Source organism: Hirundo rustica, chromosome 6, assembly GCF_015227805.2.
Source record: "Hirundo rustica isolate bHirRus1 chromosome 6, bHirRus1.pri.v3, whole genome shotgun sequence".
Lineage (NCBI taxonomy): Eukaryota > Metazoa > Chordata > Aves > Passeriformes > Hirundinidae > Hirundo > Hirundo rustica.
This window is the reverse complement of record NC_053455.1, coordinates 10,082,174-10,209,039: the sequence shown is the minus strand read 5'-3', so window position 1 is coordinate 10,209,039 and position 126,866 is coordinate 10,082,174. Positions and strand designations below refer to the sequence as shown.

The 126,866-nt window shown below is 46.7% G+C and overlaps 3 protein-coding genes and 1 non-coding gene across 10 annotated transcripts; 3 read left to right on the top strand and 1 right to left on the bottom strand.

Annotated features, from left to right (window-relative positions):
• Positions 1-8,201: 8,201 nt before the first annotated feature.
• On the top strand, positions 8,202-25,776 carry LOC120754743 (tumor necrosis factor alpha-induced protein 2-like). The gene is made up of 12 exons (XM_040068682.2): positions 8,202-8,281; positions 13,916-14,267; positions 15,899-16,526; positions 17,824-17,938; positions 19,145-19,270; positions 19,996-20,096; positions 20,184-20,282; positions 20,454-20,577; positions 21,591-21,713; positions 22,597-22,752; positions 23,768-23,889; positions 24,305-25,776. Exons 2-12 carry the CDS (start codon positions 13,928-13,930, stop codon positions 24,444-24,446), a joined length of 2,076 nt encoding a protein of 691 aa, XP_039924616.1. The 5' UTR covers positions 8,202-8,281; positions 13,916-13,927; the 3' UTR covers positions 24,447-25,776.
• A 22,015-nt stretch (positions 25,777-47,791) lies between these two features.
• LOC120754463 (exocyst complex component 3-like) lies at positions 47,792-89,093 on the bottom strand. 5 transcript variants are annotated; one of them, XM_040068040.2, is made up of 13 exons: positions 88,971-89,093; positions 71,720-72,043; positions 69,786-70,380; positions 67,975-68,092; positions 64,365-64,439; positions 62,116-62,216; positions 61,040-61,132; positions 59,595-59,727; positions 58,552-58,662; positions 56,632-56,787; positions 53,520-53,641; positions 51,900-52,085; positions 49,934-50,061 (listed from the first exon to the last, which is right to left on the bottom strand). In XM_040068040.2, exons 1-12 carry the CDS (start codon positions 89,056-89,058, stop codon positions 51,905-51,907), a joined length of 2,097 nt encoding a protein of 698 aa, XP_039923974.1. In that variant the 5' UTR covers positions 89,059-89,093; the 3' UTR covers positions 49,934-50,061; positions 51,900-51,904. The 5 variants fall into 5 exon arrangements, with proteins under 5 accessions (XP_039923973.1, XP_039923975.1, XP_039923974.1 ...); XM_040068043.1 differs by having other exon boundaries at positions 51,900-51,957; XM_040068039.2 differs by lacking the exon at positions 51,900-52,085 and having other exon boundaries at positions 47,792-50,061.
• Positions 89,094-97,308: 8,215 nt separating this feature from the next.
• On the top strand, positions 97,309-104,974 carry EIF5 (eukaryotic translation initiation factor 5). 3 transcript variants are annotated; one of them, XM_040068038.1, is made up of 13 exons: positions 97,401-97,495; positions 97,665-97,857; positions 99,170-99,363; positions 99,890-100,169; positions 100,386-100,467; positions 100,699-100,871; positions 101,208-101,319; positions 101,961-102,100; positions 102,597-102,755; positions 102,943-103,104; positions 103,352-103,516; positions 103,796-103,930; positions 104,576-104,974. In XM_040068038.1, exons 4-13 carry the CDS (start codon positions 100,098-100,100, stop codon positions 104,666-104,668), a joined length of 1,293 nt encoding a protein of 430 aa, XP_039923972.1. In that variant the 5' UTR covers positions 97,401-97,495; positions 97,665-97,857; positions 99,170-99,363; positions 99,890-100,097; the 3' UTR covers positions 104,669-104,974. The 3 variants fall into 3 exon arrangements, with proteins under 3 accessions (XP_039923970.1, XP_039923972.1, XP_039923971.1); XM_040068036.2 differs by lacking the exon at positions 99,170-99,363 and having other exon boundaries at positions 97,309-97,495; XM_040068037.1 differs by lacking the exon at positions 99,170-99,363 and having other exon boundaries at positions 97,487-97,857.
• LOC120754827 (small nucleolar RNA SNORA28) lies at positions 101,635-101,758 on the top strand. Its single transcript, XR_005701590.1, has one exon. It is a non-coding gene; the product is annotated as a small nucleolar RNA SNORA28 (small nucleolar RNA).
• Positions 104,975-126,866: the final 21,892 nt, after the last annotated feature.

Below are 126,866 nucleotides of genomic sequence, written 5' to 3'. Positions count from 1 at the left end.
TAAAATTAAGCCTCTCATCCCTTGCACACAAGCCCTGTGCCAGCCCGGATACAGCCGTGGGTGACAGGAGAGGATCCCCCAGCTGAGCACTGGTGAGGAATGGCATGGCCCAGCCCCAGTTCTTAAATATGGATGAGCACACTCCTCCCACACCATGGAGCTGCTGACACAGCTGCCACAGGGTGGTTTTGGCAGTTCCTGGGCTCAGCTGACAGAGCAGGTCTGTCAGGACACCCAGCCCTGTGCTGTGCAGCACAGCTGTGCTATCACATCTGGAGCACTGAGCCACATTGCAGAGAGCACAAGTGTCTGATGCTGCTCAGGATGTGGCTCCTTGCACCATTTCTTTTAGCTTAACTGATGAGGCAGTTCCCGTTTGCCTTCCCTCAGCCCTGGCTATGGTAGCCTCTGTGGACATACAAGTAAAAAGCATCCCAAACTTAGAGACGCCTATTTAATGCAGGGGCACTGTAAGAAAAGCAGCTAAAGAAACTTGCATCTTGGAAGCACATATACAGATTTTTCTGGCTGCACAGAGAGCTGTCCCTTGTGTCTTCATGCTGAACCTCAAAGGCATTAGGAAGCTATAAACAGAGAAGCAGTGTTATAGAAAGAAAAGTAAGAGTAAGCTGGTATAAAGAAAGGACTACAGGATGCTGGAGTACCTTAAAAATGGGGTGCTAAAAATTATGCTGCTTTTCTGTCAGAGGATCCCTGAACCATCTCCAAAGCAGCTGTGTTTTTCAGAACATCTGTGCTACAGGCAGTGGTGAATCTCCTACAATGGCCTCATCCAAGAGCTCTTCCAGATCTCCTCTGAACCCCAAGACCAGTGCTGTGACCCCACAACAGGCCTGCCATTTCCCAACAGGAGTGGGATAGCAGGTCCCATTCCTCTGGGGTGAATTGTGCTTAGATGACCGAACTTCCACACAGGAAGGACACTTCTGTTTTCCTTCAGGTGAAAAAGAAAAAGCTACACCCTTCCCTCAGCACCTGTTGATCTTCCCCAAATCATCACATGCTAGATGTTGAGGATGCCCATCAGACTGCAAGCAGCGTCAAACACAGAGACAATATCACTCCGTCCAATCCATGGAGGAGGTTGACTTTTCCCAGGCTATGAAGATGCCTGGCTGAAGGTCCATGGATAGCAAACTGGGAACACCTGGCTGCCAGGAGTGCCAGGTCAAGGGGACTTCCTTTCTAGCACGTGATGTCTCCTGCCCACTGTGAGCATGCCAGGGACAGCTGCCCCCAGCCAGAAATCTCTGACATGAATCCCTCCTCCTGCTCCCTGTCAGAGCAACCACAGAAATGCACACCTCCCTCACTCAAATGCCAGGGGAGGGTGCCAGGGCAGCCACAGGGACTGATGCCTCCTGCACCAGAATATCACAGCAAAGTTGTCAGCAGCCTCAGCTATGACCACTCCTCAAGCAGAAATACCAGGATGGGGATGCAGACCATGCTTGAATACAAGCCCTTCCTTTGATGAAGATTTAGGACATTCCTGTCAGGTTTGAACTCCAGCCTCATTACTCAGGCAGGTGGTATCTCTAATGCCAGAAGAAACCAACATCAGGAAAGCTCTCTGTGGCTAGCTTGGCCCAGATATGACCAGAGAGGACAAGACTATCATCATGTGAGGCTGGTACCACTGGTAGAAAAGTTCCTCAGAGGGGTTCACACTGTTGAAATGATCAAATCACAGTTTTGCTGTGGGTCAGACCTCCAACACCAGCCCCCTTCAAACAGACCTAGGAAAAAACACATTTTCACCACTTGGAGAGGAAGACAACAGAGGCAGAGCTATGTCAAGAGGATGAAGATAAACTGCTGCCATAGATGTTTCTGCTGAACATAGCTCTGCTTGGCTTTCAAACCTGGATTCAAAAAAATCATGAGCAGATCAATCTTCTCAGCACAAGGTCAGGATTCTACCTGTGGCAATAGGGTCCATGTTGGAAAGGACAAAGTATTTTGCAGGAGGAAGGAAACTTTTTGAATCTGAGAATATTAGGTTAGGTAAGTGCTTCAGTACTTAAAAAAAATATTCCATATTTGTTGGCTTCAAGATCTTGGGTTTACATGTTGCTTTCAAGCAATAAGATAACACTAGAACTGGCCAACTTGATGGCTCCTTTTTACCTCAGACTGAGCTTCCATAGGTGTGAGTAAAAAGTCTGCTCCCCACCTACCATAAAACACAGCATGCACATGGAATTCTTTGGAGAAGGCCACAAGCAGGCTTCAAAGACAGCAGAGACCCATCCCTTCGTGTGCTTCTGTGATAATTTTGAAAGCCCAAGAATATTGTTCTTAAAAGCATATAACTTAACACATGCATAATTATCAAGGGTTGTGAAGCATAAATCAAAACAAAGCTCGGGCAGGGAAGTGTTCATTAAATAAGAGGAAAAATGAGAGGTTGTATCCTGTGGTCTTACAGGCGTCTCAGACTGGCTAGAAACAACAGTCCCTCAGTCTGAAAGGTTTCAGATTTGGACCCAAGGAGGTACTCTCCACTCATCTGTGGGCCCTAGGGCATCTAGAAGAAGTCCAGTTAGCAGCAGTCTAGGAGGTTCTCACTTCACTGACACATATAGAAACTGGAATAGAAAGTGAAACTTCATCCTAGTGATTTCTGCTATTGTCTGGGAGAAGAAGTCCTGGGTATCCAATCTTTGCCCACCACTTCTTGGTTATGCCTCTTACACAATGCATGGCCTGTCACAGGAATTTTTCCCTTGTGGGAAAAGTGACACAATCTGCTGGTGAACTCAGAGCCCCTTTGCCCGGGCTCCATTCCTCACCACTACCCTGTTCCTGCGCTGTAAGGCCAATATTTGGGTATATACACATAGCTTTTCTCAGCCTGGTTGCTGATGGAGAAAAAGAAATCCTTTTTATTACTTGTAGTCATCATAAATAGGAGAGAGGAAGACACCACACCTCAATCTGTTGGAAATAATATTGTTGCAAGCTGACCGGAGTGATCAGAGTTAAAATGCACAATAGTCTTGAAAGCTGGATCCACCTCCTCTAGACCACCAACCGCTTCCCGGCTGCTCTGCCCCAGCTGCTGAGCAGTGGCAGTGCCTTTGGAGCCAGCAAGCTCCTCCACAGCTTATTGACCTGTCACACCCCTGCACTCAGGGAGAAGAGCTGGGCCCCTCATGACCTAGCTGACATTGCTCTGGCCCACAGAGCTAACCCAGCCTCCAGAACTCAAACTTTCCTTCTTTTACTGACCTCAAACTTTATAAAATTTTGGAAAGAGCTAGAGAAACATGGCAGGTGTGATTTCTTGGTCATTTACCTCACATTTTAATGAGGACCCCAAATCCTCTTCTGCTACACCTTTTTGTACATGATCCCACTTCGATAAAATTATTCCAGTGAACAGAAGTAAAAAAGAGCTGTTTCCCGCACGGGAGGATGAAAAGCAATCAACTACAAGCAGCTCAAGTCACAGCACATGCCTCCCCCAGAACTGCAGGGAGGTCAGCCACCCTAAAGACATCCTTCCCTATTCCCCTCCTCAAACTGCTGCACACCCCATTCCACATGGAAAAGCTGCTGGATATTACCTGATCCTGATTTTTCCAGTCCAATCCTACACTGAGAGAATTTCCTGACCCTCCCAAGCACCAACTCAGGCACCTCTTCTTGGGCTTTGTGTGCCCCACCGGCTCCAGGAGACAGCCACATATTCCCAGCAGAAGGTGACAAGGAGTGCTTGCTTATCCAGAAAGCTGCTGCCAGCCACCTGCACCCAGACCTGCTGCTTTTCTACTCTGAAACATGCACAGCTGGAATTGCTGAGTGCAAATGAGTTCAATTCACAGAAAATCCCACAGGAAAATTACTATCTTCCCTGTCTGGTAATAAAGGTAATGAAAACAAGTTGGAACAAAAATCTCAAATACCATTCAATGAATAAGCATATTGAATTTATGGACTCCGGGAAGAACATCTTTACCCTCATGACAATCTGCTTCTTGACACACCTTTACCCGTCAATGAGGATAACAGCTTTTCAGCACCCTGAAAGAGGAAATTAAACTTCAAAAATAATCTCCTATAAATGCCTCTTGTTGATAGTATCTTCATTTTTACAGGTAGATCCTTCATTGTCTACTGCAAAGAATTCACAACTTCTTCTAGTAGAGACATGCCCCATTTTCAGGCTCTTGCTCAGCTAAATTTGGATATTAGGACTGGCAATAAAATTGACTTTGCTGCTCAGCGGAGAAGGGTGAAACAATCCTATGCAAGACACTGTTCAAATTTAAGGAAGCAGCTGCAAAATAAAGTTACAAATCTCTGAACCATGTCTTGCTTTTAAGTGTAAGTTTCAGGTGAGAAATATATCCTGTGTATTAGAGAAGTCAGGCGTAACCCCCTGGATTCCAGGGACTGCAGACTTCAGTTAGCTTCTAAAAGAGCACAAACTATAAACACAGAGTATCAGTGTAGTTTTATTTAGTACACTGAGTAGTTACAGAGCACAGAGAAACTCCTGTGCAGCACTGGAAGATGTGCAGCCTAGTTTCACTTGGGTACCCACTACCCACTGTTATTAAAGTACAAGATACCTGTCTCAGGAATCAGGTTACACAGACAAGCAATGTCATACACAGACAAGAAATGTCATGCTGGTGTAACAGCAGGAGGTCAAAGAGCTGTGATACATGTGGTTTGGATAAACAAGGGCAGCCAGGGGATGACACCCAAGCCTGACGTTTTAAATTTAAAACCTAATTACAAGATGCTTTCTTGTTCCCCTCTCTGGCAGCAGAAATGCCCTGACCCCACCGAAGTTAACTTAGATAATGATGAGCCCCAGCAACAGATCCCATTACAGGAATCTAATTTGGATCCCACAATTATCATTCTATACAAGCATTGATTCAAGGAAACAACCCAGGATGCCCACAGAGCTACAGCTAGATTTGCTGCAGACGTACAACAGAGCATCAGACTCCCTTGGACTTCACTCATCCCTAACTGCAAGAGTCTCCTCCAGTCGGGGCCCCCAGGGCTAAGCTGGGGATGAGACTTTTATCTGAGCCAAGTGCAAGGACCCTCTGAATATTTAAAGAGAGGTTTCGGTGGGTCTGAGATGTGTCACTGAGCCACTTCCCAATGCAGATTCCCAGCACATCTGTGACAGACACCCCAGCATCCTTCAGGGATCACATTATTGAGGATGTGAGGAACCAGCTCCAGCATCCAGAACAGCATCTTCTGCTTTCAGACAGTCACAAACATGTCTTTCCCAGCCATGCCTAGAGCTCTGTGTGTGTGTGTGCGCACGTGTGTCTGTAACAATTGGCCCACACCAGACACCCTGGTTCCTCCCAGGAGCCATATCCCTTCACCTCCCGCATGAAAAAGTCATTGGATACAGCATCAAGCTCACCTCCAGCTGTCCCCAAACCAGCTCTAACTGAAGATTTCAAACCTTCCCTCCTCTCCCCTTCACACTGGCATTGGAGGAGGTGATGAAATACAGAGGAAGTATCAGCACTCCAGGGCCGAGTCTTGCACCGTTTCTAATGATTTTCAGGCTCATGTGGCACCCAGGATTTCTATCCCATGACCATGGTTATTTCTGGCCACTGGTTGTCAAGGAGTAAGGGGACCCAACCCCAGGGCAAACCCAGAGGGGAGCCCTCCACCCAGCACAGCCAAAGTCTGGCATGACATGAATCAGTGTTTTCAAGAGACCGGAGATCATGGGTTTGCCCATCAGGGCGGCCCCTCTGCTTCTGCTTCCTGTCTTGGCAGACATTGCTGAGGGTGAGGTTTTTCCCTGCTGCCATGGATGTCTTAGAAAAAGAGTGCCAGAGAGGAAAGTGGCAGAGCCAGTTGATAGGATGTCTGCCAAAAAAGCACAGATCAGGAGAGGCATCTGTTCTCCAGGACTGTGCCAGCTCAACTGGGCACTTCCTTCCAGCGCAAACCATGGCCCCAGACCATGTCTGCTGCTGGGGGATGTCCCCACACAGGACCTGAATAGCTCCTCCAAAAGTTGTGCAACCACACAGATGCTGAGTGTGGGCACCAGGAGCACCAGGTAAGCTCATCGTTCACACTCAGCTTTAAATCCCTGGAGCTTCTTTTACTTTTTGCACTACACCAAAGGTATCAGACGTAAAACAGAAATTGTCCCAAGCACAGTAACCAGGCACTTGGACTTTATACTTGCCCCACTCTCTGCCCCACAGCAGCTTCCCAGGAAAGGGTGAAGAGGTAGGCTCTGCAGGACCACAATATTTTGATTTTCTACCTGCAGGGCAACTGCTTCAACCCAGATCTCATCCAGATGTGTGCAGAAGATGGTTCTCATTGAAGTATCTAAGCAAGGGACAGCACAGCCCTCACAGCCTTCACAGTCCCTCTGCAAAGGCCCACCACAGCCATTGCCGTCACCCAGGCATCCCCTGGCTGCCCTCCAGCCAGCCCCTGCTGTGGCAGCATGCTTTCCCATGTAACAGACTCACCACACTCCATGGCCAGGGGTGCCAGTGGCTAGAAATCAGGAACAGAAATAAGGAAAACAAGTCATAGGATCACGGAATAGCTTGGGTTAGAAGAGACTTTTAAAGTTCATCTAGTCCAACCTCCCTGCAATGAGCAGGGACATCTTCAGCTGCATCACATTGCTCAGAGTCCTGCCCAACTTGACCTTGAATGTGCTCCATGGAGGGAGCAACTCTCAACTCTCTGGGCAACCTCTTCCAGTGTTTTACCAGCCTCATCATAAAACATGTCTTCCTTTTCTATAATCTAGATCAACCCTTCTTCAGTTCAAACCATTACCACTTGTCCTATTGCAACAGGCCCTGCTAAAACCTCTCTCCCCTTCTTTCTTATAGGCCCCCTTCAAGTACTGAAAGGCTCGAGAATGTCTCCCACCCACAAGAGTTCTGGAGGCTTTGGGGTAAGGAAGGAAGCTTGTCTCTTCCAGTCTCTAGGCAAGGAGTCAATCCCCACTCTGAAGGTACTGGGGGGTGTTCATGTCTCCTGCGAGTGCCGTGAGCCCTGCTCTGGGGAAGGCACAATGCAGGACTCAGGTACAGGGGGCTGTGCTTTCAGGCATGCACCTCACCCCCGATAGCCTGCTGGTGGCAGTGCCCTACTCAGAAAGCAAAGCTTTCAAGAATTCTTGGAATATCTTGAATTGGAAAGATTCTACAGGGATTATGAAGTCTAACGCCCATTTCTGCACTGGACAACCTCAAAAGTCATACCATGTATCTGAGAGCATTATCCAAATGTTTCTCAAACTCTGGCAGGCTCGATGCTAAGACCAATTCCCTGGGGAGCCTGTCCCAGTGCCCAACCATGCTCTGGGTGAAGAACCTTTTGCTCATATACAACCCAAACCTCCCCTGACGGAGCTTCAAGCCATTCCCTTGGGTCCTGTCACTGGTGACCATAGGGAAGAGGTCAATGCCTGCCTCATCTCTTCCCTTTGTGAGGAGGCTGTAGGGTGTGATGAGGTCTCCCTAATTCTTGTCTTCTCCAGGCTGAACAAGTCAAGTGACCTCAATTGCTCTTCATACAGATTCCCTTCCAGACTCTTAACCATCTTTGTTGCCCGCCTCTGGACACTCTCTGACAGCTTTATGTCTTTCTTATATTTTGGCACCCAAAACTGCCTCCAGCACTCGAGGTGAGGCTGCCCCAGCGCAGAGCAGAGCGGGACAATCCCCTCCATTGCCCAGCTGCCCATGCTGTCCCTGATGTCCCCCGGGACAGGGTTGGCCCTCCTGGCTGCCAGGGCACTGCTGGCTCAAGTTCAACTTGCCACTGACCAGGACGCCCAGGTCCCTTTCCTCATTTCCCAGGCTGCCTGCACACCCAGAGATGACCACCCCAGGGGCAGAACGTGGCATTTTTGGAGGCACCTGCTCTATCCCTGACGGCGCGTTTCCGAGCCCGCAATGGGGCACACCACCCAGGGCAGTGAGCCCCACATTCACCGCTCTGTCGGGACAGAGCGCCGGGGCTCAGCTCCTCTGCAGGGACCGACCCTCGGGACCGCGCACCCCGCTGCCGGTCTCCTTCCCCGCCGGCGGGGATTTCTCCGTTCCCTCCGCTCGGGGGGAGGTGCAACCGGAGTTTCCCAGCAGCCGGGTCCCGCCCCCGCCCTCCTCCCCTTATAGCCGGGCTGCCCCGCCGCGGCCCCAGAGCCTCTGACAGTGCCGGTGACAGTGCCAGGGCTGCTGTCCCCCGTCCAGCCCCGCCGCCCGGGAGCCGCCGCAGAGTAAGTCGCTCAGTGCCGCCCGCACGGAGCTCGGCTCTTTCCCCTTCCCCTCGGGCTGGCGTCTCCCGCTTCTCCCGAGCCGCTGCCCCGCTCCGGGCTCACTTGCTGGGGAGCTCGGGGGCTCTCTGCTGTGTCCGAGAGTGGGAAACCAGTGGCAGATGCTGAGGGTGGGTTGCTGGACACAAGGACGGGTTTCAGCCCCACCTTGTAATTATCAGAATGGGGAATAAATCGGACCGCTAGCAGGACAGCAGCTCCAGGCATATCTCCGGGCTGGGCACCGCACGGATCTGTGCCTGGTAATTCTATTGTGACAGCTGGGTCTGATTTCTGCTGCTTTTCCCCTAAATTTCAGGGCACAGACTCAAGCAGTGAGTGCTGTAAACCATTCTTCCCCTTCCTCCCTCTCTGTCTTCCAATATCTTTTGCAAAATCCAGATGTAGGTGGGTATTGGGCGCCAAAGCGTCCTAAACCCAGATCTGGGACTGGGTTCCAGATCCAGCATGGCACCTCTGCCCTCTCCTCTTTGTCTGCGTTTAAAGGAAGTGGTTTTCCCCCAAACCACAGGAAAGTAATTGAATTGTGATTCACTCAGTTTGGCTACTCTGAAAAAACACCATTTCAGAGCCTGGACTCTGGATGGCCCCAGGCAGCCTGTGTGACTTGCACCCTGCCAGGGTCTCTGTGCCAATTTCTGCATTGCTATCTTGCCCTTTTGTGACTGCTTTTTCCTAGTCAGGGATGTCCCACAGCTTCTGGGACTTGCCTTTTCCCAGAGCACTGAGGAGCCTGTAAAAATTCCCTTCTATCTCTGTGCAGCAGCCCCATATCCACTGCATCAGCTCCTCAGCACAAATTGAAAAATGCAGCCCCAGTGTTAGGATCCTTGGTGTGTTCAAAGTAGAATTTCTTTTTGAGGCTACTGCAGAGTGAGGAAAAGACTTTCTGTGACTGGAGCATATGGCTGATCTAGAAGCCATGGTGCCTTGCTTTGACATCTAAGTTCAGAGCGGAAAACCTGAAGGAACACTCATTCTCCAAAGTATTTTCTGCCTGCCCCCACCAAGGGACTTTGAGGCTTTCCAGCTTTGATAAAGCAAATCACAAGGGAGCAGAGAGCTCAGGTTTGGGTTTGCTTCATTCACCCTTTCTACAAAAAGATGCCTGGAAAGCCAAAGAATTTGAAAGTGCAGAGAGAAGCTCCAAGGGACTTTGTTTATCTTCTCAGTCGGTGTTAGCTCTAGCAATGAACTTTGCAAACTCCGGGCCTCAAAGAAGGATTTGGCTTTGGAACGGTATTATGAAAACAAAACTCTTGACAGCAGCAGCTGGTTGCTCTTTGAGCAGCAGCAGTTCAAAATTATACTGCTCAGGTTTGAAGCAAGAAGAAAAAATGAGGTTATTACAGTGCATCCTCTCTGCTTTTTCCCAATAACAGTGTATATATAGAATTTTCTCTTTCTCTGCTCAAAAGGTTCTCACTAACAACAGGAAATGATGGTTTTCAGGTGTGTGTCAGTAATTTAGGGAAATTAGATTCTCATTTGGAAATGACTGCTGCACTGCACAGCTGTGCGTAAAACCATGCACTACACATAGTTTTATGCTGGTTTAGTGTCTCTCTCATGCCAGGTGAGATGCCCTGTGGTCCTCTGCCTGCTCTGCTATTCCCCTGAGTCTCTTGGGTTCCCCATCACCCCCAGCCCTACAGGAGTGCCTGGTGATGCTGAGGCACATGGATTGAGTCCTCTGGGGAGGTTCTGCTCCTGACCTGACTTCTTTACTGGAGACAAGTTTTGTTTTTCCTCAGCTCCCCATTAGGAGCAGAACTTGGCCACCATCAGGATGCTGCTGAACCACATTTTGGGTGGTGGGTGTCTCACAGGGGTCTGCAGATAGGACTGTGCATGTGAGCATCACAGAAAAGGGTCAAGGTGAGGCTCTGGGTGGCCCAGAGCTGTGAATTCCCAGGCAGAGCTAAGTGGGAGCCCCCAGACTCACAGTGTCTCCATTCAGTACTTAACCCAGATAATAAAAATGATAGGAAAAAATCCCTCACCTCCTAGAAGGGCTCCCAACTTGCAGAAATTGGATCTGGCATGTCTGTGGGCTCTTTGCTTTGATGAATTAGCAGTTTGTTTAGGTGTCAGCACATGGTCTGAGGTACACTGAACTCAAAATGTGTGCACTGCTCTACTGCTTGAAAGATGGCTTGGCCCAGTGCAATTTTCTTGTATGGGCCGGGTTAACCACTTTTCCACAGGGAACAGATGGGGAGAGACATGGCTGATGCAAATGCAGAGAATAAACTTTGCTAGATAACTCTGGATTTCTGAGAGGCTGTGGGAGATAGCCACTAAAATGAGATATAAATACTCATGACCTAGGAAGTCAGCAGGCTGGAGAGGACCAAAAATCCAAACAAATGTTTGTTAATATTGGCAGCATCTCTGGAAAAAGAAGTCAAGAAAAAGTTCAGCAAAAAATTTCGGAATAGGGATAATTAATAAATCTCTTCCCCTGAGTGCTCTCTGGCACACCATGTGCTGCCTCTCACTAGTAGGATCATTGTGCATGAAAGGTGTTTCTTTTTTTCTTTTGAGGAGGAAAAGGAGAAAATGGGAAACCACAGTGCCCAGAGTCTGGGCTGGGTCCTTCTATGTCTTGTCTCAGCTCCAAGTGTTTCCCTTGCCCTTGCAACCCACCCCAGAAAAGCTCTAACTTGGAGGTAGGTGCTGTGATCCGCAGAGAGCTTGCTGTGTCCCACTACAGCTACACCAGGAGTCACAGCACCACAGTCCCAGTGCTGCAGGGTGTCTGGACAGGGTGGCAGAGGATGCTCTGTGAGCTGTGCACTCTCCTGGTTTGAAACCAGAAGCTGAATATGCCAGAAATAACTGGAGCTAAAGGCTCCCCTGGCACAAACCATGTTGCTGCATAACAATAATGAGGATGACGATGATAACAGTAAATTAGTAATTACACTGAGTTGGGAACAATGTCAACTCTTGGCCTCAAATCATTACATTTCCCAAGACTTGAATTTGAGTTCTGTGCCTGGGAAATGATTTAGCATTTCTCCTGCTAAAAAAATTAGGAGTCTGCTGGAATTTTAGCAAGCTTTGATTTTTGAGGAGAACACAGGCATAGAGGAGCAGCCTGCAGCCATCCAAGCCAGAGCCCAGCTCCTGGCACGTCCTGTCTGCTGCACTGGGCAGGAGTACATGCTGATGGAGGCAGGAGGTGCAGGGCTAGCACAGCATCTCCTGCCTGTGCCCCCCAGATGGAACTAGGAGCACCTCCTTTTAGCTGAGTATTTCTTGTAGAAAGTGTTGGCATGTTTTTCTATAAGTTTCTTAAAAGCATTTTTTACAGTAAGAGCTTGGCTATCTAACAATAATGAGAGGAGATGGACAGGGAGTGTTTGGTACCCCTTGACATTAAGGCTGGGGCTGTATTTCAAGGCAGAAGTGGGAGCTTGGGTTTACTGGTATTTCCTGCTGCAGATACAAACACAGGCCAACCAGCAGTGGCACATGGTAATCACTGGGCAAGAGTTCAAGCAGGCCAAATGCGAGAGAGCATGGCAACTTTTGCATCAACAGCCTTACCTAAGTGCTTGAGCCTGGCTTTTTTTGAGCACTACCAGGACAAAGTTCTGACAGACGTTAAAAACTCAGCTTTTAACCAGTTTAATCATTCCCTTTTGGGCTCTTGAATGTGTAGTGTCACTTTGATGCTTTTCAAAGATACATTGCATTCATCATGGCATTGAAGAAGAACCAACACTGTTTGAAGTCCACCTTTGTGATCATCATTCATCAAAATGAAAGACATTAGCCTTTTGGAAAGGGAGAGGTACTTTCTTTTGTTAGAAAACAAACCAAAAAAAATCTACAATAATGTTTTGTTTGAACTAATAGGAAAGAGAAAAAGGACTCAGCTGAGTCTGAGTCTGTGCTTGAACAAACAGGAAGGAAGGGATTTGGCAGAATTAATCTAAACACAATGTTGTATTGGGAAATGCAGGTTACGAAAAGAGCCCTGCAAAAATTAAGAAAGTCCAAATCATTTACGGACCATGCCTGTTGTCCTGATTTTTTTGTTGGTTGTTTTTCTGGGTATTGTTCTAGTGGAAATGGAACAGAAAAGGAGCTCTTTTCCACTGTATTCTAGTGGAGCATCCTGACTAGCATAGGTGGAGTAAACTGCAGGGAGTTTCCTTCCCCCATCCCCAGTACATGTGCTAGGGAGACATAGGTGCACAGATGCAGCCATGGCACGGCTGCTGGCTAATCTGGGATTAGTTCAGTTAGTTAAGAGTGTGGTGCTAATCATGCTTTGGTTGTGGGTTCAATCCCTGTATGGGCCATTCAGTTCAGAGCTGGAATTGGTGATCCATGTGGGTCATTTCCAGCTCAGACTACTCTGTAACTCCTGCCAGCTGAGCTCTGGTGCTCAGGCCCCCTTTGCTTGCTCATGCAAGCAGAACTCCTTCCCAAATGAGTTTTCATATTTGTTGTGTTTAGAAAGTAATAGCATTGCTAATCCTGAACACAGCCTGGCATCCAAAGCCAGGCTCTCACTGCTCTCTGTACCAATCAGCTGCTACCACTAACTTGAAGTTTCTAAGCTCCCCAAGCTGCCAGGAGCCAGCAGGAGGAAACACGATTAGAATGAAAAGCCACAGTCTCCCAACCAGTTTTCCCAGAAATAAGTATCACATTTTGTATCAGCATGACACATACCAACATTGTAAACTTAACAAGGATATTTGAAGGTCGCCACATTGTGGCCTTATAATTGAAGCCAAATTATTCGTTTATTTAAAGTCTAATTTTTCTACCATTACTCAGTACAAGTAAACCAAAACTTGCCTGAGAGTTCTTCATACAGATGTGCTTCAGTCTCCTAAAAAGTCACTTTAAATAAAGTGTTATTAGAATAAGGGTTGGAAACTATCAGTCTTTATTTATTTATTATAATTGCATAATGGTTATAGTTATGCAAATAAATATTTTGCAATATGTTGAATTATAGAAAATTAAATAGGAATTCTGAAAGGAAGTTGTAACAATAACGAGTTTCTATTGTTAATTATTTGTAGTCTAGGAGTGTTGGTGGTAAGACTGGCAGGATCATGTCTGTTTGAACAAGGCTAAACTACCCTGATCCTCATGCTTTGTTCCCACTTACCTTCAGCACAGATCAGGAAAAAAAGGCCCTGAGTAAGGTGGGAATTGATCCCAATGCCATGTAAGAGTTTGAGAGTTTTGTCTTTGCTTTGAAGGCACTTATCCCACCCACATCATTCATGTGCCCATCCATGCTTATGTCCACCGTCACACAGCATCCCATGGGAGAGCCTGGCAAGCTCAAGATCTCAAATCAGGACATCTGAATCACCCTCAGAGTGGCTCTTTGATTTTCTCTAAGTTGGACCAGAGAGCTGCTTCCATTCTCTGCATTACCTGGGATGGTGCTGCTCAGGAATTCTCCTGTGTTCACACCAGACATGCAGCATTATCCATGTTGTCCATGCATATGCTTTGCCATACTTTCTCCTTGGTATTTTTCTTTTTCTTCCTAACTGTTATAATCTATTTTTTTTTTTTCCTCTTTGAAATTTACAGGCTAGAAGGAAAATGATGAAAATGTTACCTTTTTTCCAAAGTGGTCCTTTTGGAATACGCAGTGGATCAGAGGGTTGCATTGATGCAAACAGACCATTTGAAAACTCTTCAGCATCAGTAACTGAGCAAGTCCCTGCCAGTCCTGAACCTTCTGCAGATGAAATCTGGTCCAGGGACCAGGAGAAGATGAGAGAAATGCCAGGGGTAGCCTGCAGAGCTTCACGTGCCTCTTCCATCACGAGCAATGAGAGTTGCATCTCTGCCGGGGACAGCCCTGAGAAGGGGAACAAAGGAATAAAGGGAATGCTTAAAAGTGCATTTAAAATAGTTAAAAAGACCAAGCCACCCAGTGGTAAGTGCCCCTCCATCCTCCTTGCAGCACTTCATGGGCCATAGTTACCTCTAGAGGGTCTGTATGAGGCAGGGAGTTGTTCTCTAGGGAAACAAAGGTACCGATAGATCAAGGTGACTTTTCCAAGAAGCCTGGGAAAATTTGGGCTGAGGGAGACATAACCCCAAGTCCTAGTCCTTTAGTACCAAGGGCACAGTCCTTGAGGATCTGTCCATTTGCAGGTTTCCTGTCTAAAACAAAACTTATTTCTACCTCTCATGGGGGCACAGAGAACTGTGGGTGGGTGAGAAACTAAGGTGTAACTCTCAGCTCTGTTCCTCCATCTCCTCCTACAGCATTTTGTTGTTTCAGTACAAATTATTTCATTTCCAGAAAAGCCTTTACCTGTCTAATTGGCATCTCTTTCTCTATGTGTCAAATGCTTTCCCTAACTGGTGGTTTTCCTTCTTGGCCTTGAATTTGATGCTGAAAACAGGCCTTTTGTATTTGTTCTTACTGCTGCTTTGCCCCATCCCCAATTTTTTTTTTTCTTTTTCTTTCTTTCTTTTTTTTTTTTAAGCAACCAGATTTTTTAAAGCAACCAGAATTGCAGAAAATATTCCAGATGAGATACCACCAATGTGTGGAACAATATATTCTTATTTTCCCTTCTCAGCTGGATCTTTCTCACTGAGTACACCCTGGGATTGTAACTGACATGTTCACTATCACCTCTCAGTAGGGATTTACTGATTCTCCAGGTGTCTCTCTTCCTCCTCCATCTCAAGCTGATACACACCCAGCTTGCAGCAGAAAATCATATTTGTTGCTAAGTAACTTTTGTTCTATTGAATTTGTATCAGCCCATTTACTATTCAAGTTTTCCCATTGTTCCTTTAGAACACACCAAGCCCTCAGTTTCGATAATGTCTCTGTACTTTGTGCAATCAGCTGATCCTAAAAGGGGCACTCCCAGATTTTCTGCCACAATTTCTAAGGACAAATGAAATAAGATGAGTTTCGTGAATAATGTAAGCTTTCTCCACAAACATTACACACCTGACAAATCTTATTTTGGGATATAACTTTGCCATTTTAACTAATAATTTCCCAGGTTTCCCTGTCTCAAGTAACTGACTGTAGTTCAGATAAGATAGTTCAATTGTATTTGTCTTGCTTGCTAAATGTGTCTTCCCGAACAATTTCACAGGTCAGGTTGTGCCAAATCTATTTCTGGAAAACCCATGTGGTATTTCCTTTAACACATCTTCAGTTACGTCTTTCCATCGGCATTATTTCTAAAGCCACGCTTCTGGCTTGAGATCATATGAATGGGAAGGGGGATGAGCAATAACTAACTAACTCCACAAGGCTAAATTTTGGAAAAAAATTATAGGTGGCTCATGAATTGCTGTCCATATGCAACACACTGGTGATGTGTATTCAAATTTCCATTGCCCCAGTTAAAGGCAAGCTAGAAATAATCTAATCTTTAAATAAACAGATTTTCTATATGGTGTGGGAGCCCAAGACCTAGCATTATGGAAGTATAAGCATTTTTTAAAAAAATATTCCAAAGCCATCATTTTTTATAAAACAGAAATCTAAATCTTTGCTCTTGATTAAAAAAAACACTGTTCTTTTTTCACCAGTCAAACAAGTCATGGACCTCCTTGGAGAGCAAAAGCTTTGTGATGCCATTCAACATCTGTTTATCCTTGAGAAGAGCCTGTCTAGCAAAAGTGAGGAGGGACTGAACACCAGTCAGAAAGACATCGAGTCAGTCTATGAAGTTCTGAAGCACAAAGTCTTCAGCACCTTGAAAGATTCTGTGCTGCTTGCAAAAACAAACCCAGACCTGCTGCAGCAGGCAGTGGAGGCTCTGAAAGAGCAGGAGAAGGAAGATCAGAACTACATGTCAGAGAATCCACCTGACCAAAATATGCAATTTAGACCTAGAAAATGGAAAGAGCTTTGGATGGCTACAATAAAGGAGTCAGTTGAGGCTCGAATGAAAGACACAAGCTGTACTCCTAGAACTGAGAACCTCTCTGCAGTTGGCCAGAACCTCCTGCACATGGGAAAAACAATGAAAGAAGATTTAACAGTGGTTGCCAAGTACATTAACAAGCTTTATCCTCCTGAGTTTAATGTATTCAGCATATATGCAGAACTCTACCACAATTATTTTGCCTCCCAGGCAAAGAAAAATGCTGAGTCTCATCTGGAAGACAAGGATATTTACCTTCTTCTCTCATGGGTGCACAACTTTTATCCAAAGTAAGTGAGCTTTTATACATGTTTACCCCTGGCAATCAAAACAGGCTCACTGGATGCAAATCCAGGCATTTGCTTGATTTATGAATTGGTATTACTGTGGTCCAGTCCAGCACCTGGCTAAATTCTGGTGTAACTGATGATGTGCTGATTTACACTCCTTGCCAGAACAGCCAGAAGGGACACACTCAAGGCTGCTAGTCTGTAAATGAAGGGCTGTTCCACCATTCTGGCTTCTGAGCAACAGACATACACGCAGATGTTATGGTCTTCATTTGTGGGGTAAATTGGTCAGGTTCACTGCCTTGATATCTATTCCAGTAAGACCTGGGCTCACTCTTGGAAAATTTAAAAAATTTGAAAATTTAGAAATTTATACCAGAGGGCAGACAATAAATAGAACAATCTGAGATACAATTATCCTGGGCATGGAGGATGTTGTTTAGCAGTTACCCACAGTCTGTGTATGTGTTCCTCGCCTTTAGGAGAGCCAGGGGTGCACCCCTGTGAGAGGACACCATCAGCCAAGGGTCCCCATAAACCCTGTATGTTATCAAACTGAGAATACTGCTTGTTGTGGCTAACAGTACTGGGTGGTGAGTTGAGAGCTTTAACTTCTTGGGTAGAAATCAGTAAAGACACCAGCAATGTTTCTTCTGTTCTAAAGTCTTTCAACCTTCACCTCCACTGTTACCTTATCATGTTTCACTGATGAGTATAATGATTCAGTGTTGATCCTGGAAGTTTTCCACAGCCAGTGTTGTGCTCTAGGTCAGGATAATCAGGCCTGAACCAGCCTGTGTTTGAAGGGGAGCAGTTGTGAGGAGTAGGGCTCAGCCAGAGCAGCTCAGCCCAGCATTGGAGACAGTATTGGCCAGAGTGGCAACTGCTTTGAGGGTGTTACCAGAGGCCACGTTGAGGTGTCTGCTGAGGGACCACGTCCCACCCACCAAACACCAGCTTTTCACCTGCTCACCTCTCTGTATTGATGGAGAGAGGTCATGTTCAGGGGCTAGACTCCCCTGCTTGTCCTGTCCCCACCAGAACACAGTGACTGGTACTCAAGAGTCTGATAGATCATGACTCCATTCCCAGGGCTGCTTGTTGTCCCACCCTCAGAGGTCTCACCCCTGCCACATGTTCATTCAGCTTCTCCAAGTCCTGCCTGGACTAAGGACAATGGACCTTTCCATCTGTTTTTTCACGGATATCTTCAACAAGTGTTAGTGATTTGCATCAACACCTGTCTTGAATTACATTGCCCTTGGAAAATACAATTGTTTGGCTTTTTTCATTCCAGAGACATGAGAAAAGATCATGTTTTAGCCATGGAGTTGGATAAAGTTAAGCTTGGAAGCCTTTTGCCTTCAAGTCTGAGCAAAGAGCTTGAAAATAAATACCTTGACAGTGAAGAGGTAAGAAAAGTTCAGTCATTCCTCTTCCTTTCACTGCTCCCATATGACTCAGAGAAGCTGTGACTTGTCCTGCACACACACTTCCTCACCAGTGAACCACACACCCTACACACCCTTCCAGGGAGAAGCAAAGGCATTTATTTGTTGTTGGGGAACGGGTCTGCTAGATGGAACTTGCAGAGCAAACTGCTTAGCCCTGGGAGCCATGAGAAAAGAACTGCTCTCTTCTTGTAAATCATGTGTAGGAACAGGGGGAAAATCCAACAACAGATCTTTATGGGCAACTTTCCAATTGTCTGATTAATCTCCAGAGGGATTTATAATCCCTCTCCCAGGAATCTCTGAAGGATCTTAGATTACTCCTGGTCTCTGCAGAGGTGCCAGACCTTGGATGAGTGCAAGGCATAAAGTTCTGCTCTTGACAAATCTGTTTCTTTGATGAAGAATCGCCTGGTCTGCAGAAAATACAAGTTGCTCTGTTTTTTGTATCACCCTTCCCTTAATGGAAACAAGAAGCCACTTTGATAATACTCCCATAGCTTTTGGCATTTGGGGCTGGAATTCCCAGAAAATGAGAAGATGAGTTCCAAGTTTAGATGTAGTCAGTGATGGTTTGCATATGGGAGAGGTGGTGTGAGGTCTGCAAAGCGCATGAGCAGGCACTGGGAGATCACCAATACATGCCAGACACTGCACAGATCATTCATTTCCAAAGCCTCGCTGCAGCACAGAGGGGTCAGAGCACAGAAAACCTGGGAGCACTTTGTTTCCCTCTCCAGTGCTTGTGTGGTGTCAGGAGAGCTCACAAAAAAGGATTGCAAAAGCAGGTAGCTCTGAGTGTGACACACACACAGTGCGTGGCTGGGGGAATTTGGGCTCTGGCACACGTAGCTGCTGCAGCCTTTCTACCCACTGCTCCCCTCCCTGCCCTCCTGATCCCCCTGATGTGCAGGTGATGGGATCTTCACTCCTACCTTAAAAAACTCAACTCACTTTTGCTTAGGTGGGCATCATGAGGGGGTGGTCCTTGTTGCTGGGAAGTCATGGATCAAGCATCTCCTAACAAGAAGCCTTTATTTCCCAGCCGGGGCTGAGGAAAAAGTCTGCTGAGCCAGGCAAAAGGTGGGTGGGCAACTAAAACTTACAGAAGGCAGGAGCTGTTGCATCCATGTTACAGTAAATGCCACTGTTCTTCCTTCCCTAAAGGTTACTGTCAAAAATTCACTGAGCAGATGCTTAGATAAAGAAATCCAAAGATGGAAAGAAGACAAGGAACCAGAGAAGCTAAATGGGCATTTTCAGAGTGAACTACTAGGAATATTTGTTATCCAGGTAATACAGCACTATATTAAAAATAAACAACTGCATCCTTTACCTGCTAAGATTTGAGATTGACTCTGGTCAATGCAGAAAAGGGAAAGGCCAAGTCACTTGTGTAGAGTGGTAGCAGAGGTGGGTGGTACAGGGAAGCTCAAAACCATGGCGTGTCTTGGGCCTGGTGTACCATGGCAAACGCCTCTGTAAGTAAAAGAAGAAGAAAAACTGCCTTCATTCTGCCTGTGCAATTTCTTCTGCATCCCCTACAGCAGAGAGACAGAAGACAGGCTCAGTTGATTGAGAAATGGGGAGTCTGTTTCTTCCTCTCAGGAAAAGTGCCACAGGAAGAGCTGCCACTTTCCTTTCTCTGGCTGCAGAGGATTAGTTGAGTTTATTTTTTAAAAATAAACCTCTCATATGTTGAGGTTATTGTGATTAAATTGTTTATTTAAATGCAATCTAATGACATTCAAAAAAAAAAAGAAAAAGAAACAAAAAAAGAAACAAAACCAAGTGTCAAATTGCCTACTTTCTCAGCTGCTTTCTAGATTTTCTTCATGCTCCTTTTGAACCTCTCAGCTGAGTATAGCTGCTCTGTGTGGTCCCTGGCTCAGTTGCAGGGAGGGATGCAGGAGAGCTGGGTGCAGTTACCTCAGTAAAGGATCTGCAGCCTCCTTACCCAGCAAACCTGGCCTTTTTGGAGCAAGTGACATTTAAAATTGATCTTCCTTGTTTAACAGAGTATCTACAGCAGCCAGAAGCGAGCTGAGGACATCAGCAAGGCTGTGGGTGAGGAGCTGTCCCATCGGCTGCTGAAGGAGCTGCCAGCTTTCCTGAGGAGGTGAGGTGGTGAGGGGCTGTGGGCAGCAGGGCTGGCCAGCGCCTGGGCAACCACTCACCCCTTCTCCTCTTCCCATCTCCCCTCCAGCTACAGGGATGCCTTTGAAGACTTCAAGGAGAAAAGCAAGAAGCACAGATACTATAAGCCTATACTGATTGCAAATATTAACAACTGCTGGAATTTTAGGTAAGGGTCCAAGAGAAAAGGTTTTGCTCCTTCCTCTGCAGGCAATGTATAGAGGGGAGGTACTCCTGAGTTAGCAGAGGTAGGTCCATCTGCCTGCAGAAGGTTTGGAGTCCTCTGAATTTCTGTCCTCTGAGGATAGACTGTTCTGACCTGGCTGGTATTTTCTTGCAGAGAATACACGGAGAAATACGTGGCAGAGAAGGATGACAGTAAAGCCGATATCCTCAGTACTCTTGCCGATATTGAAAACAGCGGCTTTGATGTGCTGCTTCAACAGCTCTTTGCCCAGCTGAAGGTACCATATCTGTGCCCCACACCCTCCTGCCCCATGGCTCAGCTGATACCAGGGCAGGGCACGTTCTCCTGGTGTGCTATCTGTTGCTCAAATCTCTGATTCAAATCAGCCAAGTTCAGAAGGGACAGGATCAGTCCCAACCCACACTGCTGCCGGAAAACTCCCACTAAGCTCTCCTTGGGCTGGTCCTCAAGCCTGCAGGCATAATGGGTGCAGTGACATGTGTGGGACTGTGCAGGTGAACATAAAATCTGCTGATCGCATCTGAGACAACGGCTGCAGCCGGGAGAGTCTCAACCTGCAGCTGTTTGCTCTCCACACTGTAGGGAGCCATCATGATGGCATGAATTGCAATTACACAGCTTTTGGCTTCCCCATAAAGGTGACCTGAAGGACTTTTTTGTACTTTTGTGGTTTTTGGTTTTTTTTTTTTTTTTTGTTTTTTTTTTTTGTTTTGTTTTGTTTTTTGGTGTTGGTTTTTTTTTTTTTTAATTGTTTATATCTATGTATAACACAGTTTTTTCAAGATAAGTAATTTTGGTGGAGGAAAAGGAAGCGTAGGAGTCAGGAATGTTCAGCCACAATCTCTCCTGCTTTCTCCACAGAGCCTTTTGGAAGGCATGAGAAAACAGGGGTGCGGTTTTTTTCATATTTATTTACTGTGGCTGAAAAAAATTATGGTTGAAAACATCTCATAAGGATTTTTTTTTTTTTTCCCTGATGGTACCCATAATACTTTAATCAGACAAGATGGCGAGGAAAAAAAAGAAAGCAGAAATAGTAAAAACAACTCCAATATGAAACTTTCCAGCCCTTGGTCTTCTTCACTGTGAGGAACCAACAAGGGGACACAGCCCCTTGTTCCCCTGTTCCTGTAAGGCATCACCACACAGCCCTGCACAGGACTACACACCCTGCTCTTGCTACATGGGATATTCTCCACGTAGAAATGACAAATATAGATGTGCATAGAATTTTTTTGAGGTAACTTAGCAGATTCTCCTTTTTTTCAGCCAATGTTCAAGAGGTTTACAGAGAATAAATGGGACTCCAGCAGTGAAATTATGAATGAGATCATTAAAACCACCAGCAAGCATATTTCAGAGTTCCAGACATTAAAGGACCCATTTTTCCATGTAAGTCCGAGCGAAATATTGGAGGGATTCTGGGGTGCCGAGGTTGCATTTTCAGCTCTGACCCTCTGTGGCTTGAGTTGCCTTGACCTTCGGTGAGCTGGCCTGGCATCAGGAAGCCTCTCAGACAGGGTTTCCATCAGCATGCAGTTTACCCAGATTAGGCACATAAATCTTAGCCTCCTTCCTGTGACAGAAGCAGACTCCTGCAGCTCTGCTGCCCTGTTTGCAGAGTAAACCACCCCTGATGTAGAGAAAGTGCTTCAGAGACCACCCAACACGTGGCTTTATTTACAGATTTGGTTTAGCAATCTTGAAACACAGATGCAGTTGCACTGTGGTTCAGTCTCTTTGCTCCTTTGATTGCCATAGGGCCTGGAGGAGATGGATGAAACTGGGACAGATCCCAGAGAACTGAGCCAGAACCATATCCTCACTGGTGCTGGACTCTATATGAAATAACATCATATAAGACAATATTAGATTTCCTGCTTTTGCCTTTCTAGTAGTTGAGACAAATGATGTTTTCTGTGTTGGAGAGAAGAACAGGAAGAGCAGCATGAATTCCTGTTTCTCTGGAATACTGTTACTCCTGTAGCACATGGAGATCTTTTCCGCACTTCAAACTCTTCCCAGAAGGAAACAACATTTGGAAATTCCCATACTTATTAGAGCACAAAGAAATTCTCAGCATCTAGGATGTGGTGTAACCAGTCTTGGGAGGTTGGCAACCAGGGTTATTCCTGCTGTGTAATCAGCAGCAGGCATAGGTGGGGCATGTCTCACAGGACCCAGGATGGTTTTGTCATTCGTCCACACATATGGTTTGTTCTGTCCCCAAGCAAAAGAGGGATGGATGATGATTCCCTCCTCTTCTTCCCACCAGGCTATTGTTGAGAAAATCCACGCCCGTTTGGTTAAAGAGTACATTGTGAGGCTGCTGAAGAGGAAGGTCAGCCTGAAAACTCCAGCACAGCAGCAAACTCTGGCCCAACACATCTCCAAGAATGCTGCTGACCTGGAAGCCTTCTGCACCAGCAATGTACGTGAGTGCTTGCCACGAACACATCAGCACTGGGCATAGACACACTGAAAAACAGGAAAATAATTCTGGAAACTTTTGTTAACCTTTTCAACTCAGCTTAATTTCCTGAAAGGCAGGACCTTAGGCAGAAAGACTCCACTGTCAGCAGCCTGCCCCTCCCTGCTTGGAGAGACATGATTTCACCCTCTTTTGTCCCATAGTCAGTTTCCTTTTGAAGGTTAATATTAACAGGGTCAGAAAACCTAGATAATCTTTTCTGGTTTCAGTACAGTGTCCATGGTGTCTGGGTTTCCCCTCACCCTTGTTTCCCCCACACTGCAGCTTTTAGGTCAGCCAGGGTAAAGCAGGCAGTGTGGGGTCTGTGGTATTTGAGGAATTTCTTCATGAGAGCCACAGCTGGAACACCCCTCTCTGTGCATTGAGATCATCTCCTTCCTTCCATGCCTCTAATTTTGCCTGCAAAAAAGCTAACAGCTAAGCCAAAACTTGTCCTCTACCACCCTATGCACGTTTGACTGGAAAAGGAACAAGTCTGAGTTTCACATAGAGTGGGTAGGAGGTCAGGCAGCTACACCTTGGCCAGAAAAAAGCTCCAGTTGGGGCTTCTTCCTGGTTTTGGTAGTACCAGGAGATGCTAAAGGCAGGCTTCTGTTTGGAGCTGGGGCAGAGCAGCACGGGGCAGTGATTTACCTGGCCCATCAGACCTTGTACGCGCACCAGGCAGTGCAGAAACCCCAGGAAGAGGAAGTGAGCAGAGAGAATCTGCTGAGGTGGATGTGGAAGTCTCAGTCTTAGGGCAAGCCACACGCCACTCGTGTAAAAGGATTAAAAACCATCAGGAAGCTTTTTCCAAGGATGCCCCAGGCAGAAACATCACTGAAAACAATGAGGCACCTAAAATTACTGATGTGCCCTTTCCACTTGCCAGGAAACAGCCTCAGGAGGCAGCTCCAGGGGTGGGGGGTGGTTTGCACCCCCATGATGTCTTGCTAACCATGTTCTTTTCTCACAGGGATCTCAAGCCACGTGGCTGAATTCAGCACTGCCCAAACTGGCTGAAATAATCCGGCTTCAGGATTTAGGGGCTATTAAAATTGAAGTTGCAACACTTGCCACAACATACCCAGACATCCGGTAAGAGACGCTGAAAGAGGTTTGCTAATACTCATAAGGAATTTTAATTGAGCCAGAAAGCAGTCAAATGTGAATACAGGTGAAGTTCATATAGCCTGAGCCTATAAACCTGGGTGGGGGTGCCTTCCAGGGTGTGGCAATCCCAGTTTTATCAGAAAGCAAAGGAAGATGTGAATAAAAGCCTATTGGTATATTCCAAATTCTGACCTGATTTTCTCCTTTAGCTTGGAGATTCCCTTCCCTATCCCAAACATCCCAGGACAATGCAGGGTCTTTTGCAGGACTGCCAGATGCTGAGCTGGCACCCACAGGGGACGTCAGCACACGCCACAGGGTGGGAGCCACATCCTGGAGCAATGGCCCTGACGTGGAGGTGTGTGGGAGGAAATAAAACCTGCCTCTTTCTTTTCCACAGCAAAAGGCACCTGGAAGCGTTCCTGCACATCAAAGCCAATTTGTCACGCAGTGAACTCAAAAGCATCCTGGGCTATTTGGCGGACAGCACAGCATCCACACAGCCCAGAGCCCCGCTCTTCTCCAACATAAATGTGTCCTAGACCAAGGCATGTCTTGGCACCTCCCTGTGCTGGACTGTGGGGTGAGCTGGGGGTGGAGACCATCCTCTGGAGCAATGAACAGCACACACTGCCACCTTTTCCTGTGGAAAGTGCTTTGTCCCAGTCTGCTGCTCAGCATCTCTGTGGGAATCATCATCCTCCATGTGGGGCTGGGTGCAGGGTGCACCCATGGGAGGTGCAGTGCCCACAAGGACCAGGACTGCTCCTCACACCATTCATGGATTCCCCCTGAGGTCTCCTTGGTGCCACATTCTCTGCCTGGACACTGCCCTGGTGCTCTGAACTCCATCTACCTCTCAGGGTGCCACAAAGGCCACATCACAGACCAAGCAGGCACCACCTGTGTAGCTTGTCTTCTAAGGAAATTAAGGAAAACAAAAACTGGAACCAAAATTAGGAGATGTTGGAGAAGTCCCATGTGAGCATGCTTGCAATCCATCTGCCTTCCTCAGAGCTAGGGAGGGCAGCTGTGTTAGGCTGCTGGGAGAAGCATGAGGTTTGGGGTGAGGAAGAGCTGCAGCTCAGCCATGGCAGGGCTCCTGCCAGCCCCCTTGGAGCAGCTGCCTGCTCTTTCCCAGGGCAGCAGCACTGCCCAGGGCCTTGGGTTTTCCAGTGGAGAACTGGCCCTGGAGAGCGTGTGCTTCCTTCACCTCTGTGAGGTGAGAGCACTTGGGCCCTTGGCAGCCAAGCCCCGCTGCAGTGGCCCCATCCAGTGCATCTGCACAGAGGGACTCCTGCCAACAGAGGCTGGGAGCAAGCTGCCTGTTGCAATGGATTGTGTGGGCTAAGCCACCATCCACTAAACACTTTGGACATTACTGAAGTCCTCCTTATCGAGGAGAGGGCTTTTCCAGACCCCATTAACAACAAGCGCTTTGAATAAGGCGTGGAACTGGTCTCAAATGCCATCAGTACGTACTGAGCACCCTGTGCATGTCACCGTTCTCTTGCTCACTCTTTCCCCTCTTGCTGTGAGGTAGATATGATGTGAAAACACAAATGAGTCTCTTGTGAAACTGTGTTTTGTTTCTTACAGCCCAGTTTTTTTGGGAACCTAGTCACTTGCCAAAACAAGACTCTACATTTGGAGACCTTTCCCTTCTGTTTTCCTCTATTTGAACATTTGTATCAGTCTCTGGAAAGTTAGTCCGGAAGGAAGATGCCTGATGACTGTGCAAACCATATAATGTATTTATATGTATATGCAGTATATCACCGGTGTATTTTTGCACCCATTTTTATTTTTTTTCTCAGTTAGAGATACTAATTTGCAATGTTTATAATAAACAGTATTCAAATATGCTAGAAAGGTGACTCATTTATTCTATCTCTGGCTATTGTTTCCTGTGTTGTCACAGCTATGTCCTTCAAAGGGCCATTTCTCCCAGCCTGCTCTGGTGAATATCACCCACTGGTTCCAAGTAGGGGGTCTTGCTGGACTACAGACAGGCTGGAAAATCATTGCTGCTGCCCCTGTAAGATATTCCCTGAGTACAGTGGGCTGCTCACTAGCAGTGGCCACTGGCACACACTCAAAGGAACCTTCTGCCAACAGGTCCTGTGGCAAAGTTGTGCCCTGAGTGAAAAACAGTGCTTTGGTTTTGTCTGCTGCCTGGATACTGGCAGCACAAATCACCCTCTCCTTCCTTAAGCACACTCACACAAAACTCATATAGACACATGGGTTAAAAAATTATTATTTAAACACTCATCTCAGCTACAGTTTAAAGCCAAATACCAAAATGATTTCTAACTATGCTGAGCACTCATGACAACTGTCACCTATTGGGTAACATTTTCTTTTCCAATTAGTGAAAGGTCATTTTTTTGCTATAAAAATACGTATTTTGATTTAGAAATCTGCTAAAGGCCTACAGAAATGCATCATACAAGTGATTGCACTGATCTTTAAAAAAAAAAAAAAAATCCAGCTAAGTAAGTGCCCAAAGGGAAACAGTATCTATTTATATACCATAATTAGCATGGGTAGGATAAAATGGTTTTCATACACATTTCATAAGCCATATGGAAGCGCATTGTGCAATTCTCTCCATCCTGCTATAAAACACCAGCTTTCATCTCTAATGAGCCCAGGAAACTAATTTATTTGTCTTCCCGTATGACTCGACATTTACAATGGCATTTATTTATAGGGGGCATATTACACATAGCCAGGTAGTTTCAGGAGGTTGCACAAACATCTTCTGATAACAGTGTTAGTTCAATGTGATAAATAGCACTTCTAAAAACTAAGTAAATAAAGTTTCCTGAGGTCAGTGTGGCTCGATTTTCTTTATCATGCAGCCTCTGCTGATGCTGATGTCTGCCCGTCTTTGGAGGCAGAGAGGATAGCCAAGATTAAAAAAATAAGACCAATTTTACGGAGCAGTTAAGAAAGCTGGTTCCTGAACACAGCTGCTGTGGCACTGCCAGCTTTCCCTGTTTGCTGTCATCATTGTTCCCAGCACATCAGCATACAACAGCCACCACACTGGGCAAGGGCTGAGCTCAGACATACACTCACACATTCCTGGCTCCCTACCCATCTATCCCACCTGGCACCTCCATCATTTGACAGAAGACTTGCAATTTGCAGTGCAAAAGATGCAAGGACACAAACCACGGCATAGCAGGGGGTGATCTGAGGCATTGTTCCCTCCTCTGCTCCCGCAGGAGCCACCTGTGGTGTGCCAAGTCCCCAGGGACACCTGCGGAACCTCTGCCCTTTCTGCAGGGGAAGCCAAAGAGAGCTCACAGAGCTCTCCTCAAGTGTGAGAGTGATGAGAGAATAAATAAATAAATAAATAAATAAATAAATAAATAAATAAATAAATAAATAAATAAATAAATGCAGAGATGTTTTGTTAGACCCTGCTGAGAAACTTTGGGAACTGCTGACCTGGAAATGAAGGGTTAAGAAGCCAGAATGCCAGCAATTCCTCCCCTTTGAGCCTGGATCCTCTCTCTAAAATCCACTGAGAAATGACAGCGCTGGACTAAAGGCCACAGGATTTGCTGATGTGCTGATTTTAAGAGAGAGATGCACTAGAGCAAAGTGGTTTGGTAGGTGGGCTTTTCCAGGTGGACAGTCCTGGCTGGATGACACATTCCTCACCTACTAATTGCTGTAAAGCAGGAAATGTATGTGCAATTACATCTTCATCGAGGACAAAAACAATTTGCCAACATCCATTTTCAAATCCCACATTTAGCATAACTGATATGAACTTTATTAGAAGAAAACCTGGAAGCCCCAGTCCAATGGGAAGAGACCTGAAGCCTGGCAATGCATGGAGCATCCCAGAGGAAAAGCACACCTGCAGGGAGGGGAATGGCAGAGCCTCCTTCCCAACAGGAGTTAGGGCACACAGGCTGCAAGTCCTGCATCTCCCAGGATGGTTTCACTTGCTGCTCTATCATTTGCCTCCTGCTTGGGTCAAAAGCCAGCACTGGGGACAAAACAGGCAGGAGCACCAAGAAGGAAGGATATTTGGGGAATGGGCTAGAGGTAAGTGAGCCTGAGTGTGGCTCTAGCAAAATCGTGCTTTCCCATGCTATGAATTGAAACCCATAAGATTAATTGCTGCCTTCCTGCACAACTTAGAAGAGGATGTGGCCACACCACCACACTGATAACCCTGAAACACAAAATAGCTTTCCTGTAGCCACAATAACAGATGGCAGCTAATGTCAGAGGATTTCAAGAATTACTCATCAATGCAGGAAACATGGATTTCCACCCAGCAAAGAAAATAGTCTGTAGTGATGGGAAGAGAGGTGAATCCCACTTCCTAGGGGGAAACCAGAGGAAATGCAATCTAGCAGATACACACATTAGACTGTTCAGGGGCATGTTACAGTGGAAAAGTGAACTGTGTTTTTTTAAAGCAGTATGAGGTTTTTAAGGTTACTGTGAAGTGAATGTTCACACCTACTAAGGGTACTATTTCTCCTTTCTCCAAAGCTACCATGGGCTTTCTCCTCTAGAAATCAGGTTTTAAAAAACCCTTTTGAACTGATCACCACGGAGACATTTTTCATCTCTTCTCTGGCTCTTTTCCTCAAGCATTCAGTTCCTTCTTTCCCCTTCCCACAAGTCTCCTGGCATCTCCCAGCACTACCCAATGAGGCCCTGGGACTACATTCTCCCAATTCTCTCAACCTTCCAATAGATGGGACACAGCAGGGCAAATTATGTACCAGCACCCAGAAAAAGCATCATTTGAGATCGAGGAATTCAGTGCTATTTATCCAAGTAATTTTCATCCAAATAAGACAGAGCACTTGAGCTGTAATAACTCTCATAATGGACTAATAAAAGAGGAAAACTTACTATTTAGCAGAAAAGTTGAGCTCTCAAAAGTATTCCTCTCAAATGGGAGGAGGTTTTAACAAGCCCTTAGGTAGAACAATATTGGTCCTGGAGTCTTCAAGAGGTTTTGAGCCCTATCCCAAAGGCGTGAGGCCAACCCCCAAGTCCCACTGGCAAGAGCAGCATAGCTGAGAGCCCAACCAAGTTCACACTTTAGAGAAAATAGCAGGATAAAGTTAACAGTGCTATGTCCTAGTTGGCAGAAGGCTGTTTCTGCTCTTTGGTTTCCTTGCAACCCCCTTTACTCTACACCAAGGCTATAAGAAGTGGTGAAAATCACCTGAGCTGTGGGACAGGGACTGTCATCTTCACTCTGCTGCACAGCAGACCCCTTGTCTCAGCAAAGGTTCCATCCCCAGCCTCACTCATTGTGACACAGCTCCTTCCCAGTCTGCATGGGTCTACACAGAACCAAAAACCTTGGCTGAAGTTACCCACTCCCCCTGTTCAACATGTGGAGAGTACCAGAGCTGTTTCCAATGCCCCAAGAGAGGCATTCAGCCCAGCAGGATCCCGGCAGCCACCTGCTTGTGACACGCTTCTGCAGACACTCCTGGACCACACTAGCTTTGAGGCAAGTGGGTGTGAAGGAATGTCACCTGAAGAGGTCACACTGCATTCAGAGGTGTCATTGCTGTCCTGTCTGGACATGGGTGGTTTGTAGAAAGCAGCTCTGAGCAGCATTTTTGCCCCTCTTCCAGGATGCAAAAAGACCCCTCATAAGATTTCCTGGAAAAGAGTTACTGAAAAAGGGGAGGAAACCCTTGTACATGCTGTGTGAGCTAGATCTGCTGCTGGAGCAGCCTTGGCAACTTGCAAAGATATCACAGGTAAGATCCTCATGTTAGACCTGGAGCTGGCAAAATACCCAACCTAAGTAGTAATCCAGAAAACCTTAGCTGTATGTCAGCAAGGAAAACACAGGAGGCTGCAGAAAGTGGGAGAGCAGCCTTCATGTATCTGCCATGCCTCTGGCCATGTTCAAAAATTTTCTTTAGGTCTTTGTTTAACTGTCCAGCTCAGCATCCCATTCAGATCCATTAAAAATATCACTAAGACTAAAGTATTACTGTGGAATGTATGAACTGTCCAAGCTCACATTTTTGTTTGATTTGATTTCTCTACGAAGCTTCTCTCAAAGGGCTCAGATTGCATTTACTTGGGGAATATTTTGTCAGATCAGCATGTACAGCATGAAATCAATAGCAGCTTTAGAAGAAAGACCAGATTCATGCGTTGTCCAGAACAACCTCTTCAGCCAACTTTTCTTGGGTGGAAACCACTCTTAAGAAAAGGACAAGTTCTACCTTCCTTTGACCTATCTCAAAACCCTCCCCTCAATGTTCCCTGTAGACCACAGGCAGAGCCCCATCTCTCCATGTAACATTATTGTTGTATAAAAACCCTATTTCTGTACAAAATAACACTGCATCTATCCAGATATGCTATTATTCTTTCCAGTGTAATTTTCTACTGTCATATGAACAACTCTATACTGCAAGTTTCCACTTATTATTCAAAATTATAAATTGCCCATTTTCATACATTTCAATATAGCTTGAATTGAAAAGCAAATTCCTGCTTTCAGAAGTACATGAGCAATGCTTCCATGTTAGTGTGCAAGTTATCATGAAGAGAACCAACACATAGCAGATTTCTGCAATCTGCTTACCTCTCTATACACAAAAATATCCACCACAGGGGTGCTTTCCAGGCAGAAATGGAGGCAATACAATCTATGGATTTTTGAGAGCAGATAATTGGAGTTGTGATGAATACATAGATAATTTCTTAGTCAAAGGCTCGAGCATCATACATGCACACAGTGCCCCCACACAGATGCTACTGCCATAACAATTGTTTTTCTTGCAGATACTCTGTATCAAGCCTTTTGCCCAGTATCAGCCCTTTAAAGGACCATTTTCTGAAAATTCAACACTTTTCTTTCACAGAAACTGGGCAAATCAGGATATTTGGTTTGGCAGCTCAAACTGAGAAGTCCGGGCCCCAAGAGCTGGTTGTGCTGATGTGTGAAATCCCCTTTCTCTTCCCATGCTCTGCCACAGCGTGGGCTTAGATGAGTCCCAGCATGGGTTTTGGTTATATTCCTTCTGCTAACTTTCTCTGCAAGGAAAATACCAGAAGATTCAGGCTATAAGAGCTCACAGTGTTGTAGGAGCTTTAATATCTTATGACAGAAATGCAAACAACATGCAGAAGAGTTTTCTGTCCTGTCCAGGTCCATGAGCCATGAAGAACATCAGTGTTCCTGATGTGCAGCTCCTGCCCTAATGTAAAAAATTACTCAAAAACCAGAAAACATCTCATCACTTTGCAATCTCTACTATTGCTACTTCCAGTATTCAAGACTGTCAAATGGGCAGTCCTGAAATTCTGAATTCCCTGCATTCTGAAGCTTTTGCTGTACAAATATATGCAGGGTGTGCTCAAAAGGACAAGGTGGATGTCCGTCACTCAGAGGCTGAGGTATCTCTTGAGAGAGAACCCATCTCATGAGCCAGTGAGGAGCTATGTGGTCAGTTCTTTAGGTGTTTCACCTGTGTGTCATTGGGGCAACTTGTGAGGTCTGGGACAAGAGGTGTTCTTCTTTAGGACAGGCTGAAAAGTCACAAGGGCCAGGGGCAATGTCACCTCTCCTAGCAGCAGAGCTGTTTGTCAGACAGCGGCTGCAGGAGGAAAGTCTCTGACTACGTGTGTAAGATGGGAAACAACCAGTGCTGCAATCAAGTTGTCCATCTCCTTGATAAAGAGGGAACAGGAAGAGCTCCCAGGAGAAAGGTGATACATGTCTGGATATCCTGGGAGGATGGCAGAGGAGGATGGCTGTGCTGTGGAAGGGAAGGGTGACCTAGCACTAACACCAGCACTGGGAAGGGAACCCAGAGCTGGTCTCTGAGCAAAGCTCTTTAAATACTGCCTCCGTCAGAGGCTCCTGTTGGGCACAAACCACAGCACAGGAGCAGAAAGAGGCAGGAAGCCTCTCTGGTGGAGCATTCATGCAGGTTGAGACTCTGGCAAGCCTTTTGTGCCTTTGTTTCCGTCTCTCATGAATACAAGCCATGGAGTTCTCAGATGCAAGAACAGATTATGAACACCTGGCTGAGCTTGTGCTCTGACTTTCACCTGGCTTGGGTGACTGCAGCATGAGGTGACTGGCTAGCAATGGGCTATCCCAAACAAACCATGGAATTCCATCTCCAAAGACAATGAAACCACACTCAGGGGCTGAAGCACTCTAACACAGTGGCCTAGCTCCCCCAGATACTCCTAGCTAAGGGCATGACACATGAGGTCAGCAAAGGTATCTCCTGGGGGCCTGGGTGTGGGTCTCCAGTAGACAACATGAGCTGGGGGCAAGTGTCTGGACACAGGCAGAGCCACAGGAGGGACATCAGGACTGTGAGTGAAAGCCAGGGAGACAGAGTCTTCAAGGTCAGATGATGACTAGCCTAGGATGTGTGGGTCTATATTTGGCAGTGATGCAATCAGCTGGAAGCATATACTCATTTTCCCTTGAACCATAGGCAAGGCAAAGGCTGGCAGAGCTCACATGAGCACTCTCAGTGAGACATGATATGTGTCAATGTTCAGACCATCTGACTCTCCTGTGTTTCTGCTCTCCTTAACACATTTTCTTTACTCTTGGAAAAACACAAGTGGAGAATGGGTTATTCCCCTCCCTCTGTATAGTACCAAGGGTGGCAAAAAATGGTGCAGTGTATCCACAATGTGAGGCAGAGGTTTCTTTTCCCAGAAAGAGTTTCTTCATCAGCCTGCAAACTTCACTGCAGTCAGCCACAGCTGTGCTGCACACAGAAGTCAGTCTGAGGCCAGAATCCTGTCGAGGATGAAGATTCAGGTAACAATGTGTGACAAGCCAAAACTGAGCTACATAGCAGGAGAACATGGAGCAAAGAGCCCTACCCTGCCCTGCACTGCCCCTCTGTCACAGGAACCACAGACCTGCAGATACAGCTTACCCAACCTGTAAGTGATCAGTCCCACAAACAGTATCTTTACCTAAACTCATCCCTGCCTTCAGTCACAGCTTCCAGAAAACAGAGGCTCTTGTTGAACTGCTTGGCCAGAGCTCTTAACTAGCCCTGATTTTAGCTGCCACCTACCCAGATCAAAGCATTTTCTTTAAAGCAGAGGCATGTGTTTCTCAGCATAGGACTGTTCTCCCATCTGTCCTTCATGCAGTCAAATTAAAATAATGCCACTAATGAAGGTCATCAAGCATCGCTTACCACCTCTTATAGCCAGACCAAATTGTCTAAATGCTGCACATTATGAAGATCAGTTGAGGGAGGAGCAGGAAGGAGATGACCACAGAACCAGAGAGTGCTTACATGCACTGCACAGTGCTGGGGCAGAAACATTCCTGACTTACACCAAGCCAGAAATATGCTGAGCTGTATCTGCTGGGGTTCCAAGGAACCACTCCCAGTGGGCATTGTTCCTGCTGGCACAGGAGCTCAGATGGACTGGAGATCATGGGGATCAGCAGCCTCCACCCGCCCCAGGTCCTGATGGATGTTTCTACCTTGCCTACCTCTGACGGCAACCCCCCTAAGTCACAAAGGACATGGAGGGATGAACTGTGTTTGTGCAGGGTGGAGAGCTGGTCCATGGGGAGCTTGGAGAGTGCCCTGTTGAGGTCTGGGGCCCATTGCAAGAAGAAGTAAGCACGAAGCTGCCTCTTGAAGCCTGTGTCAGGGACACAGTGTTGGTCCCAGAGGGGGCCTGATAGCTCTGGAAATCAGGAACTGTCTCATTTATCACATGGAGGTAACAGATAATTCATCAGTGGTGTGAACTTTTGAAATCCCCAATGTGGCTGCTTAGCTGTGAAGAGGAGGAAACCTCTGCAGTCGGAGCCCAGGTAGCAACTGCACATTTCGCTAAAATCTTCTCCCAAGAGCTACCTAGAGAGATCATGATGGACAAAAAGGGCTCAGAGATGCACAGGGAGCCCATGGCAGCTGAACATCCTGCAGACCAGCAGCTGCACAATTGCTGTCCTCAGTCTCCTTAGCGTCGTGGGAGCTGTGTTTACCCTGCAGAGAACCAAGACAGATGGCAATTTCATCAACCCAGGAATGCGCATGCCCTCTCAGCCCTTGGTCTCATGTTTTCTCTGCTCTCTCACTTTCCTTTCCTGTCCAACACGCCCTCTACTCTGTATCTCTGTGGGGAAGAGGCCATTTTGGTCCCCAGCCAAGCCACCTTTCTTAGCACAAGCAGAGCTGCCCAGTGCCTCTAGCAGAGCAGTACACGCATATATCATCATGTCCTGGCCCAGCTGACATCACAATGTGTAGGTCAGCCCACATCAAGCCAAAAATAAGGACATAAGCTTTATTTTAATTTGCTTTCCTCCACATAGTTGAATTGTGTTTGCTTTACTTTGAGTTTGTTTGCCTTAATTTCTGCCTCATTACAAGAAAACATTGGCAAGAGGACTTTGAGCAATCTCAAGTCTCCTTAACAATGGCTGGGAGAAATCAGATGCAAACAGCCTGTATAGTTCAGTCTACCTGCAAGTGGGCTCAATATAATACAATCCATATTTCTATACCTATCCTTGGTCTTAGCTACACAAGTGATTTTGAGTAATTTTTTTTTTTTTTTTCATAGATAATCTGGACAGGACTGGCCTTAAAAATCTTTGCTACAAGGTGCTGCCTGCTTTATATCTCCAGTGCAAAGCACTTGTCTGGTACCACTGAAACATGCTTCAGCTGCCAATGTAAATGGAATCAAGCCAAGCCAAAAAATTCTTCAAGAAATGGACTAGACTTTTTCAGACCAGATGCACAACAATAGCCCTGCAGAAATCCCACTCTGCTCCCACCAACACAAACCCCACTGCTGTTTCAGTGGGAGAAGAGGTTCTTGCCCTCGTGCATCCTTGGATCAACCATCTATTTAGATGGTCCCTTGTGCCCAGAGCTCAGTGATGAGTGCTTATTCTCTCTGTGGCCTGGGAAAACAGGCAGTTCTGCATTTTAAAGAGCAGGACATGAAACACAGATGTGGCCTGCCCTAGGACATGTTGTGGTCTCACAGCTGGTTTTTAAGCCCAGGCCCAAAGGTCCTTGGGCACTCTTTGGCCACCAAACCACCTTAGATTTTCAATCAGGCTAAGGCAATGAGTTTGGAAATGGAGAAAACTCTTTCACCACCCTCCCTTCTGACATCTGCTGTGCAACACTTGGGGCATTGTGATGCAAAAGGCCCCAAAAAGAAGATGCAAGACGTGACTTGGAAAGTCCCAGCGTTCCATGTTGCTGGGGCATGGACACGGCTGAGAGCATCCCAGCAGGAATTCTGGGTCTTGCATTTCTTCCCTGACCACCATGAATGGCTGGGTTTTGTTTGCTTTTTTCTTCAATTGTTGCAAAACTGATGTAGCAGGGATAGCACTGCACATGAGGAATGGACAGCTCATGAACAGCACAAACCACCCTAACCATACTTCATGGATGGTTTCAGTTGTTCTGGACCATAGCCATTCCAGGACTCTCATCAGACAATGCTGTTACCATACACTGCCACCATTCTCGTTCATCTCCTCTCCTCCCAGCACCTCTATCATCATCCCTGACTAGATGCATGATGGAATCTGTGTGAAAAATGAGGAGTCAACCTGGAAGAGCTGTTCCTGCTCTGGGATGATGAAACACACCTCACCACCCTTGTAAAAGGACCTAGAGATAATATTTGCCTTTGCTCTTGCTGCCCCCCATGCCTCTGTTGCCTACCTGGTGCCACTCTTCACCTTTAAAAACAGTCATATCCAGGGAATAACAGAAAATATGGACACAGGAATCAGAGAAGATGTAAAGATCCTGCAATATCTTGTTGGTGCAGCAAGACCACAGCTTTGCTGCAACAGATTACTTCCCCTGTACTTTCCCTGATGCTCAGTTGGTAACTCCAATTTTTCTCTTTGTTTCAGTTTCACTGAAACAAGTTTCCCTTGGTCCAGTTTCACTTCTCTATCTGAAAGTTTCCAACCTCAAACAAAGTTAGGGAATTCTTACCACAGGATTTAACATCAAAGTTTCCATTCTCCCTGACCATGTCTGTTCATGTTGAGCTGGGATGGCCGTGGTACTCCCTGGGCTGCCAGACACAAGCTGAACCTGCATCTCAATCAACAAGGTTAATTGGCCAGAAAACACGAGACAACTATTTGTGCTGAGAAAAGACCAGGATATGGAAGGCCATTAGGTCTTGAAACACGGTATTTTCCTACAGAAGGCTAGCTCCAGGAAGTCAATGCTTTAAGGCAGAATTTTCTTCTCAGAGCTCCTTGGTGTATTCCAGAAGAGAGTTGGTCTTGCTGAAGGCTGGGTGTTGCAACCCAAGAGGTTTTACTTCAATTGTAAATTAGCTTTTGCAAACTGGAATAAGCAAGTTTTTAACTACCTTACAGAAAGAAAGGGACTTAGAAAGGTCATTGTGTCCTTGGCCAAGGAGAACAACCCAGCCAAGCCAGGCTAGAAGAAATAACCCAAATTCCACCCCATGCCCCAGGGCAGCTAGCCAACTCTCCTCCTGCTCAGGGCCTCAGGACCCACATAAAGAAACTCTGCAGCTTTGGAATAATTTTGTTTCTGGGGCCTCCTGGAAATCTGGCAATTTAAATCCCTTTCCTATATTCAAAGTTGTCTGCATCTCACTCTGGAATTCCTCTCTGGAGCCCATGGGCTTTGCACTGCTGTAAGCCAACAGCAGGGGCCAGCCCACATGGGACACACCAAGAGAGGGTGACAGTCACATGAACAGCAGCCCCAAACAAATGCACTCCCTCCTACTCACAAATGGGTCATTTCCCCACCACAACAAAAATTACTGGTTTTACCATTAGGTATCATCTGTTTTCCTCAGCTATCATCCCTGTGTCATTTCCACAGACACACTTACCCTCTGCCACAATGTTCCCCTCACATATTGACTTTGGAATTTGAAAAAAGGCATCTACAGGATCTAAAGCTGGGGACCCTCTCTGTACTCACAGCTTTAGCTTCCAAGCCTATCTGCTTGAAACTGAGTGAACAACCTCCAGGATCATCAGAAGGAAGAATGACATTGTCATGGCTGCTGTGGGTTCTCCCCATGGGCTGTCCTCCAGACCACATCTGGGACATCCCTGGTGTAAGACAGCAGCCCCACCAGAAATCCCCATCTGCTGCTCTTTAATTCTCATTAAACAAATTTCAAAACACTGGGGATGACAGGGGAATTATCTGCCCTGAGATACAAAGCTCAAGTGTAGTGTGTAGAAGGAGAAAGAGCTGGTCTGTGATATGCTTGGACAGACAGATATTAAATATTTAGGAAACCTGGCAGATACACCTCCTTTTGCAACAGATTCAAGTGGGAAGGGCAGAAACCTGTTGGGTGAGCCTTGGAGGAGCACAGAGCATCGGTACCCCCATTTGCAGTGTGGCTCCATGCCCAGAAAGTGTCCTTCACTAGAGCAGGGACCAGCAAACTCCCTCTGGATCAGGGTCTGCAGGGAGGCAGGCACAGACCCTGCAGCAAGGGCAGCCCTTGGATGCCTTCAAATAACCTAGAAGACACCCACAGTGTTCGGGCCTCTGTGTCAGGTGCCACCAGCACCCGGCAGGCTCCTTTCTGGCCTGTCCCATGGTGATTCACGGGGAAGGACTAACCCAGCTTGGCAAGTCAGCAACCCCCAGAAGTTCTGTGGAGGAAGCAAGGGAGCACAGGGGAGAGGCTGTAGCCTACTGAGGTTTCCAAAAGGCATTTGGAAAGTTCTTGTCATAGGCTTGGAGAGAAACTGGGAAGCAGTAGGTGAGCGAGAGGTTCTCAGAAGGACAAGTAACACAGCAAAGATGGGAAATAAGGCACAATTTTCGTATTGGAGGGCTGTTCTTATATGCAGGATTATGCTGGGATGTCAGCAGAAGCCTGGGCAAGGTAGACAGGCAGGTGACAGCTGTTGCAGCTGACAGGAAATGGCTCATGGCAGTAAAGGTGACCTTATGATGCTTAGCAAACAGGTGTTCAAGTGGCAAAGGAGATTATGTAAAGGGAAGCAAATTCTTGCTTTACATACAAAACAGGGGAGCCAAATGAGACCCTGGGTGTTGGGTAACTTTTCTAGCTCTGCAGAAATGTTACCTAATGCAAGGAAGATAGAAGAAACTTCAAATTAAATGTGAAGAGTTACTAAGACAGGAAGGAAAAGTGAACATCATGTTATAACAAAAACTCATGAAAGCCCCAGCTCAAAAAATGTGCCTTTTGGGTCTCTCCACCTTGGAGAGGTGATAGCAGAGGAGAAGGTACAGAGCAGAGACATGGCAGAGCTTCTAGATGAGCAGGACAGGACTCTTCAGGCTGGAAATGGGCCAGCTGAGGATGAAAGTCTGCAGAATAGTGGAAGACTAAATAGGATGGAAAGAGGAAAATTGTCTCTTCCCACACAAGAGGAATCTGATGAAGACAGTAGGTGCATAACCCAAAAACAGAAAACAGAAGCTTTTTTTGCACAAGGTGTAATTAGGCTGCAGCAGCTTCTGCTGCAGGATGCTGTGGTTACTAAACGCTCAACTGAAAGCAGGAAACAGTCAGGGATGGGGAAGGGACAGGAGGAACAAAACAACATTGAGGGCTCTCAAATACAGACACTACTCTAGCTCAGGAAGCTGAAAAATGTTAGGGTATGGGAAAGTATAAGGGGGTGGATTGTGCCTCTCCCACCACTCCAGCTATCTCTGGGCATGTATTCTTGACACTGGCATGGAGAGGATGCTGGGCTGGAGAGATGTTTGGCTTCAGCCATGCTGCCATTCTGCACCCGCTCCCAGATGCCCCAGATGTTTGAGGTTTGCAGATTGGGTCATTTGGCTCCATAATATCTAGAATTGGTGTTTATTTTGATAATTTTGGTGTAGTGCCCAGAGATTCAAGAGACACAGTGAGTGACGCTGTGAAAGGTCACCCTGAGACATTGCCAAACCTCACTTTCAATTCCAAAAGCTGTGTAAGAAGTCACATTGGTAAATCAGTCTTCTCATATTTCTTCACAAAGATCATCTTCTGTTCTCTTTCTTCTAGTCACCCAGTAGAAAAACAAAACAAAGACGATGCTATGTTAAATATAGAAAATGTCTTTACAAGGGACCCTTTATAAATTCCATAAATTGCATTTATTTATTCCAGTCAACTTTACCTCATAAAAAAGTCCCAAAACTTTTTGCTCTGGACTTAATAGGAGCCTGGAACTCTGCCTCACATCCTTGTGTGCAGCTGGGATGTGTTTATTCTTCAGTCATGTCAACAAGAACAAACATCCCAAGCAAGCACCACTTCTTGGTTCAATGACTTGGGAAAGCAGGGCCTTGTGGGAAATTCCAACCCTGCCACAGACTCTTGGGAGGCCTTGCTTCCCAGGAAGAAATACAAAAATGTAGGTCCTTGATGCCAGCATGCTTCAGACTGGGAAGGACCATTCAGTGACACAAGGAAATTCCTGTCCTTCTATTCTGCTCTTATCTGGTCCCTGGTAGGGACTTTTTCTGTTCCACATGGTGTGGGGTGAAGAAAAAGACTCCTGTCTTTGAGGAGATGCAAACCCCTCTACTCTATTATCTTCTCCCTCTCTTTGTTTGCCCTTTCTCTCAGTACAATGGGTCAACGTTGCAAAATTACAGCTGTGTCCTTCACCCCGGCCCTCTGCTCCATCACCTCCCTGTTGCACCATGCTTGGGAAGAAACTTGCCAAAGCCCACAGGGCTCTCACCTCCTTTTTATTTTCAGGCAGGTGAGAAGTTATGCTCCGTTACACGTAGGCACTCACATAAGCTGTAAGTCAGTTTGGCCTGGCCACAGGGCTCACAAGATGACACCACTGCTGGAAGGGGGCTCTGGAGGCTTCACTCCCCCTTCCTGTTCAAAGCAGGACCAATACTAGCTCAGGTCATCCTGTGGTTTTGCCTAGAGAAGTCTTGAACAACCTTCAGGCAGCAAGTCTGCCACCTCTCTGGGCTGAATCCTCTCCTAGAGAAGTTGTTTTTCCTTGATGTTGAACCTGAACTTTCCAAACTACAACCTGTGCCCATTTTCCCTTGGTGTATCACCTGCTGATACTGAGAAAATCTGTCAGCATCATAACCACCTTTCATGTGAGTTGCTTTCAAATTGTCCTTTATCTTCTTTTATTCCAGGTTAAGCAAGCCCAGCTCCTGCAATCTCTGTTCATGGTCTAGACCCATCCGCTGAACTCTCTACCGACCACACACCCATTACTGGGACATGTCCCTCCTGCATGCAGGCATAGAGTGGAGACCAGTGGAGATCCTGCTGGCCAACAGCAGTGCCTTTCCAAAACCAGTGGCTGTTAGAGGACAGGCTGCTGGCCTTGTGTCCAAGCCCCCTGACATCAGCTCCAAGCACAGCCCTGGGGGAGATGCTGGAGGTGTCAGCCCAGGCTGTGGAACAGACTTTGCTCTGGGTATGGAAATTTCAGCACCTCGGTGGCACAGCAGTGCTGCCCTGCCTGTGCTGGCAGAGCCTGGCAGAGCCTGGTAGAGCCTGGAGAACCTGGCCAGCACAGGAATTGTCCCCAGCCCTCACTTACGAACAGGAAAGAGGCACCCATCTGCATTCTATCTGAAGTGAAAGGGAAATTTCATCAGTGCTGAAACCATAGCAGCCCAGCATTGTGCAAAACATTCGAGGCTAACATAAACATCTCTGCTTTTATGAAAATAGAAATCAAATGGCATCTAAATGAACCCAGAGTGTTGTTCCTCCAGTGTCATTTGTCCACAAATAGAGGGACTGGGATCTGGATTTTCCAACCAAATTACTCAGGCCATGCTCTGCCTTTGTTGGTAGCTACAGCCTTTCTTTGGCACGGTGCTGTAAGCGCGCTGAAATCTGAGCTTGTGTCATGTCTGGCAGCCTGGACAATTTCAAAATCCTTGAGACACGTGATTTACCAGAATCGCTTCTTTTCCTGTATCCTTACAGCCCTTCAATAAAGCCCCAGCATTCTGCTGGTATTGGAGAGGGACAGCTCTAAACACACACCCCAACCTCAGCTCAGGCTCTGCCAAAGACCAGGACACAAATGAGCCAGACACCAGCTCAGGTTTGCCTGCCAGGCCTTGTAGCGAGACAGGACAGACAAATCCCCAGCAGCTTCCCACAGCGAGGACACGCCTGACAAAACACAGCAGGACATGCAGCAGCAGCACTGCAGCTTTAGAATGGAAACTGAGGCACAGCATTAATGTGTGACAGCTATGCCCAGGGCCATGTGCCTTAGTGTCCTCAGGGATCCTGCAGATTTGCAGCCTGAAGCTCAGCTGCAGAAGTGGTTTATCTGGAGTTCACCCATTCAGGGTAGTTCCCATTCCCAAAACAGCCCTGTGCTGGGCAGAACCTGCCAGCATTGGAGGCACCCATGTGGGTGAGGCAAGGCTGCCCTCAGCCTCTGTGCTATCCTCCTCCACAGACCTCTTATATCCCCCAGTGTGATGTTTTGGAGAGACCACACTTTCCTTCCAGGATCCCCTGCTCTGCTGTTGTCCCCCCACCTCCTTCCAGAGATGCTCAATTTAGCTGTACCTGGGGACTGCCCTGCTTCAACTCTAAGGATGCCCCTTGTGAGCCTGAGCTTCCAGGGATGCCCTGGGAAAGTGCTCCTCACCCCTGCACTGAGTACACAGGGCTCAGTACTGCTTTTCTGATACCCCTCTACATGCGTGGGAGAAAGGATCCAGCTCTGCGCGGAGGAAAACAAGACCAGGCACGGGAAGACCTGAGAAGTGCCAATTCTCAGGACAGAAGGAACTGGAAAAATGAAGTAAATGAGGGCAGATTACAGACACAGATAAAACAGGGAAGACCCTTGGGCAGGTTGGTTTAAGAGGAAAGAGGAATTTAGAGGAGCAGGCAGCTCCTCAGGACATAATATTAAAGGCACGAAGAAACCTCCCAGTGCAGTAGGAGGATGTGCAGCATGTTGGAAATTCAGCTGAATCATAAATTCCTGGATCCCTTGAAGTTTTAGGAGAAATTACATAAGGAAAACAAGCTATTCGAATTCCAGGGGATGAATGTAAAACCGTGGCACAGGCATCTGGGTAGCAGCTGGAAAGCTGAAGCACAGATGCTGATACTGAGGCACTAAGAACACCATGGGAACACAATTTTAAGTGCTCAGAGGTGCATCTGCTCCAGCAGCAGCCTTGGCTTAAGCAACCTCTGTCTTCCCCCTCACCACTTGCCCAGCCCCCAAGAGCTGCACTAGCACAGGGGAGGTCACACATACAGAGGGGGCTGCTTATGCCAGTGATGCTGCCAAAAAGTAAAAGAAATAAGATAATGCTAACAAATTGTGCACCCATTGCAGCCTAAACAAACCAGAGGCTTCCAGAGGTGAATTTCATCCAACCAACTTGTCCCAGCACAGAATATTTGGAAAAGCCCTCCTTCAGCCATCTACCTCCATGGCCAAGAGGGAGGTGGGTCCCTGGGCAAGAGCAAGCAGTGCCAACCTTAAAAGGCACTTCCTAGAAAAATATCAGTAGAATTAAAGAGTTTTCAGCATGAGAATGATACCAAGACAATACACCAAAACTGTTTGAAATCAAATTTGTTCTGCCGAAATCTACTTGCTTTCCTTCCAGGGCAGGAATTTTACTTCCCTGAAAGGAGAGTAGTTGTGGATTGCAGAATCATGGAATGGGTACTGTTGGAAGGAACTATGAAGGTCATCCCATCCAGTCCAATCTGCCTACTCAAGCCGGGTCTCCTGGACTACATTAGTCAGGATTGTGTCTAAGCTCCTTTTGAAAATCAGTGCTTAGTCACCCTCACAGTAAAGAAGTGCTTGTTCATGGTCAGGTGGGATGGTTGGGACTGTTGACTTCAACAAGGTTTTTAACACTGTCACGAGTACCACTCATGTAAGTAAGTGAAGGCTGACTGTGGCTTGGCACAGGTCTGGGAAGCGCCACACCTCTGGGCATACAGACCTTGGGCTGGAGGTCTGCTCTTGCAAAGCTTCTGGGAAGCAGATACAAAACTGGAGATCCATGATAAGAGCAAAACTGCTGGGGGTATTGAGTGCAAGTCCACAGGAGCCTCATCTGAGCCAGACTCATTAATGATTTGAATGCTGAAATGCAGAGAATGTTTACAAGAGATCCAGGAACTGCAAGCATGGTGACCAGAATTAGGGGACAGAATCTGATCTCAGAATTATCCGCGAAAATAAAAGAACCAATAGGATGGAGTTCAAACACAACAAGAACAGCATATGGCAATGCAACAGAAGTAAACAACTGTACAAACACAGGGAGGAAATTGCCCATTCAGTAATAACTCTGCAAAAATTCAAACACTCCAGAGTAATGACAGGTCATGAATGGGCTATGTCAGCACATTGCTGTGAAAAAGGAAGCTTCCAGCTAGGAAACACAAAAAGGAGTGACAGTACAACAGCACAGAAAGAAACTCCCCTGCTCCAGCTGTTTTTGCCAGAGCTTGGCTACTGTGCAGTGTCCACTCTTGGCATTCCAGAGACCAAAAGGCAAAAAGGAGAATAATTGACAGACCAGAAATGTCATGTCTGAGAAAGTACTGAAGGAACTAACACAGCTTAGTTTAGAAAAGAAAGAAGGCCTAGACAAGATGTTGGCCCGCAAGGAAGTAAAAATTTCTTCTAGAAAAACATGCAGTAGTGGGAAGGCAAGGCAAAGCAGTCTTCAGGGAAATTCAGCTCCACAGTGGCTTTGATACCAGTCACTGGTCATGTGATTGCAGTCTTTCCCTGATCAGTCTCAGGAAACGACTCACTCAACTCTTCCTCATACGCTTGGAATGCCAAAGGTTTGCTGGCAACTCCACATACCTCCAGGGTCCTGGTTTTTAGGTAAGCTGTAGGGAAGATAATGCCAGAGCTCTGCTTCTTGAACCTCAATCTGCCCCACAGGACGTGGGGCACTTGGCTCCTGCAGTCACTGCCACTTCTCACTCCCTGCAACAAGTGTTAGGTATGCAGAGACATTTCCCACTGTGCCCACAATAATTCCTGCCCATGTGGCTATCAGACACTCTTGGGGAAAACATTTCAGGCATGACTATTTTTGATCATGATCTTGTGGCTTGAGCTCCATCAGCCTTTGTTTGGTTTAAGAAGGAGCCAAGAAAGTGCTGCTGGCAGGGCGGTTATCAATGACCACGCAGGACATGAAAGAGCAGGAGGCTCATCTCCACTAGCCCACGACAACCTTTATAAAGAAACCACCAGAGGTTTGAGCTATGACACAGTGCACCCTGTTCCTCACGGCATTCACCCCCTGCAGCATAAACTCTTGCCACAGGACTCCCCAGGACACCTGCTGTGCTCTGGGCACAGGGCTGAGCCAGGGGCAGCCAGGACAGCTGCAGCAGCCCCGGGGCGAGCAAACCCCATTGGGGCAGGGAACCTTGGCTGCAGGGCTTTCCTCACGGCAGGGACGAGGGAAAAGCAAGGATGGGCGCAGCACTTTTGCCAGGGCTGACGCCCCAGGGAGGAAAGACAAGTAAATTGGTGGGGATTTTATGGGAGAGCTAAGTGCAAACACAACAGGAGAACGAAGCCCCCCCCAGGCTGAGGGACCAGGGAGCCGCCCCAGGGCCCAGCTGGGTGTTAGGACAGGACTCACGATGGTCCGAGGAGAAGGCAGATTTGTCTCCGCAAGGGAGCCAAGCTCCGCTGTCCTGAGTTTCTAAGGTGAAGGTCGGTCGGACAGGGCTCAGGAACATCAGCTACCAGTTGCCGATGGGCGACAGTCGACATTGGCGCTGGCCCCAAGGAAGGAGAAACCCTCCCGTGCCGATCCTGAGGGGCATCCCCCGCTCGGCGGCCTCACGCGTGGGCCCGGCTGTTCCCGCAGGTTTTACTCCCATCTAGTGGCGGATCCCGGCTCCACACGGACTCCCCGCAGCCAGGAGAAGGCATCCCGGGCGCCCACAGCTTGGCTCGGGCCGGGGCAGTCAGACACCCTCGCTGCCGAGGGGACGAGGCGACACAGGCGGGGCAGGGCTGGGGGCTGCCCCCTCTGCCCGGGGACCTGCGCGGCTGAGGGGTCATCCCTCAGCCCGTGCTCTGAAGGGCTCTCCCCGCTCTCCCACAGAGCTCTCAGTGAAAAACTCACGACTGACATCTACTCCAGCTTCTTACCGAGCCGCAACACCCCATTTTGGGCTTATCCTTCCCCTCCCCAGACCCTCCTCTCCCTCCGAAGTTTGGATCATGCTGGGTGAGACCCTAGCAGATGCGGGCAAAATGGGCCATGGACCATGTGGCACTGTCAGCAGGAGCTGCAGGCACCTGGGAATTAAATTTTGAATCTTTTTCAGCACTGGGCAGCCTGAAAAGGAATAAAATTACATCATTCCTTGTAGCACAAGCTCATTTTGTTAGGCACAAAAGATCAGTGTGGAGAAGTTCAGAGGGTAGAATCCAGTGAAGAAAAAAAATCTAATACTCGCCTGTGAACCAGGATTGTCTTTACAAGTTTTCCAAAACCCTGCAGGGGTATATGATATAACAAGCAGCTCCAGACAGTCTGCTCTTGCAAGTACTTTGTCCCAGCCCTGAAACACGGGGGTTTTCCTAGCAGCTGCTTTAAACTCAGTCCATGTTTTTAAACTGCTGGCAGACAGGCACCCCTTTTAGAACAGCACATTGGGGCAATGTGCAATGGTGTGGGAGCTGTGGGAGCCAAGTTGGACAGGACAGGCAACCACAGCCCCTGGAGCGTGCAAGGGGGCAGCTCGAGGGGGGCAGATCAAGGATGGCAGCTGGGACCAGGCTGAAAACCAGGATAGCAATAGGACACAGGAGAGTCAGTGCATGTGAAGGTGGCAGGTGAAGCTCAGGGGGATGGAACCAGGGCTCCTGAAAAGCAAATAGGAGAGGTAAACCGGTGCAGGGTTATTTCTTTTGGCTGATAATTTGCTGTCAGTGGAGCCATATGATGAGGAGGTGGGGAGGCACCCAGGGGTGAGAGCAGAAACCCATCTCCAGTTGCCCATATGGCCTTAGATCCGATTAAGCCAAATAAACCTTATCCTAAGGACCTTTACTGCAGCAGGAAGCCTAGCTGCTGTGGAATGGGAAAAAATCAGGTCCTTGGGTCCTGGCTCTGCAGCACTGCCTCTTAACCTCTCCTCTCCACACTCACAAGCTTCAGCTCTTCCTGTACAGCACAGGACGCATCCTGCCCATCACTGTCTTTCACAATCTTCCCATAAACCTGCTGGTTATTTGGCAGGCAGACATATCAAAGTGCTCTGTGCATCCTACTTTACAGCAGAATTGAGTTCCCAGCGTTTTGTTGTCCTGCAAGTCTCACACTCTGGTAAGAGGCCACTCACAGCCCACACAATCGATACATCACATAGGCATATTTCCTTGTAATGCCCCATAATAATAACGCAAATAGTAAGCATAAAAGAGCCATGGCCCTTTCCTTGTCCCAGTGCCACTAGATGGCACCCGGAGTGTACCTTCCCAGCCCGGGTGTTCCCAGAGCCACTGGGGGAAAGGGGAATCCAGCCCAGCCCGCCCTTGTTAAAGAGCCAGAGGCAGCACACGCCAGTGCCTCCTCCTCATCTTTTCTCCATGAACCGTGGGGTGCTGCGGTGAAGGCAGGCATTTCAGCCTTAAAATCCAACCTTCTCTGATATCCTGGGGGTATCAGCCTGTGGTGGCTTTTGCAATGCTGCCTGTCGCATACACCCCCCTTTCCATGGATCAGGCATTACTCCCAGCTGGGTGTTGGAGAGGAAAGCCTTAAAGGTGGGGTGCAAGTTATTCTGCTTAATATTGGGATTAACGTATGAGTTTCCCATCATTGACAGGCTCCTCTTGGGGGGGGGACGGGAATAAAACACCATTCACTATATAATTTTGCAATCAGAAGGTTTGCCTTCTCACAGTCTCACAGTTTTAGGGATTGATTCTCCTCGTGCACATTTGATATCCAACAGAGCTCAGCATGTCCCAGAGTATTACCTGTGGTTTTCCCTATCGAGCCCTCCATTCCCTGTCACATCCTTGACAAAGACACTAAATAAACCAGGGAAGCACAGGCAGCACCTCAGCAATATCAGGTCTTTCCTCAGACCTTGCAGCATAATGGAGGAGCATCTGCTTTCCACTGCCCTCAGCATCAAGCCCTGAAGGTGACAAGGTGACCCTCAGAAATGACAGCTCAAATGAGAGGGCTGTCTGGTGAGGCCCTGTAGCAGCACTTCAAAGCAGCCAGGCAAACCCTGGCCCTGAGCAGTGTGGGGGACTCAGGTGACAAATCATTGCTCATCACACAACCCTTCTGCCCAGAGCAGAGCTGCAGAGGTGATGGAACACAGCTTCCAAAAGAGCCAGAGCAGCTTGTCACTCCTTCCTGCCCACCTCACAAGCCTGGCGTGTCTGGGTGATGCGTGAGCACGGTGGTGGTACAGCCCTTGTGCCAAGGGGATCCCAGTGAAACCTTGGGTGCAAAGGGAGTGGGAGAGGGACTTTGTGCAGGGAACCTCTGAGGGATCCTGGCCTGCTCGCAGAGGAGGAGTCACTGGAAGAAAGGCCAGATGGGAGATGCATAGCACAGCTCCGTGGTGGCACTGACAGGCTGGTGGCAATGGCAGGTCTATCCCTGCCCACATCCCAAGGCCACAAGGTAATCCTGCAGGAGGAACCTGAGCATGACCCTGCTTCCCAGCCCTCTGCAGAGAGTGGCACAAATCCCACACAAGCGCTTTAACCCCAGGTTAGGGTGAATGCTGAAAAGCAGGAGGCTGGATCACTTGGGAAGTTCAGGTCACACAACAGAGTGGATTAAAATCCCTGATCCATTCCATCAAACAAGGAAAATCCCTCATCCTCCTTCCTTGCAGCCTCTCCTGCCTCCCTGATAATCTCAGTCAGTCCTAGGGAGTGACCCAGCATTCCCTTGCTGCTGCCTCCCCTCTTGGGGAGCCACCAGGAGCCTCCCCACACACCATCTGCTCTCTGCAGGTGACTTTTGGGTACCCAAGGACATCCCTCCCACATCATCTTCCTCCTCACCAGGCTGCCTCTCCCCATCATCCCCAGCCAACACCCCTGGGTGCTCTGGCTCTGAAAAACTTCATTAAACCTCATGGACAAACTCAAGTCTTTATGTGGTCTCTCCATGAGTGGATGCTTCGCACATGGTGCAAAAACTTGCTGCTACAAAACCTCTGATCTGCACACAGGAATGGCAGGCCTGATGTCCCTCAGGGCTCCCAGCTGCTGATTCCAAGCAGAACACACCCTTGTCTGGCTGCAGATGTCAAACGGCACAGACACACATAGACATCGACGTGTGCATGGCCAGAGCTGTCCACATGCTGAAGGATTATTTTTAGCCCAACAGTGATGGAAATGTCAGAGAGGGTTTTATTTATTTTCTCTGGAAGGCTTGTTGCTTGAAATCCCCATTTGCAGAGGATGACCCAGACCCTGCTGTCACAATAGGGTCTGTCATCCAGGTCTGACATCCTTTCCCACCCTTGAAAAAATGTGCAATTCAGCAGGAGGGGAGGTTGAGTGGCCCAGTGCCTGGCAGGGCTGACAACCTTCAGAAGGCAGGTGTTCATCCAGCCCCACAGCCCAACCCATGCCCACCCAGCCAGGCTGCAGGTCCCCCAGATTTCCTAACCTTCCCACATCCCAGGGAAGGCCTCACTGAAGTCACAATGGACAATATGAAATGTTTGGGACACCAGCACTGGCCTTGTGAGCAGCCATGTAGTCAGGAAGGGCCTGCAGGCCATGGCACACCCTCACTGCCCTTCAGTGACATGAGGGAAGAAGTGTAACAGTGCCAAGGTCTCCTGGTGCCTTGAAAGCACACAGAGGACTCCCTGGAGATGAGGCAACCTGTTTGTTCCTTCTCTGACACTCACCTCACTTTCAGCTGGGATTGTTTTGTTCCTAGCTGCACCAGGAGCAAAGCTAATGACAATTAAAAGCTTGCCCTGGCTCCTTTCCAGCTCACAGGACCCCATCTTCATGCAGGGCTCTGGGATGGGGCACCTGTGTCCCTGGGGAGATGGCACAGCACTGCAGAACGTGGCAGTGCTCAGCTGGGTCTGCGTTTCTCAGGGTAGCAGGGCATGACGTCTACTGCTTCCCACATTGACAGGTTATGCACAAATTTTCCCTCTTCTTTTTAGGGAAGCAGACTTAAGGGGGAATGGCTCCTTGAAAAAGCACTGGCACATCTGAGGTAGATGTTTTTGCTTAGTTGTGGTGTCAGAGAGGAGTAGTAATGGCCTATATTCACGCAATAGCAAAAGAGGACCTTGAACCACATCCAGGTTGGGGACTGTGACCAGTCCATAGATAACCAGGAAGAAAAGTCAGCGTTTTTCCTATTTACATCTGAAAACTAGGAGAGACCTTTCCCAGAGGCTGGGACAAACAGCTCCTTTTACTGCCTGCTTCCCCTGAGGTTTTCCCCTCCCTCTCCAAGAGGAAATTTCCAGTAACTGAGGTATAAGAATTAATCCTGAGCCAGCTGTAAAACTCATACAGGAAGAGCTCCCCAATCCCACACCTCACCATGGCAGGCTGCCCCCAGAGCAGGTCAGAGTCTTCATGAGAGGGAAGAGGCAGCTCTGTCTGCACCCTCCTGGTGCAGGTCAGGCTTTGGGGGGTAAACTGAGGTACCCAGAGCTGCAGACATTGCCAGCACAGTCAGCCAGGCAATATTCCCTAAGAGAGGTCTTGGATCCCGCAGGAAGTTGCAATGCTGGGACACCATGTGGTGCAACAGTCCCTGATTTCATTAGAGATTTCATGGAACAAGGGAAGGAAACAGAGAGGCGCTAGGTGAGTGGAAACAAACCTTCTTCCTCCACACTTGCCACATCCTGGGAATAACCACCAGGACTCAGCTGAATGACAAGCTCTAGGAAATGTCTTTCTACCATATCCCATTCATTTTCCTCCTGGACTTTACATATAAGATTAGAATTTGAGCCACATTGTTTTCCTGCAAAAGTGCAGGACTTTTGTCTTCCATGGCTGACAGGCTTCTCCACGCATCCAACTGCGTGTGAAGCTTCCAAGGAGCTGTGGTTGCAGATGCTGGCACAGGGGAGCAAGACCTCATATTTCTTCCAGCATGCCTGAGGGAAGGCAAGAAAAAAGCTGGGTAATTAAATAGCGCTCATCAGAACATGTGCAAGTCAAACAGCAGAAACACCCCTCCTGTGCACACTCTTGCATGAAGCTGTATTGACACTTACCTGCTGAAACCCTCCACCTCCTGAGCCAAGCAATCCATGGGCCCACAGCCATGGGCAGCACCCCTGCTGATATTTCACGTTAACATAAAACAACCAAAATCAGTGCTTTCCCAAAGTCCTGCCACTTCCATATACAGGAGGGAGAAATGTGTTCCTGGCTAGGAGGAAGCAGCTGATTCCTAGAGTGCCTACAGGTCACACCCCGGAGCATGGCAGCAAAATCACAGGGCTGGGATGGAAGGAGGAAGGTGGCCCATCCCATAACTGATTTCACCTTTACTGATATCCCTGAACTCAGGAGAGGCCACCAAATGGTACTAGGTATGTGTGCCCAGCACACTGCAGACTCAGCTGGGTCTGCTGGGATTCGGGAGCCTGTTTACCCAGGGGATTTCAGCAAATAGGAGATTAAGCGACTTACAATGTTTTAAAAACATGTTCCTCGATATCTTTACTGAAGCAGAGGTGACACTATGGGTAATTTCTTTAAAGCAGGGTATAAACCTGGGTGGCTGACAGCCAGTTCATTATATCAGAATCAGTTTTCATTAGGAGGGGAAGCTTTGTACTTATTAATTGCTTCTCTAATTGCTTTCTCTCCCTGCTACCAGGGCAGCCTGCTGTCTGCCTGTGCCTGGAGGGCAGAGTCCTGCATACCTCATCCCTGATCTGCTAACATGGGTAACTATAAATAAATTGTGACACCTCGGAGTGGAGGAGGAAAGGGACTGTGCTTCTCAACCTCAGTCTAGTCAGCTTATGTAACAGAGGGTAACTGCTGACAATCTGTAGTTATTAATTGAGTGGGACTATTTCTGATAGCTGAGGGCTCTGACCCGGCCAACATAAAACAAAGTTCTCCACCACTGAGCTGGATAACTTTGGACTAACAAGAAGCTGTCAGTTATTTAAAGTGAAGAAAACAGATGCATGTTCTCCACTAAGCAGTATTTTAAAACCATGAGAAACTGCTTAACTGCTAAATCTGCTGCAACTTAGCCCCCTCAAAAAATAAAAATGCTCATTTGTGACTACAATGGAGTCCCTTGGGAGACTGAAAGGAGATTGCAAGTGCTCCAAATGGGCCTTGGCAATAGTCACCATTTGATTTAGCTCCTTACAGTGACAGTCATCCCTCTGATTTTAACCCTCCTCCATTCTACCATCAGCTCCTGCTGCTGCCTGCACACAGTGCGCACAGTTGCCTGGTGCTCATAGCACAGCACAGTTACCTAAATGAGGTCAAGCCTAGTTTAATTAATACAGCTGTCAGGGAGGGGGCAGTGATGGGGCTCACATATCCCTCTCCCTGGCACCAGAGAAGCAGAAGGATCACTAAGAGGATCTTCCTTGGCTTGTCCTGCTAGGAGGCAACAGCTAGGATGCTGTGCCCGTGCAGAGGGTAAGAGCTGGAAGGGAGGGGATGCATCAGGGAGACCTTGCTGCAGGGACACACAGACAGGAGTGAAAGATGGGGAAGAAGAGCCCTGTCTTCTCCTTTGTCCCTGCCGTAACCTGAATCACTTATCTAAGCATTCAGCACCCTGTACTGCCTACAACACGATCGTCCAGGATGTGGAGGTCTGCAGGCAGAAAGAGGGAAGTATAGAGCAATGAGGACCTTGGGGAGGTGAAGCTACAGCTCCACCTTCCTGTAAGAAGCATGCCTACCTGTGCAGGTACACATTGCACACAAGCACACTCGCGCACACACCCACCTTTGCTAACAGCAGAGGCAGCCACACAGTCCATATTTTCTAGGTTTCACTTCTATATCTGCAAAAAGCAAGTTTGCTTCTGTTTCCAATTCCCCGCAATTATCGTGAAATGCCCTCAAGAGAGCAGCTCTGTCTTCTCGGCTGAGAGAACCTTTGATGTCCAGCACTGCACTCAGATGTTCCCTCCTTTCCAAAAGGACAAGACGACAGGTAAGTGAATGAGTCAAGGAAAAAAAACCAGCTTGTTTCCTATCCCTCAGTTTTGCTGGACCAGACCAAAGATTGTAAGCTGCTTTTTGACACCCTCTGTCTAGCTAAGGAGGAGGTCATATCCCAAGAGCTGTGTGGGATAGGGCTGAGCTCATAGCTCCCAAGCCCAGGGCATACAGCATCCCTGTAAAGTATTGAAAATGTTCAGCTCTGGTTATTCCTAGAAAAACACCTGCATCTCTCATAATAGGTTTCAGATAACTCTACATTTGGCCATTTGGAAGCATTTTTGATATCTTTTCTCCCCTCAAATGGAGCTAATTCTTGTTCATCTGGAAGGTTGCAGGATTTGTGTTCTACAGAGCATTGTTCCACTGAGCATATTGGATATAAGGCAAATGTATCTGAGCCAAAAAAATTGAAACAGAGAAATCTGTTGCAATCAAGAACAGTGCATCCATTCACACCAGGATAACCTCCTGTGAGGTCTGGGTCTTCTGAGAACTTTCTATGCCTGCTTCCTATACTATATATATACATATATCATTGCTATGCTGTATCAGGTAAACAGATTTTTAGCTCAACAGCACTTTCAAAAGTAAAAAAGAAGAAACCAGATGAAGCATAGCATAATCTCTTTGTCTTTTTTTTTATTATTTTTCTTTGCCTATGGCAGTCCTTCCGACAGAAGTCCAGGTAATTCCCTTGCTGCAGGTTTTTATCACGACTGTCATGTTGAATAGGCACTGAAGTAATTATCTACCACAAATTGTCTGCCCCACATTTGAAGGTATTCACGCTTTTGGCATTCACAGAATCCTGTGACAGAGAACTCTATGCTGCAATGATGTTAAGTTGGAAAAACACATGCACAGCACATCAGAACAAAAGGTAGTTGCAGTAAACCACAAGCTTTGGAAAAAATGCAGTTAGCTAAGATCTCTCCTTCCTAGTAAAAGCTGTGTTTCAATTCTGTTAATTTTCCTGTAAGAAATATAAGTGTATATTCTTCCTGAATACACCTAGAAATTTGTGAAAACAGTTTTACAAGGTTTGGTGAAGTGTTAAAGCCAAAAGCCAAGTGTTTGAAAGTTACGAAATGCCCAAGTTAAGGATGTTCTTGAAGCCTGCATTTGACACATACCCGCCTGTAAATTCTGCACTAAGGTAGTACTTTTCCACAGCATTTCTGCTTTGTTGACAGCAATTTCATCCATTCTCCACCTTTATGGAAGGACATATTAATTTCAATTAATGTCTGGCAAAGATATAAACCAGACACCAGCAAGTACATTCGAAGTGTCATTGTGCCTGGCCCAACACACTGCAAAAGCATCACAGGATGTAGGTCTTCTGCTGTCAAGAAATCATGTAAGAAAATACAGAAATCAAACCAATCAAAGATATTACCTGAGGTCAGGAAATTCTTTTAGAATGGGCAGAAGTGCTATTTTCATCCCTTCAGGATCAGAAGTTCGAATAAGTTCTAAAACTGCTTTTATGGGATCCTTCAGAGAACCAGCTGCAGGACCCTGGGGAGAGAAGAAATGTTGTGTTCAGGACAGGGAAAACAGCACAGCACATTAAGAGCTGGACTCGTGTCAGACTGGGCATCTCTCTGTGTGGGTTAAGAGCTTTGCAGGAGTGTCTGTGCATGTATAGAAGTCTGATTTCCCCCTGGGATAGCAGAAAAGATCCTGGGGAGTAGTCAGAGACTGCTTCCAGGGTGGCTGGACAACCATCTTCAGCAGTGCAGGATCCCCTCCTGCACTTCCTTTGGCAAAGTTGGCAAATGTACCTCGTTTTTCCCTAAATTGCCTGTCCTTTCAGGGCCATTTCACCCTCTGGGAAGTGGTTTGCTTCTGTGCTTGACTTGTGTGAAGACAAGCTTTGCTGGCCAAACATGCTGGCATTTCTGGTGCCCCAAAGCAAGCCCAGGAACAAAAAAGCAACCTTAGGGAGAGGATGTGGGGACACAGACACCCTAATAGAAAAAAAGTAGGAAACAGGGCTGGACAGTGAAAAAAACATTACATGGTTGGTAGATGTTGCATATGATCAACTCCCTCTAATCAGGAGCACACAAGAGAAAAAAGTCTCATCAAAAAGCACACAGCATTTTAAGCAGAGCTGGAGAAGCAGAGTGCAGATGAACCACCAAGAGAGAGCTTCAGGTCTTGCTCACATTTTTCATCAGTGCAGTAATGCAGTTAAATTGCTTCCCTGAATTATTGATGCCACCACGTCAACAGAGACTCTGTGAGAACGCAAACCTGGAGAACTGGCTGCCAAACTGGGGCAGGAGAAGCCCAGGTTCCCCTGATCTCCAGGGGGCATTAGAAACAGCCTGTCACATTCTCCATGCAACACCTCTGCATTGAACATAAATTAAAAATAATAATAATATTTGAAGACAGCCTTCCCCCTCTCCCCCTGCACTGCAGGCACACAACATGTCTAATTCTGCTCTATGCACAAGCTGTACTCAGCTCCTGAGGCACTGGTACTGTACAGCTTCATACTTGGCAAGCTCACTATTACAAAATACTAATTAATTTGAAGGTGTCAGATTTAGTTAAGCACTACATAGGCAGACAAGGTCAGAGGTAAACAGCCTGCAGTCTAAAAGGAAAAAAAAAAAGAAGTGTTTTGTCAGCAGTGTTTAAGTGCCTTTGACACATGCTGCTCTTAGGAGAGAAGCAAGGTATTTCCTAATGTGTTTTGAGAATGGAGGGGAAGGAAGAGCCCAAAGAGAGGGCAGAGCAGGGCAGGGAGCAGGTGCAGCCTGTGCAGCAACTGCATGATAAATTCAGTCTGCAGCAGAGTTCATATTTCACATGCATAACCGTGAGCCTCATGACTAAGGAGCAGGCTGTCCCCTGCGAATCACTTCTGCATTTCACCTCCAAGGCTTTCGGTGCTCTCACATCAAGTAAGAAAGTGCACACATCAGGGACGCTGGGGAAACCATTCTAACCAGTTGCAGCCCCTTTCCACCCAAGCTTAATGTAGGGTTTTAATAGATAATTAGATTTCCTGTATCTCCTTTGCACTCTTCCACGCTCGTTACAGCCAAAGCTGATGCTGAGCACAGCATTACTGGTAAACTTCAGGGTTAAGATTAGAGAACGTTCCTGCTACTCGCCATGTCTCAATTGCTGAGAGCATTAATTCATCCATGACTGATCACTCCAAGAGAGGTAGATCTTCAGCTAAAAGCAGCTGGCAATCTCCAGCTTTCTGCCATGAAACTAATGTATTAATTATAATGGGTCTGAGAAGATTTTAGAAAAACCTACAGACGATCATTCTTATTTAATTTTATAGTTGGACAAGGTAAGAATTACTGACATATGGCTTGCAAGGGACTCAATCTGTGAGAAAATATATTTTCAGTCCCTAGCACTTAAATAGTCAAGTTGTGAGAATGACTCAGCATTTGTGAAATGATTAAAATCAGTGTAGCCAAGGGGGTTTATATCATATTTATGTCATATCTGAGTCCTGTTACCAGAATGACTTTGCAACCACTGCTGTGCTGCTCAGCCCGGCCCCTTACGAGGCACCATGACTGGGCACTCTCAGCCTGCATCTGCTAATGAGCCATGCCAGGAACATTGCACAGCAGTGATTCTCCAACTGGACCAGCTGAAGGAGGGGATGCTATTGCCAGTGCAGTCCTTGCTCTTGGGTAATCCAGGGACTCATGTGACAGCCTGGTGGCATCCTCAGATGCTGTGCGCAGCACTGCCAATTACACCAGATTGCAAGGTGAGGATTTTTAAGGCTTCTGAAGTTGTTTCTGTAAATCAGAACCAGCACTTCTGCACGAGTTTTCTTCAAAGGTGTGGCTCTGCTTCTACACCCAATCTTCCGCAATGCGCTTCACCTCTAATGGTGTGAGGTGTTTACCCCGCAGGAAGACTCGTTCCTCCCCACAACCGTCAGCAACCACAACAGCATCAGCATGTTTTTGCCATGAGGAAATGCCACAGCACAGGGAAATGGCTCAGGCTGCCATCATCCCAGCTTGGAGGGGCTGGGAAGGGCCTGTGGGGAGGGAGGATGCTGGACTGAGGGGTAGCAATGCACACCCCACGTCCAAAGAGGAGCAGCCTTACAGGGCAATCCACAGAGCAGGTGGAGATGTGGAGCAGCCTGTTTGGTTCATCACAGAGGCTCAAGGGGAAGCACTGCCACCCCATGCCACGTACCAGAGGTCTGATGGGGGGAGCTGGCAGCTTTGGAGCTGTCTTCACCAGCTCAGAGGAGCATGCCTCATTCTTGTGTCGGTGGCAGCAGTGCAAAACTTGCCTCCTCCAGTCACACATTTCAGAACCATGAGCTAACAGCATCAGACAGATCAGAAGGGATGTCAGCACATCTGACTGTCATTTCAGTGAAGCTTGATACCCCTGTGGTAAAAACTCTTAAGCTTTTCTTGTAGCTTTCAGAGTCTTTTCCTCTGCTGGTATTGTTCTTGATGACAGAGAGCAAAACTGTAACCATATCAAAGACTTACTAAGCATTCTTTAAAAATGGTTTGCATCATCCTATGATCTTCTTCTATCTTGTTGACAATCCTCCTCCTCTGCGTGGCAGATGGTTTCCTGGGAGTGGTCAGGAGGGCCTGCATGTATTCTGTAATAATGATGGCATTGGCAGCCTTGATGAGGGCCTGTTCCAGAGCAAAGATACCCAGATTAACTCCCCTGCACTGAGCAAGGTTCAGACCACACCTATACCACGGCAGACAGCAGATATTCTACCCATGAGGGTGGCTGTCCTATTTCTCTGCTAAAGTATTAAAAATGCTTGATCTAACACTTGGACTATTTCCAAGCTGCCTGTGTATGACATAAACCTTGATGATAAGCGTGGAGACATCAAATCAAAAGCAATGGGACCAGTTAGCTGAGCCAGAGGTCACTCACACTCCAGAGCTGCAGTGACACTTGGCTTGGCTAACAAATGCATCCCCTGGGAAAAGCTACAGACAAAGCCAGATACAGCCTCCCTCGAGCCTCCAGGCTTGACACAGGGCCCTTGGGCACGTAGTTGTGGCTGGGCACAGAGAAGCCACCAGGACAACTCCCTCTTAGCTCCCACTACCTGCTCAGGACCCCCAGTGCAGAGAGCATGCAGTTCCCAGCAGGGACACTGAGTGTCTCTGATGGGGGGTGGGCTGCTGCACAGGAACCACACTTTGTTAGCCGTTGAAATCAGAGCAGGGTTAGGCTGCAGTCCAAAAGAACAGGAAATCCCCAGCTCTGTCCAAAACAGACAAAGCAAGAGACAGAGAGCTCTGGCACAGCGCTCCACCACTGAGCTGCTGCTTGTCCCAGCACTAATGTGACATAATGTCCAGTGACAGGCTTTGAACAACAGCAGAATAGATCCTACTTTTTTCTCTTCCATTACATTTTTCCATATAGCAAAATGTTAATTAAAATAATCAGTGTCAAAGAGGCTGCAGACCTGGGAGTCCCGTGCTTAGGAGGTCATGTGGCAGATGCAGCAGTAACAAACGCAACCTGCACAAAAGAGAGGGTTCCCCAGGTATCAACCTCATTTCTGAAGAGGTAGACTCAAGGGTGTTGTAAGATCCTAGACAAGATGTTTAGGCTAATGTAAAGGTGAAAAACATTGGGTACTTTGTGAGGTTTTTGCCAATGCTCCACATGAGACACTGCGCTCTTTAAGAAACTGGACTTTTCACCCCTTTGTGTCCACTCTACATCAAAGGGACCAATAATCCTTACAAGTAAGGCTGAGGCACATTAGAAGTTGAGAAGATTTCTAATGTAATGGTATGGGGGCAATGGTAGGAGAGGAGGGAGCCCAGCATTCCCCTCTGTATTTGGGAGGTACATTCAGTTCTCATATTTCTTCACTTGTTGGTTTCTCTGCTGAAATTACAGAAAGGTCCCAGCTGCCACTATCCAACCCTGATGGGTAGAGGTACTGGACTGAGACCACTAGATATTTAAAAGCCCATTTGACAACAGAGAAAACTGCAGTTTGGAATAATGTCCTAATACTGTGCCATCCAAAGGTTTAATTACTAGTTTTATTGATTTCACAGAATAGAATGGTTTGGGTTGGAAGAGACTTTAAAGATCATCTAACTCAAACTCCCCTGCCATGGGTCAGGACACCTTCCACCAGAACAGGTTGCTCAGTACCCCATTCAACATGATCTTGAACACTTCCAGAGGTGAGGCACCCAGAGCTTCTCTGGGCAACTTCTTTCAGCATCTCACCACTCCCACAGCAAATAACTTCCTCCTAAAAATTAATCTAAACCTATTCTCTTTTAGTTTGAATCCATTCCCCCTTGTCCCCTATCACTACATGTCCTTGGAAAAAATCCCTCTCCATCTTTCTTGTAAGATGATTTCCTGAGTAACATCTTGTTCTCACTTTCTTACTTATTTCTTACCTCATATATATCTGGTTTTTTCTTCCCAAAGGTCAAAAAGTTCTGCTTTAAGGATTCCAGGATGTGGTCAAAACCACTGTCACACTTTTTGAAGTGGTCCTTCAGTGCTCCCTGAGGAAAAGAAACAGACAAAGAGTGCACATGTAGAGACACCACACAAAAAACAGACCCAGATTATTGTGCCTCTGCTCTTCCTGCCCTTGGAAACAGGCTTCTCCACAAACTGCAGCATCCTGTGCCTTTATTTCAAAGAAAATCAAAACACAAAGAAAGAAACAATCCCAACTCAGGAAGGATGTACTGAGTTCTTAAACCCAAACTTGGGAGACTGAAAACCTGAGCCCTAGGCCCCCTGTTCCCCCGCCAGGGTTGCTCATGCTCCATCAGAACCACCCCCAGTTCCCATGTAGATGTGTGGGCCCATGGGACAGGCTGACAAGGAGCTCTGGAGACCAAAACTGCCCGAGTTTCTCTTGTTGTTTTCCTTTTGCTGCCGCCAGCATGCCCAAGGGAGCCTGTGCAAAGAGGCTGAAGATGCTCAGAGGAGCTTCCCAGGGATATGCACAGGATCACACACTCTTAGGCGCCTGAAATTCTGTATTTTCCAGACATGAGAGTGAAAGGTGTCTGGGCTAATAGACTGATATTAGAAAGTGTGAAGGGAGGGGACCTTATCTCAAAGGAGGGAGACATTTCTGGTCAGCCTTCTCTGCATCCTGACTACCCAGTACAGCTCTGGGCTCTGTGAGTTAGCAGAAATGCCCTGGGAAGATGCCCAGCTGCTGGGAATGAATAGGTACTGGGTGAAATTCAGCTTTTGGGGTCTGACAGCACAACAGCAAACACTACAAACAGTGAAATTGGGGTCCCAAAATTGGAAAAGGTTAAACTGTCCATATACAGGTGCTGACAAGGCAGAGGAGAGTACTAGGCTTGAAGGCCATCCTACAGCTTCCCCTCTTCCAAATCAGGACATCAGAGAGGGAAGTGCATGCCAGCCATATGGTCTGCAAATAGTCAGAATTAAAATGGGTCTTCCATACCTTGACTTTAGAGCTGATGGTCTCCAGAAAATGCTCTGAAATGTCATCTTCTATCCTGTGTAGAAATCCATTTACCTTAAAATTCTGGTCAGTGCTGACACTGTAAATATACGTTAGCTTATGCCAGACAGTTCTGTTAAAAAAAATAAATATGGAAAGTATTGATCAGATCAAATCATGCTGTTCTCTCAGATCAAAACTCTTTCTACAGTAACCAACACAGCTGCCTGGGTAATTGAATGGACACATGCTCAGGTCCAAAGCTGGTTCAGTGACCCACATTTGTGCTCTCATTGAGACACTGCCACAAGGACACGAAAGCTCAGTGCGTGCAAAGGCCACTTGTAGCCACCACTAGTGAGATCAGATCAATAAAACTTTCTAGTGTTTTCAAAATTCAGTAAGCATGAAGCAGCCTTGACAAACAGTCTGGGTGAGCATCCTGTGTGCCTTCAACAACCTACAAATACAAGACAAACAATTATCTTCCATCAGAACCGTCTTACAGTCAGCAAATCCTGGTTGAAATTATCACCAGCTTGAAACCAGACATTTTACATTCTGAAAAGGTTCAGTGTACAACTTCATTCTCAGTAAAGCTGTAAAGGATTACATAAAAGAGACTCATAAGTATTCAGTCTAGGATCCAGCATCAGCAACATGCAAATACAACAAACAAAGCAGCTACCTAGGCTCAACACAAGGCTCTGATGTCAAGTAATCACCGTGCTTATGTTGGATTTTGGCATTTTGCTGACTCCAGAGATTCCCGGATAATTTTACACAGGAAGAAGAAAAGCAACCTTGTTTTCTCTGTTGCCGCAAGTGCTTCTGAAATTAGCTCCTGGGTGCAAACATCCTCCTCCACCCTTCTGTGTCTTATTGCTTCCCTCCTTCCTAGCAACCCCAGGGAGAGCCTGGCATATTCCATGGGGTTTCATTCAGCAAAGCACTTAAGATTGCACCTACCAAGTGCAGTAGCACACACATCTCAGCACAGCCTTTATGAGGCTTTCCTGCTGGAGGACAATCAGGCCAGGGAAAGGAATGACATCAGAACCTGCAGCGGGGTTAGCCAGGACAGTGTCCCCACACATGACACAGCACTGCTGCCTGCCTCCTGCTCAGTGCAGGAAGGGGGAGATGGCTGCAGCCCCTGCACCTGCAGGGCCTGGGAGCAGGCAAAAAGTGGCAGTACAGCCCTGTGGCCCTGGCCTCAGGCACAGCCCCCATATGAGCCTCCCTCTTGCTGGGGCAGCCAGGGCAGCTCTGAAGGGGACTTGCTGACAGCAGCTGGCTTCCTCCATGCTTAAAGGCTGGTGTGCACAGGGTCAGATGACCATATCCAGCTAGAGGCAAGGTTGGCCTCATACCAGAGTCAGAAGGAGATCAGACCAGCAGAAAACTCATTTTGCCCCCCATGTCATGAGGCTCTGTTTTCTAACCTGAGAAGGCAGCAATTCTCCAGGATTCGTAAGCTGCTGCAGATCTGTGGGCAGCCATCAAGCTGGAGAAAGCTTCTTACTTCATCTTCATAGCTAAATTAAAACAGGAGAAGTACCTTTAATCTGGCATGCTCCATAACACATCTAACAGCAACAGCAAACTGAAGAAATATTCTGTGGTTATTTGTCTTTTTATCTCACAGTTTCAATCCCCCGGGTGGGATCTACAGCATGACAAAGGCAGTCTCTGTCCTGCGCAGCTGGTGAGGAAGAAAAAAGCAGGAACAGCAGGGAGAGCCCTTGAGCTGTCTGGGTACCTCTGCCAGGGACCAAGAGGCAGGAGATTGATTTACAACACTTCCTTCTGGGAAGCAGCTCAGGCTCTGCCGATAAAGCTGCAGAACAAAGTCTCGGTGTATATGAATAACCCACAAGGTCTCTGAACTGCTTTGTCAGTCTCAGCCTCACAAACGGCTACTGGACAACTCCATTTTACAGGAATTTCCTTCTTCTCATCCTGTGGAGGGCCAAGGACCTTAAATCAAATCTCCATCTGAAATACTACCTACAGCCAGCAGTCCTGGCGTTTTCTGCTGCAGGGGATACACGGGGAGAGACATACCAAGAACAAAGGGCAGATGAAGAGAGTCAGAGGAAGTGGTGAGAGGTCAGATGAGAAGACATTCTTTCTCCTATGAGAACCAGGACAGAGCAGAGCTCCCCACCCTCCCACTGTGCCAGCAACGCACAGCCAAGGTAGGAAGGGCCAGGCCTGCACATTGGACACGTGGCTGCCTCCCTTCCCAGGTGTGTTTAAGGTCTGAGCCTCTCCAGAACTGCCCCCAAGGCTTTATCCTGTCCCAGCTATTCCAGATGCTCTTTGTTCCCTCGGCTTTAGTCCAACAACAAATACTGAGCACACAAACAGCAGTGAAGTGCTGTCTCTCCAGTACCAACTTGATGGGAAACAGCCAGCAAGACCCAGGTGAGCACAGCCTCACCAGCTGCTTCATCAGGATTTCTTTCTTTTGAGCATTAAGGATGTTACCAAGGAGGAAAACAGCATCCTTCCTTACCTCTCCAAGAACCTCAGGCACTCTTCCAGGCACTCAGCTTCCACCTTCTCGCTCAGGCTCTCGCTGACTCGCCTGGCAGTCTCTGTCTTCTCTGTTAGCATCTGTGGATTGCGATGTGTGAGAGGAGAACTGGCCAAAGCCATTTGCTCCCTATGCAGTGAATAAAAATATATCCCGCTGCTCACCCTACAGCAAATCCCTCTGTCCTCTAAGCACCAACTTCTGCTTCAGTTTTGAGAGTCCTCGTGGAAATAAATGTATTTTTCATCAGCCTGATTGTAATGTCTGATCCTACACCTTTGCTACCACTGTTTTCGTTGTGGTCAGCAGGCCTGTGCTTGGGTAAAAGCCTGTCCCTGCAGATGTTCTCTACTGGCCACATCCAGCCTGGCAGCTCAGCTTATACCTAGACGATCTGCAGGAGCACCTGTGCCTCTACCTGACTCACCCTCACAGATAAATTTGGGTGCAGCCACTAAAAAGAAGGTTATGCAGACCTAACAGTGTGCTCTGCACCTCTGCCAGGGTCTCTCCATGGGATACCTGAAGAGGGCAGGGTCACCTTCCCAGGCACCAGCACTCAGGCCTGCCACAGCTCTGTGTGTTAAACCCCACAGCACATGTCCTGCCCCACTGACCCCAGCTGGGTGATCCAGGTGTCTGCAGGAGGTAGGCTGTGCCAGACAGCTCAAAATTCACCCCATGTCAGGCAGGCTCAAGCAGGTGGCTACTTGGTGCTGCCCATTAGTTGTTCCGTGGAAACAGAAACTTGCAAGGGGAGGAGAACCAGATGGATAAAAGGAGACAGATGGACCCATATGCTGTGTCCTCACAGTGCTCGTCAGCCAGAGACAAAGGGTGACTCACATCATGAATGGGTTTTTCCACTGCTCATAACAGATGTAAAAACTCACCCAAAGGGACAGGATAAAATATACCACCCCAAAGTGTCAGAAAACCACGGCTGATGAGTTTCCACGACACCTTGTTAATTTTCTATCTGAAGTTTAGGTGTCAGCCTGAGAAAATTGAGAAGGTGGTAATTTCATAAGGCTTTCCTATTAATCCAGGCTTTTCCATCACCCACCCCAGAGCATTCAAACCTGTCAGTTGCGTACACAACAGAGTGAATCCACTCATGCTGAAGCATGGCCAGATGCTACAGATATGAGAACTATGGGATTCAAATCACGCTTTGGCTTAATTCCTGTTAGAAAACTTTCCACTGCAAACCAGGAGCAGGAAAAACCATCTCTGTAGCTAAAAGTCACCCTAGCACAGGTACATCACTGGGCACATCACTGTTCCATTGCTCCAGCAGGTACGGGGCAAGGCAAGGAGCAAACAGTCCCCGTTGTGAGCTCTGCATTTGGTGCCTGCATCTGAGACGGGCCAGAAAAGCCAGTGCTTGCCAGCTAAAGTTGTATCCTTACAAGGAAAACCAGCTGCTGTTGATCTGCAATGCTTCCAGTGCCTGAGGTTGTCTGCCATCCTAAAGGACCATGGAGCTACTTGCCTCTCTCATGACCTGAGACAGGACTGCCACTGGGGTGGTGGAAGCAGAGAAGAAAGATACAGTCGTGACAGCCCACAACCTGCCCCTGATCTCCAGCATCACTTGAGCCCACATGTGAACTCCAGGATTTATTTTAATCCCTCTGCAGGTCTTGACCCAAGCATCCTCTGCCCACGGTACATGCTGCTCACAGATGAGCAGGGCGTGCTCCTGCAGTGCCCTCGGAGCACTCTCCTTTGCCGTGCTCTGCAGAATCCCCCGCACTGCCTGGCCCACAGGGCAGCAGTCTCAGCAGGGACAAGCTGGGAGCAGCCTGCCTGCATTTTGCACTGCCAGACATGGGGCCCTGCCACGGCTCAGCAGCTCTCCCTGTTTTTGTAGAAGTGCTCTCTGCAGAGCTCACACAGAGCAGCCTGGGTAACACACACCACGACTTCCCAAAAGGTTATGTAAAGATCCAGGAGCACATATGAAAATGCAGCTTCAGCTTGAATCAGCTCAAGGCTTATCCTTAGTTTAGTGAGGGATTTTTTTTCTTCATGTATGCCCAGGACAAAAACAGGTTTGGGAGCAAACAGACACAACTTAAGTATGGCAGCCAGCTTGCAGGATCTTAATGCATTGAGCTTAAGCTGAGATTTGCAAAGCTGGGTCTTTCCAAATACCCACATACTTGTGTGCAAAACCATGACTGCCCCAAAGTATAGGAGCCTTTCAGTTCCCCCCAGTTTACCTCAATGACTGCGGCGTCTGCACAAGGGGGTTTCCCAATATCAAAGGCTTCTTTCAGCGCTTTCCCTACTTCCTTCTAAATGATAAAAGAAAATTAAAAAGTACAATTAAGATACAATGGCATTCATAATGAGTTAGGTTTCCCAGCCTCTCATTATCTATTTGGACTAGATGAATTTCTGCCTCCATTTTTTTGGCTGTCTTATTTAACCCAAAGCCTGGCTGTTTTCCAGCTGACCTAATAACATTGTTCTGTTTTGTTCTAGATTGTTTGTTTGAGTTTAAATGATTTGCAGCTTTCTTTCATCCCAGTGTCAGCTTGGGTTATCTACAGACTTCCCTAGTTAGCTTAGCTCAAATGAAGGCACCCACACAGCAAAACAATGTTTAGACACAACTCCATGCTGCCAGCTACTGTAGCTGAGATTTTCCACCCTTCCTCTCTCCAACCAGCACCCTCAGAAACCAGCCAGCATTAATTAAAAGCATTCCCTTGCTTGAGCCAAGGACTTGTGAGTGCAAAGAGGAGCCGGGTTAGTGTTTAGAGCTACTGTCATGGTGAGATGGGCCCCATGAGGCTGCACAATGGGAAATTTCCCAAGACTTGGCTGGTTTATGCTAGTTTGAATGGCTGTAAAAACAAAACTAGCACTGCTGAGAAATAACTGGTTGCTTAAAACATGATCTGACCTTTACAGAAGCTTTAAACTCAAAAGTCTGGCTTGCTGATTTATTCTTTCATTTCTGAATCTTCCTCCAAGGAATATAAAATCTGATGTCCCATTTTGGTCTTTGTTCTTTTCTGGCTGATGAATTAAGAAATTTGTGGCTGTCAGCTGAAGATTTCATCAAAAGTATATTCAAAACAACTGCTCTCCCATATTCACTGAAAAGTGTTAATCGAAGACAAATAAGCAGTTATAAACAACCCAGAAAAATTTCTTTCCTCACAAGTGCCATCACCTGACTGTGAGCAAATGTGTGAACACGATATGCTGAGATAGCACATCCCAGCTGAGCTGCACAAACACTTCAAGCCTGCCCCCCACAATGGGACAAAGCATGGCTTAGTGAGGAACTGCAAGGCAATTAATAACTTGTTGAGGACAGCACTTAGTTGTTTTGGATCAGATGACGTGTCTGAATTACAAACAGCTTGCTTGTCTGTAGCTCTTGTATTGATACCAGCATGACAGGCACTAAAGCTTCAATGTGGAGAAGACCAAAACTTCTGCTGTAATAATAGGCCTAGTTCTTGTTTCTTCCTCTCTGACCAAAATGTTGTAAGGCTTCAGATCCGTGGATGGTCAGTATACCTGTGCTGAACACAAACTTCTCAGCCCTTCTTTTGTACATTTGAAAAAATAGAAGGGTGGTGGGGAGAAGACCCAGACTCAAGTGATCCTTTTCAGATCGGTGTAAATGAGTATGAGAATGAGCCCTGGCATCATGCTAGAAGATATGCCTTGCACTCTTGTCAAATGCCCCGGTACAGCAAGGACAGAGGTGACAAACTGGCAACCCAATCAGTGCCATCAGCATTTTCATTTCACCACCTCTGTAACCTCAAAGGCACAAAGCTTCCTTGCCCCAGGTGTGTCCATACTGAGAATGCTGCCTGAATGCAGAGCTGACTGAGTTCCCCGCACTGGAGTTTCGAAGTGGTTTTGAACCCTGCATGGCATCTGGGCTCTCAGCACTTTTAGATAGCCTCACAGTTCTCACCACTCATTTCTGTTTAAAGTGGCTTTAGTTCGCACAGATATCAGGCTGCCACACCCAACGATAAGCCAGGTATTCATAAGCAAAGTAGATCACGGCTTATTCTGGTCAGGATCCTCTCATTCTGAAAAAGTTAGTCATCCATTGAAGTGGCAAAAAGCACACCATGTGATTTAGTCACAACAATACATGACAATTGTTCAGAGATAACAGCAGGATATTTGCTCAATAACAACTGCCTGTATATTAGCATAATGAAGGGCTGAATTACCCTAGAAGCAGAAATAGAGGGATAAAGCAGGTTTCATAAGCTGTGCCACTGAGCTGAAGAGACAGCCGTAATTTTTCCATACGGAGTCAGCTGATGTCCACTTAAGCTCATTAGCTTGAATCTGGAGCTGTTCCCACGCTGGCCAGGTTTGAAGCATCCAGCACTTCCAGCTCTGTTCTTTCTGTACAACTCAGCACCACATGGAGCTGTGATGCTTCAGGATCCAAGGTGGCATGAAAACTCAGGGCAGCAAGGCACAAAAGCTGATAACCACTGCCAGATTGAGGTGAGGCTGCTCAGCACATGGTGTATCAGGAAAACAGCCAATGGTTAAGCAAAAGCATTCTTCAGCTGTTACATTAGAGGGAACTAAAAATAGTTAATTTCCCCATCACTGTTGGTCAGCATCTTCGAGGGCTTGTCAATGACTCAGTGACTTGCTCTAGGATAACCTCAGTGGCATTACCCTGAATTAAGTTACTTCCTTCATTGACACAAATGTTAAAAAGACCTTAAGAACACATGGTCTTCCCAAGGGTGATGATTTAAAACAGCCCATAAAGATACTAAAACACTGAAATCAGTAGGCTTTAAGCATATTGTCACCAGCTGGCACTTCTACTCCCATGTTTGTGACTACCTTTGTGTTCTCCTTCGGGGAATAATTCTTGAGGAAATTCTCTGCAATTTAGAGTACTTTCCCTGGGATGATTCAGCAGTTTGCCATGGAATTTCCCGTCCTCTGCTCCCCAAGGGTTGGTGGAAATGGAAATCAAGAGAGCTGAGTGTGGTAACTCCTGCTGTTGCATTTCAGCTTTAGCTGAATAAAGGAGGCCCTGCTGAATTTTCCAAATAACGTGGTTTCCTCTGGAACTCCCCGTTGCTACAACACATCTTCCTTGCTTCATTTGTATTCTGCAGGGCTCAACAAAATTCTTCAAAGGGGGAGCTTTGTTGAGAAAAGAAAGAGATGCTGCAGCCACAGGGCTGGGGTCACCTGTGGGATCACAAGGCAGGATTCTCTGTGGAGGGCTGCTGGGTGGGCACCAGCTGCACATTTTCTTGTGCTGAGCTCTGGAAATAATCTTTGCTCTAACATCAGCAGTGTCAGCCCAACAGGCTGGAGAGGACTGTGAGGGGTCCACACACAGACAAACCGAGCAGCCTCAATATCCTGCACAGCTGAGGCAAAGGAGCTGTAAAAACACCACAACTGCTGCACACGGTAGGATCATTAACAGACGGACGGAGGATGAACAACATTTTGAAATGGCCTTCAAGAAGGAAGGGTGTTTCACTCATAGTCTCCCTTTCCTCCAGATAAATGGGCTTCTGAGCAGAGCAGATTGCAGCTCTCTGAATGTACAGCAATGGGATGAAGAGAGATTTGTAAATGTCCCAGCACTTCCTTGCTAAGGAGCAAGGACAGGGCAGCCTCCCTTCAGCAGCAAGCAATCATGGATCTTCTCATCTGAGCTCTGCAATGAAACTCGGTGAAGATGGAGACATTGGGACTCACACATGCCTGAGCAAAGCTTTCTATTTAACAAGGGCACGCCTTAGTTTAAAACCATGGGGATAAAACAGGCAGATTGGGGGAAAACTCCTGAGTTCTTACCCGTGTGATTGCAAGTAACTTTTCTTCAGTCTTCAAAAGAATCCACACGAGGCACTGTGCACCAAGGGAAAGGCTGTGCCGGGGGATGTGCCCGGGTCTCACGCACGCCTGGCTGCCACTGTGTACAGAAACAAGAGCTCAGCCAGAGGGGCAGCTTCCCTCGTGTCCACAGCCTCACCTACCTGGCACCCCCTGCTCGGCGCCACAGCCTCACACTAAGCAAACTGGGACCCGTGCAAGGACCAGGCAGTGTTTGCTGTGCTTGGGCAGCCACAGCGCAGTAAATGATCTTTACAATGGCCCTTTGCCAGCTCTTCTTTCGTGCTGCTTCTTTTCCTTCTTCCTACATTTGTTGCCCACGTTAGGGTTTTTCTTGTTGTTCCCCTCTTCCCTTCAATCACTGCTGTTGCTCAATTCTTTCTTATGCTTTGGGACAGTCTCCCAAGCACACTTACATGCATACACAATTCTGAGTCACATATTCTTTCTGAATGGAATAAGAAGCAGCTATATACCAAGACAACTGCATCCATGCATGAACTTTTAGAGAGATTGTAACTGTATTAAGAGAGGAAGAATCAAATGCTGAAGTCTGGCACCTCTGCTCTTCTCATTTCCACCTTTTTTCCCTATCACCTGGCTAATACAGTCGCTGGTCTTGTTTGGGGCTTTTTCTTTTTTTCCTTGAAGGAATTCTGCATTTATATAATACATTTTTTTCCATATTTGATTTTTCTATATAGAATTAAATCACGTAATTTTTTCACCTCCAGTTTTTGAAAAGCTTTCAATATTTCATCAATCCTTTACTCTAAAGCTACCATTCCAAAAGCAGCAGTAAAAGGTTTGCATTTACCGCGTGCCCAATGGTCAGTGTGCATCCACCACACTGCTTCCCTCCTTCAGGAGCTGGCTGGGGGGAAAACCCACCTGATGAACTGCTTATGAGCTAATCAAGCATTTATAAGTGTAATTAATACAAGGAACAGAGAAGCTGTAGGCTTGGATGCAAGCAATCAAATAATCCAAAAAGGCTGAGAACTATTAGGGCATAAGTAGTTTGGAGTTGCCAAGTAGCAATTAAATCACAGACACAGAGAATCAGATGTCTCACCCACCATTAAAAAAAAAAAAAAAAAAAAAAAAAAAAAAAAAAAAAAAAAAAAAAAAAAAAAATCACAAGAAAGTTACAGGCTTTGATGACACACAGAGGATTTGAATTCACATTGGACCAAAGGGTCCCAGATGTGCCACTCTTCAGAGGGAAAGCCATGTCTATTTCCCCAAACTTGGGCAGGAGTTTAATGATCTGTTACATGTTTTTCCTGTGATCTGAACACTAATGAAGGAAATACAGAAGCAACTGGGAAAACTACAAGCCAGATAAAGCAGCGGGAGAAGCAAAGGCAGAACAAGAGAAACCCATATAGCACACCATGCTGACATAAAAGCCAGGGAAAATTACTCTGGGGTAATTGGAGTATTATGGACCTCGTTAAAAAAGGCTGTGAGGAAAGAAATAGTTCAATGAAACAGAAAATTGTGCATGGCCAACAAGAGTCCAGCAGAAAAATATGTGCCCTCCTCAGGTAAACCCCTGAATCTGGTACTAAAGATTTAGAAAGAGGCAATATTGCAATGAAAACGGTTTCTGGCTCTGAGAGCATAGAAGATAAAAGAGGCAGTGGGCAAACCTAAACTCAGCAAGAGTCCTGATTGTCGCTGTGTTACCAGGAAGCAAGGACTGTTTTTAGAAACAAAAAATAGAGGTATAGAAAAAAATATAGGAAAAAAAAGCCCCTCAGACATACCTTTTGTACATTTTAATGCTCCATTCATAAATTAAAAGACTTTGGCTGAAGCTGAAACAGTTACTGTCAGCAAGTGTGGCAAGGTGAGAACACAAAGAGGCGTGACAGCAGCGGGCATAGGTGACAAGCAGTCCTGCTTCCTTGAAGACATCACTTCTGTCCTCCAGACTGGGGAGAAATGTCATTTCCAGGTGACTCAGGTGCTGTTTTAGTGCAGTCTCATCTGTGTTAGTAGACGAACCAAACAGGGGAATCTGGGCGGTCATGTACTGCATTAGCTTTTCCTCCAGATCTTTTCTCCAGAAGTTTGGGCTCCAGCTGGAAACAGACTCCACCTCTAGGCCATTGCCAAGCCGCTCTGCTTCCTTCTCCTTCTCCCACTTCAGTGATTCCCCCACTGACTGCAATGGCTCCAGGAGCATCCTGTCACTTCCACTGAGTGCTTCTCCTACTACAGTCCACATTCGTTCCGCCAGCAGTGCATAAAGTGATTCAGACTTTCCCATACCATCATTTCCAGAATGCTCCAGGTTATGAATTTGATCACAAGCTTCCAAAAATTTTCCTTGCTCAATGAATCTGCAGATGGTTTCCTCTGCAACACAGTAAGAACACAACCTGCTGATTGTTCACTTGTCTATAGGACCATCACTTTAATATTAAAGTTATGAAGACTCTAGTTTGTATGTATTCCAGAATTCCTCAGGTTCTGCTTAAGATCTAGCACTAGCATCTCTCAGTTTCCTCAGGGCAAGCACTTTTCCATTTCTGAATTTCTTTCATCCTTTCTCCTCCAGGTTAACCAAACCTGCAGATTAGTCTACAGATTTCTGTCATCATTCTAGAGACCTCCTTATGTGAGCAATGAAGGTTCATTAATTACAATCTTTCCTTAAGATATGTGCCTTCTGTCCAGAAGAAAAGCATTAAAGAAAGGACATCATCTGAACAAGCCAACAGCTGAAAGTCAAGCCTGGAAGGAATTTTCTGCCTTCTTTACAGAAAAACCCTGGCAGAACCAAAGTGCTGCAAGCTCCCTTGGAAGGAAGATTTTCAGTGCTGCTTGTTTCCAATGTTATCTTACCTAGCACATCCAGCCAACAAACAAGAGTTAATTGTACTCTCACAACAGGTGCACAGAGCTGCAGGGTTTTTTCTATGTGTTTTAAAGGTTACAAGGTTGAGCAATGAAGGGTTAAGTTGTGTCCAAAGGTGTCTGGAGCAGAGCCCAGAAAACAAATCGAACTTGATGAGAATGAGAGGAAAGTTAAGTAAAGTCAGAGGCAGTGGGACTTAAATAATTCAGGAGACATCTTTGGATGTAGAATGAAGAATGAAAAGAGTATGAATTTCCATTATGTTTCACCTATATCCTTCCTACCTTTCCTCTATTAAAACATCTCATATGTGAAGTAAGAATTAAATTGAACAGGACTAGAGGGAGGAAGATGACCTGAAATGGAGAAGGGTTGATGCAAGCATGTTCAGCAAAGCAATTAGCAACCTATTCAGGAGGGATCTACAAGCTGCACCTGTCCTGCCTCGATACATGCAACACTTGGGAAGTGTTTAATTGGCACAGCCGGCCTGTGTGCAACCCACCTCCCCCTCCCATCTGTGGAGGAACAGCACAGTCACACGGATGGGGTGTCAGTCACACGTACATCGTCTTTCTCACAAGACACATCAGGAGTCTTAGCAAAGACAAAAATAAGAACAGTAAAGAGAAACATTTGCGCGGCAAATGTAAAGCGAAATACAGAACTGTCCAGAGTAGCAAGTGCAGGGTTCAAAAGGGACAAGAATTCAGGGGAAGGATGGGGAGGAGGAGAGTGGAAAACACCTAATCCAGAAGGTTATGAAAAACAAGAACCTGTGGGTTGAGAGAGGCAGAGAAGGTCCAGGCCTGGACCCAGAGATAACTTCAAGGTTACCTGCAGGCGTCCCTCTCTCCACTCCTTTCCTACTTGACCTCTTCAGCAAATTCCCTGCCGCATCCGCAGCACTAGCCTTCTCCACCATCTCCTTCCCACCAACCACAGTCTTCAGCAATTTGCCTGCCAGGGTTTTCAATTTCCCCTTCCTCTTCGCCTCCTGCTTCTTTCTCTCCTCCTGTGTGGCCTTGGGCAATATTCTTGCATTTTCCCCAGCCATTTTCTCCTCCTTCTTGTTGCCTCCTCCCACAAAGGCTTCCCAGGAATGCTTTGTCTTCCTCATGATCCAAGCAGATTTAGGTGCTTTCTGTCCAACTGGGAATACTTTCAGAAGAAAACATGAGAAACAGTTGTATGCAAAGTAATCTTTGTGTCTATCTCCTAGAGAAGTTCTCTCTTCTTCTAATTTATTTTTTTTTTCTGTGCAGCTACGGGCTTCAGCTGCCTTTGAAAAATCTAACCTGGCTCCTGTCTGTGCCAAGTGGAGGACACTTTTATAGGCTTCCAGCCCTCTTATGTAATCCTTCCCTCTTCTGGGTAAATAAAGTCAAAAACCTCATACATAATCTAACCACAACAACTGGGGGAAAGCCAGGGGGATTTTTGGCATTTTCCAAACTGTTAAAGTATCCCTGCACTGCCAGTCACCTCGATGACAATCCTATCAGTTTGAGGGAGTTGATTACTAATAATTTCTATGAAACACACACCCTTTTCCACCCACCCCCGTGCCCAGGCCGCACCTGAGTTTCTCTTTGGCAGGGAGATCACATCTAGGTTTGGAGCCAAGTTTTTCCCCACCTCTGAGCAAGCCTAGAGCTAGCCACCAGGGATGTAAAGGCCCAGAGAATGAGTGTTGGTTTCCATATTTTAATAAAACCATTCAAAGGAGATAAAAGTGATCTCAGCCTTCTGGAATGTGCAATATTCCAGCAACTATGTGCAATATTATGTATTGTTTTAAGTTTAAATACACACACATGGATATAAAAGGCGTAACATTGCAGCAATCCACCCTATATATGTGTTTGTGTGTGTGTCCATACATGTATGCACACATATGGATCAGTTCACCAGCCAATATCCACAAGTGAAGAAAAAAGGAGGTGTGTGTCTGCTTAGCATGAGGTCTGTATTGGGCTGCTAAAGGTTCTGACCACAAACCACAGAAAAAAATTCCTCCACAGGAAGTATCCTTTAAGCCCAAGAGCTTGCATTTAAAATAGATTTTTTTAGAAGTTCCTACCCCGCTGTGAGAATTTGGAGAGGAGTTGAGGTGCTGTCCTTACCACACCCTTCTTGCAAGAGAATTACAAACTGGGTTTAATTCTCCATTCCATTATTATAAAGATTAAATCAAAAACTTGAGGATTTTCATCAGCTGAGGACAGTTTGTATTAATCATTACAAGCTGTATTGATTCAAAGTCATACACTATGCAACAATGATTTTGGGAGTATGAATTTAAGGGGTGATTTTTCCACACATCATCTAGACTGTTTCAAATATGTTAATTCATATTTCTGGGTTTAATGCCTGCCGTTTCTTCCAAGATTTTCTACATTTTCATGATAGTAAAATTCCACTAGTTTCCTACTTGGAAACCAAGTAAATGTTGTGTTGTTCTGGCTCTTTTATCAGTGCTTAATTCCACCAGCATGTTATCACAAAGCCATTTGATTCATTAGTAACAATAGGGAGGAGGAAATAAATAAATTCCATTTGGAAAGAGAAACAGAAATTCCAGCAGCGGTCACACATTTGAGCTGTTGCCAGTAGGAAATACTGAGGTTGCAAAATACAGTGTTTTCCCAGCTTGTGAATAAAGTTGAAAACCTAGAGGCTTTACAGACATTCCATTTTGACCTTAATTTTTAATAGGCTGAAGATAAAGTATTTCATTTGGAATGTTATAGCTGCACAGTATATGAATACAAGATGGAGTAAGAGGGTCAGTACCGAGGGAAGCATTCCAGGCATGCTGAAAGCCTTCAGCAATATTTTCCCACGAAAATTCCAACACAATATGTTTATGTTTCACTTCATCAGCGCTTTTCCAACAAGCCTGTCTCTAACAAAAACCATTTCCCTAGATTTCTCTGTGGAAGGAAATTAGATGTCAGAGTGCCAGTCCTGAAGGCAAGACTCTCTGCAGTACACAGATTCTGAACACGCTCACAATTGCAGATCGTGCCCTAAATTGTGGCAGCATGACGTGTGGGAATTGCTGTGTTTTCCCAGAAAGTCTCTTTCAAGGGAATACAATACAAACCCGCGGAAAGCAGGGAATGGCTGCAGAGATGGATTGACACCCTGAGGCTAGGACCAGCTCTTATTTCATGGGCCCCTTGACCCATTCCATCAATGCCAGACACTCCTCGAGACGCGAGTGCCCTCAGGGCACAGTCCACCGAGCGCCGCAGCACCAACAACCCACACGCAGCTCTGTCCCGCCTGCCCCTCAGCCAGAGGCAGAGCAGGCCGCGGCCTGTGGCGGCAGGCAGCCGGGAGCACCCTGCAAAGGGACACCGGGATGGGAATGGTCAGTGTGAGCAGGGCTGCCGAGCCCGGCGGCAGCAGGGATCCCCAGCAATCCATTGGCACCCACTCTGCACCCCTGCCCGCCATTGCTTTGGGCTGAAGGATGTTGTCTCTGAGGGGAATGCACTCTTGCAGGAGGGGACGTGGCACAAGGGAGCTGCCCAGAGGCCTCCAGCAGCCTGCTCTTCTGGGCCTGTGTGCCTTAGCAGCACGTGCAGGGTGTACGGGTCTCTCCCCTCTGTCTCTAACGCTGTGTCGCTGCTCAGACTAAAATTCTGCAGCTAAAACTTGGGGATGATTTGAGCCTCTAGGACCATCATCTCCCACAGTGCTCCCATGGATGGTGTTATGCCGAGACAGGCAAAGCTCACAGGGAAGCTACACCTTTACATAAAAGTATTGAGACCAAACTAGAACAGAGGTTTTTCAAGAAGAGTTTACATAATGCAATGGGGATTATTTGCTGTCCAAACCAATTGTTTTGGGCAAAGGAACTGGGGCACAGCCACGTTTTATCTGCTCCTTCCATGGGCTCCTGAGCTGCTCACCCAAGGGGAGACATTCCAAGGAAAGAAGGGCAGTGGGAAACTACAAGGACACAGGAGAGTTCTGCTTCTGAACAAACTCCTTTGTCAGGTGTACCAAATAACTTTCTTCTTCCTCCAAAGCTACTTCTTGGAAGCCAGCCCTCTCCTTCTTCCTGGTATTTCAATGCTTCCATTTATCCACAGTGGGATGTTCTCTAGCAATCATTCTTCCTGCCATGACCCTTGCTCTGTTTACTGTGAAAGAGAAGCAATTTGTCTCCTAGGAAAATCCCCAGCATGCAGGAGTTTCCCTCATTTCCTGGAGCTCCTGGAAAAGCCCACAGCCTCCCCACATCGCTGAGACCTGTCTTCCTCTCTCAGAAAAACTGTAACTCCTTTGTCTTTGGGATTTTCCATTAAACAAGTGAATGTCTTGGATGAATTTTTATATTGTTTCTCTATCGACTTAACTCTTTATCTTGCTATTTCCCAATTATTCTGCCTATATAGATAAAATCTCTTCATGACAAGTGGATTGTGTGCCTGACTTGAACAATGGCTGTTCGGCATTGTTGTTAATCGGATGAAGTCAGACTATTAGCACTACAAATTAAATGACTTTGCAAGGGTCCAATCACATTAATATTCCAATTCCAGCAACACAGTGATGCCCCTGCTTGCTTTGCAGAGACACTACACGAACACAGTCAGGCATAAACAATGGAAACTTTGTGTTCAGCAGCACCTGTTATACGAAATACACTTGGTCCTAACAGGCAGGCAGATTGCAGGATCTGGAGAGAGAGGCTTTTCACCTCCTTTTGTTTCCAGAACATGCTGGTACTTTCCACCAGTTTGACCCAAAGGCACAAAACATGGCAGAAAGGATCATTAATTATGATGATAAAACACGCAGAGTGTGGCACAGAAAGATGTTGGCTTCCTAGGCGATTAATCCATGCAAAACCACTCTGTGAGGCTATGCTGCAGTCTGACAATGTGTTCCTCCACTCACACACAGCACCTTTGATTTCATCAGCAGGCAAAGGAGAGCAAGTCTCTATTCCAAGCAAGGTAGGCTTTTTGAAGAGAGAGAAAACAAACAAACCAACAAAGAAATGAACCAAAGCACCTTCCCCTCACATTTGACATTGCAGCTGGCATTGCCATCACAGTCATATGCAAGAGGTGACTGCCTGTTCTGCACAGTCAGATGTTTATCATCCTGTGGAAAGCATGTATTAATTCTTATTTCCTAAGGATAACTCCATTTCCTAAGGAAGCAAGACAATAAAGCCACAGGTTGCATGTATCTCTGTTCATGTGATCCCCTGCCTAATGCGCAAGAGTGGATTTTAAGTCAGTTTTAATCATTTTTAAAGCCAGTTTTAACCAAACTGACAGAAGGTGGCTCACACGAAATAGTAATGCTTGCACTCTTCATAAACATACACATCTGAGGAGAGGATAGACCTTCACTGCCCCTGCTGAGGAAGAGAACACAGCATGAACTCAGCCTTTACTTCACACCAGAGACCTCACCCAGCAGCTCAGTCTGAAGGTACACAAACATGGTTCCCTCTCCTCTCTTGCTCACCAAATCTCCTGTACTCTCCAGATAACCTGTGTGCCTGTGCAAGAGCAAATAAAGCAGCACAAATATTTAATACAGGCAGCCTCTCCTATAGCAACAGATGAAACAAAGTTGTTTCCCTACAGAGACTCCTGGCCCCAGGCTGCAACCTCTCACCTCCTGAGATCTGTACTGCCCCAAACAGGCCACAGATATTGGAGCAAAAAAGGAAGGAAGAAAGCGTCTTCCTTTCTCTTCCGTGTTTGCTTGAGTAGCTTTTCTCGGCTCAGTGACTGATTTTTATCCCATTTTGAAAGAGTAAATCTGAGGCTGCTCTCGTTCTCTGGATTTGTCTGAAGCTGAAGGAATTTGGTTTACGAGGAGAAGACAGACAGGTGGATTGACAGAGATGCTGCATGGTCCCAGCACTTCCAGCAGCCACACTAAAGTCCTAAGGACAAGTTCCCCAAAGAATTGGATACTGCTCCTTCCCCTGCCCTGAACACTGGAACAAAACATTGGATGTGATATAAAATTTTACACTACCTCTGTTTTCCCTCTGATTGTGAGGACCCCATTTTGAACTGACCTCAATTTTCACTTAATTAGTAACCTACTTTGCTGTTCCTTTAGAACATTTTTAGCTAATTCCTGGGGATTTTGCCTAATTCTGTTTTTTCTTTTCAGAATGAAACAAGCATTGCTTTAGGGAAGACACTTCCCCTTTTGACAAAAATGGCAATAGGAGTAATAATAAATAAAACACACAATCCCCAAAATTTTGAAGATGAACTGTAGAGAGTCAAGCAATAGAGGTGTTTGAAGTGGCCTTATAAATCCTTGCATTGAGAATATCTTAATACACATAGAAAGAGAAGACTGAAACAACACTTTTCAGAGTAGCAACTTAGTCTTCAGCAATGTTTTCTGCCACATAAAACACCACAGCACTGCAGGCTGCCAGTCAAGTTGAAGTGCAGTCACTCAACAGCTTGGTCTCTAATCTTATGAGTTACCTGAAGTTATCCAAGAAAGGCTCCAAGGGCAGATTTTTTAGAGAAAATCTACAACTTACGTGCTGCTTGGTCTCCTAGGAATGGAAAGAGCTTTATAAAAAAATTAGTCATGGATATTGTTTGCTAATGTGGTGAAGAATGCATTACCTCAACCACTACCATGTCTCATTTCAAGATGATCCATGATTTTATCCAGAGGGGTTTTTTGGGAAAGTTTGCATTTTGAATATTCCATCTACATTTGGACAGACAAGCCTAAAATTTTAAGTCTCTTCATTTTCCTCAGATGAACAGGATTCCTCTGTGCATTTTTACATCAATTCTTTCCAGCAGTAAAATCTTAAAGTTCAACTGCAGAGGAAACTTCCTACACACATCTGTACCCACAGCCCTACACAGAGCAGCATATGCAGAGATTTGGGACTAAAAATCCACATGACATCATTTACAGGCTTTTTCTGCTGCCACAAGAGGCCAGTGATTGTGTAACTTCCAGTCTTCATTGTTTCACCCCCCAGTGCACTGACATGGCTCCACAGGCACATCTGCCAGACACCATCTGGAGGCTAAAAATCATAGCTACAGATCAGCTGCCAGGACATCCCAAGACCTCTGACACATTTCAGTATTAACAAAATGTCAAAACTCAACTGTTTCTCCCCTCAACATTCAGTGCAAGAGTGTCTGGCTACAAACTAAGGTAGGAATGCCCCATGCACTTGCACTGCCAAAGGAGCTATTGGATGGGGCATATTGATATATTATTATATTTAAATAAATATATATTCTTATATTACCTCATTGACATTTCTTATTTAATGTAGTAATTTATCAATATATGAATACGTTTATTTGTATGGGGTGGGGTATACTAACAACAGTACTCAGGGCTCTCATGCTCTTGGCCAAACAGGTTATTTAGGAGAGGAGGTAGAAGAAAAGAGGTCAGCTTTTAATCTTCAGAAATGCTCTGCGCCAAGTGTCTCCTGTTGTCACTTCTGGACAACCTGAGCAAGAACTCCATTCCTGTCCCACAGCGAACCTGGTTTAGCCACTAGCCCTGGTAAAACTCAGGATATCCAAGATGCCAAATCACACTGTTAAAAGGTCCATTTTGAAATATTTTTTGCAATCTTAGCACTGGAGCTTGCTAGCCACAGTGAGGGACTTGCTACAGCAAGAGGTACCCAAAAGGCTCCTAGGAGAGAGCCAATCATGCTCTGAAATGGCTTCAGAAAAATACCCTGGGGAGGAACTCTTCATGAGCACAAAGAGAAGCATTAAATTTTTATTAGCATCAGTTCAGGCTGACTAAAGCAGGCTTCCCAAATGCATGGTAATAAAACATTTACACTACATCGCTGGGTTTTCTTCCAAAACCAGAAAAACATCTAGAAGAGAAATAGCACTAGAAAATTCAGTAGCGTTTCATGATGTGGAAGCTGCCTGAAGGTCTTCAACAATTTCAGACCCATTCCTGTCTTACAGGAATGAAAGAAATCCCAAGAAAACAGGAGGTGGGCAAAACCTGGTGGGGAAGACATCAGGAAAAGGCAAGGTAAAGGAAAGGGAAGAGTATTTGTAATGCATGTGTCTGCTGTCAGTATCAGGATGTATCTCATCTTTCCATCACTTCCCACGTCGCAGCAGAGTGGAGGGATTGCTATATAAAGATCCAGAGACACTACCTCAGCTCCCCAGAGCTGCACAGCACCAACTGCCAGCACACTGGCACCGTTCCCCTGCCGCCTCCTTCACAGCCGCTCTGCCGCCTTCATCGCTCGCAGAAAGATTCTCCCTGCAAAGGAGGAAGATGTGGTCCTCGAGGAACCAAAATTAGGTGACTTGTAAGGATGTTTCTAAATTATCGAGCAGATTAAAAAAGGAATCGCTATTTTTTTCCCCACCGTGAACAAGCACGTTATCTGCACTGTTACTTAGATCTCCTGCACGTATTATTTACTGGCTGTCGAGACCAAGACTCTTGAAAATGAATAAAAAAGGAGCATTAAGGCCACATCACAACAAAGGATTTAAGTTACTGACAGTTTCCTTTTGTTTCAAAGAGAATATTCCGCCTCTTAACTGTACACATCTGTTTAGTGAGCAGGAAGTAGTGGTGCAGAGTGGTGTTTGTACACTCCATGACTACATGACAGCAAATGCCTTGGAGTCAATAACCTCTGAAAATCGTACAAACTGCAAACCAAGTTGACACAGCTGATCTTGACACAGCACAGAATCGCTGGATTGTCGGGCAGCTGCCTTGGAGCTTGTCTGTTTGAATAAATGGGTCAATAATGGTATTTTCTGCACAAGAGTTTAATGTGGAGCTTCCAAGCCCAGTAATGGTTGTGCATTCACTGAGGTCTCCTTGGCTGTTACCCCACTCTTTACAGTTCGATATACCTTACATGTAAAATGGCAGCAAAAATACAAGCTTTCATGCTCAAAACCTGCTTTACATCAGGAAAAAGATGACTGCACTGGTTTTGTTGATGAGGACAAGAAGATGAACTGGGCACTCCCTATCTCTGATTCCTATTAACCTTCCCATGGGTAACTAGTCTACACAAAAGCAAGGCCAAAGAGCTGTAAAATATCTTTGGGATAAAAATGTCTATGGATCACACTTTGTACAAGTGGGACCTGAGTACCTCATATCTGCAACTGCCTTCTCCCACCCTCTGCATACGTAAGTAAAATGGAGAAAAAGCATATTAACATTTTCTTTCCTCTTCCTTCCCAGTCTCAAGGAGCCATGGAGTCCAGATAAATCAGGAAATCCAAGCTGGACTGTAATTTTATATAAAATATATAATACAACAGATCTGTGGTGCAACTAGTTCCAAGAAGAAGCAGATGTACCTTGTGATTATTAATTTATTCTAACATTTTTGAAAGGAAGAGATTGGGAGAGATATTGATATGTATGGCAGGTACTGACTAATATCTAAAACCTTTGGCACTACCATATGTTCCTGGAAATAACTGCCAATGCTATTAATTGCTGTCATTGATGACAGCATGTAAATGACTGTCTAATCTGCATGTACAATTAAATAATTAGATGCCATATGTAAAAGCAGTTATTTATAGGTGCGAAATCAGAGAAAAAGTTCCAACTCCTTTTTTATAATATATGTTCTCACAGATCAGATCCTCTTCACCGTAGATAAAGATCTCCATTACTAAGTACCCTATCTTGGGTTAAAAAAAATTAAAATCACAATTAATACCTCATAGTATTGATTTTGCCCCGCGATGCACCGATTCAGTAACGCTCTCACCCAGCCTGCTGGCAGGATGTTATAGCTTCTGTCCACAAAATGCCTGTCAACTTCTGGAGCTCACTGTGAACAAAACAAGCCAGGGAAAAACCCATCCCGCTGAGGGCCTGTCCACCACATTCAGTGAAGGCTTGATCTATTCTTATGAGCAGCTGACCTAGATTCTCTGCTTGAATGAGAGCATTTCCCAGCATCGAGGCTGCTCAGAGTCAGAAATTCATGTATCTCTTATCATGAGAGATGGGAAAACTAAGGAAGAAGATACAATCTTAAGGGAAAGTGATGGCATCCATTTGCCATAAAAACTTTATCCACATCCCCACAGAGCACTCCCTGACACACTTCTGCTCTCATTTCAGAGTCTGGAAAGGGCTACAGCCTTCCTTATAGCACACATGACAGGCCACGCAGCCAGAGCTCCGTGGAGAGGCTAAGATGTGCCAAAGCTGTGGAGGACACAGCCGCACAGCAGAGTGACCAGCTTGCTGCTCCAGAGCCACCTGCAGCTTCCAGCAGCTTCCAGCAGCTTCCAGCAGGTCCTGCCGGCAGTGAGGCTGTGCTGGACCAGGGGCTGCTGGTTCACACCATGCCAAGGGGAAATGAGCCAGCTGAGCCCTACACCGCTGAGCTGTGGTGGGATCCAGCTGCAGACTCTGCACATCCATCACCCCTGGGAAGCTAAGGAGGCATCAATAAGGCAATGCCATGTGCTACTGGTGAGCCATGCAGGACACTTCTCCTTCTGCCAGTTCTCCAACATGTGGGAAGCACATCCTGTGGTACTCAATACTGTAAAGATAGTGGTAGGCTCAGGGGGGCAGAAAGATGGGTCAGCCCTGGGAAGAGGACCTTTTCATCCAGCCTCTGCTGATGATCCACTTTGTCCTCATCTCCCTGAGATCCTATCAGGCCCCCCCATGGGCCCATCTCAGTAATCTCACATATTAACCAATTTGACTCAAAAAAACAGTGACCTCCAAGGATGATTTCCAGGAAATCTAAGGGTGTCCATCACTGTGAGGGAAGCTACCTTGAGACCAGCTCTTGATGGCAGCTGTCACTGTTGTCACTGATACTGAGCTGCCCACAGAGAACCGTTCCAGATCCAGGCCAGGACCTGGACAATATCCACTCAGAAGGGACAAGAAAGAGCTGGCACCAAGGGATAACTCTCATATGCCCCAAGGTACAGCTTCTGCCCCAGGGCTATGCTGCTGTCCTGGCCACGGGGGACAAAGATGGGAGCACAGACTGAGTCCATGGTGTGGGCAGGAGCTGGGCAGGCAAGGGTAATTTCCTTCAACACAAGAATGTTTCAATCTGTGCCACAGATGAAGATAGAAAGCTAAACTCAGATAAACAAATTCAGGTCCACAGATCACAGAGATATCCTGCCCATTCTCCAGACATGAACACCCCAGACTGAGGCTGCAGAAGAGGATTTCTGCTCATGTGGACCCTCACTGACTGTACCACAGGGGTGCAGCTTACACATCCAGCCCACACAAAAGGCAAATGACTGCTGTGGGACATGCTGCCAGTGAGCATTTCCCCAGCCCCTCTCTGAAACCTCCAGAGGGGCCACCAAGAATCACAGAATCGTGGAATATGCTGAGTTGGAAGGGACCCACGAGGGTCATCCTGCAAGGAGTCCAGCTCCTGGCCCTGCACAGGACACCCCCAAGAGTCACACCATGTGCCCATTGTCTGAAGAAGGCACTATAAGAGCTGTTTGACCACCTCTCAGTTCAGATCTGGTTCAGCAAATGCAAATACCCTGTCAGGCAGTGGGTTTTCCTCACCAGCTTTTTTGGGTATTTTTGCATGTGGGCAACATGCAAACTAGGTCAGTATTATTCCTACCAAAACACTTGCTATGGGTGTTATTTTTAGAAAAGCATGTGATTGTCTGACTTTTATTTATGAGCACAGAGAAAGATCCACTGTATATTTTCCTGTCTGTCTTGTTTGGGGTGGTTTGTTTTTATACTTCTTTGGATAGGTTGCTGAGATCTTGGGCCTCTTTTTAAAAGGCAAATTCAGATATTGAGAGACCTTGCAGGTTGCATGCCTTGGCAGTCAGTGAAACAAAGCACAGGCAGCAGTGAGCAAATGAAACTGGACAAGAGCACGGAGAGAATATGAAAAAGCAAGATGATGACGCAGGTAACAAAGGATGAGGATATGAAGCAGAAAAAATGCTGGGGGTCATGGGAGATGGGGAAACAGGCAGAGTTGGATGGATAATAGAAAACGCATATCTTCACAACTCCTAAAAGGGTATACCCAAAACCTCAGCAGTCAGACAAAAGCCAGCAGGACACTCCAGTTCAGTGAACAGAAAACTTTTCCAGAGATTCAAATTTATTTCATGAGAGTTCTTCTTACCTCCTTGGCACAAAGCAAACAAGTCAAAACCAAAATCCTGCACCAGCTTTTCATTCAGCAGGTTTGTGGTCACAACCCTGACAGATATCCATCAAACAAACAAGCCAGGGGAGAGGGCCTCTATAGCCAGGACCTTCTGTGTCCAGATCTCTACTTGCCTGGCTTTCATCTGATCTATCTGGGTAGTCCAGAAGTTTTGCCCAGTGCTTAAATCATCAGACTACCCAAGTTCTGAGGAGGCGAGTCCTTCCACTCACTGCATGGCCAGTGTGAAGTGTACATCTCTGTGGATAATCCAGATTGCTGCTGTAAGCAGAAAAAGGACACAGGGGTAGGCCGTGTCCTTCCTCTCAAGTGAATGCAGATATCTAAAACAGGCCTGGCAAGCAGCACACCAGCACTGGCTTCTTCTCTTCATCAGCAGCAGAAAGAATTTAGAATGAGTAGCTCAGGCACTGATAAATGTATGTCAGAACAGATGAACCACAGCCTAAATTTCCAGAAATTACCTGCAACAAAGAATGTCAGGAACCTTTCTCCAGGCCCACAGGTCTTCTGACTTTCCACTCACATGAAAAAAAAACAGATGTCTATGATCAGTGAGGGCACGGGGTCAGCTCTATGGCTGATGACTCCCGGCCTTGATGGGCTGCAGATTGTGCAATGGAACCTGGCAAAAGTTGCTTGCTAGAGTGAGTCACCTCAGCAGGAGGGAAGTTCCACACTGAATCTTCTCTTTCCACCTCCCCAGAGCATCACCACCAGCCCAGATCTTCTGTACAGCTGGGCAACACCTCTGGTTCTTGGTTTCAAAGCTGCACAAGGAACATCAGAATGTGCTGCTGAGATGAGGAAAGCATGGGACAATCCTCTCCTGCCACAGAAAAAGGGAAGAGGTTGAGCTGGCTGGGAGAATCTGGTGATTGCTGACAACTTTTCTGCCTCTGTCTCTTGCCCAAGACCCGCTACCCCAGAATAAGGGCCCTTTTGGGGTCTCAAGTGCCTCTTTGGCAACATACCAACACATTGCAGACACTAAAATTCATTGAAGTTGCTCTTATCTATCCTTTGAAATTGATCTCAGGCCCTGAAGCTCCCATCCCAAGCATCCTGCCTCCCTTACATAACAGCTGGTACCATCTAGGTACCTGCAAAACAAACCAAGAACTTTAAAAGGAGCAACACAGGCGAAGACAAAGATAACTGAAGCAGATCCAACTCATCTTCCAAACCCTAAATAACATTTCTTTTTCCAGAAAGACCATTCTGCCACAGAGCATCAGGTACAGCCTGCAAACGGAGTTACACAAACTACAGCTTCCATGCAGGGCAGGCAACAGCAGGTTCTCCTGCAAACAGAAGCAGCACAAATGAACAGGGAAAGGACAGGCCCTGTTACACATGGCATAGCATGAGAACTCAACTCTGTGCCTAAGACACAGAGAGGAAGAATGATACTCAGACATGCTCAAGAATGTTTTGAGAACATGGGACATATTCTGAAAGCTGGAGCAGCCTGGTTGATACAAGCTGGCAGGAGGCTTAGCCATGCTTCTCTGCCTCATCATCTAACATTGATATGCCACCTGTTTCTAATATTGGTCCCAGAGAAACCACTGGTTTGGGACAAACAATATGAAGACAGTTTCTTATACCCCAAATTTTCCAATTTTTTTGCCATCCCTCATATAATACACACAGATCTCTTCTGCTATCTGTAACCTGCAACAGCTCGCATGTGACACTGCACTGAATTTTCTGTAACCATATTTGGAGGGGGGGACCAGTTAATCCACATATACTTAGTCAGTGACACATGCATTCTCTATCTTATTGTCTAAACCAGCAAGCTAATACTGCCTTGAAAAAGAACTGAAAGCAGCGATTATTCACTGCACTCATTAGCAGCAAAACCAGATTGATTTCCAGCCATTTCAGTTACACTCCTGAAATTAACGCAGTTAGTGGTTGGTGCCAGAGTCCCATTTAGCTCAAGAGCCTTTTGTAATAACAACAAACAATAGCTTCTTCTTCATTTATCTGGCTTCCCTTAAGAGGAAGAACCCATGTTACAAAGGAAGGGCTACATAATAGTGTTTTACTAGCTCAAGGTAAGTGGGACTTTCACAAGTCCCTTAGAAATTTCAGTGTTCGCAACACCCATGGAAGTTATGAGTAGCCCAAAGGAAAACAGTCTGATCTTGGTGGCAGAAGAAGCACAAATGAGTGCAGGACAATAGGCACAGGCCAACAAAAAGCAGAAGGAAAGGTGTAATGGGAGCTGGGTAACAGGAGAGCTGGTGCAGGCCTGCTCTGTATCCCACCAGCACCATGCATGATGTCTTTGAAGGTCACAGAGCCACCCCAGAAGCTGAAGGTGTTGTAGAGGTGAGAAATGCAGCTCCTCTATTCCTGCTAAACAGACAACACCAGTCATCTCCTCCTCTCACCAAAGTGATGTTCCCCTCACTGCTACCTTTCCTCACGGGAATATTCATATATTGTTCCAGTACAAAGCTGCTGTGAGAGCAAGTTAAAAATCACATCAGACTCATTCTTTAAATATCCCTTTTTTCTTTCTTCTTTTCTTTTTTTAAAAGCATGAAATGAAGACATTGTGTCTTCTTCAGAGAGGGTAATTATTTATTAAAAATGGCCTGCCAGCACCATGAATTTTACATGACAGAAGCTCAATCCCACAACACGTTTAAACCTCTCCTCGTTAGTCCTCAGAGCTCTGATCCTTCAGCCAGAAGATGTGGCACATCCCACCAGGAGTCTTGGCACAGGGTCTGACTAATGTTTTCACAGGCCTATCCCTTCTCCCTGCTGACCACCCCTGGAACACAGCCTGCCCTGAAACATTGCCTTGGATGAGACAGATCTGCTGCATCAGCTCCTGCCCGCAGTGTGTCCCACTGAAATGCCCCCCACGCAGGCTGTTTGGAACACACAGATGTGAGCAGAGCTTTGGCAGGTCTAGCAGAGTATCCTATCTGCTGCAAGGCCTCTGGAGGTCACAGATAAACAAACCCAGGCAAGGGCAATGCTGGGGGCATAGATATACAAGCAAAACAAGACAGGCAGCAGATCAGACATGTCTTCCCATGATTTTGCATCTAGCGCAGAACTCAGTTGATGACTGTGGAATTATGCTTCGCAATGAACATTCAGAAAACCCAGATTTTAATGATATGTATTCAATTCTCAATTAGCTGTGGAAGATTAGCTTGGTTGGGGATTAACCAGACACTCCCTCCCCATAGCAACCACAGCTACAACACCATGGCACCATGCATGGAACATGACCCCCTGGGCTGTGCCCCACTTTCACCTCAGCAGGTTAAAGCTGTCCCCACTAAGGACAGAAACTGGCAGGTTTCCTACAATCCTTTCACCTGTAGAAGATCTGCATAAATTCTTATCCCCTGAACCTCACAGAGCCTGTACAAGCCAGGATCTGTTTTTTCTTGGTTACCCCATCCCACATTCTCTTCAATGGCTGAAAGCTGATGATATTTACATGAACCAGCCAACACTAAAACAAGAACACACCATGTAGCCTGCAAAAGCTGTCCCAAGTATTAGGCAGCTGGTGTGCTGACACCGTTGCCTATGTGCTGAGTAACGATGTCTCACTATTTCTTTGTGCTCCCTTGCCCATGTCTTTCCATCTGTTTTTCCTTGGCATCCATTCGGATCATATGCTGCTCAAAGCAGGGCTTTCTGTCAGCACCTGGGAGATAATCTGTGACAGGGCACTGCAAAAATCAGTCTGATTGATTCATGTGAGTGATTAGTGAACTCGAGTTGACGCTGTACAAGGACATGTGTATGAATGGGTTAAGCATGGTGTGTCTGGATGGAAAACGTGACTCATAAGTGTTACTAACATTATTCTTTCCTGTGTCCATAAACCTAAGCAAGAAATGGGAGAAATGGAGTGGGTAGAAAAAGACAGCAGGCTGGCAGGCAAGTATCTCTTAAATACAACTGCACTGAATTAAGGGTACATAGATCAGATGCTGAGAAGAGCAGAGCATTTGCTACTCCTACACACAGCCCCATTTCTTCTCTTACAGCAATTAACTTTGCATGCTTCTCCATTTTGTTTTTTGCTTCATCTTTCACATATGTAGCCCAAGATTTGGATCTCATCTTCAGTATCCCAGTGGCTTCCTAGCATGACACGTGCAGGCACAGCTACACCCACACATTGAGGCATCTCTTCCTGTGCCTTCTGTACATGATGATAGTGCAACTACACTGGTCACCAGGACAACAGTCACAGCCTGTCAAACTGATAAGAAATTGGTTGGTTGGGTTCATGCTCTGAAAGACAGCAAGACAGGGGCAATAAATGTAATACACAGCAGTGAACTGCGAATGACATTTGGTTTTCCCCTTAGGGAGCTGAAATGAGAACAAATATGAGAGTAACAAAGAAAGAAGAGAGTCTGAAGAGGCTTCTTGTTTAACTTTTAAAGCTCCTTAGTTAATGGGAGATGGGAATTTTCCTATGTAAGACACAGGATTGGAGCTCAGATGTGGGGCTTATCTCAGCCTTCTCATGAAAAGGCAGAGGTTTTGAGCTTGTATAGTCCCAAATTTCCAAAAGTGACCAAGGCTACGGTCATGCCAATGGGCTCAGAGGTTATCACTACCAGACACCAAAGCAGGGGGCAACTAAGAGGAATAAGCATTTACTTTGCTAGAATTGCCTTTCACTAACAGCAGCCTGAACTGCTACAGGACTCTGCTACCTCAGACCAGCACCCAACATGTCTCTTGGCTGGATCTGAACCCACTGCAGGAGGAGTAAATGATCTCTTCCTGCAAAACAGCCCCACCAAACAGTGCTGAGCTGCATACAGATCCGGGACGTGCCATTCAAGAAAACTATTTTGCCAAACAGGCATTCAGTAGTCATGGAAGTCAAGATGTACATCCAAACTTCTGAATGCCGTCAAAGCTCAGGGAAGCCCAGAACTGTTATCTCTCGCATTCAATATTACTTCTTCTAGGTCCACAGTCTCACCATTTTGTCAGTGCAGAAACAGATATGAAAGACAGTCTGATAAGAAAACCAGTTGTAACTCGAAGTGAAGTCAATTTTATAATGTTGTCTATAGCCTGTGGCGGGAGTAATTTATCGAAGAGGTAAAGCCTTGTCACAACAAAGAGGAACTGTGCATATCCAGGTGAAGTACAAGAACTTTAGTAAGACTTTTCCTCTAAAAAAGGTAAGAAATCATCTCCTGTCTCTTTGAGAGATACTCATGGATACAGCAGGGCTTCAATCAAAGCAAGACTTGCACTAGCTGTGTTCAAAATAAGGTCTGAAAATCCATGTCACAATGGTCAAGCTGTAATCCAAATGGGAAAAGGGAAGCAATATAAATACTGGCAGACAACAGCTGATGATAAAAGGGCAGGTGATTGTTAAATGTCTTCTCCTCACTTTTGTTCCTCACTCCTTCCTAAACACAGATGAAGAACTCGAGTATCTGTATCCTGTCTCTCAGCATTCAGACACCCTCTCCATCCCCTAGACTGTATATAAGGGAGAGGTGAACTTCAATCCAGCTGTGCAAATATCTCTGTTTTGCCTAGGCATGAGATACACACTATGGTCCGACACATTCAAGGCCTTTCTAAGCAACAACAAACCAATGCCAAGAAAGAGAAGAATGTCATCAAGGACATATGGGTTTTTTTTCTTGCACTTGTTTTGCATCTCACTCAAAATGGGCAAGCATAATGCAGGAATACAAAGAGGCCTTTCCCAGCAAGCAGCGTGGCGTGCACGCCTGGGTCACCTCAGGCAGCTGCCTGCCTGCCCAGTGCCCTTTACCCTGTTTAGATAGTAGCTGTATCCTTTTAGTATCAAGATGTGGATACTTAATGCATGCCCACCTTTGCCCCCAGCCGCACACTGTTTCTGCTTAGTTAATGCTTTTCTTGGCAGGCTCAGCCAGGCAAGCCAGAGTTCAGCTTGCGCCATGATCAGCTGAAGCACAGATGACTGGCTCTGGGAAATGCTGCAGAGGCACGGCCAAAATGAACTGAAGTTGCTCACAAGGAGCTGCAAATTACCCTGTGTTGGTAGTCAGCCAGTTTGATCCTGGCCCATGACTGGGCATCCAGCCACAGCCCAAGGACAAATCAAAATAAACAAACCAGAAGTTTCTTCTAGGGACATAATATGAAGAGGTTTTCAAAGCAGGATTTAAGAGCAGAATGCTGTCTGTCCATGCCATAACAGCATGGACAGCACAATGACAGACCCTCTAAAAAGCTTTAAGTACAGTCAGTGCTAGCGGGAAATGGACAAGATAAAAAACACAGAACACAAGTTAAGATATATGTGGCTTTTCACAGCTTTGGCACAGCTCTCCCATGCAGGCAATGCATGCCAAGCTTTCAAAAGTGGTCAGTGCAAATGGTTGAAGTTTAGCTGGTCTTGAGTACAGGCTTAAGACTGTCACTTTCTTTCATCTGATATTTTTACGTATTTGTTGAGAAGTCGTCAGTCCTCAGTTATGAAAGAGACTGCTGTGGGAATTCCATGGCTACTAACTCTCCTTTGCTTCATGTGTTCTCATTAGCAAGTCTTTGGAAGAATACTTTTGCACAGCCTTTTGTGCAGTATCCTTGTGCAGAGTTCACAGGTGTGGAGAGACAGACCTCCTCAACACTCATCATGTCTCCCAGAGATCTCTCAGGAGGTATACTGAATGTTAGAATCAGTATGGAAAACACAACACTATTTGCAGATCTGGAGCATGATAGGTAAACAGGCAAAAATCAGGTGAATCTGCCATAACCAAGGTCAGTTTAGTGCTGCCTTTAAGACCTTTGCTAGGGTAAAAGAAGACCTAAGTGAAGAGAGAAGATCTCACTCTATAGCAGGTTTGTACTGACTCTCAGGCAACCTGGCCCTCAGGTTGGGACTTGGCAGCCCACCACTACTTTGCCTGATTCCCTGCTGCTCCAGGATGTGAGTGAGCTGTGAGCAATCTGCCTGCAAACATCCCAGCATATGCCTCCTCAGCACCAGAGTTAGCACAGAGCTGGACAGGGTGCAGGGGACAAGCTGTTCACCCTTGTGCCCACCCTAATATTTTTCAGGGTGCAGAACTCAGTAGCTCAGGACTCTCTGCAAAGGATCTCAGTGCGGCTCCATCACATCTGTGAGAGAAGAAATTTCAGACTTCATCTGTATGACTCAGCTGTTTACTGTGAGCCTCTGTGGGAGCAGCAGCGGCACTGAGATTCACAATTCATTATCTATAAAACAAAAAGAAGTTTTATCAAATCTCTGCTAGTAAACATCCTTCAGAGCACATAGACCCCCACAGAGGCTTACCCTCAAAGCAGATAGACTAAATTATCAGAACCCCTTGTCACAGTACTTGTCTCAGTGCACCAGGGGGAAAAAAAGGCAAGGCGGAAAGTAAAAGCTTTCTTTAGCCACATTAGGTGCAACCAATCAAAAGAACTGGATAGCCATTTACAAAAAACAACCATTTATAAGCATGTGCCTTTGAAGACAGAAGTGTTATATCCATAAGCAGGGATATGTGCTCAACGCCATACCAGAAAAGTTGTCTAAGAAGTCATGTCTCTGAGTTAAGCTAGCACATTATCCACTGGTATAAAATGCTGCATCTCCACAGACATGAATGAGCTCACATGTATTCAAACAGGACCTTTGAGATCCCATTGGCACCCACACACCCTCCCTAGCTTCATGTAGAAGAGACTATTCATCCATCACCTGGTCATCCATTGATCTGCCAAATGTCTGTGCTGGATTCAGCTCAGGTAGAGTTAATTTTCTTCACAGGGGCTAGTACAAGGATATGTTTTAGAAACGAGAGGAGATGTGTATTTATTACACATTTCTGAATAAGTCATGCCAAATATCTAGGACAAACAATACATTAAGCCCTAAAGATCCCTTTGAAAGCTTTTTTTCTGCTAGAGGCAACAATGAAAAAGTAACATGATAGAAAGCGAACAGTAAATCATTCATGAGAATGATTAAAAACTGGCTGTGGGTGAGATGCAGCAAACAACACTGAAAACAGCCAGCATATTTTCTGAGTATCTCATCTTTTAGAGGTTGGAGTAGTTGCAATGAACTTCAGGAAGTCCTACTTTGTGTCATTTATTGCAAAGAAGACATAGATGATACAAAATCCAGGGAGAACAATACAACAACAAGTTGCAGCTTATTCAGATGTCTCATCAGGAACTGAAGCAAAATTGCAACCTTGCTTGAAATTACTTGTGCAAATAAGGCTTAAGAAAAAGGCATCATAAGGACACTGGTGAAACAAGTATAAATTAGGCTAAGTGCCAAATAAATCTTTATACATGTGATCTCACTTGCATGCACACAATCATTTCAGAATCCTAAAATCGTCTTCTGAAAGAACTAGTGTCAAAATATTCACAGCTACCACATAATGTAATTCAGTTGTGGGTGCCACAGCTTCCCAGATGAGCATGGTAGCCATAAATCATTTTATCATTAGCATTTATTTTAGACCCTTCAACTCTATGAAAAGAGCTGTTTCAGGAAATCTTATATCCCAAGATTATCTCAAGTAAAAAGCTCAAAAACAGCCAATGTGGGTAAGATGTTTTCTCTTCAAATAACACCCTTGAGCTTCAGGGAAAATTCACCCTACATTATGCCTTTGAGCCTTCACTGCCCAAACCGTGTGTCTTAAGACTTATGAAAAATTTATTTTGGAAACAATTCAAGGCAGTAAAATCCCTGTAAAAAGTTTTCCCTTCAGTGTCTTCGGGGTAATTCTCAAAACCAAAAGTCTACATTAGGTCAATAAAATCATGTTAGACTTTACAGTTAACACCGCGTTTGACCTGGATTCATATTCAAGGATACATTAAGCCTCATTTCTTAAACAAACAAAATTTATGCAGCGGTAGTGAGTGTGTTTGTGTGTGAATATGCACCTGCCTGTGTCTTCAGCACCATTTACCTGTTCCTGAACCCCCTGTGTAATTCCAAACACAGCAACATTCACAGGTAGAGTGAGACATTATTGTGCTTCAAGTCAGCTTTTATTAGGTGTCAAAGGATCCCCACCGGCCAAAACCAGACTTACAGCACTCTTGGAAACCATGTGCGTTATTAGCTATTTAATATTGCTACTAGTCTGTAGTACCCTAAGCATACATAACACTTGCAAACCATACATACATATGCAAACCATAGGACAAAATGTCTGCCTCTGTTTTCCTATTTAAGTACCAACCCCTGCTTTGTTTTGCAGTTTGACAAATAATTTACTTTAGTAATATAAATATTTGAGCTGCAAGCCACTAGAGCATTCAAAGCCTTTGGCACTGCATGGCAGTCATGTATTATTTGCTTCATTACAAAAGGTAATCCCTGTGTTTTTATTAAGGAGCTGGCACCAGCTGTACTCAAGCTGTTGGTTAAACATACCGAACAAGCAGCAAATTCTCTACTATGATGTACAAATTCAACATTATCCTCTAGGACCTGTAGTTCCCTTCAAAATACTTTCAACATTGCAAGAGAGGCAACTCTTTGGGATTTAAAATCAGATTTATGAGAAAAAAATAATTTCTCTGATGTTTCTGTCTGTTTCCAAATGCACAGCACTGCATTACCGGCCAAGCAGCGCCTTCAAAGATTTTGTTTTGGAGAACATAATTTTTCTCTTTGCCTTCAAAACTGGCTTTTCTTTTCCTTTCAGCACAAGCATGGGGGATGCCTTATCCTCTTCTTAGATCTGCCAGCAGAAGCACAGACTTAATCCCTACGTGGGATTCAATACTGCCTCCAAACCTCAGCTTGCCCAGCAATGCCCTTCTATTGTTCTACAGCAAAGAAACTCCTCCATGCTCAAATGGGCAGAAGAGATGAGCAGAACTTGCTGCACCCAGCAGTGCAGACCCTTAGAAACAAGATCAGCAGCCACATTCTGGCTCACAGGGGAAGGGCTGTGAGGCCACTTAAGATCCCCAGGGCATCCCCAGACTGGGAGGAGGTTTGGAGACAGGCTCTCTATACCAGCGGCTACCACACCTTTCCCTCAGGAAAAGTAGAAAGCCAAAAGGTAACTCTAAGTATTCATTACTCTTTTTTACTGTTTAGAATTAACATCTGCTGGGAAATCTATACCGATAATCACAGTATTGGTTGCCAGACTATCGGAAGCCAAAGAAGAAGGATGAAGGAGGATTAATCTGTGGAGCTGTTGACAAAGCACAACAGCTGCAGAGGGCCTGAGCGATTCTTTTAACAAAATGGAAATGCAAATTGCTAAAATGGTACTGGAAGAGAGGTTTAACTTAACTCACAGCCAGATCTTGATGTCTGAAGCTTGACTATGACAAGAAGCAGGGAAATGTAAATGCAGTGGTTACTAATGGGCATTATGAGCAGGCAGGTAGCTTTGACAGCATGTTCTCAGCTGGAAGCTCTATTCCCAGGGACTCCTTATCTTCCACATCCACTTCTTTCAGCAACCATATAAATGCAGCAGGCAGATTTGCCAACTACAGGCACTCAACTGCTGGATAATGGTAGCGGCTGCCAGTTAGGCCGGTAGCCAAAGCTGCTCCCTGGACAAACTGAGAAAACCCGGCTTCCCTGATTCCTATCACCAGCATTTCCACTTACTGCTGAGACACAGAGAGAAAAGATAAGTCTCCAAGGCAGGGACTTCACTGCTATCAAACACTGGTTTATATCTGCAGAGAAGGTGTTTTCCTCTCCTTACTGAGGTGATTCCCCTGTATAGACAGACATACACTGGAGGAGAAAGAGGGAGGGCACAGGGTACCTCACTGGTGACAAGACCAGATCTGGGGCAGAGCTCATGCTCTCAGCTGACACTGAGCGCTTTCAGGGTACTCAGACCCAGGCACTACCTGGGAGATTTTAACATTTCTGTATAGTAATAGAAGCAACAAAAATAACTACCATAAATAATGGTTGTATGTGTGTCTAACATCACACGCTTGGTCCCATATTTTTCTCTGTTTACTAATCCCTGAGCTACTAATAATAGCTAACAGGAATGATGGTGCTACAGAGCATGGAAAGAAAAGCTCTTCACAAAGTGAACCTCCCTAAGATGGCCAGTGAGATGCCGGACAGAAATGACTATGAAGCTCCTGAACAGTAAAATCAGAATTAACCTCTGCCCTTGTGACTGATCAATGTCTAGTGTCAATCCCGATGGATTTCGGACCCACCCTTCCCTAAAGGTTACCTATTCCAATGTGACATGTAAATAATTAATCTTTCTCTACACATTGCCGAGATATGAAGAAGAAAGGCTGTTGCTATTCCACGCAACTATAGATAAGCTTAGCCCTCCTTCCATCTCCTGAAATTACAGCCAAAGCCCTGAGGACCGCACAAGGAGGAATCCCTTACTCAGGTGCTAATGTTCCTGCCTGCACGGGAGGAAGTAAGAGCTCTGGCCCAGCCACTGGGAGATAACACACACAGCAGAGACAAAACATTCTTCAAGGCCAAGGCTGCCAAGAGGGCACTGAATTAGGGTTACATTTGCAGCCAGCTGCACAACTGACAGAGGACAAACTCACTGAATAAACCACAGAAGAACATCAAGTTGCCAATCAGGGATTAAAAGGACACATTCTAACTGTTCACATTACAAACCAAATAGTGAACATTTTAAATATGTTAAGAATTTCAACAGAGTTTTGATTTTGCTTCATTGTCACAGTCGTTGACTCTCGGTTATTTCTAATAAAAACTGGCTAAGGCAACACAGAGCAAACTCAGTTTGTTCAAGGCTGAACTCAGCAATAATAAAGCATTTCTGTGGTAAGTAAATGAACCCTAAATTCAACTGTGGAAAATTTCCTATTCTTAGACATGAAACCATTTGCAAAACTTGACTTACTAATGTCATTTAAAATGTTGTACCTACAAAAGTATGTGTAAAACCTACATAGTTTCTGTCAATAAAATGCAAAGTACACAAGCAGTCTGTATTATGAAGGTCACACAAGCAAAGTGGACTATCAACTTCAGGATTAATGAAATTGTGACATTTTAAAGTGGGAGGAGAGAAAATATTTTTCTGTCTTGTCCATACCATGAAATGTTAAAATGAATAAACTGTAAATATTAAGATTCGGGGGGGGGGGAAAAAAATTGGGATCCAGCATTTAATAGTAATTAATTATTAATTTTCTGCTGAGGAAAAAAACAACAACTAGGCACCATGTAGTCAATAATCCACAATTTTAGTCTGATTTGCATAATACAGGAGAATGTCATGTGACTTCACCTGGATGAGACATGATTTTTGCAGAAGAAACACCATCTTAAAAGCTACTTCTTTAATTTTTGTCAATTTATATAGTATATTTAAAACTATCTTTCTTTATGCTATTAATCGTTTCACTATTTCAGAGTTACTCCTAATGTCAAATAGCACCAAATCCAGAGTCTCTTTCCCAGCCCCTCACTTCTAATTTATTAACCCCCTAGGTGTTCTAACGCCGAGCTAAAGCCTCAGACAAGAGGCATTTAGCAAGTTCCATGTGCCACATAGTTTCACAGCAAAGGATTTCCTGCTGTGCTTTTCTCACCTCCCACTTTTTTATGACTTTTTTCCCTGGTGGTAACTGCCAAGCCTCACATACTTTGGCGATGCTTCCTTATTTTGCCCTGACACTCTCTCTCATTTCAGAAAGTGTTGCTGTGTATCTATCAAGGAGACATTTAACATACCCTGAAGATTTTTTACCTTTTTCAAATGCTGATAGTGAAGTGCAAGACAAACTTACATGATGGACCCTCCATCCCTGGAAGTGTCCAAGGCCAGGATGTGGCTAGTCTGGTGGAAGGTGTCCCTGCCCATGGTGAGGGGTTAGAGCTAGATGATCTTTAAGGTCCCTTCCAACCCAAACCATTCCATGATGCTTTACAGAATAGTGTCCCGGCTAGAAAGACCAGCTATTCCATATACTGAAAGGAGACACGTAGCAAGGGCAGCTGCCACAATGAGGGTTTTGATAGAAAGTACTAAGATGTGCTTAACATGTATCTCTGGTTGCTCGAGCTGAGGAAACGAGATTTTTCATTGTTGCTGTGTGCTACTGGAAGTGGCAGTAGCCCTGTTTCTGTGACTTCTAAGAAAACCTCATTTATCAGGCACCTTCCTGAGTGTAGTTCTACATATCAGACCACAAATGTTCAATAACTACTTCACTGCTCAACAGGAGGGATGTCTCCTTGGACCACACCAATGTGATATCACATTGTGATATCTGTGTGTCAAAACTAACTTCAGGCAGGAAGAGACTTAGAGTATATAGCATTATTTAATGTCACTACTAGATTTATTGTCGCTCCCCCTCTTTTCCTCTATACTCCCACAGAGCCATTGAGAAGCTTTACAACATTACTGAGTAAGAAAGTGACAGGAACTGAGGAGCATTGCTCTGCTGGGGAGTGTTTATAGGTGTAAGAGAGCTGGTTACCCGCTCAATTCATAAAGTCAAGAGAAAGTTCTTTGCCACTTGAACATTACTGGCACTCTAAAATACCCAAAACATGCAATTCCTGTGATACTGGAGGAGTGTAAATGGAAGAAGGTGGGAATGAACAAGTCACAGGGAAGAAAGGATGTAAGTTTTCTGCTTTTTACGTGAAAATAAATCCAGGCACACATTTCATTCCGGGTTCCAATTCAGCTACGTAGGACTGGCAGCATTTTCCACTAAGAACAGGCTACACGCGTAAGACACTTGGGTCATCCTTTATAAGGCAGCTCCGGCGCCCAGAGCCTCCCAACGCTGAGCCTTTATGACTCTGGAGTTAAATAACAGGCTCTTTCCCACAGCCCGAAAGCCGGCTTTGCCGGAAAAACGCAACTTATTCAGCAACTTAATTGCTTTAAATTACTTGTATTATTACTTGTAACATAGTTGCTGAGACGTCAAGCACTGGGTCACTGCCCTCCCGGGAGTAGCTCGCCACCCCCGGGGCAGGGTCTGGGCACACTGGGCAGGACGGAAGGGCCCGGAGGGGCCGGGAGAAGCCGGGAGCGCCCTCAGCCCCCGCCAACCCCTCAGCCCCCGCCTCAGCCCCGCCGCACCGGCCAGGCCCGCGCAGCACCGGCCCCCCGCCCCGCGCTCTCTCGCGAGACTCTGTCGCTGTAGACGCGATGTCCTTTGGGGCACCGGCGGGGGGAGGGCACGTGGGAGGGAGGCAAAGCCTTGATTGATGGTGGCTTTCGCCAATAGGTGAGAGGAGCGGCAGGGTTTTAGCCAATAGCTTCGCCGCGGGGTGAGCGGCGAGCCAATAGCGATGGTGGGGGGCGGGGCTCACCGCTGGCTGATTGATCCCAGCTCTGGCGTTGTTCAGTTGGAGCGAGAACATTCTAGAGGTGAGTACGGGGCAGCCATTGCCGGGTCCCGTCCGCCGGCCCCTCCTGCTTCAGCTGCGCGCTTCTCGCCGCCTCTCCCTCCCCCCTTCCCTCTTCTTCCCCCCCTCCTCCTCCCTCTCCCTCACAGGTGCTGCCGCTAACGATGCTCCTGATTGTGTCTTGCCCGCAGATTGCCCGGCACCGCTCTCCCTGGTGATACCGCCCGCTCCAGGACGCCGGGACCCGGAGGCTGCGGCGTCCGCCTCCGCCTCCCTCTCCGTCTGGATATAAGCGCCCCCTCGGCCGTGTTCTCCTCTCACAATCGGCTTCGTCGCAGCCCGGGGCGAGCAGCGTTGGGTTTATGTCTTTATTGGACGAAAACGGTGAGTATTAGTAGTGGACTGGGGCGGATGAAGGCAGCGAGGTGAGGGCGGGGGAGGCGGGCGAGCAGTTTGGGCTGGGGCCTCAGGCCGTCGGTAAACGGCGGGTATTTGCAGAGGTTTTGTGTAACGAAGCGTCCGGGACTTTGACGGGAGAGGGAAGAGAGGTAATGCGGGGGGGAAGGGAAACAAGCAACATAAAAAGGCACAACAAAATTCAAGTCTAAAAGCCCTAGATCTTCAGCTGTGGGGTTATTGTTTGTGTTCGGAGCGCGGCGGGGCTTCCTTTTATATTTTAAGTTATTTATTTATATTCGTTTCGCCGCCGCCATGCGACGAGACAAGATGGCGGCGGCGGGGCCGTGGCTCCCGCGCTGTGGCCGGGGGGGGGCAGTGGCGCAGTTCCCACCGGGCGCGGGGGGGGGCGCTCAGCGCTCAGCCCCCGCTCCCGAGGGGCGGCCCCGGGGGGCGCTCGGGGGGCGGCCCGGGCGGTGGGGGGGCGGCGGAGCTCCCCCGTCCCGCGGCGCATGCGCGGCCGGCGGTGACTCCCCCGTGGCTCCCGGCGCTGACTCAGGGCTTAATTGCTGCATTTATGACTCACCGCGAGCGGGGCGGGGACGCGGCGCTGTGCGGCAGGGAGTCGGTCTGCCGTCCCGCTCTTTCTTCCGTGCGCGGCGTATTGCGGGGGGAGGCGCTTGGGATGAGGTGTCGTAGGGACCAGGAGAGGGAGCTTCAGCCTGCAGCAGACAAATGCTGCGCTCTGGAGGGAGGGAAAAACGGCACGCTCCGTCTGGGAACTCGGTCACCGAGAGAGCTGCTTCCTCACCACTTCTGCAAACGCGTGGTCAGGTTACGTGGTGGCTCTTTTTAGACATCCTGGGGAGGGAAATGGTGTGTTTAAAACAGTCTGCCGTGTACTTTTTGCTGAGGAAGGGTAAAATTGTATCAGGGCTAATAAAAACGCAAGGTGCGTACAAGTCTGTGTTCTTATTGTGTAAAGAAGTTGTAAGCCTGACCAGAAGGACTCGGATCGTGTTGCACCATAGGCACGCTCTTACGCGTAAATACTGAGAACGCTTTTTTAACGTGTCAACACATTAACTTCTGTCATTAGTGATAACAACATGATGACGTGTCAGAATAGCCATGCTCTGTAGTCAGGGTTGCCTGTGTAGTCAACCAGTTGTGGCTTAAGTACTCTTAGATCTGATTATAGAGGCACGTGTTAATTTAAATATGTAAATACTGCTCAAGGCAACGTTAATAATAGGATTCATCCTCCTTCCCCTTCCTCCCCCTCCTCCCTTCCCCCAAGAAAAAAATCAACTGGAAAAGCTGCTGCACTGCTCTGTACCTCTGCATTGCTAGGCTTTCTACAGTGAAGCAACTTCTGTCAGACTTTATCAGGCTTATTGTTAAGTCAGAACTCAACAGAAGCTGCTATGAGAATCCATAAGTGAGAGAGAATTACGTAATTTTCAACTCTTTTCCACTCCGATCCAAAAACTGGTAAGCCACGTAAAAACTATGTTGGGCTACAGATTGTTGCTGCTTCATCTTACTTACATTTCTCAACATTTTGGCAAACTTCAGTTTCTGTAATAGGTTCATGCTATGGTGTGGAGTTTGAAATGGATTTCCAAATCTTTCTCCTGATTTCCCGTGCCCTTCAGCCTGAAACCATATCACATGACCCTTATGGTGCAAGTCACTGGTCTGCATAAAAAATCAGTGTGCCCTTCCTTAGTGATCCCAGAACTCCTGCTGGAGATAATTGTATAAAAAAGTAGTTGTAAGCTGTTCAGTTTTAGGGTAGTAATAGAGGGTGGAAAGCTTTGTGGTGCAGTTAAAGTTCTTTAGCAGTACAAGCCAAGGCTGGACTTCAGTTCCATAGGTTGAAGAAAGCCGTAGCATAACAAATGTACTTTTCCCTTTTTCTCACCCTAGATATAATCCCTTATATAGCTTTTAGCAGGAGTGCATTGATGTACATTAAGCTAAACTTAATTTTTCTTCTTTTTTTTAACTCTTGCAGAGCTGTTGCGCAGCCACTGGTACCTGTATTGGGGAAACATAGCATACAAGCAAGAACCTTACAGCCTCAGTGGCGAAAATTTTTTCATGTCAGAGACCGAGAACTCTTGCAGTCGTTTATGTCATCCCGTCTTCTCCAGACAGAAGATACCAAAAAACTGCAATCAAAGATCTCTTCATCTTATTGATAAAGCTACTAATAAGGCAAAATGTCTGTCAACGTCAACCGCAGTGTTTCAGATCAGTTCTATCGCTACAAAATGCCCCGTCTGATTGCCAAGGTAATTTCCTCAGCAGCTGTAAGCAGGGAGTGCTCTCCCGGGCAGGGAAAGAGGTCAGGATAACGCTTGGCCGCTCCTTCGGTCCACACTAAGTGTGCTTTGGTGTGGGAAGGAGATGCACTTCAAAGCAGAATTTTGGTGTAGTGAAATGGGAAGTGCGGACTGGGTTTGGCTGTTGTAAGCGTTTAACCTTGAAACATTGTTTGTTTTCTTTAGGTGGAGGGCAAAGGAAATGGAATAAAGACGGTTATAGTCAACATGGTTGACGTTGCAAAGGCGCTTAATCGGCCTCCAACGTGTAAGTAGTAGTGTGGAATGACACAGCGTCTTTTAATGCTTTTGTGTTTGAAGTGGTAGTGTTAATTAGCTAATAAAGCATTACTACTGTTCCTTAAAGATTTGTGAGAAGATTAGGGGATTATCTCAGGATTAAATAATGGACAAAAAGAAACAGTAGCCTATTTACTCACTGTTTAAGAATCAAAACAAAGTTATGAATGTGGTAGTAGCTCTAATTCTTCCTTTACAGATCCTACCAAATTTTTTGGTTGTGAGCTGGGAGCACAGACCCAGTTTGATGTTAAGAATGACCGTTACATTGTCAATGGATCTCATGAGGCGAATAAGCTGCAAGACATGTTGGATGGATTCATTAAAAAATTTGTTCTCTGTCCTGAGTGTGAGAATCCTGAAACTGATCTGGTGAGTGCTCTCTGTGTGCATTAACAGTTACCCTGTGGAAACACTGTATTAGGTGTTCGTGGAAGTGGTGCAAAGTTTTAAGCAGACTTGAGTATCTAGGAACAGGAAATCAGGTACACATTCTTGCACACTTTGGAAAGGCTTTACATCTCCAACAGTTCATAACTTTTGAGATAAATTGCTACTTCTAAACTTTAGTAAACTTTAGAGGGTGATACAAAGTATTTAAACCTCCACCTTAATCATTTGGAGATGGTAGAGTAGACATCAGGTTTAGGCTTTAATGGAGTTTTTGTGTAAGTGGTAAATTAACTGGAGGTTGTTCTCTCTTAACAGCATGTCAATCCTAAGAAACAAACTATAGGTAACTCTTGCAAAGCCTGTGGCTATCGAGGCATGCTTGACACAAACCATAAACTCTGCACGTTCATTCTCAAAAACCCACCTGGTAAGTGCCTTTCCTTACTTCCAGGGATAAAGAGAATTTCTGTATTAGTGGTGCTATTAAAGTAGAGAAACAAATAGCTCACATCTAATGGAGATGTAAAATGGCACCAGCATACTCCTAGAATATGTTTGGGGATCAAGATGCAGGAGCTGTTCTGGTAATGTCCTTTCTTGCAAAGTGTCCTTCCCAAGTAGAGCTATTAGTTAAAAGCTAAATTTGCCTGTGCAGGACAAAACTTGGAAGGAAGGAAGCCAGTTAGCAGTAGCTCATGACAGTAGGAAGTAAAAACTAGAAAACACAAACTATAATCTGTGCAAGCAACACTCTGTAGTAAGCATCTAATTGCCTGCTGCAATTTAAGCTTGCTAGAATAGAAAAGTCTAACCTATTCCAGGGGTCTCTGCTTTGTGAGGTCACCTGTTATATAGACTTGGACAATCTTGGTGACAAAGAAGACTTGGACTGCAGCTGGGAGTTTGCCCACCAAATGTACATCTTCCCTCAGTGTTTTTTGGGGATGGGTACTACCCATAACTTGCAACTAATGAAGGCATCCAAACCCACTTGGGGATTTGGCAAAGGTGCAGGAACTTCTTAGTTTGCTCTAGTTCATAGAACAAAACATTAAAATTCACTTGCAGAAAGTGGTGACACTGGTACAGGAAAGAAAGAAAAGGAGAAGAAGAACAGAAAAGGCAAGGACAAAGAGAATGGTTCTGTGTCCAGCAATGAGACACTTCCACCCCCACCACCAGAGGAGATTACTCCTCCACAGGTTGTGGTAAGTAGAAGGGAAGGTGGGGAGATAAGGGTGTGTGGTGTGTTGCTCAGATTTAAACCTTTGAATTCACTGGCATTCCTTGCTGGTCAACATTGCGCCTAAAGGTCTTACTGTGTCCAGAACTTAATGCTGGAATAGAAGAGTCCCTGATTTTTCTCTATAGCAGCTTTATCAGCTCATCAGTACCAGCATTTGTGCTCCTTGCTAAGTGAAAGCTGTCTGTCCTTTATTACTCCTTTTCAGGCACCTGAATTGTCTCCTGTGTACTAGGTAGAGTGGTAAAACTGCAGTTCAAGTAGCTCTACAGATGGCTGTAGAATTAAGTCCAGCTTCCATTACTTGACTTTCTCCGTGATCTTTGACTTGGCTATTTGTACTATGAACACTTCTTTAGTTTTAGAAAAATGCTGTCAAGTCTGTATCGTTTCTATTTTCATGTAATGCTAAGCCTGCAGTAATAATTGTATGGATCTCTTATTTTTGTTTTGTATTATAGGAGGAGGAGGATGATGATGACTGGGGTGAGGACACAACAGAAGAAGCTCAGAGGCGTAGAATGGATGAAATCAGTGACCATGCGAAGAACCTCACACTTAGTGAAGACCTGGAAAGGACTATAGAGGAGAGAGTCAACTTACTATTTGATTTTGTAAAGGTAACTCTTCTCTGGTTGGTGGCTTGATGTAATTGTACACAGTGTTTGTAAGGAAACGAAGGGGAACTTGCTCAGGCTTCTGCAGAGTACTGGTTCTGGCAGTGGTGGGAAGGGATGACTGCAAAGAGCATTAATGCAGACCTCAAGTGGCATTAAGATGTTTCTCTCTCTACCTGTTTCCTTGTAGAAAAAGAAGGAAGAAGGTGTCATCGATACTTCTGACAAAGACATTGTAGCAGAAGCAGAGAGACTGGATGTAAAGGCTATGGGCCCGCTTGTTCTCACCGAAGTCCTTTTTGACGAAAAGATTCGTGAACAAATCAGAAAATACAGACGTCACTTCCTTCGTGTAAGCTATCTCTTCTGCGCTCATCATGACAACTGTTTGGAGTTTTTTGTAGCAGTTGTTGGGTACTATGGGGAAGGACTTATTGTAGTGTTTTATTTCTGAACTTCCCCTTAGCTAGGGGGAATTGCTGGGAAGGATAGCATGAATTATTGTAAATTTGTAATCTCATAGAGTTGCTTCCTCTATTCAGTCTGGAGAGAGGGTAAAAAAGCTCATTCAATCACTTTGGCTTCTATCTCAATTCTAGTTCTGCCACAACAACAAAAAAGCTCAGAGGTACCTTCTCCATGGCTTCGAGTGTGTGGTAGCTATGCATCAGGCTCAGCTTATTTCAAAAATACCACATATTTTGAAGGAAATGTATGATGCAGATCTTCTGGAAGAAGAAGTCATCCTTGGCTGGGCAGAAAAGGTAAAGGGCAGTATGTAATGTACTGTAGCAATTAAATATCTGAAGGTAGCTGTCCTGGGGTGATTTTATGATGCTTGTATCCCAAATATTTTCTTCCCAAATTTGCTCTAAACCACAACAGTCACCTATTGCGTCTGGGTTCTCCATTGTTTAGTTTGTGCAGCAAGAATCCTCCTTCAGAAAAATGGGCTGTGGGTGAGATTAGAGTTCCAGTTTAGGCACTATTTGGGTACAATCTGGTGTAAACCCTTCAGTGTTCACACAAAGTCTGTTTTTCAGGCCTCAAAGAAATATGTTTCAAAGGAGCTTGCCAAAGAAATCCGTGTCAAAGCAGAACCATTTATTAAATGGCTAAAGGAAGCTGAAGAAGAATCTTCTGGTAATGAAGAAGAGGATGAAGATGAAAACATAGAGGTAGGAAAGGCTCATTTGCTGTCAGCAGCTCCAAGGCTGCGCTGTTCCTGCATGCTTAAATCTTGTAACCTTGTCCGAGTGCCCTCTGAAATGGATACTTGCGGTATTACTGTGCCTGTTGGGAACAGGAGGAACACTCTTATTTGCAATGCTTGAAGTGTTGCTAATTGCTGTCAGATGTCTACACAAGATCACTGTAGTGCAATTGCACCTGGGTAGCCCAGGACTGTACCATTCTAGGGACAGTCTCATGCACAGTAGCAGCTCGTGTGGTGCAAGGTTGACAGGAGGCAGCAGACATCGTGTCCCATGTTGTAGAAGAGTTAGTGGAGGTGTGTTTGTTAAATAAGCTGATGAAGGAATAGCTGACCATTTTCCTCACATTTGAGGCCTAGGTAAAATCTGTTGGTTACACTCCAGCTGGCTGTGGCTGGGAGTGTTTTTACACAGGGATTGGTTGGTTGTTCTCCCAGTATTGTGTTATTCTGCTCCTGACTAGGAGGTGCTGCTTCCTCCAGCTGCACTGCACACCTGCCTTACAGAGCAGGGGTTCGTGGCCATGCTGGCAGGGTGGTTGGGTGTTGAATTACCCAGTGCTTATGGCAGTAGGATGCTGTAGTTAAAGGAAGTGTCTTGTCTCCACAGGTGGTATACTCCACAACTGCCAGTGTACCTAAGGTTGAAACTGTGAAGCCTGCAAACAATAAAGATGACGATATCGATATCGATGCCATTTAAAGCGATGCGACATAGCTTCCAGCATAGTAATGCAAACTTCTCTGCATTTTCTGCCAGAAGTGTGACTTGTATGTGCACAAGCTGAAATGGCTTAACATCCTGCTACTTTGTACTCTAAAATGTATCTTTTTACTGTGACTGGTCTTGTGTAACTAAGCCTAATACCAAGGAAGTCAGCACGTCGGTGAACTGATCTAGTTTGCAACTGGCATGTTCTATTTTGTTTTTCTAACTTGTGTTGGACACATACTTGGAGCACATTTATACAGTTGTGGAAATAAAGGATTTGGTTTTGGTCAATCTTCATTTGTGACTCAACCCCCTTATTGCTTTTCCAAGTAAGTATTTACACAGCTCAATGAAATTTGCAAAGCTGATCGCACAATGACAATTTCTTAAATGAAACAAAAAAACCCTCCATGTTAACCCTAAATACTGCCAACAGTGGAAATCTGAAACCTGGGCAAGAAGAAATGTTGGGTAATCAACAGTGTGCAGCTGCCAACTTCTTGAAAGAGGACAGCTGTCTGTATTCCAATCTTTGGAGGCTTGGAGTTTTTTTTAAACAAACTTAGGTTGGTAATCACAGCACGAGTCGGGTTTTGGTTTGGGTTTTTTCCTTTCCTGTGCTTTTCAACAGCTCCAAATCCAGGATTAAAGCTGCAGGAGCTTTTACTGCTGCAGTTGGTGTGTGCTGCCCCTGAGGAGCTGGCTGATGCCATGGGCCCAGCTGTGTGGTGTCCAGCTCCAGCCTCAGTTTGGGGAGGGAGGGGCAGAGGGGATCTGGCACCTTGTGTGTAGAATTCCCCAAAGTTCACCTGCTTATCTTTGGAAGTGAGTGTGCTAAATGCTAGGGTTGAGAAATAAGATTCCTTGAGAAACAGGATAAATAAAAATCTGGTCCATTAAAATCAGGAACCTTGTATGACATGGTGTGTGAAAGGTTTTAGCCAGGTGGGAGTTAAGTGTGAGTGTTTTGTTGCCCTTCACAGCTGCCTGCCAAGAAAATTGAGATTTGGGTTTTCTTGTTGGATTCAGTATGAAGTTCTGAGAGATAAAGGCTGCCATCCTTGGTGAGCTGCTTTTTCTCGTCAGGCAGAACTTGGACAAAAGCAAAGATTGTGTTTGGATAATTACAGCCTTGAGCTGCAGGTTTGGTTCTGCAGCATCTTGTGTTGCAGGTGGCGCAAGCAGCTGTGGCAGACAGCACTAGAACAATGGGGTAAAGCCATGGAGCATTTCCAAGTGCCCTTTTGTCTTACATGGATTATTATTGCTGTAACACAAACCCACGATTTTTAATTTAGAGTCAGGTTTATTCCTGGTTTCTTTTGTCTAAAGAAAATCTGTTCTCCATCGGGTTTAAAATGGCTGTATTTTCAAAGTGTCCACTTTCTTGCATGTTTGGGAACCTGGAAGATGGATTACTAATCCCTGTGTACACCTCAGGCAGACGTCTGTTCCTCCTGGTGCAGGCACATGCCTCCCTTTGTGACTGCTGTGAGCACACCCTGATAAGTGTTACTCTTGTGACCAGAAGGTTTCTGTCTGAAGTACATTTTTTGTGGTGTTGGCTGCTGCAGCTGGTGACACCAGTAAAGTACTGTTTCAGGGGTGGTCAGTCCCATTTCAGGACAGACTTGATGGCAAATACAGGCTGCCAGCAATAGGGATAATCTCTGGGTGTTTGATTTTCCCCCCAGGATGTAAAGACTAGCAAGACATACCTGTCCCTTTCTGCAGGGAAACTAGAAAATAAATCCACCCCAAAAAAAGTTTTAAATTGGGTCAGTGAAGTGCTGCTGTCATACCAAAGCTAGAGGATGGTAGATTTGGTGTAAAACATGGTGGGAGCATGCAGGGAAGAGTTTTTGTCTGTAGTAGCCCACAGGTGGATCAGAATGTATCACAAAAGGGTAATTTCAGTCATGGTGGAAGCTTCTAGAAGTGCTAAGGCTGCCCTGTGGAATTCCTGGTGCTGAGTTACACTTCTGACCCTGTTTTCACATTCATGTTGCTGTTTCTGTCTCAGATTATTAACCAATGATTCCACCAGCTCATAAAAATTGTGTGACTATTTCTTTAGGGAATGAGTCTGACTTAAAAGTTTTGTGAGTCTTTGAATGTATTGCCTCTGCTGTATGGTTAAAAATAATGAGTACATCTTCAAAAGGCACCTTGGAGTTCAGATAAAATCTACTCCAAGCTTCAAAGGTAGACTTCTGGCACCTAGGAAGGAAACAGTCTTGGGTGATTGCCCTCACTTGGTGCTGTGCCTTGTCTCTGCTAGAAAACCTCAGTGTGAACACTGCCCTTGGGCAGGTGCAGGCTCCCGTGGCAGGTCTTGTCTCATTGGCCTCGGCTTTACAAACTCCCATCTCCTCGCAGGAGCCTAAGATTGGGAGCTTTGCTGCAGCTTGGCAGCCTCTGGCAGCGGCTTCTCTTCATCCTGCATGACAAGGAGGTGCTCAGCTGCCAGCTCTGCTTGGGGCTCAGCAGCCTTAGCCGGGTTTGAAATTCTGACTCTTGTTGTGCATGTAAGAAGGAAAATTGCCTGGTTTTACTTTGATCCATTAGAAGCTACAAGTTGTCACTAGAGGCTGGTGCCTTCTCAGCTGGATCTGGTTGGACGTGTATTAGATAAAAGTCTGCGCTTTGCTCCTGAACATGCACAGCTTGGGCTTGTAATGAGGCAAGGACTAAAGGTGGGAAAAGTGATTTGAAGGGATGGCAGTAGGCACAGAAATGTGCTCAATTCTTTTGTTTTACCTTGCTGTGGTAACGGCTTCCCTTGCCAGTGCTGTGGTGCTCCCCCAGAGGTCACCTCTGCCCGGCTGCCTTGCAAGAGGCATTATCACAAGGCTGTCATTCCTCCCCTCTAAGATCTGTTCCTCGGGGTGAGAGGCTTGCCAAAAGATCCCAATCTCCACCCAAATCAAACAGCTTGGTTGATTTGTTGTTGTCCAGATGTACCACGGAGTTTAAAAAGTTGATTTATAATAAATAATGCTTAGCATGTGGGTGTCTTCCAGTAGTGCAAGTTCTGAACATTGCTGTTTGAAACAGAGAGGTACTGCTCTGAAAAGTAGTTAATGTAGCTATCTGTAATGAATGTCTTTTCATTTGAGGGCTGCTACAAAGTTGTAATGAAGATCCCAGGACCTCTGCGCTCCCAGTGAAAGCAGTGAACAGAAATGGCAAGGAGAGGTGGAACAAAAGTAGCTGACCCCCATTAGTCTTTCCAAACTGTGTTCTCAAACTAATTAGTCCCGAAGAGCCTCAGAGGCTGTTGCTCAGGATTGCCTCCTTGGCATGTGGCAGCACCACTGCACTGTGACGTTCTGTAACAGAAAACCCAGAGGTAAAGGAAAGAGAGTAAAAAAAAAAAAAAAAAAAAGGCAGCTTTAAAACAATGCTGTTTTAAGCCTTATCTGTGAAACACTGTGTGGTTAAATTTCATCTTAAGGTTTATAAAGTTGTTGATGCCGTTGGGATTACTTACATGCTTGACAGGCTGCTGTGGTTTTCATTTTGGAGATGATCATCGTGCTGCCACAGAGGTGTCAGAATCTGTCTCCTGACCTGGAATTGCTGAGGAGATGTTCTGGGCCACTGAGGAAGCAGCTTTCCCAGGATGTCACTTCCTGCCCTAGTGCAGACCAGCACCAGGGTATCTCCACAGCTTCCTTGGAGCTGCTGCTGCTGACATCCATCAAGGGCATGGCCCCAGCGCCCAGGTGATGCTGCTTTTATTCAGTAAAATTCTAAAACTCTTCAGTTTCTTTCAGAGCAAAACCAAAAAACATCTTCAATAGTTTGGGTTAGGAACCTAAGAAACAGATTCACTCAATCTCTGTCAGTAAGCAGAGGGAACTCTTCTTCCTGTTGTAATTAGTGTCAGGGAATTCTAAATGAATTCTAAACCATCTTTTCTGCACATCAGTTTTTCTACTTGTGTGTGCTTCACAGTCATTGGTTACTCAATAGTTAGGGCTCTTTAAGCTTTTTGTTGTGGCTAAATCACCAGTCCTGGGTGTCCTGTGGATGGGATGGCATTAGCTTCCAGGGCTGGCCACACAGATCAGCTGTGACAGCACAGGTTTGGAGTGAAGCCAGGCAGCTGGGTCAGTAAGGCAAGGCTGGGATCAGCAAGGTGCAGGGCTGGGCATGGACCTGCCCATGGGGGTGCACAAGTTTTACAAGAGCCCCTGCCCAAATGCCAAGGTGTCTCTGCTCCAGACTTTTTCTCTCAGGCCTGTCTCACCCTGGTCCTTCCACATCACTCAGCTCCAAGGTTACTCGGCTGCACCACATTGGAGCTTGAACACAGGCAGTCCTGCACCTGCAAGGAGGGGAAAGGGGTTGCAGAGCCTATTCCTTCTCCCAGGTCCCTTATATTTTCTGAGTCCGGAGCTGTTTTTTTCTGGTGCTAATCTCATCCCATTAGTGTGGTAGAGGCATTTTCTGCACATTGTTTTCTCAAGGGGAAAAGAGACGATTCAAAGGAGAGCTCTGGTCTGAGCACAGAGTCATAGGCACTACAGCCATACATTCCAAATAAGGGACGTATCAGCACCAGGAACAACTCAGCGGGAGGTTTGTGTGGGTGTTTTGTTATTCTCTGTGAATTTTTGCTTGATACTGTTTTTTATATTTATCTGATATTAATAAAACCCAGGTAACTGCATTGACGTCAATGGAGTTTGGCTTTTAAGGTAGTGCAATTAAGGTAGTCATCTGACATCTTTAAAAGAGACATGAGGAAAGTATGCTTCCCCAGGAGAATCCCATCCCTGTCTTGTCAGGGCATTGTTAATAAATTATTTATTAATTAGTAATCGCGCTTAAGGGCAAAGTCACAGGTATACAAATTGTGAACAGAGTAGTTCACATAGGAAAAGACTAAATAAAGAAGTAAAATACTGAGTGAAAAGACAAAGGGTAGTCTCTGGGGTTAGGAAAACTGGATTTAAAAACTTCCATCACCTGCCTCCTTTGTTCCTTCAGCCTGTGCTCACATTCTGCATCACAAGCCAGAGGAGCTGGTGGTTCTAGCTGGATGTGCTGTGGAACTTGGGGTTGTTGTGGATGGTGGGCAAGCACACTCAGACAAAATGGGAAACAAGAGCACAACTCCAATGACAGAAAGACACTTCTGTGTGGAGGAAGTAGTGGGATTTTAAGCAATCCCTTTTAGGTTCTTATTTATCAGCTGACATTTAATACAGGAGTATGCACTCTCCATTCCTTCTCCATGAACAGGATTGGTTAGATTTTAGTTTTGATTTATTCTGCTGAAAGATGCCTATAAAAGGTACAGAATGCAGAAGAGACAATTTTTAGGAAAATAAAAATAAAACCTTGACTATTGATTGACTTCATCAAGATCCCAATGGTTTAGACAAGATGAACAGAGTGGTAGCTGCAGCCACTCAGGCTGCTGCCAGGAACACACCACCTCCAAAGAGCAAAACCCCTGCTTAGGTGGAGCAGTACAGAAACTGGGAGGGGGAAACCTCTCTGTGAGGAAAGCAGGTAGGATCCTACCCAACAGAGACCACTGAAGAACACCACCTTCACCTTGCAGTCAATGGAGGAGCCAAAGTTTTAGCAAGTAGCACAACTTGCTGAAGGTGAGTCCAGGGATGAAAATAATAATAATAATAATAATAATAATAATAATAATAATTTTATGTATATATATATATATATATAGGGGGAACTAATCAGCTGTGCGCGCCTCATGCTGTGCAGGAAATGGAGGGGTGATGAGTTCTCCTAACCAGGTTGTGCTCAATCCTGATGCCAGAAGACAGGACCAATGCATTTGACTTGGGAAAAAAATGCCATAGGAAACAAGAGGTGTTCCTGAAGTCCCCAGAGCTGTGCAGATGGATAAGCAGCCTCCGTGAACCTCCTCACTTGTGTGGACCTGGGGGTGCTCTGAGTTCGGCACAGCCAGGTTTGTGTGCCTGGGTGAAACATCTGCTCTGGACCTGTTCCTTGGAGAGGACAGGAGCCTATGGGCTGGGAGAGAGACACAGGAAACCAGGCTCAGCGCCACAGGCAGCATGGCTTCATCCTGGTCTGGGTCGGTGAGAGGGCAGCCAGGAAGTGAAGGTGGCTGTGGCATGTGGGTGGTGAGGATTGAGAGGGGATCTGTGGGGCCTTCCTGTTTAGTAACACCAACAGGCTTTTCCTGGGCAAGGGGGTGGTTTTATCTGAATCATTGAAGGGGAACTGAGTGTTCCTGGTGGGAGGAAAAGTGGGAGAGCAGGTACCTGTCTGTTGTGAGAGCCTTTCTGGGGGCGTTCAGGGATGTGCACTTAGGAGCTTCACTAACTGCTGCAATATTTTTTTTCTTTTACAGTCTTTTATGATACTGACTCTGCTTTGTTAATTTTTTTTTCTTTTTTTCACCTCAGCACTGTGGGGTGAGACTGGGAGACAGAAAGAAGCAGTGGTATCACTAATACCAGAAAACCTGTTCTGCAGGAAAACCTGCAGAGGTGCGCAGGACAGGGAAGGAGCGGCTGCACTCATGACCCAACCGGCCTCGCACACAGAAGGTTAGAGGGTGATGGGGAATGACAGACTCCTTCCTTTATCTTTCCCCTTTCCCGGGAACCCATTCTCAGCTCTGGTCACAGGGACCAGAACTGTTCAGGGCCTGGCCTGACAACCTTCAAGGAGCAACTGGAAGGAAGGTCTCCTGCCTTTCCTGCTCCATGGGACTTGCTCCGGTGTTGTGTCAAACAGCCTGCGCCTGGTCAGCAGTGGTGGGTTTGGAGTTTATAAGGGAGATGCCTGAAGCTGTCAGAGGACTGACAGAGAAGCCACCAGCGCTGGGAATTTTCTGTGGCTTACTATTCCTCCAGAAATTCTGTCTCGTGACAGCGGCAAAGACCCTTTCCCCGGGAACATCCCCAGGCTGCAGGAGGGATCCCAGCCGGGACAGACCTTGCTCCCCCATCACCGGAACACGTGCTGGGACACGGCCCGGGCGGGCAGGCAGGGTGGGAGGGCGCGGGGCAGATTTTGACCGGCCGCAAGGCCTGGGTGCCACCTGTGAGCCCGAGCATCCACCACTCTGCCGGGGCAGGGCTGCCTGCGGCCAGGGGATCGTGGCCGAGATCGTGGCGGGGACCGCGGGAGCAGGCTCGGGGAGCTGGGGCCGGGCACTGCCGCGCCTGCGGGGGGTGCTGAGGCAATGCGGGTGCCAGTGCCGGGAATGCGGGGTGCTGGGAATGCGGGGGGCCGGGACTGCGGGGGGCCGGGAATGCGGGGTCCCGGTGAGGGGGACACAGACGAGGGACACATACAGGGGACACAGACAGGGGACAAAAACGAGGGACGCGAACGGCGGACACAAACGGGAGACACGAACGAGGGCACAAAGGGGGGACACAAACTGGGGACACAAACGGGGGACACAAACTAGGGACACAAACTAGGGACACAAACGGGGGACACAACGGGGGACACAAACGAGGGACACAAACTAGGGACACAACGGGGGACACAAACGGGGGACACAACGGGGGACACAAACGAGGGACACAAACTAGGGACACAACGGGGGACACAAACGGGGACACGAAGGAGGGACACAAACTAGGGACACAACGGGGGACACAAACGGGGACACGAAGGAGGGACACAAACTAGGGACACAACGGGGGACACAAACTAGGGACACAACGGGGGACACAAACGGGGACACGAAGGAGGGACACCCCGCGGCCCGGCCCCGCGCAGCCCGACGCGAAGCGGCCGCCGGGGGGCGCTCGCGCGCTGGCGGTGCCGCCCCGGCCCAGAGCGGCCCCGAGGGAATGAAGGACACGGGGGGAAAATGAAAGGGGGAAAAGAGAATAAAAATATAAACCAAACCAAACCAAACCAAGCCAAACAACGACAGAAAAATACAAGGAAAAAAAAAATAAAAAAAAGGAAACCACCCCAAAAAATCCTCCTCCTTCCAATTGTCATCCTCCTGAATATTGTCTGGCTACAGATCTACCAGGGTTGGACTCCTCTCTCCCATCACTCACTGAGCTTATCTCGTCTGATGCACGTTTTTGGGGAATAAGTGCGAAATCTTCTGTGTTGGATGGAAAAGGGGTTCCTGGCTTCTCACCTGCCCCGGCTGGGGTCCTAACCTGCTGCAGGGCCCCAGGAGATGTGCAGAGCCTGAGCTGGCACAGGGGCTGCCGTGTCACCCTCTGCCCTAGGGTGGCTCAGTCATTGCAGGGATGGAGGTGTCTGTCTGGAAGGAAACAATGAGGAGATGTGTGATGGGGAAAGGCATGAGAGTAATGAAAATAATGTTTTATTGAAAGTACTGCCAAGAAAATATTTGAGAGAGAGAGAGGGAGAGCTGCAGCTGCCTCTCCATCACACACGGCCCATGGTACATCCATGTCACTCTCAGGGAGAACTTGCTTTTTTATATTTTCCAACCTGTGTCATCAGGATGCTCTTAAAACCCTGGTCCACATAATCTCAGCGCACAGGCTTCGAGGGAAAAGTGATGCCTTTGACATCACTGGAGGAAACATTCAGGCCACACGCAGCCTGCTTACCCTCAGCAGCACTTCTACCTGCAGGAACAAACTACCTCATCTCCACATCTGTGTGTTACCTGACTCATTCCCATTGTCATGTCTTGTAATGAGCCATTTCACCGGCTGCACTCACTCAAATGTCATGTGAGGAGATCCTGCACACACAGCCTGTTGCTGCTTTGCCTGCATGGATGCCTGCCCCATCCTGCTCATGATCTTGGGTGTTCAGATCTCCTCCTCCAGCACGGGATGTGTGCTGGGAAGAAGATGGTCCCCTCTCCCTCTCTCTCTCACAGCAGTGACTCACCATGCACCACCCTGCAGCTCCATGGCCTTGCCTCCATCTGCATTTCTGGTACCCAGGATGCTGTAATTACTCACCTCTGAAGAGCTGTGTTAGCATGGACATACACAGAGCTGCAGGGAGCCACAGAGAAAATGAAACTGATGGTAACACCATCCAGCTCCTGCTCAGCAGTCCAATGGGGGCAATTTGAAAATCTTTTTTTTTTTTTTTCTCTGATGTTATTTTTCTGTGATCATGTTGCTCAGAGCAAAACTGAAATGAAAAGCACAACAGCCAAGAGTATCAGCTGTGCAGGAAGAGAGAGCTCCCCACATGATCCTGCCTCAAGCTGGTCCTGGGAAGCAAAGTTGAGCATCTTGGCTTTGCTTGGGCAGTGAGGGAGGTGGTGCAGGGTTGGTGAAGGCTGAGCTGTCCAAAATCTTGCCTTTGGCATCTGGCTGCATCCATGTAGCTCTGCCAGGCAGAAAGGACAGATGAAGCCACTACCCAAAAGTCATCTGCAGATCGTCAGTGAGTGCACATCCACTTTTCCTGATAAATGAAGACACCAGAGGGGTCTGTGTGTATTTACAGAATTATTTTCCCCCAGTCTTCCAAAATTCTTCAAAGACAAGTATAGCCTCCTTGTGGGAGGACTTTAAGGTGGCTGCCAGACAAGTGACTTTATGGCCTTGCAGCTGTCAGAGAAGCAAAAACCTGATTGCCTGGGTCAGACTGGGGCAGTTTTAGTGTGTTTGAGCTCCTCTTGCTTGATGATTGTAAGATCAGATGCTCACAGAAAGGCTGGGTGGCCACAAGACTCTCCATGGGACCAGCTGGACCCCAAAGGTAGGAAGGTGGGTGAGGTATCATCCAGGGCCTGGGTGATGGATGCTGTTTGCAGGGATAGGGTGATGACAGGGACTGGTGTCACCCTCAGCAGCACAGGGTGGCTCAGGAGGGTCCCTGCAGGCCTCTCCCCTCTGCTCCAGGGCTCTCCATCACACTCTCCACCCCGGAAAGGGACAGCCAGACCCTGCAAATCTCAAGGTGGTCCCCAGGTTTCTAAGAAGTAGATTTTTTTTTTTTCTTTAACCAAAGTAGGAATATGATGAGAGTTTGATTTCTGCATCCCTAACTTCTTGTTTAGCTCTGAAACATTAAAGCCAGGTCAGAGCCTTCAACCATCCTTTGTTGAGGCTTTCTCAGGCAGGCAATTTCTCTGTGCTGGGCTGCTGATGGGGATGGCAGGTTCCCCCTCCCTGCTTTCCCCCCACCTCCTCAGTCTTTGATCACAGCAGCTCTGGAAACTAAGCTTTGAAAATACAGTCATTTCATGGATGTGTTGATTAGGAAATGAAATTCCAAGAAGCAAATGACAGCCCAGCTGTACTGCCTGACTCTGCAAGGCTGGAGCTCCCCACCAGGAAATGTATTCTCATATTTTTTTGACACATCCAGGGTGTTGTATCATTAATAAAAAATGCAGACAGAACTTCTTAAGAGAAAATGACTTCCAAAGAAACTACCTTTTTTTTTTTTTTTCCCCTAGTTTTTCCTGTGAATCTGTAGGCTTCCTTGAAGACAGCTCAGTCCTTTCTCTCTTTTGCAGAGCAAAATGAAGCATAGGTTTACCCTGGGGCAGTGTCTTCTGGACGTACAGAAAGACCCCAGGGATCTGTCTCTCCCAGCAGCCTGCTAATCAAGGTTTCCAGCTTCATAGGGATTTGGTTTTATTGGGGGACAGAGAGGAGCTGTGGGCCTTCATGGTTAATTCTACAGAAAAATGACCCCAGCCCCGCAGTCCTGTGAGGACTGGATTCTGTCTCGTCCACCCAGCTGGGATAGGGAGAGGTCTAACTGATGTGTCTGCCTCCACAGCAGCCATGATGCCACACACTGACCAAGTAAATAAACCTTTCTTGCTCAAACAGCCCCAAATCCACCTCTGAAAAACAGTCCTTTCCCCTTCCCTTCTGTATTAATAGCACTGTGGGGTTTTGAGTGCTATTCTGAGCCTATCAGCCCAGGGTGGGAGGGGGTTTTGGGGCTAATTCACCCCAGTTTTGTTGCTGAGAAAGCAGGACATTCAACAAGGATGATGGCAGAGGCCGGGCTGATTTGGTTTCAAAGTGGGTTCAAGGAGCTCCTTGAGGCTTATTCAAGGCTCACAGAACTGCTGCAGGAGGGGAAAACCCAAAACAGGCCCTGCCTGTGTGGGGCAGCCATGTGTGGGGCTGGTTCAGACCCACTACTGGAGGGTCACAGCTGCAGCAGCAAGTGGGACTTTGCAGGTATCTAGATTTGCTTAACATATAAAGTTTAATGGAAGGTTGTTTAGGAGGACCTGGAAAAAAAGATATGGGGTACTTGGAAGAACCTTTTTGTGAGGAAGAAATACCTCTGCAGGAAGAAGATTGTTTGCTGGGACACAAAGGAGCACTCAGTCTCTGGCTGGCACTTCAGGTTTGATGTCAAAATGTTATAGAAGGCCTTCCTGTAAAAGGCAGATGACTTTTTCCTGGATGCAAGGAGGAAAGAAGAGCCAGGGAAGTGATACAAAGAAAACCTGTCAAAGCAACAAGCCAGGAAAAGCAGCTTTGCAGAAGTGCTTTGAAGGGCTGCACATGCTGTGACAGGGGATGTGTCCGAGCCAGAGAGGTTAAAGCATGTAAGATGAGAGATGATGCTGGCCTAGACATGAAGGACCTTATCCTACTCTCCTCTAGTTTGCATATCCAGAAATACCCAAACAGACAGGGTCTGACTTCCAAACACTGAGCTGAGGTAGACACCAACAGCCTTTATTCGTGTAGATCTTCTTTCCCCCGAGCACAGAATGGTTAAAACTCCTTTTCCCTCAATGGGTTGCCTCCTTTCCCTGGGTGTTGCCTAAAAATCACCCCCAAAAAATTAAAAACAGATCAGCACTCGCATCTGTAGCTCTTTCTGCACAGGACACCCCGTTGGGAAGGGAGTTGTACTGGTGATGGCAGGAAATCCCTTTCGAGCCCCACAGCACTCGTGCTGCAGCAGCCCCTTTGCCTCCCACGGCTCCTGCAGCGCCAGAGGCACATCCCCCTGCAGCAGTGGGGGTGCAGGCAGGAGCGGGGCCACAGGAGGGGATGCAGAGTGCGCACGGGGTGGGAGAAGGCCGAGCAGCCCCAACCCTGACCACATCCCCCTGTGGTATGAGGCTGCTCTGGTTCCTCCAGCTGGTTGCTCTCACCCATTCCCATCCTACCCCCATCTCCACAAAGAGCAGCTTGCAGGTGACATCTTTGACACCTCCAGCTGTCTCTGTGCACATCGCAGCTTTTCATCTCTGGCAGCTAATAGCAGAGTGCAGGGGGAAGGGAACATATGCCAAAGCAGCTCAACTAAGGTGCCTTCTTACCAATCACATTACCTGCCCCCCGAGCAAGAGAGAGGGTTTGCTACGTGGCCAGGGAGGTACCAGGATATCTGACCTCTCTCCGTGCTGTAAGGGATGCTTTTTCCTCTGTGTGGAGGGCTACCACAGAAAGCACAGGCTGGATGCAGCCAGGAGCACATGTTCCTGACAGAAATCCATCCGGGAGCGTGTGGGGTAGGCAGCTGCTGTGCAGCACGACTGTGCTGGAAGAGGCGCAGAGGCTGAACAGATCTGCAGGAAGAGGCGCCTTCCATCACTGCTGCCTGCAGGGCATTTGCTGGAAGTAACAACCGGATCCCGACGGCCTGGGCAATTAGAGGGTATGAAGCTCGGGCTCAGCTCAGCTGCAGGGAATCTCACTGCCCCCCTTCCAAACACCTCTGTGGCTCCGACAAGCTCTTAACTGAAGTATCCCGTTAATGGCTGATCCTACATTGTCAATGCAGGTGTCGGGAATGCGCGGTTCAGACAGCAGCAGCAAGGTGATGGCTCTGCCCATCGCAGGGGAGAAGGTGTCCTGGTACCCGGGGAGTCCAAGGGAGGGTGAGAAGCTGAGCTGCCAGGTGATGCTGTCACCATCTCCAGGTCCTGTCTGCCCCCAGGTGCTCCCTCCTGAGCTCAACTGCATCCTGTCTCAGCCGTGATTTCAAACGGAGCTGGTGCCCAGGGCACGGCTGTGCAGATGTGGCAGTGGGGGCTTGGGAGATACCGCAGAGCAGTGATGGGGCTGCCTGTGGGGGTTGCCCCATGAGCATCATAACAGAGCCAAAACCCTCTTCTTGCCTTTTGCTGGCTGGCCTGGCAGGAGCTGAGAAACTGTGAAGGAAGAACTGGCGGCCTTTTCCCTCTCAGTGCACAAAAAAATATGACTTCTGCATCTTTTCCTAAAATACATGGGAGTGCCAAATGTGCAGGTTTGTTTCTCCAGAGTCTGGGGTCATGTGGCTGCTGGAAGGAGCTGAGGACCATCCTGCACAGGAGAGAGACAGGCTCTCCAGGTTTGCCTTCCAGCTGGGGGAATCCCAATCTGTTTCTGCTCTCCTCTGATGGATAACTTTCCCATAACTCCTGCTTGTGTTTGAGACCCCTGAAACCCCTGCCAACAGTGTGTGCTCGCACCTTTGTATGCCTGGAGCCCTTTGGGGTCTGTGCCCCACCAGAGGAGTTACTAGAGAGGGTTCTCCAGGTACTGTTCCCTTCCCTGCTCTGACTGCCCCTGTCCAATTCAATGGCCGGAGAGGAGGCACCGGCACGCACGTGTTTCAGTATGTGTCTCTTTTTAATGCTTTTATTTTTAGCTTGTTTTTGTGGCCCATAGAGGATTCCACAGGAAATCCTGCAGCCATGGGATCATGAAAAGCTCAGGTTCCCGATTGTGTTACATACGTTAACAGAGATGTGATCTATACAGGGTTTTTTAAAAAGCAGCTATAAATACTTCCTCCAGCTGCACCAATATCCCCTCGTCCCTCTTCCCTCCATGGCACCTGTTGACACTCATGTACCCAGTTAAGATTAGCTGCTTTCACAGGGAAGGGGAGCCCTGCCTCTGGAGCCATCCGTCCTTGCTCTGTAGCAGGAGCTGTCCTGTTTTGGGACATGCCTTGGGCTGTCAAAATTCATAAAACCCCAAAGGGTTGACTCCCCTGATGGGTTTTCTTGGCCCAGCAGTGGTGTGGGACAAGAGCCACAGCAACCAGCCCCATATAGTGTGGTGGCACTTTGCCATCTGAGCCCCAGGCAGCCCCAGGCTCCTGGCCAGGCAGCCCCATCACAGTGAGGAGGTTGTCAGTTCTCAGCCCTGCTTTTCCCCAAGCCCAGGCTGGTCAGGACAGCAGGGGTGCTCAGTGCTGGTGTGCACACTCTCATTTCATTCTGCAGCCGTGCATATTTTCCCTTCAGCTGTGGAAGTTGATGGCTCTTTCACACAATCCCTCCAGACTCACCAGAATGAGTATTGCCTGCAGGGCTGGCCTGTGTTTGTGAAATATGGAGATATGCAGGGATGGAACTTGAGTTCATGACATTCAAGTGTGTGGGAGAACTTTGGGTCCTTTTGGCCAGAAGCAGAGGGGCTTTTCACCTGTGAGAGGCAGCTCTCAGCCTCCTCAGTGCCTTTGAGCATTGTGGGTATAAGGTGCTGCACAGAGTGTTCCGGAATGAGCAAGGACTATCTGGAAGAGGCATCGGCTGGGAATCTGTTCCACTCATTACATGATACGTGCAGCCCCCAAGCTCAACCCTGAAACACTTTTGCATGGAGAGAAAACCCCAGCAAGGTAAGAGGGAGCTGTGCCAGAAATCCCTGCTTCCCTGAGAAGATGCCAGTCATGCTGGTGTCCGCAGGGGACACTGCTCTGCAAAGTCCAGGTCCAAGCTATGCCTGTTTTTTCCCAGTCCATGTGTCATCATTCCTGGCTTCTGGTGAGTCAGACCCTGGCCCTGCTGGGTGCCTCCACAGCAGCCGTGCTCTGCTGCCCTGCAGAAAACCTCAGCCATCAAGGGAGCCCATAAGATAGTGGCTGCAGGCGGCGTTCCCCTTCCATGCTGGGAGGGAGCCAAGCCTTTCTTAAAGGTTTGTTTATGCAGAAATTATCTAAATCATAATGAGAGATTCCTTCTTTTGACACTTTTTCCCCTACACAAGAAGCTAATGCCATAACCCTTCACACTCCTCTGGTCCTGGATTTACCTAAAGAGCCTATCCTGGAGCCAGAAGAGTTGTCTGATGAAACTTTAGTTGAACCTGAAACACGAAATATTGGCTGCACCAAGAGACTTGATGTGGGAACTGGAAGAAGTATTCAGTTCACAGTTAAAGCTATCAGAACCCCATCACTTGGAAACTCTTCTGATCCCCACCTACACTCTCCCAAAGGACACCTCTGAGTGTGCCACACTCCCAGGCTGGAAGCTGGGTTGTGTCTCTCTTTACCAATGAGCAGGACGTACCACGAGCCGAGCAAAGACCTTCTGCCCAGGAGACCCTGCTGAGATCCGGACGTGGGTCCTGTACAAGGGGGTTCAGACATGTCTTGTCAGCCCTGCTGTTGCTGTACTCCAGTAGACCCACAGCTTGTACAGATGGGATGGCAGAAATCCAAGGAAAGGCTCGTGATACCAGCTCAGAGAAGAGCAGAGAGGGAAAAATGGGGTTATGCAGGCTTAGCTGATAGAGAAGGCGGCAAAGTCAGAATCAGAAGACAGAGGGTTTATGGGTAAATTAATTCAGTTTATGTAGACTGGAGGTTCTTCTGTGGTTCGGTTGTCCAAAACACCACAGTGAAACCCATCCCAGGGAAGATGTCATCTCACACTGTGGGACACACCAGGACTGCCCTGGCTCTCTGACTGACCAAGACGTCCTGGATCTGGAGAAGGTCTTGCCAGGAGGAGTCGAGGAAAAGGAACAGAAGTATTAGCTTTCTTATGTCCTGCTCCTCCCAGGCTGTCACTGTAGTCAGGGCTCCTGACAACCCCTTCAGATGAAGTGTACTCCAGAAATGTATGCTGGGGTTATGTAAGACTCCGGTACCTTTGGTGACTCACACGCCTTGTCCTAACACGCCGCTCCCCACAGCCGTTGTGTAACCTCACTGGGAAAGCATGCAGTGGCCAGCCCCAGGGATGGGGAGCTGCTGTGGGGATGGGGAGCCATGGCCCTAAAGAACTGCCTTCCCAGGAAAAGGCAATCCCACTGGAAGACCATCCCATCCCCCTCACACATGGAGACGAAGGAGTCCTGCTGCAGTGTTGGTTCCGCAACTTGGAGGGACCGTCAGGGAGATGAAAAGTGAGAAATTCATGAAACTACAAAATTTCTGGTTGGCATCCAAACCTCTGGTTTTCCCTGTTGTGTTCTGTAGCGAAAGGTCTGCTAGTACTTGTAATGAAAGGGTTCATTGGTAGGAGAACAGGAATAACAATATCTTCTTCTCTTGTCCAGGGAGCCTTCTTCCTGCAGTGAAGGAGCCTGGGTTTTCTCTTGTTTAAACATGGAAATATCAGGATAGACTTTGCAGCCAGCAGCGGTGATACTGACTCTCCCTCTGGCACAAAAGCAGGATCAGGCCTTAGAGGAGCTCCTGGAACTTGCAGTGGATGTGTGGACACAGCAAGAGGAAATGAGGAGTGCAAGCGCCCAGGGGCAGCTGCATTGGAATTGAGGACAATATTCCCAGCAGTGGGTGGGAACAGAACGGCTGAAGGATGTCAGGATGGATAAGGCCATGGGGACAAACTGCATGAGTCTCTATCTCAGTGTGAGAGGCTGTGCAGGAGAGGGGCTGTGTCTGTGTACTGGGGAGCAGTCTGTCCTGGGCTCCTTGCAGACAGGCCCAGCCATGCTTTGCCATCTCCTGGGACAGCATCCCCAGCAGCGCAGGGCAGAAGGCCTCACCTTCCCTCCTATTCAGAGTCTGCAGTTGCAGGAGTCTATACTTGCTGGACACAAGTATCATCTGGACAGCTGTACCTCGGCATTTTGTGTGGCTGTTGTTTGGTTTGGACTTTCACCCTGCCCGTATTCTCTGTTTGAATGCGTGCGCCATGAATCCAGCTCAAACCTCTCAGCCCCTCAAGGCAGCAGAGTTATGGTAATGTGGGTATGATTGAGGAAAGCTGAGAACTGGCAAGTCAGCAGCAACCTCTGCTTCTCTGAACTCACAGTGCTGAGAAAGTTCAGACCTCATCCCGCCTTGTACTCACGTCTGTCAAAGAAATCAGAGGCAAAGAACAGCATGCTGCAGGTTTGGGGCTGCCTTGTGACTTCAGAGCCAGCTCATCAGCTGGGACAAGTGAGGGTAGCTGCCCTGAGGCAGTCCAGATGAGCAGGTATTTTCCTGACGTTTTGCCAGTCCTTGATTCCTGTCCAGGACTCCACACCTATCCCAGCCTATCTTCTGGTGCAAAAGTGATAGGTTTGAATCATGCAATGGATTTACAGCCTGGCTTATAAGCTGAACTAAAAAATAAATTTAAAGAAACTCTTTTTCTTTAGCTAAGGATCTGTTTTCCACTGCTTTGTAGCTCTGCAATGGAGTGATCGCATATTAGGGTTGAGTCTTGGCTTCAGGACTCTACTTTTAGACTTGTATAAAATCACAGTAACAGAGGCATCAGACTCATTATTTATTATACGGTTATAAATTATACAATTTTGCCCCCTCAGTCCATAGCTAGAAATCACCACTTCCCACATACAGCATATGCAATGCTTTATTTTTAAAAAATAACTTCCATCTTTCTGAAGAGTAAAGGCAGAGTAAAAAAATGAATTTATGTGACCTAATATCAAGTTACGAAATGCTTACAAGCCCACAAAACCATACATGAACTCAGCTTCCTCAGGGAAGAGGGCAGGAATTTTGGAGCCAGCACCTTGCCTGATGGAAAGTAGGAGCCACCGACTTCAGCAGGAGTGTCTGTTCTTAACTGCAGGGATTGGTTCCCAGAACTGGCTCACCGTGAAGCCCAGTGCTGGTGGAGTTGAAGGACATCCACGAGAAGCAAGCCAATTATTTCCCCCAGTTAATAAGTCAAAACGATCCACAAGTCGTGTTCTAATGGCTACAACCACATGGGCACCAGGAATGGAGCCTGCAGGAACACGCCCTGCCTCTGCCAGCCTCGCAGGCTGCTCAGGCACAGGATGTCTCTGCTGACTGGCAGCACTGCCCGCTGTCACCATGGCACAGGCTTCTTTCTGCAAAACCCGCTGCAGACGTTTTTTTCAGGCTCCAACCCCCAGGGCTGGCCTTAGATGTGCCACCTGGCTGCCACACCAGGATGTCTTGGTCAAGGTATTTTGGCATGGGTGAGGCTGGGAGATGACATCTTTTGTCCCTGACCTTTTAGGAAAGTTCTGGGATGAAGAGGTGAAGAGAAGGGATGTGGGCATCCTGGGAATAGAAGGCTAAAGTCTGAGATAGGGTGGGATGGCTGAGGAGGGGCAAGTTGGGATAAGGAGCTAGGGGAAAGGAAGGAGTGGACCTCAGAAGACATGGGACAGCAGGAAAGCATCCCTTCTTCCCATTAGGATGTGTCCCCTGCAATGTCTGGGAAGAATCACATATTCCCACCTGTGTTTCTCCTCCACCATCAGCTGAAACCTTCTGGTCCCACTTCTCACATTGGTTGACGCTTTGTGGATGGCAGCCTTTCACTGGGACAAATTGTTGGATCCCATCACACTTCTGCCCTGTGGCCTCTGTATTCTGGCTGTGCTGCTGGCCCTGTCACCCTCCAGGTGGGCCTGCTGGGGACTCCCATGTGCTTTGCTGGAACCCAGGAACAGTCCCATGGATATGAGCACGTGTGCAAGTGACCTTCAGAGAGCTGAGGTCACAGAGCCAGCCACTCCAGGGGCAGGAGAAACCGAGCAAAGCTGCCTCTGCATGTTTCCCATTTGACTGTTTCCTCAAGGCTCCCCACCCAGGCTCATCTCCATGCACAAAATGGATGGTTCCTACTGGCAGAACAACACCAGAGCCACAATCCAGCTTGGAGAGATACCTGAAGCAGGTCTGCGTGGGCCCTAAAGCAGTTTAACTGCTGAGCATAGAGGAAATCAGCCTGTTCTGTTGTGCTAATGTTGCATTTACATTGCTCCTGGTAGAGGCACCCGCTGTAACCCAGCTAACCCAGCAAAGGGGATTCCTCTCCCACACATTGCTCTGCTCCCAGTGCAGATCCCGTGTGCAGGGGCCTTTGGGAAGGCAGCGTGAAGTCCTGTAATTAAAGCCTGGATCCTAATGTGCAAGTACAGAGAGGCCACACGCTGGCTGCTTTACTTTGTAGCTTGAATAGTGTTTCTTTAATGTAGGTGGGTTGCTTTTTGGTTGGAGGGTTTTTTGTGCGTGTGAGAAACATAAATAGGCCTTCATCTTTTATGCATTTCCTTGTGCCTTCCAGACACAGAGCTCCTCTCCATCATTTGACATCATTTCTAGTTTTGAAAGACGCACTTACTAGAAAAAGATATAAGGGTGTTTTCATTGCAGTACATCATATTCACATACATAAAATATTAAAAGCAATATAGATGAACCCAAAAACCATGCAGCACTTTAGAAAACAGTATTAGTCTTTTCCCTAGGTGTTGGAGAATGAGATAAATCCTACTCTGTTAGACATTACAGCCTCCATGGACTCCCAAGGGGAGCGTGTGTCACGCTTAGAGATACCAGGAGAGTCTGCTACGAGGGGAGCAGAAGATTTCCTGCTATATGCATGCAGACACAGACGAATATAAATATATGTGTGTGTGTGTGGATGCTTACATAGCATTTGTCAGCACTACCAAGGAGTATTGGCTGTGCCTGCCCCACACCGCTGTCTCTCAAGCACAGAGTGCATTTCCCAAGTACTCTCCCAGTCTGTGCTGGGTCTTCCCAGAGAAGCCCAGAGGTCCTGAAATCTACGGCACAGTGCCACGGAGGGGTCTACAGGACATGGCAGTGAATGGCAAATGTAGGCCAGTGGAAACAACACATTTTCCTCTAACAGGCAGCCCCACTAAAGGAGCCCTTCAATGTCCTCCAAACAATCTTGCTCAACTCGCTGCAGTCAGACTTTGGCCTCAGGTGAGCCCAGGCTCGATCTCAGGTGACTAAAGGTGGTGCTCCTGACCTTCAGCAGTGTCTCCTGGAGACAAGAGCCCTCACAGGTTATCTCCCTCATTAAAGAAGGCAAAATGGTTTTCCTCTTCCTGAAGGGTGTCCTAGAGGCTCAGCCCCACAATAACCAACTGCAATACTCACTGAAGCCCAGTAGGATGAGGAAACAAGAGCTCAAACCATGCGGGATTACACCCAGTGTGGGAACTAATGCAGCCTCTGAGTCCGTTCCTCTTTGTGAGAAGAGCAGATTTACTCTCAGGGTTAGTGTCTGCATGTTTTTCCAGCTGCTAGCTCTCTCCCCATCCCTCAGATCCATGTGCCTCTCCAGTCTGTCAGTTCTTCATTCATCTCCACATGTGTGTTCCCTTCCTCCTCTCCCACTGGGAAGCCTCCCACAGCCCACCCAGCTCCTCCAATGGCATCCTTCACTTCCCCTCCTGAGGCAAGGCAGCAGGAGCCAGCTCTGCTCCCATGTCCCTGCTCACTGGGGTTAAAACCATCTCCTCTGCTAATGTAGATACACAGAAGTGCTTTCAGCAAAAGCTGTTTGAAAAACAGGAGCAAGCATTTACTGAACCTTTAAAAACCTGCAAAATCCGCTCCATTCCATTATCTTCCCTTTTTTCAATCTTACCTCTTATTTCCCTTCTTTTCTATAGAAAAGTCTTCTATTAATAATTATTAGTGTCACTTTTTCATGGGTATTTGATTCCATATTGCTGCTGGAAAAAAAAGGTTAAATATAAAAGGTTCCTAAAGCATTCAGAGTTGTACACCCACATGTCTCTCCAATATTATCTTGCTTTTCAGACTGAAAAAAATCTACAATTACTGTAAGAGTTTTAAAACAAATTTAAAGATCTGATTCCTCAAGGTTCAGATAGTTCGGCATTCAGTAGCCACCAAAGTAAGTAAAACCAGAACCAATAGAAAATATGAAAATCCTTTTACAGGCAGAAAATGTTAACGTTAAATGTTAAAGGGTGTTAATTGTACCAATGCCATATTCAGTATCTCCTATAAATGGGGAAGGGAATGTTACTGTTGGCAACCCTAGGCAATGACAGGAAGTATTTATTAGCTCAACGGGATCCTATATTTGCAAGGGTAAATCCAGCCAGCAAGAATTATCGCTCTGTTGACAGACTAGCTAAGGGGCCAGAGAGAAAGTAGGTGGCAAAGTGGGCTTTCACTGAGGGCAAGGGAGAGGTGCAGAGCCCCCCAAAAGCAGCACTCCCCAGGAAAGAGGGTACTCAGGGCTCCCCTCCTGCCCTGCTCAGAGCAGCTCACAGCTGTGGCCACTCTGATGGTACTTTTATGAATGATGAAAGGATACTTTGGTCCAACAAGTCATAGGAGAAGTACTGGGATAAAAGAGAGGAGGGCAAAAGAGAATAAAAGCAGTGAAAGGTGATTAATGCTATATAATTGTAGGTAGATGCTTGCCTATAAATCATGTGATGGTGTGTAACAAGAAAAGAAAATTGAAGCAAGTTATTCAAAGAGAAATTCCACAACACATGGAGAAAACTCTTCAGCTGTACACCACAGACTTGACTTTTTCTGCTCAGAATACCTGCAGCATGCACGGACTTCACTGCCAACAGGGACTACTCATTTATTATGGTTATGTAGTGCCAGGCACTTGAAACAAGTCCTACAAAACTCTGTGATTCATACAGACCACAGACCCAATCCCAGAACGTTTATTGTCATCACTGAAAAAAGGCTAAGCTGTGACAGGCACTCTTGGCCAGGAAGAAGCAGAGCTAGTGCCCTGACTATTTTGGGACAAAGACATCCTGTTCCTCCAAAGCCTGAGTTGGGAGTACATCTTTCCCACTGGGAAGCACCAGCCAGGCTGGCTGCAGGGGCAGCCAGGGGGAACCTGGCTCTCTACAGCAACTTCAGATGCCTGTTCAGATAAATACAGATGCAGATGAATAAAGGACTTGAGTTTATTTTTTGTGTGTGTTTGAAATGATGATAGTCTTAATTCCTGCTTTTCATTTTGATAATATTAAAGTATTCCTTAAAATTCATGTTGCTCTTCTATACATCTTGAAAACTGTCCTGTGCTTACATGATAAAACATCCCCGCTCCCTTCAAAAGTGTTTTTATGTTCTTGTGTGATGTGAATTATAATCAGGATTAGGGCAACAGCATTAATGTGATATTTTTCCAGCACAGTTTGAAGCTACTGACCTTCTACCTTTTGTAGCCGTAACACTAGGTTGTGATATAGAAACTCAGGATAAAGATGCAAATAAAATATTTCTTATTTGCTTTTGCAAAGGTTGTTTATGATTAAAG

Bases quoted from the DNA above. Each gene is read 5' to 3' on its own strand.
- LOC120754743 (XM_040068682.2), top strand. From the start codon at position 13,928: ATGATGAAAATGTTACCTTTTTTCCAAAGTGGTCCTTTTGGAATACGC. The intron at 14,268-15,898 runs GTAAGTGCCCCT...TTTTTTCACCAG, and splicing joins AAAGACCAAGCCACCCAGTG to TCAAACAAGTCATGGACCTC. The intron at 22,753-23,767 runs GTACGTGAGTGC...CTTTTCTCACAG, and splicing joins AAGCCTTCTGCACCAGCAAT to GGATCTCAAGCCACGTGGCT.
- LOC120754463 (XM_040068039.2), bottom strand. From the start codon at position 89,058: ATGGCGCAAGCTGAACTCTGGCTTGCCTGGCTGAGCCTGCCAAGAAAA. The intron at 56,788-58,551 runs GTAAGAAATAAG...GCTCTGGAACAG, and splicing joins AAAAACCAGATATATATGAG to GCCCTCATCAAGGCTGCCAA. The intron at 50,062-53,519 runs GTAATATCTTTG...GCCTTCCCTCAG, and splicing joins AAAGAATTTCCTGACCTCAG to GCATGCTGGAAGAAATATGA.
- EIF5 (XM_040068036.2), top strand. From the start codon at position 100,098: ATGTCTGTCAACGTCAACCGCAGTGTTTCAGATCAGTTCTATCGCTAC. The intron at 101,320-101,960 runs GTAAGTGCCTTT...ATTCACTTGCAG, and splicing joins CATTCTCAAAAACCCACCTG to AAAGTGGTGACACTGGTACA. The intron at 102,756-102,942 runs GTAACTCTTCTC...GTTTCCTTGTAG, and splicing joins TACTATTTGATTTTGTAAAG to AAAAAGAAGGAAGAAGGTGT.